Source organism: Cucumis melo, chromosome 8 (genome assembly GCF_025177605.1).
Source record: "Cucumis melo cultivar AY chromosome 8, USDA_Cmelo_AY_1.0, whole genome shotgun sequence".
Lineage (NCBI taxonomy): Eukaryota > Viridiplantae > Streptophyta > Magnoliopsida > Cucurbitales > Cucurbitaceae > Cucumis > Cucumis melo.
The window spans coordinates 3,844,127-3,950,442 of NC_066864.1; the positions used below are offsets into that span (position 1 = coordinate 3,844,127).

The 106,316-nt window shown below is 33.9% G+C and overlaps 10 protein-coding genes across 11 annotated transcripts; 5 read left to right on the top strand and 5 right to left on the bottom strand.

Annotated features, from left to right (window-relative positions):
* Positions 1–11,275: 11,275 nt before the first annotated feature.
* LOC103484806 (transcription factor MYB44) lies at positions 11,276–13,269 on the top strand. Its single transcript, XM_008442101.3, has one exon. It carries the CDS (start codon positions 11,903–11,905, stop codon positions 12,812–12,814), a length of 912 nt encoding a protein of 303 aa, XP_008440323.1. The 5' UTR covers positions 11,276–11,902; the 3' UTR covers positions 12,815–13,269.
* Positions 13,270–16,650: 3,381 nt separating this feature from the next.
* Positions 16,651–28,486, bottom strand: LOC103484807 (protein MRG1). Of its 2 annotated transcripts, XM_008442104.3 has the most exons (11): positions 28,135–28,433; positions 24,668–24,721; positions 24,443–24,456; positions 22,442–22,584; positions 20,738–20,773; positions 20,008–20,048; positions 19,221–19,319; positions 18,511–18,590; positions 17,636–17,805; positions 17,432–17,516; positions 16,651–17,154 (listed from the first exon to the last, which is right to left on the bottom strand). In XM_008442104.3, exons 1-11 carry the CDS (start codon positions 28,270–28,272, stop codon positions 17,064–17,066), a joined length of 951 nt encoding a protein of 316 aa, XP_008440326.1. In that variant the 5' UTR covers positions 28,273–28,433; the 3' UTR covers positions 16,651–17,063. The 2 variants fall into 2 exon arrangements, with proteins under 2 accessions (XP_008440326.1, XP_050944727.1); XM_051088770.1 differs by lacking the exon at positions 24,443–24,456 and having other exon boundaries at positions 24,651–24,721; positions 28,135–28,486.
* Positions 28,487–43,653: 15,167 nt separating this feature from the next.
* LOC127150526 (uncharacterized) lies at positions 43,654–47,331 on the top strand. Its single transcript, XM_051088397.1, has 4 exons — positions 43,654–43,752; positions 43,830–43,890; positions 45,046–46,370; positions 47,311–47,331. The coding sequence occupies exons 3-4, from the start codon at positions 45,051–45,053 to the stop codon at positions 47,329–47,331; spliced, it is 1,341 nt and encodes a 446-aa protein (XP_050944354.1). The 5' UTR covers positions 43,654–43,752; positions 43,830–43,890; positions 45,046–45,050.
* Positions 47,332–52,583: 5,252 nt separating this feature from the next.
* LOC103484810 (cytochrome P450 81Q32) lies at positions 52,584–56,437 on the bottom strand. The gene is made up of 2 exons (XM_008442106.2): positions 55,515–56,437; positions 52,584–53,391 (listed from the first exon to the last, which is right to left on the bottom strand). Exons 1-2 carry the CDS (start codon positions 56,388–56,390, stop codon positions 52,771–52,773), a joined length of 1,497 nt encoding a protein of 498 aa, XP_008440328.1. The 5' UTR covers positions 56,391–56,437; the 3' UTR covers positions 52,584–52,770.
* A 5,064-nt stretch (positions 56,438–61,501) lies between these two features.
* Positions 61,502–64,262, bottom strand: LOC103484811 (probable receptor-like protein kinase At2g23200). Its single transcript, XM_051088771.1, has one exon. The coding sequence runs from the start codon at positions 64,078–64,080 to the stop codon at positions 61,552–61,554; it is 2,529 nt and encodes an 842-aa protein (XP_050944728.1). The 5' UTR covers positions 64,081–64,262; the 3' UTR covers positions 61,502–61,551.
* A 149-nt stretch (positions 64,263–64,411) lies between these two features.
* On the bottom strand, positions 64,412–66,306 carry LOC103484812 (cytochrome P450 81Q32-like). Its single transcript, XM_008442109.3, has 2 exons — positions 65,316–66,306; positions 64,412–65,197 (listed from the first exon to the last, which is right to left on the bottom strand). Exons 1-2 carry the CDS (start codon positions 66,204–66,206, stop codon positions 64,586–64,588), a joined length of 1,503 nt encoding a protein of 500 aa, XP_008440331.1. The 5' UTR covers positions 66,207–66,306; the 3' UTR covers positions 64,412–64,585.
* Positions 66,307–69,236: 2,930 nt separating this feature from the next.
* LOC103484814 (WD40 repeat-containing protein HOS15) lies at positions 69,237–84,453 on the top strand. The gene is made up of 14 exons (XM_008442111.3): positions 69,237–69,520; positions 71,258–71,403; positions 71,512–71,980; positions 72,384–72,478; positions 72,625–72,671; positions 73,846–73,996; positions 81,550–81,613; positions 82,644–82,802; positions 82,886–83,007; positions 83,190–83,264; positions 83,469–83,522; positions 83,603–83,676; positions 83,761–83,835; positions 83,953–84,453. The coding sequence occupies exons 1-14, from the start codon at positions 69,460–69,462 to the stop codon at positions 84,170–84,172; spliced, it is 1,812 nt and encodes a 603-aa protein (XP_008440333.1). The 5' UTR covers positions 69,237–69,459; the 3' UTR covers positions 84,173–84,453.
* A 227-nt stretch (positions 84,454–84,680) lies between these two features.
* On the bottom strand, positions 84,681–86,873 carry LOC103484813 (pentatricopeptide repeat-containing protein ELI1, chloroplastic). The gene has a single exon (XM_008442110.3). The coding sequence runs from the start codon at positions 86,713–86,715 to the stop codon at positions 84,778–84,780; it is 1,938 nt and encodes a 645-aa protein (XP_008440332.1). The 5' UTR covers positions 86,716–86,873; the 3' UTR covers positions 84,681–84,777.
* Positions 86,874–90,300: 3,427 nt separating this feature from the next.
* Positions 90,301–90,858, top strand: LOC103485335 (zinc finger protein 7-like). The gene has a single exon (XM_008442886.1). It carries the CDS (start codon positions 90,301–90,303, stop codon positions 90,856–90,858), a length of 558 nt encoding a protein of 185 aa, XP_008441108.1.
* A 3,173-nt stretch (positions 90,859–94,031) lies between these two features.
* LOC103484815 (probable indole-3-acetic acid-amido synthetase GH3.1) lies at positions 94,032–96,155 on the top strand. Its single transcript, XM_008442112.3, has 3 exons — positions 94,032–94,355; positions 94,458–94,559; positions 94,663–96,155. Exons 1-3 carry the CDS (start codon positions 94,066–94,068, stop codon positions 96,035–96,037), a joined length of 1,767 nt encoding a protein of 588 aa, XP_008440334.1. The 5' UTR covers positions 94,032–94,065; the 3' UTR covers positions 96,038–96,155.
* The last annotated feature ends 10,161 nt before the right edge of the window (positions 96,156–106,316 follow it).

Here is a 106,316-nt window from a genome sequence, read left to right on the forward strand (position 1 = left end):
CGAATCACATGACGTGGCCTTCCCATGCTTATCTCTTTCACTATATTTTCCTTAAATTATATATCTCATCTTTTTCTTTTCTCGTTCTTAAAAAAATATTTTTTAATAGAAAACATCAAAATATATTGTTCAGCCTTTTAAAATAGATTCCTTCTCATAAATCTAAAATAGCACCATACATTCAATTTTTAATATATATATATCCATATATGTATATACGTGTTTTAGGAGTAAATTTTAAGAGCTTGATTTAAAATATTCATTTTAGTGTATATAAAATCAAAAGAATTAGTTGAATCTGTTTTTTAAAATATTATAATAGATTTATTACATTTAATTTAATTAAATATTAATTTGTTCTAGAAAATAGATTTATTAAAAAAATAAGATTGTTTACGAAATGTAGTAAAAATTTAAAAGTGTTAGAGAATTTAATGAATTTTTTATATTTTATAAGTAATTTAATATTTTGTTATTTTTTTAAAATGACTTCAAGAAAAAGTCTCTTATCCTAAAAAAATTTGTTGGTGCTTAGTTAGCAAGTATCATGGTCCAAATAGTCCTCTTAATGTTGGGTACATAGGTAAATTTCCAATAGCATTGGTGTATAAACATCTCATTGATTGTAATTTTGTAAGTACATCAACGTCTTCTAAAAAAATATTGAAAAAAAAAAAAAACTATCTTGGATCGATATTTAAAAATTAAAATGAGTTTTATGTGTGTGATAAAAAGACATTAAATTTTATTTAAATCACGAGATCGATCTTTAATTAGATAGAATCGAGAAAAACTATTTCAACGAATTCTTTAAAAAGCTTTAGTTAGTCGTGAAAAACAAAATTTTAAAAAGCTTATTTCCAAAAAAATTTCTAAATGAATAGGGTAGATTTAAGTGTAAAAAACAATCATTTCTATGATCATAGTTGCCTTAAATTATTTAATTTATACCCCTTATATTATTTAGTGTTTTCTTGGCTATTTATTTATTTTTATAATTTTGAAACTTAATAAAAAATTTATAAATATAAATTTTGTCATTATTTTTCAAAAGAAAATTGTAAATTAAAATATGTTGGTTATGATATCTAACTTCATCTTTCCCTACCTTCCAAAATTACCGAATCCATCGTCAAATCTTATCTTTTATATTCCCATGTTAACTTTTACAAATTATTGACTCCAAACATATAAATATATATATATATATATATATATATATATATTTATATAAATTCAAGTTTCTTCATTCTCGTATGACTCAAAATAAATTGTAGAAATTCAACATTTCCAATATGAAAAAGATGTATCCAAACAAACATTAAGATCACAAAAGTTTTACACATATCCATATTCTTATCAAGATCATCAACAATATTAAACATTCTCCTGACTTTTACAAAACTACCTATTACAATCTAACATTTGAATAAATAAAAGTCTTATAAAAAAGGTATGGGAAACTGTTCTGCAAAGTTGCACCATGCTTAACAAAATTTAAAGTATATAAATCAAACTGATGTCATAATTCTTCAGAGTTGACTTGTTTCTAGTAGCTCGTAAGTCTAAACATATAAGAAACTATAATGAAGATCTCCAATTTTATTAAAAATTAGAATGAAGAACGCTTCACATATATTGGTTATTTCTTTTATTGTCAACTGATTTTGAGAATAAAGTTTTATATTTTTCTTACATGATATTAGAGCATATGAAACATAAATTAATATACAAATAAAGAAAAAGTACAAATCATAGCAAATTAGTTTTGAACGGTAAGTTATATATATATATATTTAAGTAAGATTAAAATACTTGAGAGATAACTATTGATTTTGTACCATGAATGAGAAAGTTACAGTATTTGTTCCTACAATAATACAAGTTGAACTTATATAAAACAAGACTGAGTCAACATAAATTATAACAAGAACAAGTATATAGATTACAACTATTGATTCATGAAATTAGAGATTTATATCAAATATAAGTCACTATATTTCAAAATTGCACAATTAATTATTTAAGATTTCACGATCTTCGATTTTTTTTATCAATGAAAAAAACTGTAATTTAGGAAAGTTAAGACAACTTTAAAAAAAGAACAAAAAAAATCAATGTGGTGTCTATCACATAATCTTTAAAGCTTAAGTCAATATTTAATAAAGGAAACTTAGAGTGATGTTTATGACCTCGTATCTATAGATAGTGGTCCTAATGTCTCCTAATTCTTAATTAGTGAGTATTAATTCAAACTGATCATAGTGGGTAACATCGTGACCTTGAGAAACTAGGCCTATGTGAAGAGAAAAGAGTGATCTCAACAACCGAGACAAGCAAGTTGGGATGGTTGGCTCAAAGTTGCTTGGCCTAAACCTTTGAGGTCAAGGAAGGTTCCTCACGTGACTGTGCGTAATTTACTGTCTTGTTATTTTGGTTTTACCTTCAGTAGTTGGCACAATCAACTCTGCGACTCTTGATAAAAAAAATGACAAGCGAGTAGTTAATGGTTTCATCTGAATTGGAAGAAAAAGGAAACAAACAATGTGATACATGGAATAAGCGAGGTAGAAATGTGTAATGGAAAAACGTGGGGGGAAAGAGAAAAGAAAAACAAACAAAAAGAAAAAAAGCGAAAGGCAGCGGTAGAAGATCATGTTTGAAACGTCAAATGGGTGAAAGAGAGAGCAAAGTAGTAAAACTTGGTCGGAAAGGTAAAATTTGAAACTATTTTAAAATGAAGGAGAAAAAACCAAATAAAATAAACGTGCTACATTGGTGGTCCCCACTCCCCCACATAATTTTCTACGTCATCTTATTGGAATATGTGGACATCTAGTGGGACCCACACCCCTCCCCCCCCCCCCTCCTCAATTTATTATTTTATTCTTTTCATTTAAAAAAAAAAAAAAAAAAAGTCAAAAACGGTTTTGCTTGCCAATACCGACCTCCGTACATGTGCGACGAAACCTCCTCCACCCTTCCCTTCCCACGTGCCATCTCTCTCTCTCTCTCGACTCTTACCGACCAAATATTCCAAATCTTATACGTATTAAAAAAATACTTAAAAATCTTCAAAACACACACACATCTGTATGTGTGCACCTCACCAATTAATAAATTCAACATGCTATTGTATATTATTCTCAAAATCGAACATAATTTTGTTACGAGTCCCATACAGAATTACATCCCAACAGCCAATATCTAAGGCCCGAAGTCGAAACAAAATTAGAAAAAAAAGAAAAGCTATATACCAATCTATAAACTAATAAGTTGTGCATGTGCATCAATTAAATTCCCCTACACAAACCCAAAAATTATAACTTAATTTTGCTATCATAACCGTTACAACTTTCAACTAATGTTACAATAATTTAAATTTAAACTTTTTGTGTATGCATCCATTTATATGATTATTTTATGTTTTATTTAGAATAACGCTATGAGACTTATATTTATCTCAATTAAACACCTAAAATTTTTGTTAGTGGATCAATTTAACCTCTTAGCTAGGATTTTTGTTTAATAATAGTTGATACATCAATTTCGATAACCTTCTTGGTGAAATTTTGAGTCTAAAGAAGTTTGCACGTGTGGAAGTTAATGCATAAATAATTAGCGACCGAAGATAATCATAATGAATGTTTTAAATTGATTCTCTTAAAGAATTTAAGAGTTTAATTAATGCAAATTATAAGTTCCACACTTTGAGCTAAAAAAAGTTTTATGCAATGTAAATTGATCAAGATAGTCGGTTCGAATTGATACAAAATCATTTAAAGTTCAAAGGAATCATTGGAAATTGACTTGTTTGAATTTTAGGATAAATGAATTGATATTTTTTAAAATAGTAAACTTTATCATGCTTTCTATAATTTATTTATATATACACATATATATATTTTGCTATTCATAACAATTCTCCATTAAAAGAAAGTATTTTTAGTTTAGAGGCAAATAAATAGTTTACCATAATTTGAATGGTAAGATAATATAAACTTGAAAATACGGTATTGATTAATTAGCTAGAAAACATTGTCTTTTTTGTTTCAATGTAGCTTGTGTTTTGTTTTGTAAAACTAATTGTAAATAAAGTCTCTCTTAAATCTTTGTCCATCTAGACAAAATAAAGGGGAAATATAATAAAAAACTTTGTTGAGGGAAATCACATATAATAATCAAACACAGTAAGCAACTGATTTCACATCAATTATTGTATAATACAATAAAGTTCAAGCTAAAAAATAAAATAATAGTATGGATTGAAAGAACTAAAAAAATTATTGTGGAGACGTCAATAAGTTGTCGAGATATATTTATAAAGAGTGTTGTTATGCAAACAATTATTTGCTCTGTACATGTTGCAACAATTGTTTTAATATAATATAATGACCAATTTTGATAGAATCTTGTTGAACTTTTCGATACTTGATCTCAACTAAACTCAATATGAAATTAAAAAGAAAAAATAGAAAATTCTTCAATTTTAAAGGATTAAATGGAACAGATAAAGAGATAAAAATAAATGAAAATTTAAACCTAAGACTTTGAACAAAACTCAACGTCTCCAAAATATATTTGTTCCCATGTGCTGGTTGCCTTAGCAATGGATTTTCCACTTTTAAGAGGTGCACGTGAGTCCCTTGATTTCAATCCAAGAGGAAATTAATGAAAAATACTTAGGTCATTGTACCCTCATAATATAAATATATCTTTAATTTTTCTTCTAGAAAGGCAATTATTATTTCCTCCTTTTCGAAACCCTTACTTACTACACTCTTTAAAATTTTGATCTAATTCAAGTATAAAACGTTGTATGGTAAATAATGTAGTATGACTTTTTTCTTTTCCTTTCTATTTTATAGGTGACTTCAATATTTAAATTATTCGAATTTCAACTTCAAAACACGTGTACATGAAATTGTAAATTCCCTTCCCAAATTTATATATATATAAACATACAATTGAGAAAGCCAACAAATTCACAGAACGCACAAACTTATGAAATATTTACTAAATATAATATAAAATTCAAACAACAAAGAATCAAAACAATCTTGAATTTTTATAGGAGAAATAAAAACTAAAATGGAATGTTTAGAAAAATCCAAATGGAGTAAATACAAGAATAAAAGAAATAAATAAATAAATAAAATCAAAAAAGGAAGCACATGTGTGGTGGTGGTTGATGGCTGTTTAAGATCCAAGAAGATAATTGCACTATTTATTTATTATATTTGATTAGAATATTAATAAAATAAATTTAAAAAAAAAATTGGGTGGCAAATGCCAAACATATCCCTGGTAGTTGGAATTACTTTATTGTCCTCGTGGGGGAAGGGAATGGGAAGCAAATAAAAATGCCAACCATATCCCCGGTAGTTGGAATTACTTTATTGTCCTCGCGTGTTGATGTGCCGCCTAAGAGGGCGCAAAGCCGCACGTGGGTACTCTGTACGGTCGAGCAGAACACGTGAGAGAGTTGTTAAGAAGCACGTGTCAAAGGAAATAAAATAACAATTTAAAATATATATATATATATATATAGAAAAAGAGAAAGGGGAAAGTGGGGGTTCAGTAGTTAGGACGTTTTCCAGCTGTCTTGCCCCCTTATTACCACTACAAAACTAAATTACTTGGATTCTCCGCATCTCTTTTTTTGCCTCTCTACCTTACTTCCCTCCTTTCTTTTTTAGCCCCTTCTATTTTTCCATACTCTTTTTTTAGCCCACATCCTTTTCTTAACCTTTATAATTCCATTTTTAATGCTGACTATTTAGTTCATTATTTCATTGGAAGTATAAGCTAATTATTAGCTTAAACCATATCAACCTTTTCTTTTACCAATTCAATTCAATAGTTACCTACTTGTCTTAGTCCCACTAGACCACCACCTATGTATGTATTCTTCATTTTGTAGGTAACTGAAAACCTGTTTTTGAGTAATACAATCAAACATGCATATTGCTTTTTTATACCTTTTGCCACTTATTTCTCTCTTTTCGTATTTTATTACACTATGTGTGTGATAAATTATGTTCAAATTAGTGTATAAAATGAATCAATTAAACGCACTTGCTATCTGTCAACAAGTTCAATAAAAAATGTGACTAAATAGCTGCTTTATCTATGCTGTAAATATGTAATACTAACTATAGAAAATTAAAAATTATGAACTAATGTGGTGAAAATAATGTAGATACATTTCGGCTAACGAAAATATCACCTAATTGACATAAAGTAATGATATTGATGGATGTGGAATATATAGTAGTGTCAAAAGATATACACTAAGGATTTATAATTTAATTTTAGTTATTTTTATACTTTGAATAAATCTTAAGTTGTTTTTGCTTTTGAAATAAACAATGCTTAAATATTTTTTCTGCAGGAAAGTTATTATTATCAACATGCAATTAATTTTGGTTAGTATTTGTTAAAAGCATGAAATAAACACAAAATTTATATTTGAAACCAAAATTTCTGATTGCATGTCTGTTTTAAGTGAGAGTTTTAAACAAAGCAGTTAGTCATTTCTCACTTGAAAGCAATTGGCACAAAAATCTCAACAACAAATCGTCCTCTAGTCAAGTATATCCGCAAAATCAAATAATTTATATTATTATAAATATCAACATGCTATATATATATATATATATATTTCTCTTAGATTTTACTTAAAGAAAAAGAAAAAACAAAAGATTTACGTGCCATTTTCTTCATTCATTTATCTTCATATTTTTCTAAAAAAAAATAGCAATTAAAGAAATATGAATTTATTTCCGTTAATTTTGTACACCACAAAAACCGCTGTAATTAGTAAAATTGCATAGTGCGATTGAGATGGCAAAAAAGGTGCTCTGAAATTTAACCAAAATATGTATGTTTGATGTTATATTTTAATTTTCTTTTCCTATCATTAATGCTATATCTTAATAAATGACTCTTTTGGTGATGCTTACTGCTACTGACATAAACTATACCCTATTCATTATTTATCTACAATTCTCAATTTACATTTCAAGTTCAGGTGATAATATATTTACAACATTACGTTCAATATTGCCAAAAATGAAAAAAAAAATGTAAAATTTATAATAATCATGCTCAATCTTGAGTTTTTGAGGGCAGCATACATAATATATAACAAATAATATAAGAAACTATAAACCAATTTTAAAATATTGGGGTTTTATCTTTTAAAAGATATTTTCCTAAAAACCATCCATAACTTAGTTAATTTAGATCGATAAACTTTAAAAAGTGTGTACTATATCTCTACATTTTTAGTTTTATGTTTGAAACATGTCTAATTTTAAAAGATATATAAATTTTTAATTTTGTGTATAATAGATATTAATATTTTTTAAAATTTAAATATAATTAAACTCAAGTGCATGTACGCATAAAAATAAAATTAAAGCTTAGCTTATTTTATTTAATTTGAGAAGTACAAATATTTTATGAAACATTTGGATAAAAGTTATAAAAGATCAGTATTACTTGAATACACTTGAAATACAAAAGTGTATATAGTGGAACTAAAAAAAAACTGTTGCTTCAATTGAACTGAAAATGAGCATCTCTTAATTTGGAAAATAATAAAAAGAAATGGGAAGACGGGGGTTGAGTGGAGGAAAGAGAAGGAGGAAAGGTAAAGTGCGAAGAAAAGAAAAGATATTATGATGAAAGGGGGAGGGGGAGGGGGGAGGGGGGAGGGGGGGGGGGGTGTCGGTGGGATAAAAAAGAAAAGAAAGTTAGGGAAAGTTAGTTAAGTACGTGGAGGTGGGAGAGTGGTTGAGGTCAGGGGTTACAGCCTGTACTGACACAAATGCAGCAATAATTATTCGTTCCCCGATTCGGCGTCCGTAATTGTCGTTTTCTGCCACATCATCATATCTTTTTTTCTTTTTAAAATTTAAGCTTCCCCTACCCCTTCCCCTTCCCCTTCCCCTTCCCCTTCCCCTTCCCCTTCCTTTTCTATTTAACTAATAAATAATATAATACACAGCCTGGCAATATCAGTCAAAGTGGGCAACGATCCTCACACACCTTCTTTCTTCTTTCACCCCCCTCTTCTTTATCTCTCTCTCCCATTTTTCTTCGCTCTCAAGTTTCTCTCTTCTTAACCCTTCTTTCTATACATACAATAACTTTCTTTTTCTTTTTTCTTTTATTATTTAATCTATTTAAATATAATTTATAATCATACCTTTCCAATATCTAAAAACTTTTGGTAAATGAATTAATTTAAGTATTTAAAAACAAAAAGGATTATTGTTGAGAAAATTTACGCACATTTAAATTGATAGACTTATTAAAATTTAGGAGTTTAATTGATTTTTATAAATTTATAAAATTTTATAACAAAGTATAAATTGATACATTTATGGATGTTGGAAGTTTTGATAAATGTAACATCTTCAAAGTTAAAACAATATAGATTGATGTTTATATAATGTATGTTTTGTTCTTATAAATGTTTTGTCAATTTATACTACCAACTTTTATACATTTACACGAGCACTTTGCAATTTGTACCTTTTAGTTTAATTTTCTCTAATTTTTTAACTAATTTAAAGAAAATTGGAATCTCCATTAATCTAATAAAAGTTTACAAAAGAAAAAAAAAGTTGTTATAAGATGGTTTTTGTTCCATAGTTATTGAATTTAGAATCCAAATAGATAGAATAGATATAGATATTAGGTTATTATTAATATTATTTAATTCCTAAAAAGCAATAAGCATCTTGAGACTAATATCTATATATGGTTTAGCATTGTACATACTTTTCAATCACCTACTAGATTTTATTATTCGTTTTTTCCCCCAAAACAACATTGACTACAAAATAACTTAGTATTCCACAACATGTAAATTATTAAAGTTGGTGGTGAATAACACATTCTTGGAAACATGGTCATTCACCTAATTAAAGAAAAACACTAATTAATTTTACATTTTACTTTTTGTTCACTTGAAAGTTGAACTAACTTTAAATAGTGATAATAATAAAAGATACATTAAAAAAAAAACACACAAACTATTGAATGAATGAATAAAAAAGTAGAATATAAAAATGAAAGGGTATGGGGGTTCACTGTTTGTTTGTGCAAGTCAGAGTGCGAATACTACTGCTTTGGATCATACTCTTTTGTTTTTAGGATATGGTTTATTTAATAATATTGTTATTATTTTTTAGACCATGAAAATAATATGTGGTTTTCGCCTTTTTACTATTTTTGTTTTCATTTGGTTTTATATATTATGTTGGACTAAACTTTATGAAAAAAAATATGGGTAGATATTTTAATATTTGTGAATAGTATTACTATAAGAGAATATCATGATTTATCCTTCTAGAATGCATATTCACGATCATCCTCATTTATTTTTCACTATTCTTCCTGTCCATAATAAACATTTATACCAACAAACAATCATACATTTGACTTTGTCCATTACCGCCGCTAATTTTTTTAAATCTACTGCAGATAGTAAAACCATTTCAAAGTATTTATAAAATATAAAAAAATTTCAGGTTTTATTGAATGACAGGTAGATACTAAATATTTTCTTGCAATTTATATATAAATATTGTGTGGTTTGAAATTTTTATTTTAAATTTTAAAAATATATAGAGCACATTACACAGTCGCCATCGCCAGTTACCATCTAGAAGAGTAAAAAAGAAAAAGAGAGTAATTTGTTGTTGGCTACTTCAAATTCTGAGGTAAGGTTAAGGATTGATTTATAACTCAACTATTTTTAGGTTTTAGCATTTGAAACTATAACAATTTGATTTATTTGCTTTACTGTTTACCTGTTAGGATTTTTTTAAATTTTGAAAAGTAAAAGAAATTAAACCCCTCCTTAACAACTATATCATTTTAAACTTTATATTTTTAAAATTTACTATTAATTTTTTCAATAAATAGTTCGCCTAGGTATTTTGAAATAAGTCTTTCAAGTTTTTAATTTAAAAATGATAATATTTTAGAATAAAAATTGAGGTACTTGACAATAACTCGGTATTGTTTTTTAAGTTTATGTGTTTTTGAAGGAAAAAAAACATATTTTTCTTAAGGTCATTTCACAATGCTCTAGTCTTTGTTATTCATTTTTTAAAATTAAATCTACAAACATCACTTCATTCTTATATTTTATGTCTACTCGTCTACATTTTAAGAGTGCTTTTAAATTCAAATAAAAATGTTGAAAACTAAAAAATGAAAAAGTTTTGAATTTTTTTTTTTTAAGAATTTACTAAAAAGTCAAATGTTTACGGGTAAATATGGAAACTTCATTGAAAATTTAAGATATAGACTATGAGTTAAAAAAAGAACAAACTAAATAGTTATTAAAATAGGTTTTATTTTTCTAGACTTATCAAAAACAATGAAAAAATCTAATGAAAGAAAAAAAAGTGAAAACTTAAGGGTAGGGTGTAAGTAGTTATTATAATATTTAAATTATATAAGAAAAGTAAAAATAAAATTATTATGAAAACCTTAATTTCGAATATTTATTTTTGTTTATAGAATTTGGGGACAATTGAAATATTTATTTATGAAAGGTTAAAACCACGGCAAGACAATTATGTTAAAAGCAAACATACTTCTTCTAAAAAAAATGAAAAATAAAAACTAAATAGATTTATTGTATGAGATTGTATTAAAACGTACACACAACTTAACTTGAAGTGTTTTTATGTAATAATACTAAAAGGTTTGATGTTATCAACAATTTGTATAATAAATTTTGGAAATCGAATATTTGGTGAAAAAAATTAACTTTACCCTTTAAAATAACTTATCAAATTTTCACTCTAAAACTTTAAAGTTCAATAAATCAAACAGTTACCCTATTGATTTTACCAAAAAGAAAAAGAAAAGCAATGTAAAACTACCAAACATTAATATTGTATAGTTCCTTACATATTTAGGTTGACAAGTTTAAGGCTAAATTTTCCTTTTCTCTCTTCTTCTATTTACGTTTTACTTATACTTCATATTTTTGTCACACTCAAATTCTACAAAACATCAATTTTGGTCAACTTGAAAGACCATTTTTTGTACATAACAAAAATATCACAATACAAAAGAATCATAGTGTATAAGTAAAAGTAAAAGAGAGAGATGGGTTGCGTTGGCCGGTGATCAAAATTGAAAATGGAGAGAGGTGAAACGACGAAGGTTGAGGTGGCAAGCAGGATTAGACACACGTGGAATGAAGGAGAAGGAAGAAAATGAAAAGTGGACGGTGAGGATAGAATGTAAAAAGGTGTTAATTATTGGAGGGCGGAGGCACAAAAAGAGTTGCGGTACAAAGGTGGTGTGCTGCGGAGCGTGAAGAACACGCTCCTTCAATGAGAGTTTTTCTTTCTTTCTTTTCTTTTCTTTTCTTTTTCTTTTTCTTTTTTAAATAATTTTCAATTTTCAAAATTTTAATTTTGGTTTTGGTTTTTCCAGAAAGAAAAAACCGGAAAACTAAACAGAAAAGAAAAGAAATGAAAAAAAAGAAAGAAGAAGAAGTGATTTTGTTATAAAAATGAAAGCAGGTAAAAACGCGACGCGTGTTCATAGCCAGCTGTATCGCAACCGCAACGTCCAACCGCTTACTTGGGAGAAGCGGTGCCACTTACCGGAACGTTTGTCATTTCCTTTTAAACCAGCCCACCGGCTCAGTAAGTTGCCCGTTTCATCTCTTTTATAAGAACCCCTATACCCTTCCCCCACCCTGCTCCATTAACCCTACACATAACTCCATAACTCCCACCTCCTCCCCAACCCATTCAAATATCCCAATTTCAAAAACATCTAACCCTCTCTAATTCTCCCTCTTCCCATTTCCCCAATTTTGATGTTCTTTTAGACCCTTTTGTTCTTAACTTTCTTCATGGCGCTTACCCGTAAAGACATGGATCGGATCAAGGGCCCGTGGAGCCCTGAGGAAGACGATGCCCTTCAGAGATTGGTTCAGAAGCATGGCCCACGCAACTGGTCTCTCATCAGCAAATCCATTCCTGGCCGTTCTGGTAAGTCCTGCCGTCTTCGGTGGTGCAACCAGCTCTCTCCTCAGGTCGAGCACCGCCCTTTTTCGCCTGAGGAGGATGAGACTATTATCAGAGCTCATGCTAACTTCGGTAACAGATGGGCTACTATTGCTCGCCTTCTCACGGGCCGGACGGATAACGCTGTCAAGAATCACTGGAATTCCACGCTGAAGCGAAAGTGTTCGTTGATGATGAATGAGGGATATGAAGTGGATCCGAACGTACAACCTATGAAGAAGTCACTCAGCGCCGGCGCTGCCGTCAACGCTTCGAACGGACTCTACATGAGCCCCGGAAGTCCATCGGGATCTGACATAAGTGATTCAAGTGTTCCTGTTGTAGCTCCAACCGTCTACCGCCCTGTTGCCAGAACAGGCGGCGTTATACCTCCAGGAGAATCAGCGCCGTCGTCCGCCAGCGACCCGCCGACGTCGCTGTTTTTATCTCTCCCTGGAGTCGACAGTTCGCGACACAGCGGAAGTGGGTCAACGGCGCAGGTACCTCTCATGGCGGCATTTGCTCAAATACAGAGCATGACGACAACAGAGCAGGTAAGAACGGCGCAACCAAGTGGTGGGGCGGCTGAGAAAATAAATGGGTTTGGAGTTTTCAGCGCGGATTTAATGGCGGTGATGCAAGAGATGATAAAATCAGAAGTGAAAAGTTATATGGAAGGCAAAGGGTTATCGGAGCAGAGAGGAAGAAGATGTTTTCAAGAAGCTAAAGCTGGTGGGATTAAGAACGTTAGTTTTTAAGAACTGTGATTCATCATCAAGATTACAACTCTTTATAACGAAAATTGTTAATTAGAATTTGGAGGGGAAATTAGAAGAATGATGATTACAGTTAGTTACAATTCATTCTCGAGGTTCGAAAGAGATGGAGAGAATGAGAAAAACACAGTAACAAAAATGTGTTTTAGTATGGGAAGAACAAAGAAGAAAGAACAAAATCTGGGAATTTGGTGGTTGGTTTCTTTCCAATTTTAAACTCTTTTTAATTGTAGTTTTTGAAGGAAATAATGATCTAGTGAATGTACATAGAAAGAAAAGGGAGGGAAGTTCCCACTTCCAATACAAACAAGGGAAGTTGAACAGAGAAAAAGAGGTAAAGTTGGGAAGAAATATGAATGAATATGATGGACCCCTAAAACTGGAAAAAAAAAGTTTGGACGTTTGAAACTATTACAGCACTTAGCTTTCATTCTTGACGTTATTTGTCTCTCATTTTAAAAGACCATATCATCATATTGAGAAAAAAAAATCATAAAAAAACAAACCAAATCAAAAGTGCAGCACAACATCACATACTTAGTTTTAAATTTGGATGTTCCAATTTCTATCTATATATTTCTGTTTTTCCTCTGGTTTTCAGATTGGAAATGGAGAATGGCCACAACCACACAAGGGATATTTTGGCTCAATTACTATATAATAATTTCAATGAAGGAATTTCTGAATGGATATTCCTTTATTTATTTTTTTAAAAGGATTTTATTTGAGTGACAAATGGATATTCTTTTTGAAGTCTAATTGGATAGAAGGTGGTGTGGAATCTTCTTTTTAGTTGAAGGCAATCCTGTTGGGGATAATATATTTATTTTAGAAAATCATTAAATTCCCACTTCGAGAGATGTGGTATTATGAATTTCGTGGAGAAGTCCATTCCAAAATTAAGACTTTTTGCTTTTGGATAAGTTTCTGAAGTATTATATTTCTTAAAAACTTCTCTTTTTTTTCCTCCCATTGAATCCATATGACAATTTGGAATACAATTTCTTGCAAAAGAATGAAGACTTCTTCGTTGTTTGAAAATAATGTCATCAAGTCTTTTTGGTTTGTCATAAGAGGTGAACTTTTTCGGTACAATAACCTTTAAATTAGAGATTCAAATTAAAGTATTCAAATTCACATAGTGAAAATTGCTGATTAAAGGGGCAAAAAGGATGAACCAAAACACTATATTCATGAAAAGTTTTAATTAGAGGCCAACGTTGAAATATACCAAAATTTGCCACTTGGTTTGTTTCCGACTCCATATTTTCTTTTACAAATGTTTCACTTCAAGAACATATTTCATAGACGTAATTATAATTATAATTTTTAGTGGTCAAAACTGTACTCCAAATGAAAAAAGTTAAAACCTTCACATTTATACAAGTTTTACACTATTGTGTAAGTAAATAGTTTGAACTCTAACAGTTAAATTAACCAAAAATTCAACTTTTATGAATAGAGGATATAAATACAAACTATATATTTGGGAATGGTTTCGACCCGTTGGCTCTATTTTTATAATTTATCAATTTATTCTCCATAAAAAATCTCACTTACAAATGTCATTTTAATTTACTTGTTTCTTAACAAATTGTACCAAAAAGAGCATAAAAACCATGAAACATGTATTTGTATTTCATATTTCATTATAACAATTGTTGTACTAAAAAATAAAATTGATTGACGTATGAAAATTAATTGTCTAATTAACCATGGTTCCCGTCTTAAAATATAAAATTACTATGCTTTAGAAATTTTGTTTCGCACCCTTTTTATTTGACTCCATCCATTTTATTGTCTTGCTCTTTGTTTCCTTTGCAGTCATTAGTCTATCTTTTCAATCAATAACGTACTTACTTCTTCAATTAAAAAAAAAAAAAAGAATATATCATAAACAACAAATAATATAAACGTATATACTTCTCAAGGAATTAGTTTATTTCATTTCAATAAACCTTCATCAATTTCATTTCAACTGTTGCAAGTTATATGTTTTAATTATATCGTGAACAACAAATAATATAGTCGTATATATTTTTATACATACCATTGTTTCTATTATATACCTTTGCATATGCTATTAACACCGGTTGACCTGCATATATAGATTTACACAAGTATTCACCTCAACATTTAGTGCAATATATGTATAGATGATGAGTTTATCTATCTAATTAACCCTAAAATATATGTATTATAACGGCAATAAAGAAAATCCTAATTATGATGCCAATCGTAATCAAAATTCATGATCTTTTCTTTACTCTAGTTAATTACCACCATATCAAAGCTCACAAAAAAGATGGAAATGCTCTGTGATCAAACCAATCTCCTAGTAAATAATAATAAATAAATAAACAAAACTTTCTTAGAGTCCCATTCAACATTCTAAAAATAACATAAAGTTTTCTCGCTCAGAGCCACTTGGTGGTCACATTACTAACCTTTTCAAACATAATGGTTGTACCTAAGAAACTTCATAAAGAAAGAATGACAAGGTCCATACTAAATTTGCTAATTTAGCTTACATCATTTCTTCAACAGCACACAGTTTTCCAAAGTTGAAACTGAACAAAAATTTCACAATAATATTCTTACCATATAAAACAAGATGACCTTGAGTGATCCAGCAATATGTGGTCAATCACTATCAAAATTTGTACCCTATGTTCAACTTTATAGCGTCATCGTAAAGTACAAAAACTAATCACATTTATTATAGAGCACACGGTATACCAACATTATTTAAGAATGGTGTAAGGTCTAACAAAGTTTTTTTTTTTTTTTCTTGAGAAAAATTGAATATGAAGAAAATTTTATAACGTAAACAAAAGGAGTTTACTCTAGTACTAAAAATCATCATGCATAGACATGGACAAATGTATGTGAGATTTACTTTTCTTAATTTTGACCGAAGAGGAAAAGTTTATGCATCAATTATTATATATCTATTCTGATGTTCACACTTAAAAGTAGGATAATTTAACCACAGCAGAAAAATTATATAAACTGCACGTTAGGTACTTGAGCACTTTAAGAACTACACCCCAAAAGTCAATTATTGGGATGGGAGAGCCAAGCCACTTACGTACCATTTTGGTCATTCCATTCTAATCAATGTGGAATAAAAATATCTCATACTACCTTGATTCCTAATACTGCATCAGCTAAATTAACATGGAACATAAGTTGAAAAGATGTAAGTTTGTACATGGGGTCGATTCAAGAAAATTAAGGATAGCATCAAATAAATGACAGAAATATAACTGACTCACAGTGTAGCAGCAGAGTCATTGAATATTTATGCATGATTTGCAAATTGTTCTCTCCCATGTAACGACAAGAACTTGAAACTTTATGAAACTGATTCCACTATGACTTGTGGGTTCTCTACAGTGTACCTGGTCTTTCTTATTTCCCTTTCATCCTTTTCGACAATCTTACCATTTGCGTAACTACATCACAAACTGGTCACATTCTCAGTTCACAACTCATAAAGGCAAACAATTATAGTGTTTGTGCAAATAACCAGCCTTAATATATAAAGAAAAGTTGCATAAAGTGACAAATAGTGACAGAAAGCAAGGTTTCTAATTGAAGAAGCCTAACCCGACTAAATATCAATAAATTCAAAAGTATTTCATTATAATGCATAGAAATAAATAAATTACCAAAGAATAATAAATAATTAAATCATTCAAACCAAAGGAGGAAGTGTAAGTTTTTAAGACACTGAAGCGAACCAGAAACCAAAACCCAGAAATACTAAAAGTTAAGTAATGATCAGAGTTAGTGAACAAGTAAAAGCTACATAGTGGCAAAGATAAATTGAAAGGCTACAATAAATCATTCACAAGAACAGTTCCTGATAGAATTTCAATACAGTTTAAGCATTCATTTTGACATCTTCGCATAGGCTTGCAATTGGGACTACTTAACTCTTCTAAAAGAAAAAAAAAGATGATGGCAGTTGAGCTACTGGACAAGTAGAACTCTTAAATGGACAGTGCATGCACCATACCAATATAAATTAAAATGAACAGATTATTCTTTAATAAGAAACAGAGGGATGGGAAAAAAAAAAAGGAAGGAAAATGGCTTGTACAGTTACAACAAGAGGATTGATTTGACAATCCAAGGCAGCATGCATCATAAAAATCTGCTACCTCCACGCCAGATAATGAATTGCAAGCATGAAGGCGTACATGCCATGTAATAAGGATTCGCTTCAGTCATTCTTGCTCTTACCCTTTCCCTCAGTACCTTTACAGCCCTCATATGCCGAGACGAAGAAAGTACTCTGATTCTTCTGCAGGAACCTACATTCAAGATAAAAGTAAATCAAGCTTCGCCAGGGTAATAAACAACCGCAATAACTCAATTTATTAGTTCCTGTCATTCATTCCAAAGGAACATGAAACAAAGAAATCTAGAAAAATTGGTACATGTTCATAAAAGTTAAAAATGAAAATGGTATAACTTATAAGGATAAAACTACGATTTGTGAGCAGGCATGTGCTAGTGTGACTTCTCGCTGTTCTAATACATTCCAAAAAGTAAATTCGGTGTCAACATTTCTAAGGTTTGAGATGATACTTCAGAAAGTCAAGCAACTTCTGGTGTAGCCGGATCTGTGTTTCATCTTCAATATTCACATATGCCAAAAGCTCTGGCAACTTAACTGTAAAAACAATAAATAAACTAAACAAATAAGAAGGAATATAAAATGTGGAGTTCAGATTGAACATTATGGAGAATTGGAAACTGACTAATACAAGGATAAGGATGTGCCTTGCATACCAAAGAGTCGAAGCAGATGTTCTGCACCATATATAGTTGATGGAGAGACGTCATCTACGACTAATTTATGATACTGATCACGCTCTTTATTGTACAAGAGCAGTACAGGCAGTGCTTTATCAAAATAACATCGTATTCCTTTCAAGACTTCTCCCAGCGAGTCAGTAATCCTATATTTATGAAGAATAAAAGTCACAGTCAAGTCTTAAAAGTATAGGCATGAGCAATTCCTCAGATGTCATCTGAACAACATCACTGACCACTGAGGTAAGAAATGCTTGGGGCTATTCAGGCATCTAAATTTTATGCCTGAATTTTTAGTTGTTACGTACTAGAACTGCTATGAAAGGATGAAGAATTTTATGAATTATGAACTGTTTTAGAAGATGTCTATTAAGTGATATAAAAGGGATAATAAAAAGAAATCTAGCTTCTCCAATGATCCTTCTATGGAACACCCTCCAAAAAATAAAAAGTCTACAAAAACCATTCACTTCCTCTTCATAAAGTAAAGATTTCGCCTCATGGTGTCTCCAGGGACTAGGGCCTTCTACCTAAAGGAAGTCTGACATGTCAATTTTATTTTCATAGCCATAGACCAAACAGCACCAAAAATGCTACAAATAGAAGCTAAGAACATTCATATGAACAATTTGGATTACTGCAAGCATGAAAATATAAAAAGATAAAACTACAACCAATTTTCCAGGGAGTTTTCCCTGGGCCTGTCAACTTCAGACAGCGTTCAGCAATCAAGCATTTAACAAAATCTATTAAGCAGTTTAAAACTCGTAATCATGAACACAGTTCAGACACTCAAAACTATGATCAGATTTTGGCCATTTAGTATTCTAGTAAGGTATAAGCTAACTTACGTGCCATCCCTCTTGGATCTGTATTCCAAGTACTTCGTCAAAATATCATCAACGGTTGGTGAGCGTGGAAGTTTGACTAGCTGGCAGAATCAGCAGGAAAATCAATACGCTAACTAGACGGATGCATGAATAACTTAGGGAGTAAGTCTCTAATCCATTGGCATGACAGTGATAAATGCTTGAAAGAGTCGATTTATCAAACTAAACATCAATTTAAAATTGGATAATTGAAATGAAAATAAGTTATTAAAGACCATTTAATTTGCACCAACGAAAAAAACCCAACTATATCCACTTGCAACAAAAATTTGGAGCCCAGTTTACTGCAAAAGAAATAAAATAGACAAAAAAAAACTACTCACTTAACAACATGGAACCGTTAGAAGAGAACTTGAAGAATGCATGGTATAATCACAATTGTTCAGTGTTATGCACAAGGAATATTTCTTAACCATTCCATCAATTGTTCAAGTTTCACCATCCAATACCTTCTGACAACCAAGTAACACACTATTTTTAGAGACCTCTTTCATTAGACAATGCAATTTTGATGAAATAAGATACATGAGGAGTTTCTATTGAGTAATGATTGCAAAAAACACCTCCGCTGATTAGTGATGATGTTTAGGTTAGAATTACAAAAAAGAGGAAACAATTTACTCCTAGTAAGAGGTTGAAAGAGATATGGAGAACAAACAGTTGGTATGTACCTTATCCTGCTGTGTAACAAATTCCCAATCATCAACAAGTTGCTTTCTTAGTGTTGAAGGTATTTGAATCTTAATAACTTTCTCTACGGATTGATTGTCCTTTCAAAAACCAAGGAACCATATTTTATCAAATATAATGGCAAGAAAACGAGCAATGGGTAAATAATGAGCAATTAACAACATGATATACTAAAATCTGTTAGTATTACAGATAAATTATATTTATATATACACACACAGCACATGCACAATGAACATGGATATATAGAAGTTCAGTATTAAATCTATAGTTCATGAAGGAAAGGGAAGGAATAAACCTAATCTCCTTTTTATTCAAGTTAATGATGAGCAATTAACGACATAAAGGAGTTAGCATTACAGATAAATTATATTTATACACACACACAACACATGCACAATGAACATAGACATATAGAAATTCAGTATTAAATCTATAGTTCATGAAGGAAAGGAAAGGAATAAACCTAAAGTCCTTTTTATTCAAGTTAATGAAAAAGATACATGTACTCCAGTGCATAAATATATAGTTTTCACCTTACTGCTTTGCTTTCTATTTTCCAATATGACTACGGGAAAAGGAAAATGACGATAAATATGACTTAAAGGTAACATTATTAAATCAGCATAGAAAAAATCCAAAACCGCAACTTAAGTTTCTTGGCTTACGATCCATAGAAAAACACATTTAGCTCGAACTTATTATACTGAAACACTTGCTTACAAAATTAGAACAACTTTGGAGCACTATTCCTGATATAAAACCAACCTTGGTGCCTGAGTCATTCTTTCGTTTCTTCCCCTTTGGTGCTGCAACAAATATCAACAGAGCAATTGAAGTATTACACGCATATATCTAGTCACAAAAAAAAGGGAATTTTTGACGTTGTAATTTATTGGAGGAATAATTTACACATGCCAACAGGCAAAAACATAGAAGAGAAACTTGCTCAGGGAGAGGAAACAAAAAATTTAATAAGGCCAGTTTTAACAGATAATTTTCTTAATCATGTATTTAAGTTATTTTAATTTAATAAATAAAGAGGGTGATTACCCCTCCACCCATAGTGAGGCCACTAGCCAATAAAAGAAAAGTGTCTCCAAATGACGTCCTTTTTAATTTGTGGACTGAAGTACTTCGAAAGTCATGAGATGAGAAAATACATTCATCTTTAACCTTGGAGAGTGACTGTACAGTTTTAAGAGACGCTAAGTTGAGATTCAGGGTGTCCTCTCCCTGATCAGGTAAAACTTCAATTTTACATGGGTCCCCAATCAAGGTACTGAAGCAGTTACAGTCTTCAGGTCTGCCAATGTGATATTCTAAAAAATTTCCAACATCCAGCCTAAAACTACATTCACTATACATTTTATGCAAGGAGTCACCTTTGTAAAAAACAGTAGTACATCAATATTTGAGCAGCACGGTGAAAGGTAGTTGAACTAAAACTAAGACCGATTTAGAATGAGTTCAAGAAAGGTGTAAAAGTAAACCATACCATTGTTCTTGTGCTCCTCTTTCTCCACTCTTGCATCTACAAAAAAACAAATTTTATTAACTTAATTATGAAATGAAGAAGAGCATTAACTAAGCAATTAATGACCAGTGGTCTAAGCTTTAGCTGACTCACAAGAAAAACCTTAAAAAAAAACAGATGCATAGAAATTGATCAATGCATGAGATATCTGCAGAAATTATTCATAATTAAACTTTAGACAGATGCGTAGAAGATAAATAAAAACAGCTAGTTCTTTTTTTTTTTTTTAATCTTTTACATGGTACCCTATAATTTTATTGTTTCATCTCATTGATATAGTGAGTTCTTTTTTTGTCAAAAAAAAAGTGTTTCCTATTACTAATTATTGGTTGAAGTGTTGGTGGAAAGATTGAAGAGAGTGTTCTCTTACAGTTTCGATAAATCAGCTGGGTTCGCGAAAAATTGAGGAACATTTGTAATCTCTTGGCAAATGAACACAAGGACTGGAATGAAAAGGCAAAAATCGAATTCATTTATTAGGAACTGACATTTTATTAGGAGGATTGGAAGTACCAATGCCAATGCTTATATGGGACACAGAAGTTTTTACCCCAAAAGTAGTGGAGCTTGGAGTTTTAAAGTGAATCTCTGCGAAAAATTCTAACTAACAAAGTCCCAAGGGCCCCACACAATCATCCACGTGCACCCCCACAAGTAACCACTCTTACTCCTAACCAACTGCATCATTTTGCCCATCTCTTCTCTTTCCTATTCATTTTAGTCTATACTTTAGTAATACGAGGTCTATCAAGAACCAACAAGTGGATTTTCTTTGGTCCGATGGCTAGAAAGCAATCGTAGAATCTTTAATGGAAAGGAGAGGAACTATATTATTTTTAGTATAATTGCATAGGAACTATATACATATAGATACACATATATAGATGTATGCAAGTGCATGTATGCATACATGTATATGTCTCGACTAATTGAGAGGGGTGTGTCTACAATATATTATCAGACCTTAAATTCCCTTCAAGTGCAGGAGTGCTCAAACCCAAATCTTAGAGATAAAATGCACAAAAATAAACAATAAGGGCTTCATTTGATAACCATTTGATTTTTTGTTTTTGAAAACTAAGCCTACAAATACCCATTTGAACTCTAGATTTCTTGCTTCACTATTCACTTTTTACCGATGTTTTATAAAACCAAGCCAAATTTTAAAGACCAAAAAAATAATTTTTAAAGATTTGTCGTTACTTTTCCTAATTTAGCTAAGAATTCAACTCTTGTAGTTGAAAAATATGCAAATTATGGTGAAAAATAGATAGAAATTGGCTTTAATTTTCAAAAAAAGAAAAACGAAATGGTTACCAAAGGAGCCTTAAATGATTTCATGTCAAAACGCTCCATCCAAACATGTGTAATAATTATACATGAAAGAAAAAATACAAAATAGTAGTTATGAATAAGAAGACGGGTAGAGAAAACATAAATTCCTGCAGACCAACAAGTGACAAGGGGAGTAACTCATCCTTTCATGAGCTGGTGCCTCATTATCTAAATTGGAAGGAGAAAATTAAAAAAAAAAAAGAAAAAACAAATGCCTACTTTTTATTTCTAATCATACTTGGAATCATGTTAACGAAGTAAGAAATGCACAGGAATATGAAACATCGTCAAATATGTTGATTTTGATACAACTAGGAATTTGAAAACTACCGGTCAAGTTTTTTGGCTTTGCTTGTGCAGAACGTCCAGACTTTGAGCTCTTTTCCACATACCCTTTCTCAAGGGCTCGCTGCTTCAAGCGGTTCTCGTCGGTACATTTCATCAGCCGATCTACGCTTACCCATTCGTCCCAACTGTTAGCAAGATGTGCATTGTAATAACTTTTGTATTTCTTTTATAGAAATGACATAACTGTCATATGTCATACGGCAGACGTCCAATCAAAGCTTATAATATCTATATTGCTTTCTAAAAAAAAGCATTCTTGAAAAGAAAAAGGCAACCAACTGAAGGAAAATTCTAAAGCATTCTTAGTGGATGATATCAGTATTGCAATGGATAAGAACACAACTTAAACGTTTCTCCAAACAGTTGATCAAGAAAGGGCTTTAAAATGTGAAGGTGGGAGATTTAGTAACCAATATAAGAAAATTTTGGAAGCTTTAAGACTTCCTCTTCTAAATATTTTTTACAAAAAATAAATAAACAAAATCAAATCAAATCAAATCAAAGTGAAAACAGAAACAAAAGTAACACTCTGCAGTCAACTCTATTAATTGGTTTTGATGCCATTCAAAGTAAAACAGATACTGATGTAATGTGTTGGAAACGCTCAAATTAAATAATGGAAACTAATCACTATTATATATTAATAAGGCACAAGCTTCCTCTGACCTTATAATTTTCTAATGCAAACAGAATCGTGCATCAATAAGCGGTGCAAAAAAGAATTATTTATGAAAGACCCTCAATCTTCATACGACTGCATGGTATTAATATAAAGCATGTTAACGAACAATTCCCCGTACTATTGTAGCCAACCAGCTTGCTTTTGTGGCTAATAGACAGATCTTTGATGCCACCTTGATGGCTAATGAACTTATTGATGATTGGTCTTTTTCTAATAAGGCCGTGGTGGTTTTAAAGCTTGATTTGGAGAAGGCTTTCGATACAGTTGATTGAGACTTTCTTGACTCTATGCTTCAGGCAAAAGGTTTTGTTATTCAATGCAAACTAGGATTAGATGTTGCATCTCTAGTTTTAATTACTCCATCATTAATGATGGACGTTCTTGTGGACAGATTATTCCTACCCGTGGTATCAAGTTGGGTGATCCTCTTTCCCAAGTTCTTGTTTATTTTCATTGTTGACTGCCTAAGTAGTCTTCTGGATCACAGTTCCTCCATGGGTTTTAATGTTGTACGCCCCATTGAAAATTCAACCTTTTCTCTGAATCACCTATAGTTTGCTGATGATACCTTGTTGTTTTACATAGCTGAGCATTGCACTTTAACATAATTCATTTGACATTGTCTGAATCTTCGAATGTGCCATGGGGCTTAAAATTAATTTTGCCATGAGCGAGCTCCTCAAGATCCACATACCTGATTTAGATTTTGACCGGTTGTTAAATTTATTTAGTTGCAAAAGGGGTTTCTGGCCAAAGCTCCTTCAAAGGTTATTTATCAGTACATTGTTTTGGTTGTCAGTCAGGTTTGACGTTGTCTTGAAGATGGTGCTACTACTTCTTAAAGGAATGACTCTTGGCTTATTTGTGATGTTCTTTCCACGGCCTATCCAGACATTTTTGTTTTGCTCTTCACCAAAGGGTTATTGTGGCTAATGTGTGAATTCCATCTACCAATGCTTGGGATTGACAATTATGTCATAATCTTACAGAGTTGGAGATTTCTAAACAGGCATCCTTGTCTCAACAACTGTCTTCTGTCAGATTGTCTCTGCATCTCTTTTATACTTCTAAGTTCTATCACTCTTAAGGAAGCTTTACATTGCTAGCATACAAAGAGATGCATCCTTTTTAATAACTCTTAGAAGTAGAAGGAAGAAGCATACAATTGCTAGCATATAAAGCCTAACTAAATGAACTAATGAAGTCACACGACGAATGGGGAAAAAGGGATACGCCAAGACAGTAGATGAAATGAGTGAAATAAGAGAGGATTCAAATATAAAATAGAAAGAGATACTCACTTTTTATTCCAGCCCTGCAAAATGACAAATTGGAAGCGGTCAAAAACATGGGAAGAAACTTTTCACTTAAACAACATACTCACATTTGAATCATATCTAAAATATCCAATTACTTCACCTTTTTTATACTGACAGCAAAAGTTCCTCTAGATTTTATTAAGATTGTCACTCTAAATCAGAAGAACTTAGGTGAGGAAAAATCCAATACATAGAAGTCAAACTTACTAGATAGTGCAGAAAGTATCTCCATTCCTTCTTCCTAAGCTCAACTTTTTGAACCTGAAAATTAAAAGCATAACTGGATAACTATTTGTTTGATCACTGTGGATACTGGATAGGGAATAATACGGCATCCATTTCCTTTTCATGTGAGATGATACAAAATGGAGGTTCTGGTGAAAATCAATTTAAATTGCTGTAATTTTTCTTTTGCAGAAGTCTATCGTAATTTTTTGTCTAGATTATCTTCTTCAATGTTGCTAGAGTACACTAAGCATGCAGGTGGGAAAAACTTGCATCACATATAGAAGAATTTTTGCAAAAGGAGTTAACGATCTTCAAAACATGAACTGATTACGATGACTTGAGGTAACCTGAAAATTTTGGATTCTGAAAGAAAAATTATAGGAAACAAAACATTTCAGTGTGAAATATTGCAAGAAATGGTATTTTCAGAAAATTCAGTCTTGGTGGACTGATATTTTAGAACTACTAGAGGAGCTTGTGTTTGATTTTTTATTCCGAATTCTGGTTGCTCTCATGATGCACAGAAAATAATTCTACACTCTGATATCCTCTACATTATGGAAAAGCAAACCAATACATCCTATAGGAGGACAATTAACTTACAAAAAGTTGCTCAGATGATGCAAGTCCCTCCCGAGTAAGTTTATCATATTCCAATATAGGCTTCAGTTGAAGGTACATTAACTTTTAACCTAATGAGGTCCAAGTTCCCTCTAGTTATAAGAGTTTTAATAAAGCTAAATGTTTTGATACTAGGAGAAGAAAAGAATCTTTTTACATGGCCCCTTGTAGTTAATGGATCAAGGTAAAAAATTTGAAGGGATTGGGGGAAAATTAGTTTGAAATTTATGGTAGCCACCTACATAGGATATTAAAATCATACAAATTTCTTAACAATCAAATGTTGCACGCACAAGCAATTGTTAATGAGATTAGTCGACATTCGAGTAAGCTAGTCCAAACACATACAAATAACTAAAATAATTGTAATAAATAAATTGTAAACAAGTGGTGCATATGTTGAAAAGATTGGATGAAGTACGAATGCAACAATTATGAGATGCTCATTGGGGCATGATAGTTACCCGTTGTTATAAAAGCATAGTCAACTAAGAAACTCCTAGATGACATTCTCAACTTTAAGGAAATTCAATGTAGTATGTCCAGGTTTCAAAATGGAAACCTCATCATGCGCAACATTACAAATCAGCGATAGCATTGTTCAAATTTTACTAGGCAACTAGAATGTCTAGCTGTGTTGGCTTTCACTCTGTGATGTTTATTTATCATTGATGGCTTTCTTCGATATATTGTGGCGAAAGTGGAACAATTCATTAGTAGAAGTAGAACACAAAAATGAACACACTTCCCTTTCACAATGTGTTAGTCGTATTTTGACCACCTAACTCCTCATTTTCCTTCAGTTTTAAGATTAACTTTTCCTCGCATTTCAAAGATTAAAAAAATATAGTTATATGTAAGCAAGAAGGTCCGAACATATTGCATCACACAAAGTCATCACCCATTTTCACAGACAAATTTGTTCCATCAAGCAGCTTTTCCAATAATTTTTTCCTTGATGGAACTCGTTTTCTCCCCCAATGGGACTCAGAAACTCCGGCTGTCTTTCCTCCCAAGGGCTTCCTTAGAATTTTGCTCTATTTTTTACATTTACATTTTTTCTTAATACAAAAAAATAATATTTTATTGATATAATATGATATACAAAAAGAGGAAAGCACCAAGCAAGGTTGCAAAAATGACAATATAACAAAAGGTTGTTTGAGGTATAACCAGGGAAAGGGGAGAGGATACTCACCGGTCCACGACCTAAATAAAAACATTATCATAAAATCTATCACAAGGGAGCAATTTGTTGTTAAGATCCCATTGTTACACCAAAGGAAGGCTCTTATCAATTTTTAAAGAATATTACAATACATGTGAGGGCAGGGAATTGATACTAACACCACTTAGAAGAAGAAAGAATGCCTAACTTTTGAGCTACGCACGTTTTGGAAAGAAGGTATCGATTAATTGAATCCAGAGGGTCTCGTTTCCTTCTTGAAGAAATGTCCCACCAGAAAAGCATGGGAGAGGCAGATATATTTTGTTGTGGATAGGGTCTGCCAACAGAAGGTTACTAGGAGCATGTTCCAAATTTTGCTAGCAATTTGTAGGGTCTGCTTTATTGAGGTTCCATTGGTTGAATCCATGGGCTAGACATTACAGTTTTGTTGATTATGACTCTCACAAGAAAGTTTAGCCACCAAAGCCCACAAAGAAACATAAAATTTGACAAAGAACCAAATAACTCTTAGAGAATGCCCAAATCCTTCACAAATTCTGTTATTACTCTCTCCCCCATAAATCCCACAAAACAGCACAACTTGCCATAAAAAGCTTCCTTTCTCATAAAAGTAAAGGATGGTGACAGAACTGCTCGATCATCTCTGCAACCCCTACCCCTGTGTCTAGCCAATCCCTATGAACATCTGTAGATATATGGTTTGATCTTTTGACTTCTAAAGTTTGACATCCTTTTCTTTTCATGATCTCAAAACTCCCAAATAGAGTTACATAAGATACTTGGTATACTTCTGTTTTGTCTTGGAAAATTCGTTATAGAAGAAACTTAAAGGATGAGGACATTTAGAATTAAGTTCTCTGTTGGAAAACTTTGATTTGGTTATTTTGGTAGATTGTGATGATTGACAATGATATTCTCTTGATTCTTCTGGACTATTTTCAGCCAAATCTCTCAATAAGGAGCTTGCAAAATCTTCCTCTTCAACCAAGATATTATTTAAAGCTTTGTGGAAATCAAATAATCCCGAAAGAGCAAATATCCTTTTGTGGATCACGTTAAACACTAGCGTGAATACATTAAATTCACCTCAAAAGAAGATGCCCTCTTCAGCTTTGCCGCCTTCTATTGGTCCATTACGTTTGAAAGCAGCCGAATCCATGAATCATCTCAATTTTACTGCTCTATTGCCAAGACTTGTGGGAATTCGTGTTTCAAATGTTTGAATTGAAAATGTGTTTTTTTCTCCAATTACTCAAACTGTATTCGTTTTCCCTTCATCTATTATTGGCCAAAATCCTTTTCTTCTTTGATAATGTTAGAAACTAAGTCATTTTCATAGCCCAGAGATCCCCATAACACTGGTCTCAGCTAATTGAACGTGCGTACGGACTTCTCTTTCTCCGGTCTCATAAGGAATCAAACAAGCATAAGAAATCCGATAACCAAACGCAAAGAACAGAACTAATACAATGGAATTAGGTTACACAATAATTCTCCTCCCCCCGCGTAATTTTTCTCTCTAGACCAGATGCGATAAACGAAGGACGAGGTGGCTCAATGCTTAATGGAAGTATAAAGAAAAAGAAAGAGGAATTGAAAGTTGAATTCGAAGAGAAGAGCGCAGAAGAGAAGGTACCTTGGCTTCATAGATGCGAGGGCCGTGATAGGCAAGGACCTTCTCGCCTTCGGAGTAGAGACTGGAATTGGAGGGTGGAGAATCGCCGCTGGACATGTCGCCGTCGGTGGCTGCGTCGTCCTTGGAGGAGTTTACCATTGTTGAAGACTCGGAGATAGGAAGAGAACCAAGGAGATAGGAGGCTCGCCCACTTCCTCGTGAGCTCGCGTGGCGCTCTGACCAGTGCGGAATAGAGCGGGAACTGCCATCGCCGCTGTTTTTCCTTTTTCTCGTCTTTTTTTCCCCTATCCTCTTAATTTTACTTTACCCTTTACTTAATATTTGATAATTAATTTTCTTTGTTTCCTTTTTTTTCTTGAGAAAAAATAATTTTGCTTTGTCCCTTTTGAGTTTTGAGAATAATAGAAAAAGAAAAAGAGGTGATTTTGAAATTTCTAATACACTTCTCTGCTCTCTCTCTCTTTTCTTTATTATGAAAATATTAGTGAATCATATTAATGTTGGTAATTTCACTTTAATTTTAAAAACATGGTAAGGTGATGTACAATGAGTAGAAGTTTCATACTCTGAGAATTACTAAAAAAAAAGTTCTCTTGACCGAAGGTGAAGGTGTAAATAGGTTGAGCTTAGTTGAAATAGGGAGATTTTTTTACCAACTGGAATTTTAGAATTTGTTAAATCTGACATCCAAATAAAATCCTTTTAACCCATCCCTTAAAATTTAAATTGGATTGTCAAATATTTTTTCCTTTTTTTAAGTATATTATTTATTAACTTAAAATACTTAAATTTGTATACAACACATTGTAATAACTAAAATTTCGTAAAACTCAAATGGAACTAAATATCAAAACTAAACATACCTATTACAAATTAAAAAAAAAAAAAACTCATAATAACATGTATGAATTATAATATTTATAAATTGTAATATATATTTTAACGATATTAGAAATTCAAGTTAAGTTGGGTCAACCCAAATTTTAAAAAATGTATCATAAAAATCTGATCCAAAAGGAAAAAAAACATAAATTCAACCCAATCCATCCCAAAATAAAACTAACTCAACACAATCCTTACAATTTGGATTGGGTAGTATAGGTTGTTCGGATTGTTAGGTTATTTGAACACCCATAATAGAAGGCATCTAACTTATGAATTCTAATTTTCAATGATATGTGTGTTGTTGGCAAAGTGCGGTAAAATCTTCCACACTGAAAGTACCAACAGTATTGTATGAGTCTTAAACACACTTATGTACTCGATGCACTTGCAAGCTTAGATACTTGAATATATGTTATTTGACTCCACAATAATACAAGCTCTTTTACATGTTAGATCTAGGTCCCAACAATTAAAGCTTTATAGCAATTCAAGATATAAATGCATATCAACGACATTAATTATTTAGTGCATTAACTTGTTCACAATGTTGATAGTTTTTTATATTTGGTATGCATCTTATGTTTACCTTTGTCTTTTAGACTTGGGTTTGTGACTAGCTCAACAAACATTCAGTTTATTATAAACAAAGTAATCAGATTTGTTAACCTCAACGTTCTTACTCACCCAAGCTACATATTTATGAACATTCATCACACTGTATTAGGAAATTATATATTTTTCGTAAAATAAGAATACAAATAAGTTTTAAACTAAGCACAATTAAAACTATTGAAATTAAAAAAAAAATGAATGGCTAGATAACTAATACAAAGATCTTTAATTAATTTTTTAAAACTAAAATTTTAATAAGTATTGAAGTCAAGTGGGTCAAATTTTAGATACACAGTAAGTATTGATAATTAAACAATCGATTAAAATTTTTAAAACTACTAAGTTGGTATTTAAAATATAAGAGTAGATTAAGTTGGGAACAAAACGGTGTTACACTAAATAAAGATTAATATATAATTTGAAGGTTTGTGTTTGCCCATTTGTCCTGTTTTATTTCTATTACTTGAATAACATTGTTTATTTTAGCTATTTAATAATTAATTTACAAAGACAAATTAATTAATTAATTAATTATTGACTAAGACTTAATTAAAAGCTATTATGTTGAATCAGTTTAATTTAATTTCGGTACGTGTCAAATTTACTAGTTAAATATATCTATTATGTACATGTATATTGAGCTCAACCAATATAGGAATAGTAGAAAGAAAACACAAAGAAATCTTTTCAACATGTTTTCAATGGTTTAACCAAATCCAAGAATGTGTATGATGACACAAAATCAAACAAAAGAACAAAATAAATAAATATATAATAACATCGACAGCTTTCAACCCTTTCAAGTTATTAGTTAATCTACATTGGGGTTGCGACAGAACGAACTCATGAACAGTTGGACCGTCCATCCTCAGTGATGTGAGGAGGTGACGTGGCTATGTCCATCGCCAGGTGTGGGGCCAGAATCCTTCATACCACCAAACGTGTCATAGTTAACGAATTTGTGACCATCGCCGCCGGCGCTGGGACCCGACTGCTTAATGGCTCCCAAAGAAAGCCCCTCGAAGAAATCTTCAGCTATTGCTGCCGCCGAGCCCGAGCCCATCAGACCCAATGGCCTGGCTTCTGTTACAATGACTAACCCGCCATTGTCCAACAGCGCAACCACCAGAATCAAGCCGATGAAAATCTTGCTCATGCTTCTCATAGTAACGTAGGGGAAACTTGGGCTCGAGAGATGTGGGGGAATTTGTGTGAATATGTGAATTTAATTGGGGGAGAGTTTGGGAGGTATTTATAGGGAAGGGGGTGGTTGGAAAAAGTACTTATTTATTTATTTTATTGTGGAAGAAAGTGTCAAGATTTTCAAAGTTGTAGACAATGAAACGTGGGACATAAAATGGGAAAGATCGACGGAGGTTCTTGAGATGGCATTGTTTAGGAAAGAATGTAAGAAAGGTTTCTAAGTTTCCATTTTCTTCGGCGTTGAATGAGAAAAAATGTATAGGGGGAGGTTGCGAGTCCAATTTGTAAGTGAGAGATTTGGAAAACTTACTTAAGTCCACGAGTCCGACTATATGTCGTGTACCTAATTGTTCAATCATAATTTATTATGTATATCTTTTTTTCTTTTTGATAAATAATATTTGTTTGTTTTTAGATTTCAAATTTAGTTTACAATTAGATATATAGATTTCAAGTGTTACGTATTAAATGTTTAAGTTTTGTGTTTGATTTTAATTTGATCGTTTATGTATTTTAAAATATTATCATTTTAAATTTTGTTTCAATTTAAATTTAACTATTTCTCAAATTTTACATTTTTGTAGTTCACTTTAGTATTTGATTTCAAAATTTAAAATTTAATAAATCACATTTCTTTTAAATTAACTAATAGACGTTCATTCACTAAAAAGGGAGTATTTAGTAAAAAATGTAAAAATTAAAATATAAATACTAAATTGAAACAAGGGTCAAATTTCAAAGGTAAATAATTATAACAACTTGAAATTTTAAAAATAAATCGAAATCAAATTTGCAACTTAAAAATTAAAATTGTAATATTTTGAATCGTATAGACAGGATGTAGGACATAAAATTAAGAGAAGAATTTTCATTAATTTTTTTTAGTTTTCTTAACTGTTTAATTAGAATGAATGGTAAAAGAGATGGTACAACCCAAGACTAAAAAGAAGAAAAAAAGATATGTGCATAGTTTGGTGGAAATAATTAGAGTACTAATGGAAGAGCATAGTCTTTCCATTTAATTATTCAACACTTCAATAAATAATATAACGTTTTCATTGGAATTATTTGATGGTTGAATTTGAATGTGGTTTTCTTGTTAGAGGAGGCTGTTTGAAGTTTAGGAGGCTGCAGGGAAGAGTCAGCAAGTTTGGCAGTGCCAACCCGATGGCTACGTCAATGCTTTGACTTCCAAATCCTTTCCGACCAATCAAAAACACCCACTTGTTTGACTTAGAATTTCATGCCACGTGGCAACAGCAGAATTATTTAATCTTGAAACGACCTTTCACATCACACACTTGTTTTCTTTTATTTTGAATTGGGCCTCTCTTTTTTTTCCACATTAAAACTTGGGTCATCTCTTTCTTTTCCTATAGATATTGAAGTTGGACATACTGCAAATTAAGCTATGCCTTTTTGTTTATTTTGTTATTTTCAAGTAGCAAAACATACGTACACTATAATAATTATAATACTAAGAAATACTTTTTTTTTTTTTTTGTTTAGTATGTCTATTAGTTTGGTCCAATTTTTGACCGGTTTATCTCTAGTCAAAGAGTGAGATCATATGAATGATTTTTTTTGCTTTCTAACTACAAATCTAAGACATAAGAAAATCAAAACAAACTCATTAGTATTTCATTTATGCGATTCTTCCCTCTCATTTCTACACATCTCCTTGCATCAACTACATTCTTTAATTACGACATATATTTGTTGCATCTATTTGTATTAATTTATTGAACTAAAAAATCTAGTGACCCCTAAATTTGTTCGATATTTTATTTCATTATGTTTATGGTTGTTAATATTTAGAACTTGACGGTGTTAAAGATAAAGTAAATAAATAAACTTTTGATTATTTTTCTTTTTCTTATTAAGGAAAACAAATATATATATATATGTATATTTAGTTCTAAGGGATGAGAAAATTTTGATATCAAAACAAATTTAGAGGGCTAATTGAAAATATAAATCATTCTTTAAAATCAATGAATAAAAATAGATAGTTTACAAACTATTTACGAAACAGATAATTATTTTACATTAATCTTCCACAATTTTAGTCATTAGTTCATTTAAATTTTAAGATGATGGATGTTTTCCTTATTAAGATGAGTTTGGGACTTCTATAAATTAGATCATTTGGAGGGGGCCACACAACGTCGTCCCACACACACACACAAAATAAAAAATAAAAAAAAACCGTGGGTATGTTATTTCTCTCCATCTTTTCCTTTGTTTCCCTTTTGCTCTCTCTCTTCTTCATCTTTCTCACTTTTACATCTCCAACAAACTCTTCAACTTTTCTTTAAAGGAAAATCACTCTTGAAGGTTTACTACTTTTTGCATCGGTTACGTTTCATTCATCCTTTTTAAATTTAACATTTTCTTTTGTCACTTATTAAAATTTAACTTTAGATTAGATAAGACGTATTTAAAATTTTTAAGCTTAGGCGCCATTTTCCCCACTCTTTTGATGTGAAGATGTTGAATTTAGGAAGGCGATGGAGTATTATTAGTGGGACAATTAATCTGTCTAAATCCAACAAAAAGGACTTGGGAAAAATCATACACACACACATATATATCTTAATTACACAATCGGCCGTCCTAATAAATTCTCATCTTGATACTCAAAAGTATCCGTCTTTGCTATGAAACAAAACTTTAGATGATTAGATTCTTTCTTTCAACAAGCTGGAAGTTGCGTCTTAAGATCGAGCATCTATATCCTTCAATTGTAAGCTCTCCAGAGAAGGTTGTTATTGGAAAGATGAACATTGATATATATAGCTTTGGATCGATAGAGAGCACTCGAACACTCGGTACAGTGGGACCGATTGGAATGGTTGCCCTAGTGTTGGCGGTGGGTGCATGTCCTTGTATCTGGATCAAAACCTTGGTAAAGCTGTTAAATCATTGTTGATGGCTTAAAACACGTCTTGGTTTGGGATTGAAAGAACTCCTTATGTAGATCAAATGAGCCGGACAAAACATCTAATGGAGGTGAAACTTGCCTTTATATATATATTAATGAACAATGATACTCATACATGTGAAAATAGTGTTTGTAAACTTAGCTTGCCATCGATATGAAACGAGGCCTAAAGTTTTAAACTTTGTCTTTAAATTTGTTTTCTTTCACGTGCCAAACAAAGACATGGCCTATAGATTTCCATCCTCAGTCTCTTTTCTTTTTTTTGGTCTTTTTAGAATTTGCATTCACATCACTACGTTATAAACCTCTATAAATCCTACCTAAAACTATAGGGAAAAGGGTCTTTAATTAACATGAAAAATCTAAAAGTGGGTATATTTTATAAAGTTATGCCTAAAAAATCTAAGAATACAACGATTCTGCACTTTCTTTTGAAGGGCTCTTCACTAATTCTCAACACTTTCTACCAAAGACCAAACTTTTTTTTTTTTTTTTTTTTGGTATAGGCAGAAAGAAGGGTCGTCTCCAGTTCTCTAGGAAGATTCTTGGCAAAGACAAGATTAGTTTTTTTTAAAGAAAGAAAATGGAATCTTTTACTGTGAATCACAAGCAAGAAAAAAAAAAGGGAATATATTCTAAATTATCGATAGCTTATTATTAATAATAATAATAATAAAGAAAAAAGAAATGGCAATGGCAATGGCAATGGCAATGCAAGGCAAAGGCATCCACCAGTTAAAGAATATGAAATAAATCGAGTTAAAAGTATGGAATTTGGTGATGGCCATAAACTTATAAAAAAAAATGATTCCAACATTTGAAGGAATTAATTAAGAGAGGAAAGAGAGAATTGGAACACACGTGGGAACTTGGAACCTCCTCTTTTCCACCATTCTTTCCTTTCCTCCTTATTACCATTCATTCATTCCTCTCTATGTTTTTCTTTTCTATTTTTCCATCTTCTCCTTCCCTTTCTTCCTTCTCCATCCATTTTATTTTTATTATAATTAATTGCTACTTTTTTTTTTTTTTATTTCTCAATTAAACTCTTTCTTCTTCCATCCAAATTTGGCTCAGTTTTTTTAAAACTATTTAGTAATATCATTTTGGACGATGTTATAAAAGAAACGACTAACCTAGTTAAATACGAACTAAAAAATATATAAATACATCTTAAGAAACGAAAAATACGGTGTTTCCAAGATATAGAAAAAATGAACTTAATAATTTATAAATATAGTAAAATTATCTATCATTTATAGTTTTTAAAAGAAAAGTTATTGTAGCAGCAAAACCTCATAAAAATATTATCGAAATATAACAAAATTTCATATTGACAGAAGTGTCCATTATTAATAGAAACTAAAATTCTATTATATTTTATAAATATTTTGATTCATTTTGCTACGTTTTTTTTTAAATACTATATTTTAAAATTTTACTATATTTACAATTATTTTCAACAATTATATCATTTAAAATAATTTCACAAACGACAATTCTATTAAACATTTACATAATATAAGGATTCATAAGAAGAGTGATATTTGAAAATAATAAAAGAAATTATAAATGATAAGAACTTTTACAAAAAAATTCAGATAGATTCTATCGGTAATAGACATTGATAGAAGTCTAATTGTGTAACGGTGTCTAATAGAATCGACCGTGGATACAATATAAATATTTGTTATATTTTATAAATAATTTTAACCTGTTTACTATTTATAATAATTTTTGTATCGTTTTCTCTTTATATTTTCCGTTCATTCAAAAAAAGAAGAAAGAAAAAAGGGTTATATCGACGGGGCTAGAAATTAATTAAAATGCAGGAGATGGAAATAAAGCTTCGACGAGCATGTTGGAAAGATACAATAATTTGGGTTGGAATATTCGATAAATTATAGATGCAAAATAATAAATGAATACTCAACTACGACGCATGTACACAATACTTTTTTTCTTATTTGGATAGAGTTAATTATTTTGCAATCAATTTTTCCAATATAAAACAAATATAATATTTATTTTTAAAAAACGTGTCATTTTATTTATTGAACATATATACAGTAGGTAATCAATGTAATGGTTGTTTTCAAAATATACCAAAATTAGCTAAATCATACTTACTGTAAATTTTTTATTTTTTATGAATGACTGTAGATAGATTTAGATGGACATTGTAATCCTTTGATACATTTGTAAATTTTTCAACCGTGTTCTAAAAAGAAAAATTTTGCTTTTTATTATTATTATTTTAATGTGATTTTATTTCATAATAAAGTTATTATCTTTAACGATTTTGAAGATAAGTATTTTTTGAGGATAGATTTGTTTATAAAAGTAGTTTTGTTTGTTTAAAGATTTATTTGAATTTGAATTCGGTATTTACATGAGTTTCTTCAACTTTCTTTATAAAAACCGAAAAATTGCTTTTGAATCGAATAAGTTAAAAGTGAAAAATATATATTGTATCTATAGGTTGACTTTTATTTTATTTTAGAAAAATATATAGGATGAATTTAACCGTCTTTATCTCCAAAATTAATCCCCAACTATTCATTATTTTTAAATTTTATTTTCTTAGAAGACCGATAAATCTAGATTTTAATGTGATGTATTTTCATTAGAATATAATTTTTTTCATTACCTTTGAAGAGTTATGTATAAAATAATTCCTATCCTTTTTATAAAAAAAATGATAAAATAATTCAAACTTTTATCTTTAGATTCGTAGTATATATTAATATAATTAATTTTATTATATAATAATAATAATATATCACAAAAAGCTTCTACATAGTTTATTTAATTTTTTTTTATATAAAATGAATAGTTTAACTCACTGGTTTTATTATTATTATTTAAAATATCATTTTCAAATTTATACTTTAAATTTTATTTAATTTTTCCTTTTTTGCTTTCCAAATCTTAAATTTAATATATCCAAGTTAAATATTTTTAAGATTTAAATAAATGAATAGCAAATAATAATTTTTCGTGGAAACAAAATGTAATAAGTTAATGGGATATTTTAAATAATAAATAAATTAAAATATTTACAACATATAATAAATTTTTTTAAATTTTATCAAAAAACAATTATTACTGTCTATCAATATGATTAATAAAAACATATTAATATTTATCATTGTTAGACTATGAAATTTGTAAATATTTTTTCGAATTCAATATTTTTTACAATTCCCTCAAGTTAATTGTATTTTAAAATTTCAAAGAGAAAATGCTACTAACTTTTCTTTTTTATTATTTAAATAAACAATAAATAAATAAATGGTATACACTAAATTAATTAAGATTTATTGAAAGCATCAAAATATCTAAATAATGTTTTAAACTTATTATCAATATTTTGTTTGAAGTTGAGGTATATATATATATATATATATATATATATATATATATTAATTTGAAGATGAGATTTGGTGGGGTATACATTGAAATTTCAAAAGACATCAAGTTGGCTAAAAAAACCAAAACAAAAATCTAATTAACTTCCAACTACCATTGGGCAACTAAGCACTACAAGGGTCCATGTGTGTTTCCATTTTTGTTATTTTCAATCTTTCATATCATACATCATTTTTGGGTAAACAATGTTTTAAGATTTTCATAAAAATATTGGTCACCTATTCTCCACTTTTATTCTACATTCACCATCTGTCTTTTAATTTAATTTAAAACTCTCACCTAACATTTATTTTAAAACAATTAATATATAACATACACAAAGCAACATATTTAGTAACCAATATATAATATTTTATATAAACTTTGAGGACCAGAGTCGACTCTACTCTCATACCAATTTCATATGACTCAATCTAAACTCCCTCATCTCTTACACCTTGTTAAGAAAATGAAAAAGAAAATCTCAACTTATTTGTTCTTTTGAGTTTTATTACATTTTTATATTTAAAATTCTAATTATTCAATTTATAAAGGATACAATCATCTTCAAAATATATGTAAAAGGACACCGTAAGAATATAGACTACTTTTATTAGAGAAAAAAAAACGTAATGCAAACAAATAACCGATTAATTAAAAATACTCGAACTAAAATCAAAATAATATTAAATCCACCATCATTGTTATGCCGCAGTCAAGAGGGAAGAATTTTAGCCATTGAAAAAAAAATTCCTTCATTTTAAAAGAATATAAATATAAATATAAATAAAATAAAGCTCTTTTATAGAGATTGAGAGGTAAATTAAAAGACATCTACCTTTTAAAACAGAATAAAACCACTATATGTGTGTGTGTGTGTGCATACTTTTCAATAACTCTAACTACTTAACAATTAAGACATTTAAAAAATTTATTTTACCAGATTCAAAATTTCCACCCTATCCAATATCCTTAAAAATTGATTAAATAAAAAAGATTTTAATTTTAATTCTACAAATTATTGTAAATGATAAAACGATTAAAATATTTATAATATATAACAAAACTTAGATTAGAGATAATAGCAAACATTAATAACAAATACTAGTAAAATTTTATTTAGTAGTCGATATAATTTAAAAGTTTTATTATATATTGATCCATTTTATTATATTTAAAATTGTCTTAATTTTTATATAAAAAAAAAAAAAGAAAGAGAGAGAAAATGAGAAAAAGAAAAAGGCATTTGAGTCAAGTCAAACACTATCTCCATAAACGGGACCCACAAGAGAAAGCTCTCACCGTCCATCGCCACTCATCAAGCCTTATATAAACAACAACTACAATTTTCAAAGCAAACAGAGAGATGCTAAAAACTGAAATGCCGAATCTAAATTCTCCGGCCATGCCCAACTACCGGATTTCTTCTTTCCTTCTAATCATCCTCTTAATGGCCGCCCCACGCTTCTTTCTTTCTGTAGATTGCAGACCGCTCCGGCCCGGTTCACCGATAGATCGCCACCATGTTCATAATGCCTCTGCTATTCCCCACGACGGCCCGGAAACACAAAAGGCAGCAACGGCGCTGATAGATTCCGGTGGCCGGCGGATCGGAGATGAAGGCGGTGGCGTAGCGTTTACTATGGCTTCGGGACCCAGCAGAAAGGGTGCTGGCCATTAAACCGAGGATCGAACATATTCTTTGCCCATTTCATATTGCCAGATCTAATTTTTTGGCTTTATTCTTTGGGGTTGTAACTTCACTTGTAATATGTACATACATACAATACAAGCTTCTTACTATACATATTCTTTTTGGGTTTAAACCGTAATTTAGATTTTTTCCGTTTTAGTCCCTAAACTTTTTAAATATATACATTTTGACTAAGAGCGGCTTGATAAATGTATTAGATATTATAATTAAGCTCGCCTCCGATTACAAGTGTTCACAAAGGTTTTGTATTTAAGCTTCTTAATTTGCATTAATATTCATTTTCATTCATGAATCTTCTTCGATTTCGAATCCACGGGTGTAGGAGAAATGTTAGATATCATAATTATTTATTAAATTATATAAATACTAATTTTTGTCTACAAATATTTCTTTTAGCACCACAAGGAATGGAAGATTGAATATATGATCTTCTTTAAGGATAACAATTATACCGAGAATAGTTAGTTTGGCTTATTTTTTTAAACTTAAAAAAGAAATTCAAAAAGACTCTTACTGATTAATTACTACTGTTGGATTAGGTAATTAATGGTAATGCCCTCTTGCTAATTCTCTATTTTTCCTCAATTTCTTACCTTCTCTACTACAATATTCTCTTTCTTTGCTCCTTCTTAACTAACACCTTTTTATATATTTATTTTACATACAAAGAACTAAGAAGTAACTAAAACAAACAAGTTACAACTTAAATGTAAGGTCGTGCGACAGTAGTAGACGAGTTATTTTTTTTCAGGATGTTCATGTTTTAACTTAAAAGGTAAATTAATCGGACATATAAAGATTGGTTCTTTTCTAACTCAGTACAGTTCAAACAAATTGATTAGTGTGAATTTTATGTTTTAATTAGAGTTGTTTTTGCAACGCCACACTAACATTTTTATTCAAATACTAACATAAAGGGTATTTAGATATTTCCTTTCGGTTTTGTCTAAAGTTAAAAAGTAAATGTATTGTATTTTTATAAACCTTTTTTTTTTTTTTTTAACTTTTGGGAGTGAATATTTTTTAACACAAAATAACAAAGTTTATATATATATACATAAATTAACCCTTAAAAGAAAATACAAATATATTCTTTCTTTTTCATGTCTATTCACTTTTAGATTTTTAATAACAATTTTTATAGTTCAACTTTTATCAATATATAACTGAAATTATATGTGTATTTTAGTAACTATGGTTAAGTCATGACAATTCTGTACTAATTTTATCAAACACTGTATGTCTTTCACATTTGGTTTTTCTCAAAACACTACCAACAATTATTTTGAAAGATACAAATAAGTTAGGTTAATTTTTATGGAAATTTGGTATATATATATAAAAGAATAATGGTTGTGAATAGTAAAAAAAAATTATTTACAAATATAACAACAAAAAAAAAAAGCCTCGAATAAACTATATATATAATTTGATATGTTTGGTTATATTTCATATACAGTTTCAATTAAATTTAGATAGAGTAAGGTTTATGTAGCCTTTAATTTTCATAGGAGGTTTTTAAGGACACTTTGAGTTTTATATATTATTACACATCTAATTAATTTAATTTGTTTTCTTTTTTGTCGTTTGATTCTTTTAGTACAGTAAGTAAATAGGAAAAGAGATTTAATGATAGAACTCTCAACATAAAATCATAATTAATTAGAACTCAATTAAACTAACTTAATTAAATAGATTGGTTGAGTTATCATAACATCCCATTATTAATAGGTGCATTTTATTAATAGTAAAATAGTAAGAATAATATAAGTATTGAGTTTGAGAGAAGGAATAAAATCATTGAAAAAATCTTCTAAAAAGAATTATCGAAAAGAAATGTGATAAGTAAAGTTACAATTCTATCTTCGATATAGTTAAATAAAGCTATGATTCTAAACTTTACAGAGTTGTGTATTAATTTAAACCTCAAACTAACAATAGTGTCAATTTAAATACGTGAGTTATATAAATATAATAACTTAAACTCTAAAATTTTATAAATGTATCTAAATAAAATATAATTGAAGGCTTTTATATATATATTATGAATTTTCAGATTATCCTTTAGAGTGGTTGTGTCTTTTCAAATATTGTCATTTATCGAGTGGCTATGACTTTTTTAGTGTTACTTGTCATTTAAAAGATGGTAGAAGTGATTTTTTTTTTAATATAGTTGATATTAATAGAACACTATTTTTCGAAGAATGTAATAGATGTCGTTTGCATGCACCAAATCTAATTGGATGAAGTAGTAATAATGAATATAGCGAAAACAATGCATCATAACTTCACAATAGATATACAAAAACATCATAATAAAAATAATTGCAACGTTTTTCACTTGTAAGTTTAAAATTATGGTCATTTTTAAATATGTTAAAATAAAAAAAAAAAATTTATAAAATATAACAAAAAATTACCTTTTATTTACAGTAGACCGTCATATAATAGGTTATTACAATTATTACAAGTTGACTATGATGTTTTGATATATTTCTCATCGTTTTTATAATTTAGAACAATTTATACACTGTAACTGTTAACTTATACATTTAGAAGTTTAGATAATTGAACTAGATTGTAAGATTGTAATTAACCTCAGTTATCTATATCTTTTTCAAACTTTTCTTTTCTGGTTTTTAATTAGTATTATATATATATATATATATATATATATATATATATATATATATATAGCTTTTTGAAAGTATTTTGAAAAGTACAGCCTACAGATCGCTAATTAAATGTTGACAGAATATATTTTTGGAGATAAAGATAGTTGAATTGACACTCTTTTAGTTTTAGTGGTACACAATTTATATACCTACGTGGAACATACCCTCCTTTTCTTCGTCTTTCTTTTTTATTCCAAACTTTTTTACAAGTATTAAAATTAGGCCTTCGATGGTAGAAACGAGACATTCAAAATGATAAAAAATAAATCTTTCCACTTATATTATTAGCTGTTGTTACAATCTCTATAATTACATGAATTTGAAGATCCAATTTTAATTTATGATTCAATTTTTACTATTAAAAGTTGATTGAAATATGTAGTTATGACTACCCACACAACTGTGGTGTGAGTTTCTTTTAATTTCTTAATTGGGAACTTTAGTTTTGAATATTTGACCACAAACGTTTTAAAACGGAAGTTGAAATTAAGAACAAAATAGTTTGGAATTTTATAAATGCAATAAAGGAGGGGCATAAAGTAGTTAAGATTGACAAAAAAGGCAGAGAAGAACTTCGAGAAGGAAGGCATCGTCTGTTGCACCTCCTATCTCAATGCTTTGTTATCAAACAGTGTAAAATTGAAGAAACACTAGGAATTACATGGAAGCTCTCACATGTATATGTGTGTGTCATCAAAATCCTTAACATGGATGATCGTTTGGATTTATACGAGTTAAATCAAATGTCGTTGAATATATTCTTTTCCTGTGTCCCTCAAATGAAAGTTATGAGATTTTCTTTCTTTTCTTTTAATAGGGTTTAGAATAGGTTGTTCACGTCCTTGCAAAAGATAAAAATGGAGCCTTGGGCTTGGCTTTCCCACTATTCATTTTTGTAGTTTTCTTTGACGAGGGTCAAAAGAGGCTTTTTTTTTTTTTTTTTTTTTTGAAAGTGTTTTCTGTTTTATTTTGAGGTGTAACGCCCAGCTTTTCTTTTCGTTTTTCTTTTATTTTATTTTTTTTTTTTATTTCTTTTGTCTTGCTGGAATTAATAGGGGGAAACCCTTATTAAACTAAGGTTGGAATTTATTCTATTTTTTTTTTTTTATTTATTAAAGGAGGATTTAATCAATTAATTAGTAGCAACTAATTTATAAGCTTGGAAAGGGTCAAGGGTGTTTCATTGAAGAGAGAGAGAAGAGAGATACTTTTGGAAATAAATAATAAAATAATAGAAAGGAAATTAGTTTCTCTCTTATTTAAAGAGCCTTGGAACCCGTGCTAATTTAATTCAAAAAAAAAAAGAGAGAAGAAAAGAGAAGGAGAGGAAACCCTAACTCCCAACCACGCCGCCGCCGCCGCCTGTCGTCCGCCTCAGGCCGCCGCGCCAGTCTCCCAGCCGTCGAGGGTCGGTTCACGCCAAGCCGCCGCACGCCGAGCAAACCGAAGCCACGCAGCCGTAAGCCGACGCCCTCGCCGAATCGAAGCCCCGAGCCGCGACGTCTCAGTCGGGAGTCGAAGCCGCAGCCGTGCCGCTCGTCTGCCGGGAAGCGGAAAAGCCGAAGCCGTCTCCCTCAGCCAGCCGTAGTACCGCGCCGCTTCTGAAAGCCGAAGCCGGAACTCGCCGCGCCGCTTCGATCGGAGGAGGATAGCTCAGCCACGCCGCACCGCTGAGATCCGACGCAGCGCAGCCGGATCGTTCGTCAGCCAGCCGCCGCGCCGACGGGAATCCAGCAGCTAAGCCTCGCGCGCCGCCAGCCGTCGAACCCGAACCCGGAGCCGCTCCGCATCCGCGCGCCCTAACCCGAAGCCGATTTCGCGTGTGAAGCCGCGCCGCGCGCTTCTGCGTAGCCGAGCCGCGTCTCCCCCTGTTGCAAGCCGAGCCGCACGCGTGAACCCCTGTGTCAAAGCCGAGCCGCGCCTGCGCCAAGCCGAGCCGGTCCCTGTCCTCTTCCAGCCGAGCCGCCAAGACCAATTTGGCTCCATCCACCTACATTTTGGTAACTTAATTAATTATTGTGGCATTTTCCCAGTAAGACTCCCTGGTCCGGACGTAAATTAAATTATTTTAGGACTAAGTTAAGTTATTTTTCCTAAGGGCGTCTTGGACCGAGTGACCGGTGCGGCGAGAGACTCTCTTCAGTAGGGACTCATCCACTGCAACCTTTTCTGGGGTAAGTTATTTCAACGTAGTCTTAACCGTTAATCGTTGGTGACCTAATTACGGACTTTGGCGTTATTAAATATTTAGGATCCCGTTGCTTGGAAAGCACACGTGTCTTGCGGTTAGGACTCGTCGGGTGAATCTCCAGGTAAGAGATTCCACTACTGGCTTCATGTTTAGAAGTGTGAGACTATGTATGCTCCAATTTCTCTCATGTTATGAATTAAACAGTACAATGCCTGAAATAAATGTTAGCATGATATAACTGATGATGTGATTAGACTTTAGCCCGTCATGTTTGGCGAGAGCTGTTGTGGCCATGCGGCGAATGTCGAGATGGAGAGTGTAGAGATGATTTATGTGATATGTTTCATACTGATGCCATGTGTATGTATACTGCAAGTAGGGTACCTGTTAGCTTAGTCTGTTAGAGTCGTACCTGCATGGGTGTCCTACGGGATCACCACCTATTGAGGACTGTGTGGTCCGACGGGACACCAGTCTAGCATGAGATAGATATGACTCGAGTGACTCGACGGGGTCCTCGCATCCCGACTGTCCTAGGTGTCCCCCGGGGCACCGAAGACCAGAGCTACGTTCCTACGGGAGCGCATGTTGCACGTGTTCGGGAACGTGCCAGAGATTGGGTACCAGTTTCAGGACTCTGACAGGAAGCTAACAGGCACCTAGTGGGACCAGTAGTGGGTCCCTTACTGAGTATTTTTTTTTACTCACTCTCTTCATTTTATGTTTTCAGGTAGAGGACGAGGCAAGGGCAAGGGCAAGCTGGCGAGCGACCCGAAGTGACCGTGGAGGGCCATAGGGACTACTGCTTCCGCTTATCCTTATTTTAGATTTTCGTAATTGAGTTTGAAACCTTTTCATTACTTGCCATCTTTTATGTAGATAGGGCCCGAGTAGGACATCAGAACGCATTTACACTTTTTGCATGGCTATCTTGTTTAACTTTTTCACAAATGGAATTTCTTAAACCGTATGCTTTTTAATAAATTTTATGACTTAAACCACTGGTTCTATATTGAGTAATGACTTCGATTCAGTATAAGGAGTTGGGTCGTTACAGTTGGTATCAGAGCCAAGTGTTTTAGGTTCTGTAGACTGACCTACGATGTAAGTCATTTTGTTTTGGTTTTACTTCACCCTATGGCTATACGGTCCTTCAGCACTCGCCAGGTATGCCTAAAGCCTTGCTAATGTTAAGATTACGATTTTGCCTGAATAGTCTAGATCTAGAGATAGGGCGTTAAGTTCTTGTGGTGAAAAGTTTGTTGGTGAATTTTAGGGAGAATGCCGCCACGTAGAGGTGCACGCCGAGGAGGTGGTAGGGGAGGCAGAGGTGCCGGTCGTGGCCAGCCGGAGGCGCCACCTGCTGCACCGGCAGTCGACCCAAATGCACCGGTCACCCAGGCGGATCTCGCCGCGATGGAGCGGCGCTATCAGGACATGCTGCAAGCTGCTTTGGCGCCTTTCCTAGCCGCCCAGCAGAACCAGGCCGCCCAGCAGAACCAGGCCGCCCAGCAGAACCAGGCCGCCCCTGCTCAGGCCCAAGCCGTTGTTCCTCCAGCCCCTGAGGAAGCTCCACCAGTACCAGTTCAACTGTCGGCCGAGGCGAAACACTTACGGGACTTTAGGAAGTATAATCCTAAGACCTTTGACGGATCTATGGACAACCCCACAAAGGCCCAAATGTGGTTGACGTCCATAGAGACTATTTTCCGGTACATGAAGTGCCCAGAAGACCAGAAGGTGCAGTGTGCAGTCTTCTTCTTGGAGGACCGAGGCACCGCCTGGTGGGAGACCGCTGAGAGAATGCTGGGGGGCGATGTCAGTAAGATAACTTGGGAGCAGTTCAAGGAGAACTTCTATGCTAAGTTCTTCTCTGCCAATGTGAAGCACGCCAAGCTGCAAGAGTTCCTAAACTTGGAGCAAGGCGACATGACGGTGGAGCAGTACGACGCCGAGTTCGATATGCTGTCCCGCTTTGCTCCCGATATGGTAAGGGATGAGGCTGCCAGGACGGAGAAATTCGTTAGAGGACTCAGGCTAGACATTCAGGGCATTGTCAGAGCTCTCCGCCCAGCCACGCATGCTGATGCACTACGTATAGCACTGGATTTGAGCCTGCCTGAGAGAGCCGATTCGTCTAAGGCTGCCGGCAGAGGGTCAGCCTTGGGACAAAAGAGAAAGGTTGAGACGCAGCCTGACGTAGCACCGCAGCGAACACTGAGATCAGGAGGTGTTTTCCAGAGACACCGACGGGAGCTGGCAGCAGCCGGGAGGACGCTGAGAGAGCTACCCGCTTGTACTACCTGTGGGAGAGTCCACGGAGGTCGTTGTTTGGCTGGAAGTGGAGTCTGTTTCAGATGTAGACAGCCGGGGCATACTGCTGATGTGTGTCCTCGGAAACCCTTTGAGACGACACCGCCCCAGCCTTCTGCGGCCCAGCAGGGGAGAGTTTTCGCCACTACCCGGCAGGAGGCCGAGCGAGCTGGCACAGTGGTGACAGGTACGCTCCCAATTTTGGGGCATTATGCTTTTGTGCTATTTGACTCTGGGTCATCCCACTCGTTTATATCCTCAGTTTTCGTTCAACATGTGGGTTTGGAGGTAGAACCCTTGGGTAGTGTTTTGTCGGTTTCTACTCCATCTGGGGAGGTCCTGTTGTCCAAAGAACAAATAAAGGCATGTCGGGTAGAGATAGCGAATCGTATGTTAGACGTGACCTTGCTAGTGTTAGACATGCAGGATTTTGATGTGATACTAGGCATGGATTGGCTGTCAGCCAACCATGCAAATATAGACTGTTTTGGCAAGGAAGTTATCTTCAACCCTCCCTCCGGGGCTAGTTTCAAATTCAGGGGGGCAGGCATGGTATGTATACCCAAGGTCATCTCAGCCATGAAGGCTAGTAAACTACTCAGCCAGGGTACTTGGGGCATCTTGGCAAGCGTAGTGGATATTAGAGAGCCAGAAGTTTCCCTATCTTCCGAACCAGTGGTGAGGGAGTACCCCGACGTTTTCCCAGACGAACTCCCAGGACTTCCGCCGCCCAGAGAAGTAGACTTCGCCATCGAGTTAGAGCCGGGCACTGCCCCTATCTCGAGGGCCCCTTACAGAATGGCTCCAGCCGAGCTAAAAGAGTTGAAGGTCCAGTTACAGGAGTTGCTGGACAAAGGCTTCATCCGGCCCAGTGTGTCACCTTGGGGAGCCCCAGTATTGTTCGTGAAGAAGAAGGATGGGTCGATGCGCCTTTGTATTGACTATCGAGAGCTGAACAAGGTGACAGTCAAAAACCGCTATCCCTTGCCCAGGATTGATGACTTGTTCGATCAGTTGCAGGGAGCCACTGTCTTTTCCAAGATCGACCTGCGATCGGGCTATCACCAGTTGAGAATTAGGGATGGTGACATTCCCAAGACGGCCTTTCGATCGAGGTACGGACATTATGAGTTCGTGGTGATGTCTTTCGGCTTGACTAACGCTCCTGCAGTGTTCATGGATTTGATGAACAGGGTGTTTAAGGAATTTCTAGACTCGTTCGTCATAGTCTTCATTGACGACATCCTGATTTACTCGAAAACCGAGGCTGAGCACGAGGAGCACTTGCACCAGGTGTTGGAGACTCTTCGAGCCAACCAGTTGTATGCCAAGTTCTCCAAGTGTGAATTCTGGTTAAAGAAGGTGACGTTTCTTGGCCACGTGGTTTCCAGTGAAGGAGTTTCAGTGGATCCCGCAAAGATTGAAGCGGTGACCAATTGGCCTCGACCGTCCACGGTTAGTGAAATTCGAAGTTTTCTGGGCTTGGCAGGTTACTATAGGAGGTTCGTGGAAGACTTCTCTCGTATAGCCAGCCCGTTGACCCAGTTGACCAGGAAGGGAACCCCTTTTGTATGGAGCCCAGCATGCGAGCGCAGCTTTCAGGAGCTTAAACAGAAGCTAGTGACTGCACCAGTCCTGACAGTGCCCGATGGTTCGGGAAACTTTGTGATCTATAGTGATGCCTCCAAGAAGGGACTGGGCTGTGTCCTGATGCAGCAAGGTAAGGTAGTTGCTTATGCCTCCCGCCAGTTGAAGGTTCATGAGCAGAACTACCCTACCCACGACTTGGAGTTGGCAGCTGTAATCTTTGCACTGAAGATATGGAGGCACTACCTGTACGGTGAGAAGATTCAGATTTACACCGACCATAAGAGCCTGAAGTATTTCTTCACTCAGAAGGAGTTGAATATGAGGCAGAGGAGGTGGCTCGAGCTGGTGAAAGACTACGACTGCGAGATCCTTTACCACCCAGGTAAAGCAAATGTAGTGGCTGACGCGCTGAGTAGGAAGGTTGCACATTCAGCAGCGCTAATCACCAAGCAGGCCCCCTTACTCAGGGATTTTGAGAGAGCCGAGATTGCAGTCTCAGTGGGTGAGGTTACCGCACAGTTGGCTCAGTTGTCAGTTCAGCCAACCTTGAGGCAAAAGATCATCGCTGCTCAATGGAATGATCCTTACTTGGCCGAGAAGCGTCGTATGGTGGAGACAGGGCAAGGTGAAGACTTCTCCATATCCGCTGACGATGGCCTTATGTTTGAGGGACGCTTGTGTGTACCGGAAGACAGCGCAGTTAAGACGGAGCTTTTGACCGAGGCTCACAGTTCCCCGTTTACCATGCACCCTGGAAGTACGAAGATGTATCAGGACTTAAGGAGTGTCTATTGGTGGAGGGGCATGAAGAGGGATGTGGCAGACTTTGTCAGTAGATGCTTGGTGTGCCAGCAGGTGAAGGCACCTAGGCAGCATCCAGCAGGGTTGCTGCAACCCCTGAGTGTGCCAGGGTGGAAGTGGGAGAGTGTGTCGATGGATTTTATTACGGGACTGCCCAAGACCCTAAAGGGCTACACGGTGATCTGGGTTGTGGTCGACAGACTCACGAAGTCGGCCCATTTCGTGCCAGGAAAATCCACTTACACTGCCAGTAAGTGGGGGCAGTTATACATGACAGAGATTGTGAGACTACATGGAGTACCCGTATCCATCATTTCAGACAGAGACGCTCGTTTCACATCGAAGTTCTGGAAGGGACTTCAACTTGCCTTAGGTACGAGGCTGGACTTCAGCACGGCATTCCACCCCCAGACCGATGGTCAGACAGAGAGATTGAACCAGATGTTGGAAGATATGCTGCGGGCCTGCGTGCTAGAGTTTTCAGGAAGTTGGGACTCCCGTCTGCATCTGATGGAGTTTGCCTATAACAACAGCTACCAGGCTACCATCGGTATGGCACCGTTCGAGGCTCTGTATGGCAAGTGCTGTAGATCCCCGGTCTGCTGGGGCGAGGTTGGAGAGCAGAGGATGCTAGGCCCCGAGTTAGTGCAGACTACCAACGCAGCCATACAGAAGATCCGAGCTCGTATGCTGACAGCACAGAGCAGACAGAAGAGTTATGCTGATGTACGACGTAAGGATCTCGAGTTCGAAGTAGGAGATATGGTCTTTCTGAAGGTTGCACCCATGAAGGGTGTTCTGAGGTTCGCGAAGAAGGGGAAGCTTAGTCCACGCTTCGTAGGGCCGTTCGAGATACTGGAGCGGATTGGCCCCGTGGCTTATCGCTTGGCGCTACCCCCATCCCTTGCTGCAGTGCACGACGTATTTCATATCTCCATGCTGAGGAAATATGTCGCAGACCCAACACACGTGGTGGACTTCGAGCCACTACAGTTTAGCGAGAACTTGAGCTACGAGGAGCAGCCTGTCGAGGTCTTGGCAAGGGAGGTTAAGAAGCTTCGCAGTCGAGAAATTCCACTGGTCAAGATCCTTTGGCAGAACCATGGAGTGGAAGAGGCCACATGGGAGAAAGAAGAGGACATGAGGGCCCAGTACCCCGAGCTGTTCGAGGATTAGAACTTTCGAGGACGAAAGTTTTTTTAGGAGGGAAGATTGTAACGCCCAGCTTTTCTTTTCGTTTTTCTTTTATTTTATTTTTTTTTTTATTTCTTTTGTCTTGCTGGAATTAATAGGGGGAAACCCTTATTAAACTAAGGTTGGAATTTATTCTATTTTTTTTTTTTTATTTATTAAAGGAGGATTTAATCAATTAATTAGTAGCAACTAATTTATAAGCTTGGAAAGGGTCAAGGGTGTTTCATTGAAGAGAGAGAGAAGAGAGATACTTTTGGAAATAAATAATAAAATAATAGAAAGGAAATTAGTTTCTCTCTTATTTAAAGAGCCTTGGAACCCGTGCTAATTTAATTCAAAAAAAAAAAGAGAGAAGAAAAGAGAAGGAGAGGAAACCCTAACTCCCAACCACGCCGCCGCCGCCGCCTGTCGTCCGCCTCAGGCCGCCGCGCCAGTCTCCCAGCCGTCGAGGGTCGGTTCACGCCAAGCCGCCGCACGCCGAGCAAACCGAAGCCACGCAGCCGTAAGCCGACGCCCTCGCCGAATCGAAGCCCCGAGCCGCGACGTCTCAGTCGGGAGTCGAAGCCGCAGCCGTGCCGCTCGTCTGCCGGGAAGCGGAAAAGCCGAAGCCGTCTCCCTCAGCCAGCCGTAGTACCGCGCCGCTTCTGAAAGCCGAAGCCGGAACTCGCCGCGCCGCTTCGATCGGAGGAGGATAGCTCAGCCACGCCGCACCGCTGAGATCCGACGCAGCGCAGCCGGATCGTTCGTCAGCCAGCCGCCGCGCCGACGGGAATCCAGCAGCTAAGCCTCGCGCGCCGCCAGCCGTCGAACCCGAACCCGGAGCCGCTCCGCATCCGCGCGCCCTAACCCGAAGCCGATTTCGCGTGTGAAGCCGCGCCGCGCGCTTCTGCGTAGCCGAGCCGCGTCTCCCCCTGTTGCAAGCCGAGCCGCACGCGTGAACCCCTGTGTCAAAGCCGAGCCGCGCCTGCGCCAAGCCGAGCCGGTCCCTGTCCTCTTCCAGCCGAGCCGCCAAGACCAATTTGGCTCCATCCACCTACATTTTGGTAACTTAATTAATTATTGTGGCATTTTCCCAGTAAGACTCCCTGGTCCGGACGTAAATTAAATTATTTTAGGACTAAGTTAAGTTATTTTTCCTAAGGGCGTCTTGGACCGAGTGACCGGTGCGGCGAGAGACTCTCTTCAGTAGGGACTCATCCACTGCAACCTTTTCTGGGGTAAGTTATTTCAACGTAGTCTTAACCGTTAATCGTTGGTGACCTAATTACGGACTTTGGCGTTATTAAATATTTAGGATCCCGTTGCTTGGAAAGCACACGTGTCTTGCGGTTAGGACTCGTCGGGTGAATCTCCAGGTAAGAGATTCCACTACTGGCTTCATGTTTAGAAGTGTGAGACTATGTATGCTCCAATTTCTCTCATGTTATGAATTAAACAGTACAATGCCTGAAATAAATGTTAGCATGATATAACTGATGATGTGATTAGACTTTAGCCCGTCATGTTTGGCGAGAGCTGTTGTGGCCATGCGGCGAATGTCGAGATGGAGAGTGTAGAGATGATTTATGTGATATGTTTCATACTGATGCCATGTGTATGTATACTGCAAGTAGGGTACCTGTTAGCTTAGTCTGTTAGAGTCGTACCTGCATGGGTGTCCTACGGGATCACCACCTATTGAGGACTGTGTGGTCCGACGGGACACCAGTCTAGCATGAGATAGATATGACTCGAGTGACTCGACGGGGTCCTCGCATCCCGACTGTCCTAGGTGTCCCCCGGGGCACCGAAGACCAGAGCTACGTTCCTACGGGAGCGCATGTTGCACGTGTTCGGGAACGTGCCAGAGATTGGGTACCAGTTTCAGGACTCTGACAGGAAGCTAACAGGCACCTAGTGGGACCAGTAGTGGGTCCCTTACTGAGTATTTTTTTTTACTCACTCTCTTCATTTTATGTTTTCAGGTAGAGGACGAGGCAAGGGCAAGGGCAAGCTGGCGAGCGACCCGAAGTGACCGTGGAGGGCCATAGGGACTACTGCTTCCGCTTATCCTTATTTTAGATTTTCGTAATTGAGTTTGAAACCTTTTCATTACTTGCCATCTTTTATGTAGATAGGGCCCGAGTAGGACATCAGAACGCATTTACACTTTTTGCATGGCTATCTTGTTTAACTTTTTCACAAATGGAATTTCTTAAACCGTATGCTTTTTAATAAATTTTATGACTTAAACCACTGGTTCTATATTGAGTAATGACTTCGATTCAGTATAAGGAGTTGGGTCGTTACATGAGGGTCTTGTTTGTTTCTGGTTTATTCTCGATTCTTAGGGGAAAAAAAACGTTAATTTTGAATAACTAAAAAAAAGACTATAAATGATATGTTGGTTTCAAATTTGGAAGCAAAGAGAAGTCAGAGATCATAATATATTATATTATATAAATATAGATTCAATATTAGGTATTTAGGAATTCTTAAACGTATCGTAAGTAAAGTTGAAATGAAATTATGATATATGGAAAAACAAAAACAATAAGTCAAAAAACTGAATCTTCCAACCGAATAAATGGAAAGATGGGATAAAATTTGAAATAAACCTAAAAAATGGGGAATACAAAACAAATGCAGTTTTGATGAATAATGGGGAATTTTTTTTTTTTTTGGGGGGGGGGGGGGGGGGGGGGGAGAGAGGATGTAAGGGGTAGAAACGGCAAAATTAGTGTAACCAACATGAGTTGACCATATTTTTTGAGGCCCTTTGTTTTATGTAATTGTATTACCAAAATTAATCTCGAACATCTAAGCCCAAAATTTAGCCCATATGGGATCTTAAACTAGCTACGGTAATAATAATAATAATAATTATATTGCCCATGGATCTTGTTAATTCAAAACAGTAATAAAACACACTCCAAATAGGTAATATGCATCATTATTCAAATTAAATCTCAATTACGTAAGGCTACGGTACAACAAAACAACGATACATTAATTAACAAATCTTCTTTTAAGATATGATATAACTTTTTTTTTCTTTTTTCTTTTTAACAATTTTGTGAATTATTAAATATAAACAATGCCTTTAAATAATTCCAATAATTTTTCAGTTAAAAATGTGGTGGATGATAGGGCGAGGTTTGCACATAGCTTCCAATGGCAGCAGCTTGGGCATAGTGACGCCTCTTCCTTCCGCCATGTCCACTTTCTCTTCGCCAATCCTCTCCCACTCGTAGCATTGAATCAAAGCCGCCAGAGTCAACCCCACCACTCGTTGAGCCATGCCCGAGCCGGGGCAAGCTCGTCGTCCGATTCCAAATGGAATCAACTTTGGGATCTGATGATGGCTACTGGATTCTGACTTTTGGTGTCTTTCTGGTTTGAATAGTGTGGGCTCTTCCCATTGATTGGGTTCTCTGTGGATAGCCCATGCATTAACCAATACAATCGTGTCGCGTGGTATTTTATACCCACTGATTGTACAATCATTGGAGGTTAGATGTGGCACTAGCATTGGAGCAGCTGGGTTCAATCGAAGAGTCTCGGAGATGATTCCTTGAAGATATGGTAACTTGAGAATGTCTGATTCTTCCACCAGTCGTTTTTCTCCGATCTGAGTGTCTAGCTCTTCTCTAGCTTTTTTTAGTACCTCTAGATTGTTGAGCAAGTGAGCTAAAGCCCATTCAATTGTAACAGCTGATGTGTCTGTTCCTGCTAGTAGCAACACCTGCACATTTATATTTGTTTTAAGTTTGACATAATATGTACAAAAGATATATTACAAAACAAAAACAAATCTTAACAAGTTAATTAAGACTAAATATGAAAAAATTAGTAAATAAAATCTAGATACTAAATACATAGAAAAACAAACAATTTTATTGCATCTTGTATGAAAACTCATTAAGTATCAAATCACAAGTTGCTAGTTACTATACGATAAACTTTTCTTGTTTTTTTGTTTTTAAATATCTTTTTCTTTTTCACTTTGTAACTGAGGTGGATCTATAGAGATGAGGGGCTACACTCTATCGTTCCTCGAATTTAATTAGATGCATATTGAGAACTTGGGATACCAAACCTAAGATGGGAATTGCTCAGTTCAAGCAAAAAGAAAAGAAACCTTATAAAACATAATTAAGAAAAAGAAGAGAGGAGTTTTTGGCATGTGAGTAGAGAATTCGTTGGGTCGTGCACCCAAATTCTTGATCACTAAATATAAATTAATGGTAATTCTCTCTCTACAATTATGGCCCAATGCTTCGTCAGCGTCAAATAATTTTAAACAAAGGTGCATGCCTATTATTGTAATTTTCAGCTGAGTAAAGTTGAAAGACTTGACCTTTTTCTTTCTTTCAAAAAAAAAAGTATATATTTATGAAGGAATGATGAGTTATAATAAAATATTTTTATAAATAAGTTATAATGAGTTATTTAAATAATTTAATTATTCATAAACTACACTATATCTCTTTCAAATTATACATTAGTAAAGTCTAAGCGAATTTAAGAAAATTTTAATTTAATTTAATTGAGTACAACTATAACATCATTAAGGGTTTGCTCCTAATAAAATTTCGGGTTAAAATTGCTTCAATCACGATCTACGATTAAAAGTTAAAAATAATGAAAAATATTTTTTTTAATAAAAGAAAAAATAACTCAAAAACGATTTTTTTAATAAAAGAACCATTAATTTTTAATCTAGTTTTTCTAAAAAGATAGAAATTTAGTTTAAAAGATAAAAAAATAAAAAAGAACATTGAAGAGAGAGAAGAGGAAAGAAATAAAGAGAAAGAAAAGAAGGGAGAGAGAGACTAAACGGCAGATAAAAGAAAACGAGAAAAAAAAAAAAAAAGGAAAGAGAGAAATCTGCTAAGAATGAAATGAAGAGACAGGCTTCAATAACGCCTAATTATTTTCAAAACAAACCTTGTACCTAATTATTTTCCAAATAACCCCACATTTCATGACCTACTTGATTGGACCCAAAAATGAAACAAAATGGTGGTTAGTGGCAGCTGGCTACTTACTCATTTTACATGTATACTTAATAGGAATAGTTTAAAAAATATGCAAAATAACAGAAAAAAGTTGAAAATATATATAGGAAAACTTTTCTAAATATAACAAAAATTTATAAATTTAGCTATTTTTTAAATATTTTAGATTTTTTTTATCATTTTCTTTTTCTCTGCAAATTTTTGTCTTCCTCCTCTCTATTCATGCATTTCTTCCATCTTTGTTTTTTTTAGATTTGGGTGACCAAATTTATTTTTATTCGTGTTCTTCTTTTTTTAGTGTATGGTCTTTCTTTTTTCTTTTTTTTTCTTTTTTTAAAGATATGGTGTATAAAAAATCTTGAAATTTGTATAAAAAATTGGTTAGACATTTAAATTAACCAAAAAAACTAAAAGATCTTGAATAAAAAATATTGAAAAAAATTGTTTATAAAAAAAAATCGGGCTAAATCTAAAAGATATACCAATTTTTAATTTTTTTTTTAGATTTGGAACCCAGGGTCGTGTACCAAATCTAACGATGTTATATCAATTTTTAAATTTTTTAAACCAAATCTGAACGATAATCTATCTATCTTTTTCCCCCCAAAAAGCTTTTAAAAATAGTTTGATGGGGAATGCTATCGCTAGAAGAGAGACGTCAGGGTCCCCCTCGAGCCGCAAGGCCACCACTTTGAATCTTGATTGCGATTCTGACATGTTATATTATTATATTTATATTTCGGGGATTATCCGAAAGAGAAGGAAAAAGCGCAAAATTCGTGAGGAGATTGAAAATGTTAATTAAAGGAAGATGGAAAGTGAGTGTGAAATTTTGGAGTTTAATTACCAGAATAATTCCTTTGATTATTTGATCTCCATAGTACTCAGGCTCCGATTCCTGCAGAGATAGCAAATGATCGATCATTGTGTTCCTTTCTTCACACTTATTGCTCCGATGTTCATCAATCAATCCCTGCAAAAACCCGTCCATCCTCTTCGCAAGTCTCGAAACCTTCCTCCTAAATCCATTCGGGATCCAATTCATCAACGGAATGAAATCTCCCGGATTCGATACTCCTCCCAGCGAGACGATCTGTTTAATCAGCTCTCTCGACTGTCTTGCTTCCTCCACATCCGTCACTTCCTCACCGAAATACCTCTTTCCGGCCGCCATTCTCATCGATATGTTAAACGTCAGTTCCGCAATCGCCGATTGCATCTCTACTTTCGAGAATCCATTCATCGAATTCCTAGATAGCTTCTTCAGTAACCGTTCCACTTCATCCTTCCGGGTTCCTGCAAATTTATTGAGGCGAGACGCTGAAAAGATCTCGATAGCTCCGATTCGGCGGAGGTTCCGCCAGTGGTCTCCGTAAGGTGACGCTACCATCGTAGTGTGGTTGTAGCCGACGTGTTTGCCGACTAGCAACCGAGGACGATTGGCTAAAACGATGTCGTTCTTAGTGAAGCACTCCTCCACTGCCGGCAACGACGAGACGACCACAACGAGGCGAGATCCAAACCAGAGAGAGATTACTGGTCCGTATTTTGCAGAGAGTTTCTGTAAAGTTCGATGGAGGGGGATTTTGAGGTAATGGAGGTGGCCGATGATGGGGAGAGACGGGGGACTGGGCGGTAAGTTTCTGCGGCTGCTGCGGAGGTTGAAAGCGAAGAGGAGAGAGATAAGAGAGAGAAATAGGTAAAGCAGAGAGTAGATTTCCATGGCGTTTTTGTTAGAAAAGTATATTTCAATTTGGAGTTGGAACTTGGAAGTGAAGATGAAGACGTTGCTAGGGTGAGGTATTTATAGTGATTGAAGCCACCACGATGACATTGGCAGTGTGCTGTAATGTTTAACTACGTCTATAATCACTATTTCTTGACTTAATAAATATTGTTTAAATTTTCAATTTGTTAAGAGTATTTACCTAATCCATTTTATTATTTAACATTCATATAATTTTCTTATTACTTTAATATTCATTCTTTTTAAATAAAATTAAAATAGTCTAAATATAACTCAAGCTAAAATAATATATATTTCAAACCTAAATTATAACAACTTATTCTTCGGCCTAAACTCACCTTAAATTATTTTATATTAAATAATTTCATCTTATATTTTTCATCATTTCCTTTCCAAACATTTTCAAATTTGTTACTACCGACTTAGTTCTAGAAAAACTAATATTATGGGTTGAATGAATTGTTTGGCCAAATTTTCCTAATATTTTTAATGCACTGATGGAATAAAAGTGTAAATCATTTCTTTATTTAGTTGCTCTTTTAGCACTAATCATTGTCCTATGCAGGCATGTTTTGATCATTAGGATATAGAATTTAACTGGTTTTGTTATTTTAGCGTGGACAATTATTTGAGATGTGAGATTTTGAAAAGTCGCTTGAGGTGCTATTATCTAATATTTGAGAAGAACCTATTCTTTATGTTTATGATACTATATTGTCTTTGTGTTTGAGGCATGAATTATGAGGTGTGAGATTTTTTTTTTTTTTTTTACTTCTCATTGCACTTGATATTTTTATTAAAGGGCGATTTACTTGGGTAGGTTTTACTCCTTGAGAACTTGTTGTGGGTATATCTAATCAGTTTGGTTTGATTTGTTTGATTATTTTGATTGTGTTTTTGTTTTGTGTGCTTTGAAATAGGTTCAAATTGTGAGTTTCACTTTTGTTTTACTATAATTTAATGACTTTGCAGAGATAATAATAATAAATAGCTTAGAATTGATGAGTTTAGTCTACAATCTTCGTTTAGTTATAATTTATTTATTCATTTATGAATCTTCTTGACATACGAATATTCGTTCAAAGTTTGATATATCTTTTAAAGGTATTAGGAATGAATATCTTATATTTTTTTTTCTTATCCTTTTCTTGTATTTGACCCTATCTCATAGTCGTAATTAAAGGAAACGGATAAACATTTTTATCTATTGGAAATCTAGATCTCTACGCTCCACAATTCAAATATATAATTAATGCTCTCATTAGAACATTAAGTGACATTATTTTTCCCTTGAAATTAGAAAGTTAAGAAATTAATTTAAAAGGACCAAATAGTTGAGATATTGATACAATTTGTTCCATAATTTAATTTCATGACCTTTTCACGTGCTTTTGATGTTATTAATTAGAATTATTTGTTTACAAATTAGATTAAATATGACTAAGTTCTTCGATCCAACAAAATAGTAAAAATCATGTAACCCATTTACACATTATACTTCAAAAGTAACATATATTACGAAGTCCATTTTATGTACGAGTTTGATTGAAAAATGTTTTACTTGATCAAAAATCTAATAAAATAGGGAGAAGAAACTAACTAAATTTAATTCAAGAAAAAAACAATTCACTAAATTGGGTAGTTTATATCGTTCGAATTATATCAATTGCACTTCTAATAAATGTCATTGGTTCAATTGGTTCAATTTGAATCTATCTATTAAAGATAACCTATTCAAAATACAGAAATCGTATATATATATATTTACTATTCAATTTAAGTATAGAGACCAAAATGAAAAACAAAAATTTATAGTCCCATTTTCATATCTAAAATTATCTTGAAAGACACACATTGCCCCACCTCCCACATTCCCATATTTTTCCATGTTGGACAATCCATTTTTGGCCTCGATCTCTTGTTTCCTTTATATCTATTAATCTGCCTATCAAAGGTCAATAATGTGACATGTACATATACCCAAACGATAAAAAAAGTATAGTTTACAGGCAATTGCCATATATTAGCAATTATATATGAGATTTACAATTTAAACATTCTTAAAAGAAAAAAAAAAAACTATAATTGCTTTTGTGGTTGAAAGTTAGAACCATCATGACTAACATATAATCTATTAAAAATGTGATTATTAGTAAAAAAGACGAGTCTAATTCAACTTGCATGGTAATTGTATTAAAATTCCGACATTAAAAATATGATTTTTTTCCATTATATAAATTTAATACAATATATCTTGCAAGAAGAAAAAAAAGGGGGTATAATTACAAAGCTTATCGGAGTGATTTTTTTAGGATTTTGATTGAATAGGTTTCGCTATTAGAAAAATGTATTTCCTAACGAGTCATCAATGTTGTGTCTTATAATTTCATGGTTCCCAATTCCTTGTCTTTACTATATTTTTTTAATGAATAACATATTTGACGTAAAATTAAAAATTTAATTAATGTTCTTCAAGACATGACGTGGCAACTTTAGCTTAGCTTAAATAATAAAAAAATAAATATATCATCAACTAAAAATTTAGAGATTTGAATATATTTTCAACGTTACTCAAACAATTCATTGAAACGTACTAAGTAATTGCAACTTACTAAATGTTTGTTTTGAAAATTCACATAAGAAATTTAAATATGGGTCTATTACAACAAGATTGGAATCATAATAAAATAAAACATATAATTTCTTACAATTCCATACTTTAGGTAAACATATCTATCATGTGTTAAGTTATACAAATCCTTGAGACTTGAGAGTACATGTACATGTGGGTCCCCATTTTTTATTTAAGAATCTCGATTTAGTTAAGTCACATGCTAATGATAATTACGAATATTCATATAGAAACCCTAAGAATTGTTTTATATAATTTAGAATACTTATAAATATAATAAAACAATACACATTTTATCAACCATAAATCAGAATAAGCTACCATTTTGATCCATCTTATTTTAATTGTTCTTTTTTTAAGTACATTTATGTGGATGAGTGTTTAGTTTGTTTTTATATAAAGAAAAGAAGACAAAGGAAAAGTTGTAGTGAAATTGATGTACTCACATTGGTTTAATTATCACAAACACTTAATGAGGTGACGACAAAAGAAACAAAAACTTGAAGTGGGAGTTTTGTCATGAGCGTCATGGAATACGTAACGGAAACTTGGGATTTAGATGACGCAAGCAAATACGTCACTTCGGGGTACTCTTGTTTTCAAGGCCGTATATCGACAAGAAACTCCATCGGCGGCCGCTGCTGCTCTAAGTGCTACCCATCACCTTTGCATTCTATTTTCCATTCTTTTCTTTTTAGATTATATATCAATTTAGATAACGAAGTTTACATCGAAATTGGACCTTCAATATTCATGGTCCATAGAAGTCAAGAATTTCCATCTTCTCTAAAAGCGTTGAATGGATCCAAAGCCATCCAAACCAAGCTGTCCCACCTTAACCTTTTGCCCAAGCTCCAATTTCATACTCTCAATGCTTATCAAACTCTTCAACGTAGATGAGGTCCTTTCCTATTATTTACCGCAAAATTATTTTAGACTATCAAAACGTTACTTTCGATATATTTTTATTATTGAGTGATAAACGGTTACAGAAATCTATCAAATTATATGAACCTACCGTATAAATATGTCTGTAAACTTCATGAACCATCGTTAAATTGTGGAGATGGTTCAAATCACACTTATATATTTTATTGGATGAATTATTCTCTGTATTTTTTTAATGAATATTCATAACAATATTTTAAGAAAATAATAAACTCGTGGACAGTTTTACTTTATTTGTAATTTTATAAAATGTTGTTATATATGTTAATTATTTTTTATTTAATTACGTGGATTTGGTTGAAAAGTATAAAGAAATTGAATTTTGGTTAAGTCGGTGGTTCAGTTTCACCGTATTATTATTATTCATTCCCTTAGGTATGGTTTCCAAATAATTTTCTGATTCTTTCAATATTTGTCTTTGACCTTTTTTGCTCCTTTTTAACGGTAGGTCTTCTTTTACAATACATCCATTTCTTTTTTTTTTCTATTTGTTTTTGAGTGTTCAAATCTTCAACTATCAGTTGTTCAAATCTTACTTCTATCACATGAAAGCTTTTTCTCATTCATCTCTTAAACCCACGTTCTACGGCATTCTATAATTCGTCAATTCTTAGTCAAATTTAAAAAACAAATACAAATTTTTAAGATTTTTGTTAGTTTTAAATTTTCTATTTGGTTTCAAATATGTATGAAAAAATGGATAACAAAACAAGATATTCAGAGGGATTAACTGTGTTTATAAACTCTATCTTTTAAAACTAAAAATACAAATAATTATTCAACATCTTCATTTTTTGTTTTTGTTTTTTTAAATAAAACTTACAAGTAATTTTGTATGTTTTGGTTGAGAAAATTGATTAAAAAACTCAAAATAAAGGCAAAAATGATTTTTGTTCCAATTATCCTTTATCTATATTTTTCACATTCTCCTGCCTTCGATTTCTTTCTTCTTCTTCTTCTTCTTCTTCATTTCTGATTCTGCCGCTGTCCACAGTTTCGGCGGCTCGACCTTAGATAAAACCACGCACCAGCTTCGGTAAGACCGCACAATTAGCTGCTCCGACCAGTTCCTTCCTTTTATCTCCCTCTATTTAGTTTGTGTTGCAGAGTAAAATCATTTATCGAAGAGCAAAAACAACGTTGGAGAACAAGAATGAGAGAAGAAGAAGAACGATTGTTAGAGAGGAAAGGGAGGGAGAGACATGCAGAGGTTCATTTTGATAGTGTGACCCGAATTTGACATTAGCAAACAAAATGGGAAAAAACTCGTATTAAAAAAGCGAGACAAAACTCGTTTGAAAATTTGTATTTGTTTTTAAAATTTTGACTATTTCTTTCACAAAAATGAAAATCATAATTAAAAAAGTTGGGAGGAAACAAACAAAACTAAAAGAGACCTTATGTATGTGTGTGTGTGTGTGTGTGTGTGTGTATATATATATATATATATATATATATATATATATATATTGTTGCCAGTTGATTTATGTACTGCCAAATAAACACATTTTAGCTTTCGGAAAATCACACTGTTCCATAACTTAATTATTTTAATTTTCATCTGCCCTCCCCTGCATTCATTTGAGAAAAAACTTGACTAGCAGTTAAATGAATGTCTAGATCTTGACTCATATCTTGCTTATCTTCTCTTAAAATGGAAGAACCAATTGAAGGAATTTTTTGAATGTACGTTGAAGAGCTCCCGTTGGCATTGGTTTCACTATCTTCATGCGGCATTCTATGATGAACATTTTGTTGAAGTTGCAACGCATACTCCAAATCCCACACCACATCCCCCATTGTTGGTCTATTTTCACCATCGTCTTGTAAGCATTTTTCTATTGTGTCACTGAACTTTCTCAAGGAATTAGGATCGATCTGACCCTTTAATTTTGGGTCGATGATCTCTTCAAGCAACTCCATTTTCTTGCACTTCAATCCCCATTCTGCTAGATTTATTTGCTCATTTGGAAGTGTTGGATTCAAAGCTAGTCTCGCACACAAAACCTCGAGAAGAACTACCCCAAATGAGTAAACGTCAGATTTCTGTGTCAATTGTCGTGTTCGGAAATACTCGGGATCGAGATACCCAATTGTCCCTTTAATATCTGTGCTTACATGAGTTTCATCCAAGGAACTTGCTGTTGAAAGGCCAAAATCAGATACTTTAGCAACAAGGTTCTCATCAAGCAAAATGTTAGTTGATTTCACATCACGGTGAATGATTCCACTGGATAAGCCTTTATGTAGGTAATGCAAGCCTTTAGCTGCACCAATGCAAATTTCTAGCCTTTTCTTCCAAGACAAGGGAGGAAAGTTTGAGTTGTAAAGATGCTCCCTTAGAGTTCCCTTTTCCAAGAATTCATAAACCAAAATCATCTCAAGTCCTTCATTGCAGTACCCAATAAAAGAAACAAGATGCCGATGTCGAATTCGCGACAGTATTGTGATTTCTCTCTCGAACTCGGAGATACCTTGTCCAGCCCCTGGCTGGCTTCTCTTGACAGCTACTCTCATGCCATTTCTCATAACTCCCTTATAGACTTTCCCAAAACCACCCTCACCAACAAGGAATTTCTTGTTGAAATTGTTGGTGGCAGTTTTGATTTCGGCAAGAGAAAACTTCAACCCAAGATTCAAGTTGGGGATGGGGGAGTTGCTTGAGGTTCTCTTAGTAAACTTGCTGTGAGTACTTCCACCTCCAAATACAGGCAATGGGGACCATTTTGTGTGCGTTTGTGAAGCTTTCTCTGATTTTGGTTTACTCCATTTCAGACCAAAAAAGATCCCAAAGCCTAAAATACAGATCAAACCAAAAATCCCAATGGCCAAACCTACAAAAACACCCACATGTTTGTTTTTCGTTTCCTTGACGACAGGATCTCTGCTATGTTCATCCATGGCTTCCATAATCTCAACCCCATTCAAATAAGCAGTGGACTGTCCTGTCTCTAGTCGACCCAGAGGACTAACACTGACACTAATGAACCCATTTTCACCACAATTCACCAAGAAATCTAAATGAAATGGATGATTAACCATATCAGAAGAGCCAGTTTTTTGACTAAACCTATTGCCAATAGACAAATTGAAGTAAAGATAACCATGAAATGTTTTACCAATTAGATCATAGAAATGAAGTCGGAGAAAATGGAGAGTACGTTTTCTTGAAGGAAAATGCCATGTCATATTGATCAAGTTAAGAGAGGAGCTCGAATTTAAGTTCAGTTCTTTGGCCGTTTGGTATACGAGTTCAGGCGCAAAATAATGGTCATCTTCATTCAAGTATTTGAGCTTTATGAGATGAGGAATGCTGTTCTTTGCAGAGCTCGGATTCAATAGATAAGCGTTGTCCTGTTCTTGTTCCCATTTCCTCCACAGTCCGTCATTGTTGAGGGGAATTTCAGGACCTCCCACATTGATTCGGTAAATTGTATGTAAAACTAGAGATGGGAAAATTTTGGACTCACCTTTTGCTCCGGCGAGGGTAATCACTTTAGCTTTATCTGGAATGAAGTTCGGTGGGACGGGGAACACTTCAATGGCATTTACATAAGCAATCGAAGAAGAATTTGGTGAAAAATAGATCCGAAAATTTTCCCCTATGTTTAAGCTCAAGAAGAATTCCTCAATGGAGGAAGAATTGTTACGGATATTAGTGGAGTTAAAGTTTCGTAGAAGGAGAAACCCAGAAGCAGAAACGTTGAAAAGGGATGTGGATAAATCAGTAGAGAAATTGAAAGGGGAGAAATGAAGACGTACAATATGAACAGCATCTTGGTCGACTTCGAACTCGTAAAACGATGGGTCCTTGAAAATCCTTATGGAATCGTACAGAGATGGAGACTCGGTGGAATGATCGACGACTTGGTCGGAATTCTGTGGGGTGAATCTGAAACTGATAGTATTGGTGGTATTCAAGTCGCCGATGAAGGTCCGGCCAGCATTAAAAACAGTGGTCTGTGATCCACAGTTGACAAAATACTTATTTGGGGAAGTATATGGCTGAACATGAAGAGAGAAGAGAAGACAGAGGAAAATGTGAGAGAAAAGGGTATGGAGATCAGAGCACGAAACGATTTCCATGGAAATGGTGGGTACAAAGCAAGTGGGGTTTCTTCTGTTGAGGGAAAAACTGGAATGGAAGGGAGATGAGAAATGAATGAATAATCAGAGGGAAAAGAAAATAGAAGGGGAACTATTCGAACAGTAAACGGCCATCGACAACAAATTAGTTCCATTGAAGAAAACAGATGAAGGAGAAGACAATGAAGGATCACAAATACAGTGATAATGACGTGAAGAAATTAAGTCCAAATGAACGATGGGTCAGACTCGGAAGTTGCTTACTGTTGAGGGAAAACAATTCAAAACCGTTTCTCTAAAATAGTGCAATAGTTGCAATTCGAAAATGCTCTTCACATAATTTCTTTTTATAGATAATGCTTTTTCTTTATTAGGCATACACTCACTTATTTAAATTAAAAACCATGATAAATAAAATTAAAGTATAACGTGTCATCCACGTGATAGAATAACGTATCATAAAAAAGTACACACGTACATATAAATTATCAGTAATAGATATTTACTAGTAAAGAATGTTGTTAATGATGGGTCGAGTTTTGCACATGGCCTCCAATGGCACCATCTTGGTCATTAGGGCACCGGACAACTCCCTCATGTCAATGTCTTCTTCTCCAATTTTCTTCCACTCAAAACACTGAATCAAAGTTGCCAAAGTAAGACCCATCACTCTATGTGCCATGGCAGAACCAGGACAAGCTCGCCTTCCTACTCCAAAAGGCAAAAACTTGTGTACTTCCATGGCTTTTGACTTTTCGTAGCGCTCTGGTTTGAAACTCATGTGATCCTCCCATTCGTTTGAATCCCTATGTATGGCCCAAGCATTGATTAGTACCATCGTGTTGCGTGGCACATCGTATCCACATATTTTGCAGTCATTGGATGCATAATGGGGAACTAACATGGGTGCTGCAGGATTCAACCGAAGAGTCTCATAGATGATTCTTTGAAGATAAGGTAGTTTAGGAATGTCTGATTCCTCCACGAGTCTTTCTTGTCCAATTTGAGTGTCTAACTCGTCTCTTGCCATTTTTAACACTTGAGGATTGTTTAGGAGATGACACAAGGCCCATTCCATTGTCACTGCTGATGTGTCGGATCCCGCGGTGAGTAATACCTAAAGATTTATTATATTTTTAATAAGTTTATTATAACTTTTTAACAAAAAAAATTGTGTAGATTTACCATTCTTCCAAAGAAACAAAATAGAGAAGCGGGAGAAATTTATTAATTACCAATATAAATCCTTTGATTATTTGATCGTTGTAGTGATCGGGTTCCGATTGTTGGAGAGAAAGCAAGTGATCGATCATCGTATTCCTTCCTTCTTCCTTCGTATTACGATGGTCATCGATTAGCCCTTGCAAGAACGCATCCACTTTCTTCCCCAACTGTATTAATTTCCTCTCGATACCCTTCGACATCCAATTCAATACAGGTAAGAAATCCCCTGGGTTTGATACTCCTCCTACCGCCACAATCTCTTTAATCAACGCTCTAAACCTCCTCGCCTCTTCCTCATTCGTCACGTCCTCCCCGTAATACCTTTTACCAGCCGCCATTCTCATCGTGATGTTGAAAGTCAGCTCCGACATCGCCGATTGAATTTCTACTTTCGAGAATTGATGGATCGAATTATGTGACAGTTTTCGCACAATTCGCATCACTTCATCCCTTCGGATATCCGTGAATTTGTTGATTCGAGATATAGAGAAGATCTCAATGGCGCCAATTCGACGAAGGTTCCGCCAATGGTCGCCGTATGGAGCGGCAACCATGGTAGTATAGTTATAGCCGATGTATTTTCCAATGAGCAAACGAGGACGGTTGGCGAGAACAACGTCGTTTTTAGTGAAGCACTCCTCCACCGCCGCCGAGGAGGATAAAACGACTGCAAGCTTGGATCCAAGGCGGAGAGACATAACAGGGCCATATTTGGCAGAGAGGTTCAGGAAAGTTCGGTGAGGTGGCTTTTTCAAGAGATGAAGATGACCGATGACCGGAAAAGAGGGTGGACTTGGCGGTAAGTTATTGCGAAGTCGAAGAGATCGAGAGATGAATTTGAAAGCAAGAAGAAGAAAGAAAAGAGAGAGAGAAGAATAGAGGACGTAAGTGTCTAAATCCATGGTGTTTTTTTGTGGTTATGATTTCAATTTGTGTTGATATATATATATAATACATATAATGGAGAAGGTGAGACATTATAATTGAGTATCCTCCAATTAGAAAATTTTTAAATTTCTAAAATGTAGAGAGTACTAATTAATAATTACGTGAATGATTTGATAACAAGGCACTTTCCTTGTTCTATTTCTTGCATATACTGAACAACTTTTATACTTCCACAACTTTGAACCTTTTCTTGTGAGATCCTACCATTCATTTGAATTCATGTGTATGAGGTCAAAATGTTGACTAGTAAGGGCCCGTTTGGTAACGTTCTTGTTTCCTGTTTCTTGTTTCTGTTTCCATTTTTTAAGAAACAGAAGTGTTTGATAACGTTCCTTGTTTCTCGTTCTCAAAAAAAGTAGAAACGTTTCTCATTTTAGAAAGAATTATTGGGAACAAAAAAAAATAGTTTCTTCTGTTCCGTTTCTCAATTGCTTTTATTGGTTTCCTTTTTCTCAATTTATTTCTATTTGTTTCCTTTTCCTTTTTCTCAATTATTTTTTTTCCTTTCATTTTTCTCAATTATTTTTATTTGCTTTTTTCTAATTTCTCAATTATTTTTATTTCTTTTATTTTCATTTTTCTCAATTATTTTTATTTCTTTTATTTTCCTTTTTCTCAATTATTTTTATTGGTTCATTTTTCTTTTTTCAATTATTTTTATTGGTTTCCTTTTCCTTTTATCTCCATCGTCTTCTCCAAATAATCATCCTCTTCCTCTTTTACTCATCGTTTTTCTTTGCACATTGTCTTCCTCTTCACCTCTCACCGTCTTTCTCGACAACCCGAACTCTTTCTCTTCGTCGGATCCATAGTTTTTGCCTGATTGTTCCTCTTCGTCGGATCCATAGTTTTCATCTTTCTCTTTGTGCAAATCTGGATTTTCGTTGTGAGTTTTTCTCTAAAGCATCATAGGTTAAGAGTTAAAGGTTAAATTTTGTTTTGTTTCTTTCAATTCTGAATATTGAAGACATAATAACTTACTTTAAAATTAATATTAAATTCTAGATGTCACGAAATAACAATGAGATTGTAGAAATTGATTGATTAAAAAGAGAAATTGCCTGAGTAAGAGATGATATTGCCAATCAAATTTGGTAACATTTGAAGGATAAATATAATTTTATGTTTATGTTATTATTTTTATTCGTTCATTGATACTTCTTCGTATTAAATGAATAAACTTTTGATAATTTTATTTGTTATGTTTGATGGATAGACCTATATTTTTGTTTAATGTTTAATTGAAGTAGATGTGAAAAATAAAAAATAAATCTAGAAGAAAATCAATAAACAAGAAACAGTTATCGAACACTTTTTTGTTTCTGTTTCTTTTTTTTTTTCAAGAAACAAAAAATAGAAACAGTTATCAAACGCATTACTGTTTCTTGTTCTAAAAAAAGAAGAAACAGGAAACAGGGAACAAGGAACAAGAAACAAGAAACAGAGAATAGAAACGTTACCAAACGGGCCCTAAATGTCGTACATCAAAATAGAATTGTGCCCAGAAAGATCGAAAGAATTGCATACTACTTTTCAAAACTATGACCCGTTTTAAATATTAATGTTTATTGTAAAATTCTGATCGCGTCCTAAGCTACGTGGTAAGTTATGCGATAAAGATTTATTGACTAGAAGTATTTTTCGCGATTTTACGCATTGAGCGTACCAAATATTCGTTAATAAAGAAGTAGTTGACCTCGTTCTTTCTGTATGAAAGTCGGTGCTCATTAATTTGGCAATCTAATCCAACCGCTTACTAACGATGACGATGAGAGCTATGTGGTAGAATGCGATTCATTGAAACTCACCGTCGAGCTAAAGTAGTCATTATGATATGAAAATTCTTACCAGAGAAGTGTATAAATAAGGGAGTTTCAGGTAAGTTTTGGAAACTTAACTGAACTCCTACCTAAATAAAGACTGGAGAATTTACAAGGTGTTGAGAAGGCTTTTTAGAGCTATCGTGCATTCAAGGTTGACAAGAAATTGACTAAGTGCTTAGACTAGAAGGATATCTCATCTCGACTATAAGTGATTTTTTAAACCTTCCATATGATGTCTCTTTTAACTTCTTTCATTTTTATTAGATGTGGAGATGATAAATTTTAATATATATTTTAAAATTGAGTTATTTAACCATAACTTATTTATTCGGTAGGCCAGAGACCTTTCTAGACTGATTTAATTTAACCATTAAAGTATAAGTATAACTAATTCTTTAATATTTGCAATGTACATAATATGTGATTTTGTCGTGATTCACTTTTATTGTTATATAAAACTGAGAATATTTTGGAAAGTTGATTCAAATTAATGAACAAAATTTCAATATATTAAATTAATTTAAAGCTGAAGTTAACTTTAAAATTAATTATAAATAACAATATGTTTTTTTAATGACTTTAAACTTGATATAAGTGGATTTCCAAAATAACTCCTAAACATATATACGAATGAGCTTGATTCGAGTTCATTTTATCAAACACAATTTTTTTTTTATAAACTACTTTTTAATCCTCTCAAAATCATATTTAAAGACATTTTCTTCGATTGTGTCCGAGATAAGGGATGAGTTATTATATTTTGTTTTTAAAGTGTAAATTATTTTAATTTAAATTATAATAATACTAATTGGTGCGTAAACTTTTTATAAAAGAATAAAAAGATGTAGCAATCCATGTTAGTAAACGAGAGTTTTAGTAAAATACACAGAGTAGCAAAATTGGGTCTCAAACCCTCATTTCAAGTTTGAGCTTTGAAATGGACAAAAAATGGGAAAGCTGTCCAAATTGGTTGCGGTAAAAATTGATTTTTTTACCAAAAACTAATTTTGCAATCACGGGCTCCCCCAGCTGTCAATGACAGATCGACAAAGTAAATGAAGGGTACAGCCAGATGGCAGTATAGGATTGGAGGGTCATCTAAGCCAATTCTCCGACGGCGTAGCGTAATGTCATTGACGGTTCTCGTTAACGCGACACCAAACCGTGGGGTTTCCCTCTTTCTACGACTTATTCGGCGCCCTGAAAGGCTGAAGAAAGCTGCAGTTTCACCGGCTCTCCATTCCGTTAACATAAAGTGGGTTTCCGTTTCATTCTTCATTCCAACTCCCCGTACTGAAAAAATCTCTCTGTTTCATCGTCTCCTCCAGCTCCCCCGTATGATCTTTTAACCTCTCTCCGGCCTCACAGCCGGCGTTCTTTTGCCATGACGTCCATCACTTCCGTCGAATTGAATTACCTCGTCTTTCGGTACCTTCAAGAATCAGGTACTTCTTTTCTAACTCCCATCCTTTTTCTTTTTGGAATTTCATTTTTGTTTGGTTTGCTGCCTTCCGTATAGATTAAATCGATGAGGAACTTTGGAATTGAATTCGGTTCTTTAACAGAAGGAAATGTTGAACTGTTCTTTCTTTAAATATTTAGAAACGTATCAGCGCGGGTTGGTTTTTTGAGCAGGTTAGGGCTAGAAATTTTGTGTTCCTGCAATTTAATTTTGTAGATCAATGCAACTCTAGTCGATTTGGTTTTCTTGAGCTTCTTGTTTCTTTCTCTTTTTTTTTTTTTTTTTTTTCATACTGTGTGCTTTTATTAGGTTTTTCGATGCTTTGATGTGGTGCCGATATGTGAGTTCTAAAGTAGGTTAGGCTTTGCATACGTGAGTGAAACACTAACTACGGCTACGAGCCATGCGTTCCTTCCACTTTATTGCTTGGTGCGAATAATGAGAATGATCTGGGTAACCGGCGTTGCAGATTATGGCTTTACCTTTCCTCTTAGTTCAATTGAAGGGAAAAATTAAGTACATGTGTTTCTTTGAATGCAAATTGGACCGTGTAAATCTTCTCTCGCAAGGTGAGGGCGAGGGTCTCAAAGCTCGCACTATTCAATGAAACCATCAACTATCTACTTATTTTGATGGTTCCCTTAATTGGCTTTTATGAAATTTAGTATCGTGTGTCAACCACTCTAAACCTCATCAGTGTTTGTCTTGGTTTTCTTTCACCTAGTTTTTGCCTGGTTTCTTATTTGTCCAGAGTTTTTTATTTTGTTAAGGTGTATTTTGAGCTTTTGTTTACTTAAAGAAAAGTTTTGTATTTTTTTTAAAGAAAAAACTCTAGAACTCCGACAGTAACTTCACAACTCAAATGAACCTTTCAACTCCTTCCAGACAGATCCTTCTTTCTTTACCTTGGGTTCACCTTGCCTGAATCCTCTTATTTATTTTGAAAATGAATGGAGAGAGAGAAAAAAAAAAAAAAAATCCCCAAATAGCCATTGAACTTGGAGAGTGTTGGAGACTCTATACTGTACCTTCTGAGGACCCCCCATATTTAGAGTTTCCAATTCTGAACCTTTCCTCTCCAAATACTTTGAGTCTAGGTAAAAGTTAAAACATATGTGCCTAGGCTCATCTAAGTTTAAGTTCGCAAGCATGTTTGGAAAATCTTGAATCAATTGTAAGTTCCCTCTGTTTAGTGCCTTTGCTAGTTTCTCTCTAAATATAAGTTCATTAATTAGTTGCGAGTATGGGAAGAATTGTTTAGTGCCTTTGCATTGTCAACTGCGCCTCCCCAGGATTGATCGCGCTGCCTGGTCTAGAATGCTACTGATTGATCTCCCCTCCAACACTACCAAGAAGCTCTTACAGAAAAACATTGTGAGTGCGGTCTTGTGGTATATTGGGAAAAAAGAAATGCTAGGATTTTCCAAGGCAAGGATAGATCCTCAAAGGATGTTTTAGATCTATCTATTTTGCAAGCTCCTACAACCCTTCAACCTTAAATTTCCTTGTTGCAAATTGGAAACATCTTTTGTAATCCCTTTGATGGGTCCTTTCTCTATCTCTTAGGATAATCAATGAAATTGTTTCTTATCCAAAAAAAAATTGAAAATTGCTAGTTTCTCTCTGAATTTCAATTTCTGTCGTTTTGTATTTTTGACTAGTCGTATATCAAAGAAAAGAAAGTCTAATGTTCTCTTCCTGCTACCTGTTTCTTTTTTAGGTTTTATACATTCAGCTTTCGCATTAGGGTATGAAGCTGGCATTAACAAGTGTTCTATTGATGGCAATTTGGTTCCACCTGGTGCTCTAGTTACTGTTGTACAGAAAGGGCTTCAATATTTGGAGATGGAAGCTAATTTGAGTAATGTTAGCACAATAAACTTCATGTTTCTCCTAATTTTGTATGTTTGTATCTATCTATTTAAGAACTATGCAGGGTTGCAATCTGAGATACTTCTGTTTTAATCTTGTCAGAACGATACAGATCTAGATGAAGATTTTTCTTTCCTACAGCCTTTGGACCTTATTACAAAAGATGTCCACGAATTGCGTCAAATAATTAAAGATAAAAGGAAGAGTTTAGTAAAAGATAAAGAGAAAGATAAAGATTTAGATAAAGAACTGGAAAGCGAACGAGGACGTGTAAGAGAGAAGGAACGGCGTGAAAGTGAAGTTGAACGTGGACGTGCAAGAGAGAAGGAACGCCTTGAAAGGGAGAAAGAAAGAGTGGAAAGGGAGAAAGAAAGACTAGAAAGGGAGAAAGAAAGACTAGAAAGGGAGAAAGAAAGACTGGAAAGGGAGAAGGAGCATGAAAAGGATAGAGATAAAATAGAAAAGGATAAGGAGCGAGAAAAGCTACATGAGAATTTCACAGATAGAGATATGGTTATGGATCAAGATGAAAAGGTCCATGCAAACCAAGGAGAGAATGGAGTTTTCGGAGGTATCTTCTCCCCAGGGTCATTCTTTAGTCCATGTTTATATCCCTGAAATTACTTTTGTATGCTGTTTTCATAGTATGCCATACCATTGCCTTCTCCTATATTGTGTTTTTCAGATACTATCTGCTTTTTTTTGAACTGTTTGACCTAATACATATCATTTTCTAGGCCGGTTATTTTGTCCTTGTGTACGTTTCTTACGATTTGGTTAGTATTATTAAGTGATCTGTGGGTTCATACTTCATATGAAGTCACAAAAATGTTAGAATAGGATATTCTCAACCACAGCCTCACAAGAGGATGAGGTTCTGTAGTTCCCCCTCATCACCAATCTTTTCAGACAGACATACAAGCATTCAACTTTTCTGATGATTGAACTTCTGTATCAACTATTCTATTTCACAGGACCAGAACCAATGGATATATCTACGACCTCAACATCTCAGTCCTGTGAAATTTCTAGTTCTGATGTGACAATTTTGCAAGGACATACTTCTGAGGTGGGAATATTTTGTCAGTCTTCTTTCATCTAAGATTTCTATTCCTCCTCAAAAGAATGGTTTGATATTTGATATTCTCCCTTATCCCCAATTTTTTCTATTCCAGCTGTATGCCTATGTGACGATCTGTTGCTTTCCACATCTAGGTTTGTGCCTGTGCATGGAATCCAACAGGTTCTCTTCTTGCATCGGGGTAGGTCCCTTTTTTATACACACAATAAATATTTGAATTGTTTTTGCCTTGAAAATATTAAGGGCTTACATTTCAATGTCTGTTGTTATTTTGATCATATTACTTCTTTTAGCTTTGTACTACCGTAGAGAAATTTGTGGTTTGTATGGTGTTAAATGCTGGTTACAGGTTATAGCTCTCAGTTTTCCTCCCCTTTCTGTTACCAGTCCATTGACACGCGAGTTTCTCTGTTTGGATTAGTTTCTTTGCATCAAACATAATTTTCATTTATTTTTTTCAATGAAACCAACTTTTCATTGAGAAAGAAAAAAATTGAAAGAATACATGAACGTACAAAAAACTAAGTTCACAAAAAGGGAGTTCCCACTGTAGAAGGGGCTCAAACTATGTAACAAATTACCTAAAGGATAATTACAAAAATTATTTAGGTAATTATGCTTAGAAATCGATGTCTAAAGAGAAACATAAAAACAAACAACAGACCAAACATCCGAAGTTCCATCAGGTGTTCACCGCACAAAATTCATTAGACCATAAAAAACTGCCTTTCCTCCCAAAAGATGGATTGAGGAGGAACTCCTCGATCAAGTGTTAATGTCTCTATGCTGATGGATCATAAAACTAAACATCTGGAAGAAAGACTTTCAGACACGAATCACATAAAACACCAGAGGGTAAATGCGGAGCTTTCATTTACCTTTTATAATGCCAATTGGTCCTATTGTTTGATTGAATATTGAATATATTTTGACGGTGAATTAGATTTCTTTTATGAAGTGGCAAATAGCATGGGATCACAAATTGTGTCTACGTTCATAATTTTGTATGATTGAAGCAAGATGCTTGTTTAAGAAGTATTCTTGGAATCTTTTATTTAGTAACAATAATTGCATGGGGTGTTATCTTGAATAATTGCTACTTTGTAATTGAAAGAAGGATATGTTTAAATACATAGTAAACAATAATTGCTAATTTAAACATTAATGTGGTATGTCTCAAGTGTAATTGAAAGAAGTATACTCATTCAGAATATATATTAGAAATATTTGTCTAGTCCGACTTATCCCCTTCCTCTTAGATTAGCAAGAAATGTGTAATATGGTTGTCTTTTGATCATGAGGCTTCTATTTCTTATATACTCGCACACATTTTTAGATTCTTACTTCAATTACAGTTCTGGAGACTCGACTGCACGCATTTGGCCAATAGCGGATGGCAGCAGTAGGTCTGGTGGTCAAAGTGGTTCTTTAAATGTGTTGGTGTTGAAGCATGTTAAGGGTAGAACTAACGAGAAGAGCAAAGATGTTACCACTCTAGATTGGAATGTGAGTTTTGTGAACATTTTTTATGACGTTTACACATGTATGCTATTGATGAGCTCTCACCTCTAAACTGTCTGCAGGATGCTAAGTAGAATGTGATATCATTTTGCCGTTGTTAGTTTTTTTGGTTGAAAGGGATGCCATTTTATTTTTATTATCTTTTAAGTATCTTCTTCTATGAGATTTGGTAGACTGTTTGTGTTTGCTTCATTTACTGTTTCTTTGTCGCTTGGTTTTATTATTTTGTACACTTGCTAATCAAAGGAATGTTTGCTCCAGTTCCTTTCATGTTATAGATTTTAGTTTCATCCGGAGATTTTATTGTCATTATCTTTCTAATATCTTCTCTTAACAAAACTATGCTTCATCCTTGAAGAGATATACACCACTTTTTGGATTTCCCCCTTGTGCTACTGCTACTGAGGGGATGTGTGTATGTGTTTGTTTGGCTATTAGCTTTGCAATATGCTTATTGCAAATCCAGTTTAGGAAATTTATTTATGGACCGGTGGCTCTATTGCAAGATAGTGGTTCTATTGGATGTTAGTTGCACAGTTAGGTTGGGTGTTCTCTTTCTTTTTACATTTGCTTTTTTAATTGCCCTTGAGTCTGGATCCCTATTGCATACAGTTATTATAAGCAAGCATAACCCTCATCCCTTTGACTACTGATGTTTCACTAGGGTCCCCTCCTCCCATTTCCTTTGTTGTGTGGTGGGGAAGGTAAGGGAACATATTTTTGGAAAGATCCGCAAGGGATAAGACGTGTATTCTGGTCATCTTTACCATTCGTCTTTCCTTGAGCATTGTTTTATTTCTAACTTTCTATTCTGGCCAGGGAGCTTTGTTTTTTATTTATTAAATTTGGTTTCTGTTGAGCATCGACTGAAATGGAAACAACGGGGGTTGTCTTTTGATCTCTCTTTTTGTCTTTGATTGGAGTGTTTGGTTTTAGGCTTGAGAGAGGGATGTTCCGCAAGTTTGTGTCTGAATTCTTGACCCGTTAGATGGTTCCTCTAGAAAGTTTCTCTTTTGGCTTCTACTGGAACCCTCCCTTGTCAGCGAGTCTGATTTCATGTTTTGTGGAGTACCAAGATTTCGAAGAAAATTAAATTCTTTTCCAATCAAGTCTCACTTAGTCAAGTCGTGTGAACTTTAAGTACTGACTTTTGAGGAAGTTACTTTTGTTAGTTTGTCACTTTTATTGTAGTTCTTTGTGAGAATGTGGAGTAAGATCATCTTCTTTGAAGATGTGAGTTTGCGAGGTTAGTGTGAAATCATTTTTTTTTCGGGGTTCAGTTTCATGTTGGTTCCCTAGAGGAGTGCCATTAGTTTTATATGGGAATTTCTCCTTTATTTGCCTTTTAGCAGGAAGGGTTGCTTTCTTTTGGCTGTTGGGGCATGCATCTGTTATGGGATTTGTGGGGAGAGAGAAATAAGAGTCTTTGAAGAGTGGTGAGGAACCCTCGTAACGCCATCTCCTGAGACCAGGCAACGTTGTCCTTGTTTGTTTTGAATGGCTTTAAGAGTGAGGACTATTCCCACAAACCAACATGGGTCACTTTAGCATGCTTTGTTCTCACTCATATGCTTCCTATGTAAATTTTGGTTTGTGGGGATAGTCTTGATTCTTAAAGGCATTTAAGACAAACAAGGATGGTATTGCTTGTAGGGGATGCCAGGGTCATTATGTGTTAAGTTCGGATTCCAAATACTGGACTTGGAACGTCATAGATGGTATCAGAGTGGAACCCTAGTAAGATGTGGTTGGACGAACCAAACGAAAGTTGGCTAACATGTAACGACCTGAGTGTAAGAGGGGAACATGAATGAACCAAGATCACATTTGAATGAGAGGGATCTTGAGGATTGGAGAGTATGTTTAAAAAAAGGCTTAAAAGAATTAAAAGTTATTACTCATGTGATGGAACTCCAAATTCAATTGGTAATTGCTGTCTTTATTGAATTACTACAGTACAAGAATAGGAATTGTTGATGTAACAATCCTTGATTACAACGCTATTTTCTGTTCTTCTCTCAACCAGAAGAATGCAGAAATATCTCTTACAATTTCCCTCCAAAAACTTCTCCCCCACTTCCTACTCACGACACTGACTTTATACACTAATTCCCGCCCAAAAGACAACTGTCATTCCTCCTACTTTCCCGCCCACTGACCTATTTAAATCACACGTGTGTTTTGTTTTTTTTAAAACTAACAAACATCTATTTCCACACGTGCTCATTAAAACAAATTCTATTTCTTTCTTCTTGTATACACTTGTTTGATAAGGGGTCTAACATTACTTCCCCTTTTAAAGTCACCTTGTCCTCAAGGTGAAAATTTGGATACTTTTCTTTCATTTCATCATAAGATTCCCAAGAAGCTTAGGCAAACCTCTCCAACACACCAAAACTTCCCACTGCTCAGCTCCAATCTTACGATATTCAATAGCTTCTTCCGGTTCAGATTTCCACATATAATTCTCATCAATAAACTGAATAGTCGGTTGAGAATCCGCATGCTGTCCCAACATTTTCCTCAGCTGAGACACATGAAATACAAGATGAATTCTGGAATTTTCTGGTAGTTGTAGACGATAAGCGACAGGCCCAATCTTTTCTATAACTTTATATGGCCCGTAGAAACGTGGAGCAAGCTTTTCATTCCTTCTACTGCGCACTGTAATCTGTCTATAAGGACGAATACGTAGAAATACATATTCTCCCACTGAAAATTCAACAGCTCTCCTTTTTTGATCCGCATACAACTTCATCTGCTCTTGTGCTAAGCGTAAATGCTCACGCAAAGAAACCAAAACCAGATCTCTTTCCAGCAACATTTCCTCGACAATAGAATTCTTGGATGGTGAACTTCCATAAGAAAGAACAGTAGGAGGCTGTCGGCCATAAACAACTTGAAATGGAGTCATGCCAATAGAACGATGAAAAGTAGTATTATACCAATGTTCCGTCCAAGGCAACCATCTAATCCATTCCTTAGGTTTCTCATTACAAAAAAACCTCAAATAAGTTTCCACACCCTGGTTAACAACCTCGGTTTGGCCATCTGATTGAGGATGATAAGCTGTACTTTTATTCAGCTTAGTGCCGGATAAACGAAACAATTCAGTCCAAAATTGACTAAGAAATACCTTGTCTCTATCCGACACAATGGACAAAGGAAATCCGTGCAATCTTACTATCTCTTTCACAAACAGCTCAGCCACCAACTTAGCAGTATACGGGTGTTTCAACGGTAAAAAATGTCCATATTTACTCAATCTGTCTACCACCACTAAAATTACCTCAAAACCACTTGACTTTGGAAGGCCTTCCACGAAGTCCATTGATATATCACTCCATATAGCTTGAGGAATCTCCAATGGAACAAGCAAACCAGCCGGGGATAATGCCAATGTCTTACTTCTTTGGCATACTAAACACTCCTCACAGTGTTTTTTAATATTAGCCTTCATCCCCACCCAATACAACTCAGCTGCTATTCTTTTATAAGTTCTCAAAAACCCTGAATGTCCTCCAATTGCTGAATTATGAAAAGTATCTAAAATTACTGGTATCAAAGAGGATTGTTTCAAAATTACCAATCGATGCTTATACATCAGCAGCCCCTTTTTCAGAGAGTAATCGTTCACTTCCAATTCTTCCCCCTGCTCTATCTGCCTTATAATCTTCTCATACTTCCTTTTTTACTATCTCCAAATCAACAGCAATTGGAATAGACAGCCCAAACAATTGCACTTCTTCTGGTTTTCGGGATAAAGCATCAGCTGCTCTGTTTTCCACTCCTGGTTTATAAACTACTTCAAATGAATAACCAAGTAATTTAGCTATCCATTTCTGATACTGGGGTTGTATAATTCTCTGGTCTAGCAGAAATTTAAGTGCCTTCTGGTCAGTCTTCACCCTGAATTTCCCTATCAACAAATAAGGACACCATCTTTGGACTGCCAATACAACAGCCATGAGTTCTCTTTCATAAACCGGTCTAGATCTGTCCCTTAATGCTAGCGTGTGACTATAATATGCCACTGGTCTTTTGTCTTGCACCAGAACAGCTCCAACTCCATATCCAGAGGCATCAGCTTCTATTTCAAACTGTTTAGAAAAATCAGGTAAAGCTAATACCGGTAAGGACATCATGGCAGATTTCAACCGATTAAAAGCCAAAGTAGCTTCTTCAGTCCAGTTAAACCCTTCCTTCTTCAACAATTGGGTTAATGGAGCAGCAATAGTTCCATAATTGCGCACAAAACGTCGATAGTATCCAGTTAACCCCAAGAATCCTCTGGTTTCATCAAGGCTTGAAATGTAGCCGGGGCATTGGTTAGCCCAAAGGGCATTACTAAAAACTCGTAATGACCCTCGTGTGTTCTAAAAGCCGTTTTCTCTATATCTTCATCGGCCATTCTGATTTGATAGTACCCGGACTTCAAATCAATCTTAGAAAATAGAGTTGCTCCACAAAGCTCATCAAATAACTCCTCCACTACCGGAATAGGAAATTTATCAGGAATCGTGGCATTGTTGACAGCTCTATAATCTACACAAAAACGCCAACTCCCATCTTTTTTTTTACCAACAGCACTGGGCTAGAATATGGGCTGATACTCGGCCTTATTACCCCTGAATTCAACATTTCTTGAACTACTCCATTTCTTCTTTCTGATGGAATCCATATCGGTATGGACGTACATTAATTGGGTTGGTTCCCTCCTTCATATGTATATGGTGCTCTATTTCTCTTCGAGGTGGTAGTTTCTCTGGCCACTCAAAAACATCTCAAAACTGTTTGATAACTGAACCAATCCGGCCTTTACTCTCCACTTCTGCATTTAGCAAATAGCATTCATCATCTTCCACAGTTTTCACTTGCAAAGATCGGCATTCAATCAGAAATCCACTATCCTTTTCTTCCCAGTTCTTTATCATATTTTTGAGGCTGATCCTTGCCTTAGTCAGACTAGGATCTCCTTTGATGTTCACTTCCTTTCCCTCAGCCACAAAGGATAGAGACAAATTTTTCCAATCTACTGTAGTAACCCCCAAAGAATACAGCCATTGCATTCTCAAAATTACATCAACACCTCCAAGTTCCAAAGGAAGGAAATCCTCCACTATTTTCCAACCCTTCAACTGTACTTCCAATTTTTCACATACTCCTTTCCCCTAGACAGCAGCCCCAGATCCTAAGATCACACCATAATGTGATGGACAATGATAATTTTTTTACCAATTTTTCTGACACAAAGTTGTGTGTCGCTCCACAATCAATTAAAATAACCACCTCTTCTCCAAGCAATTTACCTCTCACCTTCATAGTTCCAGGGTCATTTAAACCAACTACGGAATTGATTGATAATTCAACCACAGTAGTAAGGTTCTCATTGATTTCTATGCAGCCCAATTCTTTTTCTTCTTTTTCATCTTCAACAATTTCATATTCTTCCCTTCCTTCTGTCACAACAAACATCCTCAACTCTCGTTGTTCCTTCAATCTACATTTATGATCTGCAGAATACTTCTCATTACATCGAAAACACAATCCCTTCTCTTTTCTTGCCTGAAACTCAGCATCAGGTAATCTCTTATAACTCCCTTCCCTTCGGTTTTCATTCGGAGCAGAGCTTCTCAGTGTAATAGTACGTATGGGAAAAACAGTGTTGTTCTTATTGTCCCCTGCTACACCACCAGTGGCTGTTTTTCCAACAACACTATTATGCCCCGCTATCTTACCCCCTGAGTATCCACACATCTTAGCTTCAGTCCTTGCTATCTCTCTGTTTTCAACCATCTGGGCTACTTCCATCATTTCTGCCAAGCTTTTCGGTCGACAGAAAAATACTTCTGACCTCACCCACGGTAATAAACCATTCATAAACGTGTCCAAAATTACACGTTCTGGCAAGTCATTCACCGGAGCTACCATTTTATCAAACAAGTTTATATATTCCTCCACGGTACCTTCTTGTTTAATTCTCAAAAACTGTCCAGAAATTGTTCCATCCTTATTAGATCGAAAACGAACTAGCAATCTCTCTTTCATATTCGACCAACTAGTGAACTTATCTCTCTCTTCTTGAGATCTAAACCAGTTTAATGCCGGTCCATCGAAACTAACCGTAGATACTAACATTTTTTCAGAATCAGTTAGCTTATGGATTTGAAAGTACCTCTCTGCTCGAAATAGCCAAGAGTCCGGGTCCTCTCCTGTAAAAACAGGCATTTCGATCTTCTTAAATTTGTTTCGGTCCTGGAAGCTTTCGTCACCGTCGCTTCTTCGTTCGTTACCATCGGCCCTGAAACTTCGGTCTACTTCTGTCATTCTACTGGAAGACGCATCGCCTTCCTTTCCTTTAGCTTTTTCAAATTCCTTCGCGGCGGTTTCTGTCACTATTCCACTCATCGTCGACCTCTCCATCGTATTCGTTTCGATGATTGTGAATAGCAACTGCTGCTGTTTTTCGGATTGAAGACGCATCAATTCGATGCTCTTCGCAATTTCGTTCAGGCTTACCTCGATCGCCGGCACCTTACTTAATTCCTTCTTCATTCCGGCAATCTCTTGGTCGATGCATTCCAGACGTTCCTCTATCCGAGTCTGAACCATCCCTTCCCAGATCACGGCTCTATACCAAAATGATGGAACTCCAAATTCAATTGGTAATTGCTGTCTTTATTGAATTACTACAGTACAAGAATAGGAATTGTTGATGTAACAATCCTTGATTACAATGCTATTTTCTGTTCTTCTCTCAACCAGAAGAATGCAGAAATATCTCTTACAATTTCCCTCCAAAAACCTCTCCCCCACTTCCTACTCACGACACTGACTTTATACACTAATTCCCGCCCAAAAGACAACTGTCATTCCTCCTACTTTCCCGCCCACCGACCTATTTAAATCACACGTGTGTTTTGTTTTTTTTAAAACTAACAAACATCTATTTCCACACGTGCTCATTAAAACAAATTCTATTTCTTTCTTCTTGTATACACTTGTTTGATAAGGGGTCTAACATCATGTCAACAAAGTGCACCTACTTCTTCGGTAGCTCAATTATAAGGACTTTATAGTTAGGTGTACTTAACTTGAGCAATCTTATGTTGGGCGACCTCTTAGGAGTTTTCTTAAGCATGTGCATGTCTAAGAAGTCTTGTTGGTTTGTGGGAATGATTTTTCATTATTGGAAGCAGTTCAAGATAAGTAGATGACGTTGCCGGGTCGTAAGGGATGTGACCGATGTCGAGTCCGTTGGGTGCCAAATCGGGATTCCAAATTATGGGCATGGGTGACACCCTATATTTTTTGTCCTATGGTAACACCCCTATATTTTTTGTCCTATGTATATGTATTAAATTTTAATTTCTATGATTGTTGTGCGCATTGAAAAAATTCCTTTATTATCTTATTTTCTTAAATCAATAATTTGTAAGAATGTGCAAACATTGTGTATTTAGGTTTGCATCACTGCTAGATGTGAACAAGGCTTTATTATCATGATCATAAAGCTGTAGCTTTTTTCCCACATGTAGGGAGACGGGACCCTGCTTGCTACAGGTTCATATGATGGACAAGCTAGAATTTGGAGCACCAACGGTGAGCTGTGTAATTAATTTGCTACCTAGAATTTTATCTTTTGAAGGTGAAGTATAAATAAGATATACGTCACTGCCAAGAATTATGAAATGAGCACTAAAGATGCCCAATTGTATGGAAACATCAACATGCCATATTCTCAGAAATTAGGACGTGAACATATTTTGACATAGTTTTAATAAACAGAGGATATGAACATTTAAATAAATTGACTATGTGTTTTAAGTTGTGACATCTATATTTAAAATACAAGATGAAAGAAATGAGAACATATATAACACACAAGAAGTCGAAGAAACCCTAACCTGATCTTGTATCTTACAGTTAAGGTTCTAATGAAACCTAAAACCAAGTATTTGTATATCCGATTTAACATCTATTGAGAAAAGAAAACATTTGTACAATCTTAGGTTTAAAGAATGAGCTTGATGTTTGTTTGTTTGTTTTTCTTTTTAATTCTTTTAATAAATAATTGAAATGTATTGTGTGACTTATATTTGGTTAATGGTCATGCTAATTTTTATCAAGAAAGAATTACTGCAGATGGAACAATCTAGTAGAAGCGTTTGATAACTATCAACATATAATTCATGTTTTTTAGACAAGGAAACATGATTCACTATTTCGTTGATGAAATGGAATTTACCAAAAAAAAGTACAGTAGAGTTCCATCCACCCATGAATTTCTCTGGATTGGAGTTTTTTTTTTCTCCTTGCCTGTGTATTTTTCCATTTGTTTCAATAGCTTTTTAAATAAAAAATCCCGACTTCTGTAACTCTCAATCTCAACCTTGATCACTATTTGAACTAGTTGACTAAGAACTGGCACCTGTAAGAGGACCTCCTTGCCTCACACATAAGCATTCAGAGTATACACAGAAGAAGATTTTATAAGGGAAGGAGATGAGAATTAAAATAACTCTGTGCAACGCACCTATTTGGAATAATTTTTTTCCCTTTATTGAACTTTGTTGTACTCAGTTCTCTGTGTACTTCATAATGGTTGTATTACTTTCTATTTGTGCTCTAGGTGAATTAAGGAGCACATTAAGTAAGCACAAAGGACCTATATTTTCTCTAAAGTGGAACAAGAAAGGTGATTATCTTCTCACTGGAAGCTGCGACAAAACTGCTATTGTTTGGGATGTGAAGGCAGAGGAATGGAAGCAACAGTTTGAATTTCATTCAGGTTGTATACAGTACTTGAATGTTATTGAAGGAAAAAGAATTTTTACAAAATATTTGTCTTAATGATGCTGTTTGTACATTTAGGTCCAACACTTGATGTTGATTGGCGCAATAATATATCATTTGCAACAAGTTCCACTGATAATATGATATATGTCTGCAAGATTGGAGAGACTCGCCCTATTAAAACATTTGCAGGACATCAGGTTTCTTTTTCCTTGCAACCCTCTTTTTAAGTGTTTGGTATTGCTAGTTGTTTATCTACTTGAATTGTGAATTATGAATCTGATTGATTTGATTTGAATTCATTCTTGAGGTGGGTGTAATTTTCTAATCTTGTTTCAAGTTGCACGTTCTTTATTTTGTTTTGTAACTTTTCACTTTTCAGGGTGAAGTGAACTGTGTCAAATGGGATCCTACAGGATCATTATTGGCTTCATGTTCTGATGATATCACAGCTAAGGTATTTATATTCTCCAATTTTGTGATTCATTTGCCGCTGATTTTTGGGTTGAATTTTAGCTTCTCTTTTGTTTTAATTTTAGAATAAATCTAAAGCAATAAAAGGATGTGTTTTACGCATGCCCCTTTCATTTGTTACATGCTGCTTGGATCTCGTCTCTTTGCATTCTTTCCCCAATTGTTTTCACCAGAAAGTTTGATGCAGATATGGAGCATGAAGCAGGATAAGTATGTTTATGATCTTAGGGAACATTCGAAGGTACCAGTTATCCAATTTCATGTGCTTTACTCAATACTTCTCTTTCCAATTAGATTATGATGTCAGCATCATTTTTCCAGGAAATATACACCATAAGATGGAGTCCTACTGGACCGGGTACAAACAATCCGAACCAGCAATTGGTGTTGGCTAGGTGATTAGGTGTCTTGTTGTTTCTCTTTTTTAATTCGTGATAATTTGTTCATGTGACTGACCTAATGGTTTGTTTGTATTATAGTGCATCTTTTGATTCAACAGTGAAGCTGTGGGATGTAGAACTCGGGAAACTTATCTGCAGTTTAAATGGACATAGGTACCATACTTTGTTGTCAAATATGTTTCAAGATTCTTATAACATTGATGAACTGTATCGAAGTTGACCTATTCTTCAGAAAACCTACTATACTAATCCTATTGGTTGAATCCCCAGGGAACCTGTTTATTCGGTTGCTTTCAGCCCAAATGGTGAGTATTTGGCCAGTGGATCTCTTGATAAATCAATGCACATTTGGTCACTAAAGGAAGGCAAGATCGTTAAAACATATACCGGTAATGGGGGTATATTTGAAGTTTGCTGGAACAAGGAAGGTGATAAGATCGCTGCCTGTTTTGCCAACAACACTGTTTGTGTCTTAGATTTCAGAATGTGAGGTTTTTGAAGTCCCAATAGATTAGCTTCATATTTTTCTTCTTTTTTGATGGGGGAAGAGAACTTAAATCCGATGGGAGGGAGGGTTCTCTAACCTAGACCTTAGACTCCAAACTTTTTCATGTCAATTTGTATTGTTCTGTGTAACTTATCACTCCATTGATGATAGTCCATGCTTCAACAATATCTTGACGACTTGTGTACAGCATTTGTAACTGTGTTTAGCAATTCTTTTCACTTGATTGTTGAATTGCAGCAAAACGTTTGTAAGGATTTTTCTCATTGACTTGTGTACAGCATTTGTAACTGTTTGCAATTCTTAGCCGATTGTTGATTTGCAACAGTAGATTTGTTAGGATTGCTTCATTGGTCACAATCAATTCGTACATATTCAAATGAATGCTGTACTTGAATCATCTTTGTTGACTCTCACATTGTATAGAGTTTTGCTCTTCGTGTGCAATTGAATTAGTTCCCTTGTCCATATTCTAATCTCGTGACACTGAATCTGGATTCAAGTTTTTAATAGCATGATGAAGATTTAAGTTCAGGATAATCGATAAGAACATTTCATGATATAGACAATTTTTACGGCAAATAAAATTTTCACCAGTAATCTCCACACGAACACAATCCATCTTCAAAGTGATGGAAGCGATTCCGGTCCCTCATTACTATTTTACGTCCAGTGATTTCTGATATTAACTTCATTACAGTATGACAATCGGAACAAACTCGGAGGTTCTTCACAATCTTGATGGTGGTGCCTGGTTTAGTACTGATAAGCCCAAAGGCAATAGCTAGCTTTTCACTGTGAACTTCGAGTAATTGCTCTTTCTGTTCCTCCCTTAGATCATGTAAAACGACATCGGTCTGTGATGTGTATCCGCGAGCTTTGAGCCAGCTATTTATCTCATTCGACATCACGTATATTTCTTTGCTTTTCGGATGTTTCCGCTCACCAGCAACAAACTCATGCACTTTATTATTGACTTCAATTGAGCTGCAACCATGCTCCTTCTCGATGCCATGTTCTTTCATCAATGTCCTCATCTTTGCAACCCCTTCCCAATTGCCTGTTGCAGCATACATATTGGATAGAAGAACATAAGTTCCTGAATGTGCAAGCTTCTGATCAACAAGAAACTCAGCAATCTCCTCTCCCAATTTAATGTTAACATGGAGTCTACAAGATCCAAGTAACGTTCCCCATAACACTGGGTCAGCTGCGATTGTCATATTTTTCACGAGTGCATATGCTTCTTCAAGATGTCCCGCTCGTCCAAGAAGATTAACCATGCATCCATAATGCTCGATCTTCGGTTCAATTCCATATTTATCTCTCATCAATCTGAATAAGCTTCTTCCCTCCTCTACCAATCCGCCATGGGCGCAGGCACTCAAAATGCCAATGAAAGTGATATCAGTTGGCTGGTGTCCGGTCTCGGTCATTTCCCCGAACAGCTGCAATGCATGTTGGCTAAATCCGTGCATTGCATACCCAACAATCATCGAATTCCAGGCGACGACATCCTTATCCCTAATCCTATCAAATACCAAACGTGCATCTTCCAAGCTACCACATTTGCTATACATATCAACAAGTGCGGTGCCCACATGAACATTTATTTGAATGCTCTTATTCTCAATATACGAATGAACCCACCTTCCTGATTCGAGGGCTCCAAGTTGCCCACATGCCGAAAGCACAGCCAGAACTGTAACTTCATTGGGGATGGCTTTCGACACCAACATTCGCCTGAAAAGCTTCAACGACTCATTAGGTACACCATTCTGCGCATAGCCACCAATCATCACATTCCAACAAACCACATCCCTCTCTTTCATCCCTTCGAACAAAGACCGTGCCTCGTCGAGCTCCCCCATCTTCGAGTAGCAAGTAAGCATTGTCGTTAAAGAAACCAAACTTCTCTCAGGCATTTTATCAAACAGTTGCCGTGCGCACACAACATCGCCCCCTCTCGCGTATACATCGACCAGTCCTGTTCTGACATACAAATCAGAACCTAATCCGAGCTTTATTGCTTGGCAATGGAGGACCTTTCCAGATTCGAGCGAGCAGGATTTTAAGACTGAGGAGAAGGTGAAAGCATTGGGCTCCACACCACGGCTTAGCATTTGAGAATAGTAACCGAAAGCTCGGTCAAATAAGCGGGATTGTACGTGGCTGTGGATAATTGCACTGAACGAAAAGACATTGGGTTCATCGAAGGTGTTAAAAACAACTACCGAGCAATCAAGGCGTCCGAGAGCAGCGTATGAACGTTGGAGCTTGAAATTTAAGATGGGGTTGTGGTAAAGGCCGTGACGGAGAAGAGAAGCGTGGATTTGAAGCAGGTGGGCGACGGATTTCGATTTATCGATTAGTAAGGCAAACCTTTCTACTTGTTGGAAACGACCGGAGGTTTTGGCGGTGGATGAAGAAGATGGTGAGACAGAAGAACGGTTGGTGGTGAAAATTGACGGCGGCGATGGAGGTGACGCCGTGAAAAAGGATGAAGACGACATCGTTTGGGAGTTCATTCAAACATTTGGCGCCACGGAAATTCAATATGGAAGTTCAGTTCATTGGGACATTTTCCGGAAAATCTCTAAAACTAACCAAAATAATAATTAAAAAAAACACACACACACTATAAATATAAATATGTTTTGGATTTTTTAATTTTAATTTTAACGCAAACTTGCAATTACACTTATCAATAAAAATTGAAGCTTCCAATGTTAAAAGTTAGGCCTATAAATAAACTCACACATTTGTAAATGTGAAATTAATTTAAAAAAGTGAGGTTATACTTGACAACCATTCGATAGGATTGACAATATTTTCTTATAAAGTCAGACATATATCTAACTGATCAACATTCATATATAAGAATGGAGATTCATGGACTGCCTTTTCAAAACGGATAATCTGTTGAAAGAACGAGGATGAAAGTCCCCGTGGGGGCAAGGATAGGATATATATGGGGTACATCCTTGACTTCCTCATTGTCATCCCTACCATTTGATTTTTCATATTTGTCTTCATATATTATAGCTACATATACGAAATGTTCAACCTCAATGTTTAGGATGAGAGCATATTAAGCATATTCTATCTCTCAGTATACGTTTGTTTCTCCTCACTGCATCACATATATTTGAGATCAACTTCACCCCTTACATAATTAAGTTAAAATTTGTAAGCTAGATTACAAACTGGATCCCAGAAAAAAGAATCAAAGAACTTCTTTATATAATATTTAGCACCTTCAGTACAAACCCTAAATAATGTCTTAACTTGTGTTGTAACAAATTAAAGGGATAATCCCGAATTTCAAGAACATTATAAAGAAAGAAAAAATTGTCAAGTACCATTATTGATTAGCAAATAATTAACAAGGATAGTTTTGAAAATTTAGAATGACAGAACTTATGTGAAAAGCTTTGTGTGTATTATTGTTGGTCTTCTCAGCTTTCTAAGTCATTAATGTAAAGGAACCAGATGCAGTTATGAGACAACAACTACAGCATTCAACAAAAATTAGTGCAGGATAAGTATTATCCAATATTCTGTACCCTTTCTCTTTTATTAGTGGAATAATATTAATGCAACAAACCCAACCCTTTGATTTTTAATAACTTTCACTCTCATTTAATTTGGATATTCTTGAGTTTTAGGTATTCTAGAGACATTGTATGCTTTTGTTTCCAACATTTTAATCCTTAACCCAAATTGTTATAATACATATGGTGCTAAATCTTAACAGAAGTTCTGAAGTGTAGAAGAAGAATGTGATAGAAAGCAGACAAGAAGAAGAAAGATTCAAATTGTCATTAGAGTGACAACTTAATTCTTTGGCTATAATAGAAAAATATGCTTATTTTATCATAAATATATTCTCATACCAGTTTAGATTCTGTTTTTCTAAGAATATATATTACATCACCGATAAAGGATACATATCTAATAGAGTTATGCAAGTTGCCTACAAAAACGAATTAAAGGTTTAAAATATGTAATATTTACAAGAATGTGTTGTGAAAAGATTTAACATCTTACTATTCTCTCTCAAGTTGAACGATGATGAGATAAGAATTATAAGAGATCTAATAGAAAATAACAAATGACTACCAATTTGTTTTATTTTAGTCGTTTGAATAAGTTGATCTATCTAACTCTTCAAATAATAGGGTAATTTTAGATTTGTGTTAGATTATAAATTTATAATAATGGAAGAGTGATTAATATATTTTATAGTCTTCGATAGACCATCTATTTAAAAGATTATTTATTTTTACTATTTGAGAGAATTAAAATTATTCTGCTTATGGTTTTGATTTCTTTTTGTAAGAGTTAGCATAAAAATTATTTAGATTAAATTGGAATGAAACATATGCAAATAATGGGATCTAAAATTGATGGTTTGGTTCATCTCAATCATGAAATGCCATTAACTTAATATTAACAAAGAGAGAGCAGTATCGGATCAATTTAATTTATATATCCAATCCAAAAAGGAAAGAACTTTATTTTGGTGGGATCAAATAATAATAATCTACTTCACAGTCCAACATGTTTAAATGGATCAACAAATATTTGCTTGTCTTTTCTCTCTCATAAGTCATATTATATGGTTAGCAAAATCACAACATGGAAACACTCAAATCCAGTTGGAAAATTGTGGACATGACAACCTCAAGGAACCCTTTGGTGAACAAATAATTTGACAAGACACCCTCCACTTCAACTCTATGTTTTGTCACCATATTGACAATGCCTATATGGAGAGAATAAAATAAAAGAAAGAAAAAGACTATTTGAGAAATCCTACCACTTTCATCGAGTTCGATGTATATATAGTTTTTATTATTATTAAAAAAAAAAAAAAAAAACATGTACTCTCATTTAGCACTTCATTTGTTTGCTAGCAATTATAAGAGGGATCAAAAAGTGCAATATTCCCTTTCTTACGGATCATTTACTTGATATTTATATCATACTTGAGATTATTCAAAAACAAACGAACAATTTGTTAAAAGTATTATAATATAGAAATTACACTGTTTGTGTTGCAGTTGGTTTTGAGGTTTTTTATGTGCAAATTAGTTCTCTTGATTCAAAAAAGTCCGAAAGATGTTATGTATCGGACTTTTTAGCCGTGAATCTTGTATATAATGACACTTAATTTTGAGATTTTGTTTAATTAGCCAATGATTTTTATGATCTTTTTTTCTATATCATATGTTTCATTTAAATATAATTATATAACTGACTCTTATGAATTGTTTTATGTTTTTCTTGTTCGAATTGTTTGATTATAATCAAATAAGAAAATTAACAGCTTGCGTACTCCCTTCAAATATATTGAAAATATTTTTACATGTATTATACAGATACCATTCATTATACATTAACTTAATTATACATAGAAGTTCATGTATCTAAAAATTATATGTTTAGAAATGCGTATCCACCCACTCCCATGCAATTGATCTATCAACATGATCTTGAAAGTATTTCGTAAATAATGTTAAACATCATTGTTAACAATTGATATTAAAGTGCATATCAGTTTATTATTGTCTCTCTATGTGTTCAAAACATATAAAACTTATAAAGAAATTAAAGCTTCTAAATTTAATAATAATATAATTAGATACAATTCTTAAAAGTAATTAAATTTTTTCTTCACTTAGTGAAATATATGAATATATTTTCACTCAAATTCTCAAACAAATTAAATAGAATGGAGTGTTTAGAGTTATATATAGATCTTTACAATGTTTATTCTTTTTAAGAAGCATATTACAACGTGGAACTATGTAGAATAGTTTAGATGAAAGATAAAGAAGGAATAATGGATTAAAGAGGGACAATGAAACATTAGAATGTGGAATCATTGTCTCTTAGAGGTACATAATTGAATTGATTGTACAAAGGCTTCTCTTTCTACCTTTTGTTTGTTTAAAGCTAAGAGAACAACAATAATAACTCCACTTGTAACTCAAGCCATTACTTCCCTTCTTCCATAGATTCTTTAAGTTCCTTCCCCCATTTATATTAAACTCCAGAATTAAACAATGCAACTTTGAAACTCCCCATTTCCCTTTAACTTATCCTTCATGAGTTTTCCCTACAAACAAGCACAACAAGATGACTCAAGTAGGACATCCATCCAATGCAACCCAGATGATAACTTAGGCCAATTATTGAGTTTAGGCCTTGTCCGATCCAGCGATGGCCACATGGGATCAAACGCCTCTGTCTCTGAGACCAAATCAAGAGTCATAAACGGCAATGGCGGAGACGATAGGCTGTTCTCATGCAACTATTGCATGAGGAAGTTTTATAGCTCACAAGCATTGGGAGGACACCAAAATGCGCACAAGAGAGAAAGAGGAGCAGCCAAAAGGCAACAGTCAGATCCAAAGATGATGATGCTCTCAACAATGGCTGTTTCTCTCAACTATGCAGTTGCTTCACTTGGTATTAAACCTCATTCTCTTCCCCATACTCCTACACAAGGTGGGATTCAAAAAACACCACTGCCAAAAGCTTTGAGAAGAGATCAAGAAGTCATTGAAATGGATTCAAGTTGGCCCGGAAGCTTTCGATTTAAGAGAGTAGAAAACCAAGGATCAACCGTCAACCATCATCTTGACTTGAACCTTCGGCTATGATCACCAAACGGTTTTATGTATAAATTTACATACTTCTTCGATCTTCGTACTTTTTATTCTTGTTTGTTATCTCTACTTTTAAAAATGTTCATTTGTAACTATTTTCGACTTTTGTTGATTTTAGTCGTTGTATATTCAAAAGTGATTGTTTTGATCTCTCTTTGCGAATTTCCAACATAAATTGTGTATAATGAACACCCAATATCCTTTAATAAAAACGTGTTGATCGTATTTCAAAATACATGAAAAAGGAAATCCAACGTTTGAGTAGAAATTCAACTCATACGTGTGTGTATAAGTTTGAATACAAAAATTTTGCTATTTTATAAAATCTTGAAACTCTTTGTAATTTGTACTTACTTAGTTTCATAAGTTTTTGTACTTAATTCAAGAGTAAATATATTTATTCGTTTTTACGTTCAAGATTCAAATTATCTGAAAGGTGATATTGGAGTAGTGAATGTCATTTTCATTATATCTCAAAGTTGGTAAATGTTTAATATATTCCAAAGCTAAGGGCTATGGTACTTTGAAAAAACTTTAATAAGAAACGTAACTTGATGTTCCCAGCTTTTCTTCTACTTTCTTACATCATTTATATAAACATATTCCTTTCATATTGTAATTCTACGAAGAACATAATCGTTTTCTTTAGATATATATTAGTTACGTTTTTTTTTTTGGTTGAACTTTTATGAAATTATTTATTGCATTTAATTGATTATAGAGTTACATGGTGAACTATATTTTACTAGTTTATGATCACACATATATATAAAAAAACCAAAAGTGTCATCATAAATAAAAATTATATTAGAAAAGGAATAATATCAAATAAATATAGAAAAATAAAATTATTATCAACGAAGAAGAATATTGTTTGAAATGAATAGGTTTGCAAAATACACTTTCGTTTCCCTAAAGTTTCTCTCAAGTAGGCATTAGCATTAGGGTCCACACATTCATTAACTCATTCAGTGTAAAGTTGACGTGAGATTAATTAGTTTATTTAATTAATTTACTACAACTTATAAATTATTTTAAAAACATTATATATTAGAATTGTCAAAAATATTAAATTTAACAAAATATTTACAACATACAGTAAAATTTCATATTCTATCGATAATAGACATTGATAGATAGTGATAGAAGTCTACCCGTTTCTATCATTGATAGAATACAGCAAGATTTTATAGTCTATCAATTATGGATATCGATAGTTATAGTATCTATCAATATCAATTAGTGATAGATGATGATAATCTATAAATATTTACCCATATCTATCAATAATAGTTTGCTATATCAATATGTACAAATAATATTTTGTTATATTTACAAATATTTTTATAGTTTTGTCGGAGATGAAAAAACGTAAACGTTAATATTAGCCAATAGGAACTAAAGAAGACATTATTCAAATCTTGAATGGAGCAAAGTGCAACTAAACTTGTTTTTTGTTTTTTTGTTGAATAGTAATTGAAAAGATTGATAACAATTTAAAAGTTGTAGTTAGTGAGTCTTTTCAGTCACGTGCTTTTGTTTTTTCAACTCATCATTTTCCAATACACTATAATTATATATAGGAATAATTAATTATAATTATATAACCTCACAAAACTTAATTGCTTCCATCACTTCCCTTATTCTTTGTAAAATGAATTAGTTTATGTCTCACATGTTTGTTTTCAAGTTTTAAAATAATTCACTTATCTATAGTTATGGTTGAATTATTAGTTAAATTCTAAAAGTAAAAACAACTTTGTTGAGCCGAGTGGTTTTACATATTGTTTTGCTAAATGATTTTAGACGATCAATATGGTGTTTTTAATTGATAGAAGAAAAAACGAATAAAAGTACTTTTTAGAAAAATTGGATCAATGTCTTTGCTTGTTCAATTTGTTCTATGTTTTCATTTATAAAATAATAGGTAGGTATTGAATGATCCCATTAAGCAATGATTTATTTGTATACCATTTAACATAATTACGATATAAATTCTACTAATTACTAGAGCTTCCCCACACCCACATATTATTCAACAAAAAGAAATTAAAAAAAAAAAAAAAAGCTACGTACCAATTAACATAGGATGTATTTGATTTCTATTATGATATGTCTGCGACATATCCTACCAAACCATTCTTTTTTAAACACTTCTCCAAAACAAAGGGAGAGTATTTTAAGTTAATTGAATAATTCTGAAGAATAATATGATTGAACTTAAAAAAAAAGAAAGAAAGAAAGAAAGAAAGAAAGAAAGAAAGAAAGAAAGAAGAAGAAGAAGAAGGTATAAATAGGACTAAAATATGTGGCCTCGGGTGTCACGAGAACAAAAACATTGGGCTTTAGCTTCCTTTGTAATGGGCCTTATCTTTTCCGATAAACTATAGGTGATTCATTCGGACTTGTATGGTATCAGATGGGAAGGACTCCCCAACTTTTGTTCTTTGCGTTTGGTCACATTGGATATATATTGGATATTTGACCCACCTATTCAGGCTTCGATAAGTCACATTAAATTCATCGTTCAAAGCGACCAAATTTAACTTTGGTCAAAGTCGTGTGGAGGGCCTGCTTTTCTTTCTTTTTTTTTTTTGTCACGAAACAAACGCGTGTGTTTTAAATGTCAACTCAACTTGAAATTTGAAACTTAGATAAATGAGTGTAGTTTGAAGAAATATTACGGACAACGGTGAGGTACACTCCTTGTCCTTATTCACCAATCAGTAATCAGTGATCACAACAACCATGTAAGTCACCGGCCTTGACGTATTTCGACCAGAATATATACACATCAGCCATGGCGTTGGGCACTAAAAATAAAATTGAATTGATTGGTTAATACATCACAACGTCGGCCCTCCTCCCTTCCGCTTACGAGTTGTCTACTCCAGTCGGCACCCGTCTTTGTCTCCGCTTGACAAATTCAGCTGTAAAGTTCACACAATCCGACCTGGCACCCATTGTGGGCCCCCCTTGCTCTCCTCTCCTCACGACACGACTACGCGTCCCGGCCCCATCTGTGCCCTTTTCCACGTAGCGCTCTCATCACTCAAATGTTTTTCCCTTTCTTGCATGATGTCAACTTTGACGTGGCAAAACACTTGCTTAAATCTATATAATACCCAAACCCCTTCTTCTTCTTTCTCACAACTCACACCTCTCCAACTTACAACCAAATATTTACTTTTCTTCTTAATAATGGCTGCTAGTTCTTCGGTTTCCCATGCCAAGGCTCTCCAATTCATTGAGGAGATTACTACAAATGCTGACTCGGTTCAACAGAAGGTGTTGGCTGAGATTTTGAATAGGAATTCTGATACCGAGTATTTGAAACGGTTTCGACTGAGTAGAAGTGCAGGTAGAGATGAATTTAAGTCAAATGTTCGGGTGGTTACTTACGAAGACCTTCAACCCGATATCCAACGTATTGCTAATGGCGATCGCTCCCCTATTTTTTCCTCTCATCCTATTTCCGAGTTTCTTACCAGGTGAATAATTATGAAAATACAATCAATTATGCAAAAATTTTATATTTTTCCAAGTTCATTTTTTTTTTCTGAATTGCGTTCGATCTGATTTTTGAAATTCAGTTCTGGGACATCTGCTGGGGAGAGGAAACTAATGCCGACAATTAAAGGAGAAATGGAACGTCGTCAGCTACTTTACAGCCTTCTCATGCCCATCATGAACAAGTAATTTAACTGAATTCAATTCATGAAGAATTATATATATTAAGATTAGCTCCTCATTTTGATTTTTTTTTTTTAAATTAACAAATAAATAATAAATTTTCAGGTATGTACCGGGGTTAGACAAAGGGAAAGGGCTTTACTTTTTATTCGTGAAGGCAGAGACCAAGACCCCTGGAGGTTTACCGGCACGTCCGGTACTTACTAGCTATTACAAGAGCGACATCTTCATGACCAGACCCTATGATCCTTTCAATGACTACACTAGCCCAAACGAGGCCATTCTATGTGCCAATTCCTTCCAAAGCATGTACACTCAAATGTTATGTGGTTTATTGATGCGTGACCAAGTCCTCCGTGTTGGCGCCGTCTTTGCCTCCGGTCTCCTCCGTGCCATTCACTTCCTTCAGCTAAACTGGAAACAGCTGGCACACGACATCTCCACGGCAACCTTAAATCCCAAAATCACGGACTCTTGTCTTCGTGAATGTATAGTATCCAAATATTTAACAAACCCGAATTCGGAGCTGGCGGAACTCATCTCAAAGGAATGCTCGACGGAGGAATGGGAAGGGATTATCACGAGAATATGGCCGAATACTAAATATTTGGATGTGATTGTGACTGGAGCCATGGCTCAGTATATTCCCACCCTCGAATTTTACAGCGGTGGTTTACCCATGGCTTGCACTATGTATGCTTCTTCCGAGTGTTATTTTGGGGTAAATTTAAACCCAATGTGTAAACCCTCGGATGTGACTTACACCATCATGCCAAACATGTGCTACTTCGAATTCATCCCCCTCGACAACGACATGTCGTCTCCTCCAACTCAACTTGTTGACCTCGCAGACGTGGAAGTCGGGAAAGAGTACGAACTCGTGATCACAACATACTCTGGACTCTGTCGTTACCGAGTCGGTGACATCCTACACGTCACTGGGTTCCACAACGCGGCCCCACAGTTTCGATTCGTGAGGAGGAAGAATGTTCTTTTGAGCATTGATTCCGACAAGACGGATGAAGCCGAGTTACAAAAGGCCATAGACAACGCCGCGCTGTTGTTGCGGGGGTTCAACACTAGCGTGGTGGAGTATACGAGCTATGCGGATACGAAAACAATCCCAGGACATTACGTCATATATTGGGAGCTTCTTGTGAAAGACGAAGAAACTGGAAATTTCCCTCCAGGAGAGATTTTAAATCAGAGTTGCTTGGCTATTGAAGAGAGTTTGAACTCGGTTTACCGACAAGGCCGAGTTGCGGATAACTCAATTGGACCGTTGGAGATTAGGGTGGTAAGAAAGGGGACGTTTGAAGAGTTAATGGACTATGCGATCTCGAGGGGTGCGTCGATCAACCAGTACAAGGCGCCACGATGCGTAAACTTCACGCCCATTATCGAGCTTCTCGACTCTAGGGTGACTTCTGTTCACTTTAGTCCATCCAAGCCACACTGGACACCAGAACCACGCGGCTAGACATTAATCAGTTTTTCAGGGTTGCCTTCTTAAAATCGTTTTGATACATTTTATTTTATAATATGTATGCTTCTTATTCCTTCATAATTAATGGGTACAAAGAATAAGTATTTTCACATTTTCTCACCCCACGTCTATATCCATGCAGAAATTTGCTCAGATTGTAGTTTTTAAAATCCTCGACATATAATTGTGATATAAATTTTCAAAAAAATTCTTAAAAATATGATAAAGTTAGATATTATAATTATTGTTATTTTATTGAAATTTTTTTTGAGGGGAGGGATACTTTGACAGTGTTAAAAGACTATCCTATTGTACAAAACAAATTATTGGAGATGGCAATAATAATAATAATAATAATAATAATAATAATAAATGTACAGTGTGTTAAAAGTTTGTTATAAAAATAGAGCAAAAGTTCAATGTTAAATAAAATACACTTTTATTAGGTTCTTCGGGGAGAAATATTTCTATTAGGTTAGTAAATGAAAATAGATAATTTTAATTTTACACGATATTAAAAGATAATTATAAATCTACTGTCACTTGTTATAATTAATGTATAACACATCACAAAAACTAAAAAGGTAAATCCCTAGTTTTTTAGCCCATTTAACATAACTTAACTAGTTAACACACCCATTTCTTTATAAAAATTCCCCTGCTTCTATTATGTTGAAAAAAAATTTTCAATATTTTAAAAATGATAATACTAATAATTTTAAATATGTACATAAAATTCATTGTATTAGACTTGTATTAGAATTGTAGTTACACACAATCCATAGATAATATATAAAAGGGAAATGATTATGCATATTAATTGGTATGTAATTATTACTTTAAAAAAAGTGTAATTATTATTTGTACAATATTTTGCCTCAATCATCTGGTAACTTAAATGGGCCTCCGGGCTAGCATGGACCTCAGATGTCAGAACACAACGGGTGGGCTTATTTTTGGTCTTGTATTGGGCCTCGTCTATACCAACCTTTTAGAATTTTTTGTTCTTATTTTTCTCTTTGGGAAAACCAATGAATAATTCGAACACAGTAATAGGTTATTACAGGACACTGTATATGTATATTTTTCGTACAAAGATTGGAAATAGAGATGATTTTGTGACTCTAAATATCATCCGATATTAATTGAGCTAAATTTTTAATAATGAATCTATGTATTACATGTATTTCTATACCATCTTATACGTTATTTTAAATATTTTTCTTTTACATGATCATTCAATTTCAATGCAAGCTTGTTTACCTACTTTCTCACGTCTGGTATTAATTTTATTTTTTACTTTTTATTCTTTAAAAAATTAACTTGTTTGATAATGTTTTTGGTTCTAAGATGAAACTAAAGAGAAACTCTGTTCTTTTCTTATTTTTTATATTTATATTTATATATTAGTTTCTTTTTTATTTTAAATATACAAAATTAAAAGTTATGTTAATTTTTTTGGAAAGAATATTATTTTTTTTTAATTATGACTTTTAAATTTTGTAATAAGCATATTTCATAATTGTTTTTTTTTTATAATTTATTCAAAACGGAATTTTAACAATATATAAATTTCGTTTTCTATTTTTTTTAACTTCACATAATATTTTACAACCATAATATTTATGTAATAGATTTGAGTAAGACATTATTTAACACAAATTACTTGATGAAAAAATATTATAAGTCAAATTTTGTCTGTAATAATACAATGGAACTTTTGCATCATCATTTTTTTTTTTAATTTAAATGCATGTTATATATTTTTTATTTTGTATAATTCAAATATATTTAAGCCAAGTAAAAAAAAAAAGAAGAAAGTAGAAACGAAAGGTAGTTATCAAACAAAAGTCTAAAACAATTTCATAATTTCTTATTCCAAAAAAAAACACCATTATTCCAAAAACAGAAGAAAATACCAATCATCTTCTATAGTAGAAAGAAAAACCACAATATTATATGAAATGATGTGGAAGATGATGGTATTTTTTTTTTTTTTCAAATAAAGAATGGAAGGAGGAGAACGCTATAAATAGTGGAAAGAAAAATCAAAGGGGAATTACAAAATTTCCAAATGAATTGTGAGAAAAAAAGATTAATGAAGTTGATTTTTCTTGTGACAGTGAAAGGGAAAAAAATGAAGGATTGACCATAATGTATATTCTGTTAGGGGACAAGAGCAACAAAATTTCAACGAATATGTTCGCTAATTATCAATATTATATATATATGCAACAAATAATAGAGTACTCAATCCTACACTAAACACACTACAGCCTAATTAACCACTATTTTTAGATAACATTAAATTAATCATCACAAGATATATATATATATATATATATATATATATATATATATATATTTGTTGGGTATTTTCTTGAGAGAGAAAATATTTTAGCTTTGACCACAGGATCTGTCATGCTTACCCATAGCAACTTGGAATCAACTAGAGTTCTTAGACCAATATATATATATATATATATATATATATATATATAATATTAATCAAACCATTTTATTTTTCTTTTATGCTATTTACAATTATGACATTTATTCCTATTTTAAATAGCTTTTCAAATTACCTGAAAACAGATTTGAAAATCGAGTCAAATTTGGCAAACAAAATCAAAATTTTAAAACCACTTTTGTTTTGTTAAAGATAAGTTAAAAAGGAAAATAGTAATAGCAATAGTAATAATAAGAAAAGGAATAATAGTTCGAAGTTTAGTATTTATCATTTTTTTAAAAAAAATATTGATAATTTTTTCGTCTACATTATTTATTATTAGGAGTTTACTATTGTTATTTAATTAATATTACAAACGCTATGATTTGATGCTGTTGCATGTAGAATTAATTTTAAGTTAGATCATATTATTTCCACATTCTTGTGTATGTTGGACGATTTGCTTTATCGATATCAAGCAGAAAGAACAACAATAATAATACGAGGAGTTAACCATCTACCCACTTGTTTAATTAGGGTTAGTGTTCAATACAATTCAAAAACTTTTGGTTAATTTTTTCAACCTCATCTCTAAACTTTTTAAGAAATATAATGTATATTCGAAAAGTAAATTTTGTCTAATAAAATCCTTAATTTTTCAATTTCTTATATATAATCTTTAATAAAGAAAATTAGGCATAGATTAAGAATTTTAAATTATATATATATACCTAATAATTGATCTATTAGATACCATTAAATTTCATGTCTAATCCATCTCTAGATTTTGAATTTTATTTTAAATAAATACATAAATAAATAAATTAGGGATAGATCAAGAATCTTTTAGATGCATAAACATAAAAAAATTTGGGACCTATAGGACACAAAACTAAAATATTTAAGGATTGACTTTAAAGTTTAAAATGCGAAAAATATATAAAATTGGAAATTTAAGAATCAATTTGACTTATTTACAAGTTTAGAGATTTAGTTGATATAAAATTGAAAGTTCACAAATCTTATTTTCAATTTAACCAAATATACAAAACTTAAAAGTTGAAGAACAACTAAACTTGTATTGGACTTGTCTTATAGTGCATATGGCTTGAACACAATAGAAGAACCTTTAAAGATGACATGAAGGCCTCGGGGTCACTTATGGGAAGATGTATTAAATTTTGTCGCTTGAGCACAAGACTAAACCTTTTGTCTAATTAGAATGCAACTTGTATAGCTCTCAATTGGATGGTTTTTCTCTAACCTATCTTCTTCGCTCTAAATGATCATATTTTGTATTCTTTAACCTTATGCATTTTATATATTAAAGATATCCTTCTATTATGGGGTGTGATGAAAGCGTTAAGGATGTGTCATCCTTGTCGAGATATCTAGGTGCGTCCACTGACAATCCCTTGACATCGATTTTTTTGAGAAAAAAAATCTGTATTTGGATAAACATTTAAAATGTTATGGACATCCTATGGTACCCTAGTTTTTTTTTTTTTTTTTTTATAAAAACTAGACAAGGTTAGAAAATGGTGAGACACTTTGTTTAAGATAAAACCTAAAGTATTGTAATTAAAAAAGAAATGGGTGAAAGGGAATATTAAGTAGGGTTTTGAGAGACAATTATTAAACACAAATTAACCAATCAATTCAAGGGCAAAGGCATCTTTTTTAACCACCGACCTGTTGTTGTTTTGAATGAAAACATATGTCATTGCAGCTGGCCATGAAGCTAAGCTAGGGCTTGTAGCTTAGCTACCGTCATATGTCGACAACATGGGCAAATATCAGTTTTGTGTGTCTATTCATTCACTACAAAGTGCATGCATCCACTACAAATCCAAACATGTCATATTGTAGTCATATTTCTCATAGACCCGACTTGATCGACTCATGTTCATCTCTAGACGTTTTATGTGTATATCGACGGCTAAAATATGAGTGTGTCTACAATGATGTTAGTTGATGATTATGATTTCTTTTTTATATCTTTTGTTCTCTTCCCCTCTCATTTTTTTTATTGAAATGCCTTGAATATGTGTTAAGTTGTTAAATAATGCTTCAAATGACTAACCACGGGGTACAAGGGTGTGATGCATAAATGACCGTCCTTACCTTACATGCAAGGTATCTTTAGTAGCTTCTTAATACAATAAAGTTGTTTCTCTCCTTTGTCCGCATAGCTAAACATACTACTTGTTATAAACCATACAAATCTATATATGTGAGGTTAATTTCTTCTTTTTCTTGTTTGTTACTCGTTTAATTGGTTTGCTTTTATCATAACTTTAAATAGGTTTTGTTTCATGAACAATGTAATAGAGTTATACAACAATATCAATGATCTATTCATATTGTTACACTCCATTCCTTTACTTTTAAAAAAGTTATGATGAATGTTTGTTTGAGAAAGAAGAGATTATTGGAAGTACTACCAAGACCGCACAATATATATCTACAGAAGAAGAACTTCGTGACTATATAAGTGAGGAATGATACCTACATCCTCATTACATCTCAACTCCAATGAGTGTGTTCTTTGCAAATGCCAATCTGAATATTGGACCATCTCCTTATGCGCAGTATCCTTATTCTATAACATAAGAGATTCTCTTATCTCAAAATTTGACAAAAAAGTTCTAATTGTTTCTTGATGCACTAAATCTATCTTTTTTTGTAATTATAATGAAGCAATTATATTTCTAAATTAAAATATTTATTCTTTAACCATATTTTGTATTTTTGTCCTTTAATGAACATGTTAAGAAAAGGGAACAACATGTTTTCATTGCCACATGATGTATATTTTGAGTGATTCTAAAAACAAGTAAGTGATTGAGAATTTATTTGCTTAAGGTAGACAATATATAATATAGTATCATATCATAATATATAGATGCATGGAGATATTTAAGAAGTGTGTTGTTGTCCCAACAAATTTTGTGCTGAGAAACATATGGATATAAATATGAAATATATAAAAACAGTGACAATGGTTCAAAAAAAGCAAAATTGAAACACAAAGTGCTAAAGATTAGAATCCAAAGAGAGTGGGTTCTTTCGATAGGATGATTAAACTTTGATTTCACAATGAAATTAAAATTAATCCCAACCAGTTTTTCTCTATCAATATCCTTTCCCTAACATATATTTATATTTGGATTGACAATTATGGATGTTAGTCTGATTCAATGCATGGTCCTAAAAGTTTTGGAACTTGCCTCATTTTAGCCAAGCAAAAATGCTATCCACAATCCAATCTATTTCAAAAAAAAAGAATCTTTTGAAATCTGTGGATATGTGTAACATGTAAGAGTAAATGTTAGTTTGGCAAGATTATATATAATTTATCGTCATAGATGACTTCACAATGCTATCGAATTATAAGAACCTAACCAATGAACAAAACAAACGTAATGAAATTTTTCACATAAAGGCATGGAAAGCACCCTCTAAAGAAGAAAAGTTGTGCAAGTCATATAAGATTTTTAGATGAGGAAGTCAATATATATTATATCATTGTGTAATGAATGAATATAACATGGGTACCTTATTTTTGTAGGGCAAAGGAAAATAAAACAAAACATCTTTCTCAAGTATATGGTCATTTTCACAATATATACATATAACAAGTTTAAAAGGGTTTGTAGTTTTGTGAGGTAAGAGTTAAATACACAAGTGCATGCATATGTCTTGTCTGGTTTTATTTTGATTATTGCTTGTCCCAATTGTCACTCTAAAATATATTGTTGTCGTTGACTAAATTAAAACCCTAAGCTTCAAACATCGTTTTCTATCCACTCCACAGCCAGCTACTACCTCTCTTTTCTTTCAATGTTGTTCCTCGTATACGTGTGTTTCTTTGCCACTTATATTACCAACACGTGTGTCTGTGCTCCCAACCCTTGCATCTAATTAAACTCGACCTTTTTGCAACTTTAAAGTCTCAATATACATATATACATTTATATATTACAATGAGATATTTATAATAAATTTTAATATTTAGTCGGAGGTCTCGATGCATCGTCAAATCGCTCTTTTTTAGTATCTTGTTAGAGAAAAATAAATCTTCCCAAATAATTGTTTCAAATCTTATAATTTGTTTTCAATCCTCTTTTAAAAATCGCATAATCATCTCATTAATCCATGGTTAATTGTACGATATACTCCGTTCAAATAATTTTTAGAAAATTTTTTGGGAGATTGTTATAAGCACGAAATTTAAGATCTTTTATAATTATATAATACTTCTTTAATTTCTTGGACTTTCGTCCAGCCTCTCCATTATTGTTTTAGTTCTATTGCATTGCACTTTTTGCCCATTTGTTTTCATTAATGAAGCTCTGAAGTACCCTTAAAAAGAAAGTGTGTGGGAGAAACATATGGAAAAGCTACAGGAAAGTGTAGTAAAATCTAGGGCTACAGCAGAAGGGCTGTAATTTGTAAGAAGTTTGATTGATTTAGAGAAAAGGAGAGTGATAAATTGGTAGTGAATATCTTCGACTGATTTAGATGGTACACCTAACTAAATACCTAACCTAATTAAATTGCAGAATTTACCCCAAATGTCCATGGAAGCAAATAATTAATACAGTGTTAATATTGATAAATTTTTTAATTTAACAAATTATATAGAAGAAATCAAACCATTAGCCTTTAAGATAATAAGTGGGGTCTTTATTTACTAAACTACGTTTGAATTGACCCATAATCAATATATATTATTACTCAAAACATGGTTTTCACCCAAATAGTTTGGGAAAGGCCAATTTGTAAACTCAACCAATTTGTTTTTGTCTTTTTTAATTTAGTAGTGTGTCCTACCCTTATCATGCGTGATTAAAGGATTTTTTTTTTTAATTATTAAAAAAAAAAAGAAGAAGAAGAAGAAGAAGAAAAGGAAAGAAAAATATATCTTTGACTGATAAATTTCTCATGTTATCTTCTCATCTCTTTTGAGGTCCAAAAGGGTTGCTTCATGAACGGCATATTCATATCAAAACAAAAAACTTCTTTGCCCATTACCTAATTTTATCAACTTTAAATAGTAATAACGTGAAAGTGAGGCTTCAACCTTTTTTTGAAAAAAGATACGTTGGGTCAGTAGGTGCACCCGGGCATCTCCACTAGGTGGACACCCCCTTAGCACCATCATCATTCCCGCTTCATTGAGATATAACAAATACAATACACGGAAGCAGGATGATCCAAAGTTTATCATTAGAACTACCCAACTAATAATATTGATAAAAATTAGTTTTTGCATATATGTAATATAACGTGCACAAAGTGTAGGAGAATGAATTTATTATAAATATAGTACATGTTATGAACACAATCCTTCCCTTATCACAAGATTTTATTTTATTTTTTATAAAATGACCTGAGTGTGATTGTGAGAATGACCATAGCCTTTGACAATATAATGTACAAATATAGGTATTAGTAGAGTACACGTAATGTATTCTCTATGTTTCATTATTTTTATATTAATTAAAATAGGGATGGTTTTGGTGTTTATTGAGGGTAGTAGGGAAAAGGAGGATATAGTTTTGGAGATTTTATGTTCGCATGTGAGCCTCGAACAGTGTTACTAACTTGTTCTTACATTTATGAATTCGAATAATAAGTACCAGTAATTTCTTTTTAACTTTTAATTCAATGTTTTGTCTTCACATAGAGTAAAATTCTTATTATTTCAAAAATGTCGATAAAAATAGTCTTAACAATACTTATGCTCAATATCGAAATAAAACCGTGTACCAAGAGAAAATTCACTTTAGTACTACTCTCGCCCAAGCACGCTTAACTGGGCAGATTTCCTTCTCGTGGAAAATTCAGCAGCAATAATAGCCCTTGGAAAGCAGTGACAGAGTGTATCAGTTGGTTCCATAAAAACATCAGCTGGAAGGTAAATGATGGAGAAGATATCTCCTTTTGGCTTGACAACTGGAATGGAAATGCTCCTTTATCTTTGGCCGTCCCCCGTCTTTTTGCTCTATCTACAAACAAAAAGGGGTCTGTTAAAGATTTTTGGAATCCTTCATCTAATGACTGGCATCTCCATATCAATCGGCCCCTTCGTGACCATGAACAAAACTTGTGGCACAATATTAAAGCCTCTCTTCCAACTCCCTTACTGAATAGGGGCCTCCCAAAACCATTATGGAAACTAAATTCAAACAACATTTTCGATACCGCGTCCGTAAAAAGGAGCCTATCTGAAGCTTCAGTCTCTCCAGCTAACTTTCATCCAAATCTCTACAAAACTCTGTGGAAGGTGGAGTTTCCAAAAAAGTGTAAATTTTTCATCTGGACGCTCATCCACGGTTGCATTAATACAGCTGATCGCCTGCAGAAACGTTTACCAAATTGGGCCCTCAACCCCAACTGGTGTTATATGTGCAACAAGAGCCAAGAAGACATAAATCATCTCTTCATCCATTGCCCCTACAGTCAGAAGTTATGGAGTAAGGCCAAAGCTCTCCTCAATTGGAATAGAACTCCAAATGATGTGCAGTCCCTTGTTCAGAACATTTGCTCCCTCAACATAAGTACTCAAAAAGGGCTGATAACATTCAATACCATTGCTACCCTCCTTTGGAAGATTTGGCTGGAAAGAAACAATAGAATCTTCAAGCAACAGGGAAAAGATTCTCAAGAGCTTTGGGAAGACATTCTCGCTCAAACCGGTTTATGGAGCTGCAAATCTAAATTATTTTCAAATTATGATTGTTGCTCCATAGCGTTAAATATCTCTGCTTTTGTAAAATAGGGCTTTTCTCTAGCCCTTTTCTCCACTTTCTGTACTAATCGCTCTTTTTATTGAGGTGGAAATGAAGTATCTTTTATCAAAAAAAAAAGAGAAAATTCACTTAAAACAGTAGTGTTCTTGAGGAATAGTTTACCCAAAAAAATTTAATTAATTATACTTCTCAAAAATATGCATGTTAGGCTCTTTTAGATTGATGAGTGATTTCCATTGATGTTTATTTTTCACATATTGAGTATTCAAAAAAATTTTATGTCATACAAATTATCAGGAAGACCATTAGGATATAATTAAATTTTTTTGACCATCATCTATCAATTTGATTATTTCTGAAAAAGAAACACTTTTGAGGTTGATTAATGTGGTTCTATATTGCGGTTCAAAAATACTTTTAAAATTAATGATCTATAAATTACAAACATAAAATAAAAATATGGTTAAAAGTTATGTACGGTTCGTTTCATGCTTCGTGTTCTTGTCTATTCCATTTTAAATATTTTTTTAAATACAATTTCAAATACTTTTTTTTTTTTTAATATTTTGTTCCATCTCTGTACGTTCTTTCATTTATGGATCATAATCATCTTCATTGTTTATTTTAACGATAATTAATTGTCTTATTATACACTTCAGATTTCCTATTATCTTTTGTGATTTTAATTCAAAGTGCACATTAATAAATAATATAATACTATAGCCATCAATTAGTTGCCGTTGGTTTTTCAATCTTTGTTAAATTGTTTAATCTTAGTTTTGTCAAAAATCTTCTCCAGCCTTTAAAAAACTTTTAGCCAGGCTCAAAAAAAAGGAAAAAAGAACAGTTTTTTTAATCCAAGTTAATGAATTTTCAATGTAGTCACTAGTATCAAAATTATTAATTTTGTAACTACGTTAAAATATGTCATAGAAATTAGAATGATTTTAGATGTTTTTTTTTCTAAATTTCAGTTTAAATTATCTAAAAGGGTGTGCAAGACAATGATTTTCTAAGTGGTAATCTAATTTAGTACAATTATTGTCCAAACACGTTTAACTATAGA

What these genes read in the sequence shown, in the direction of transcription:
- LOC103484807 (XM_051088770.1), bottom strand. Translation starts at nt 28,272, where the DNA reads ATGGTAAACTCCTCCAAGGACGACGCAGCCACCGACGGCGACATGTCC. An exon ending in AGAGGAGCACAAGAACAATG is followed by an intron (nt 20,049 to 20,737) that starts GTATGGTTTACT and finishes TATTTGTTGCAG; the next exon opens with CACCAAAGGGGAAGAAACGA. An exon ending in AGAATGACTCAGGCACCAAG is followed by an intron (nt 19,320 to 20,007) that starts GTTGGTTTTATA and finishes GGTTTTTGAAAG; the next exon opens with GACAATCAATCCGTAGAGAA.
- LOC103484810 (XM_008442106.2), bottom strand. Translation starts at nt 56,390, where the DNA reads ATGGAAATCTACTCTCTGCTTTACCTATTTCTCTCTCTTATCTCTCTC. An exon ending in TAATCAAAGGAATTATTCTG is followed by an intron (nt 53,392 to 55,514) that starts GTAATTAAACTC and finishes ATAAATGTGCAG; the next exon opens with GTGTTGCTACTAGCAGGAAC.
- LOC127150526 (XM_051088397.1), top strand. Translation starts at nt 45,051, where the DNA reads ATGCCGCCACGTAGAGGTGCACGCCGAGGAGGTGGTAGGGGAGGCAGA. An exon ending in TTCAACATGTGGGTTTGGAG is followed by an intron (nt 46,371 to 47,310) that starts GTAGAACCCTTG and finishes CGTTCGTCATAG; the next exon opens with TCTTCATTGACGACATCCTG.
- LOC103484811 (XM_051088771.1), bottom strand. Translation starts at nt 64,080, where the DNA reads ATGGAAATCGTTTCGTGCTCTGATCTCCATACCCTTTTCTCTCACATT.
- LOC103484806 (XM_008442101.3), top strand. Translation starts at nt 11,903, where the DNA reads ATGGCGCTTACCCGTAAAGACATGGATCGGATCAAGGGCCCGTGGAGC.
- LOC103484815 (XM_008442112.3), top strand. Translation starts at nt 94,066, where the DNA reads ATGGCTGCTAGTTCTTCGGTTTCCCATGCCAAGGCTCTCCAATTCATT. An exon ending in ATTTCCGAGTTTCTTACCAG is followed by an intron (nt 94,356 to 94,457) that starts GTGAATAATTAT and finishes TTTGAAATTCAG; the next exon opens with TTCTGGGACATCTGCTGGGG. An exon ending in CTCATGCCCATCATGAACAA is followed by an intron (nt 94,560 to 94,662) that starts GTAATTTAACTG and finishes ATAAATTTTCAG; the next exon opens with GTATGTACCGGGGTTAGACA.
- LOC103484813 (XM_008442110.3), bottom strand. Translation starts at nt 86,715, where the DNA reads ATGAACTCCCAAACGATGTCGTCTTCATCCTTTTTCACGGCGTCACCT.
- LOC103484812 (XM_008442109.3), bottom strand. Translation starts at nt 66,206, where the DNA reads ATGGATTTAGACACTTACGTCCTCTATTCTTCTCTCTCTCTTTTCTTT. An exon ending in TAATCAAAGGATTTATATTG is followed by an intron (nt 65,198 to 65,315) that starts GTAATTAATAAA and finishes ATAAATCTTTAG; the next exon opens with GTATTACTCACCGCGGGATC.
- LOC103484814 (XM_008442111.3), top strand. Translation starts at nt 69,460, where the DNA reads ATGACGTCCATCACTTCCGTCGAATTGAATTACCTCGTCTTTCGGTAC. An exon ending in TGCAAGGACATACTTCTGAG is followed by an intron (nt 72,479 to 72,624) that starts GTGGGAATATTT and finishes TTCCACATCTAG; the next exon opens with GTTTGTGCCTGTGCATGGAA. An exon ending in GGTTCTCTTCTTGCATCGGG is followed by an intron (nt 72,672 to 73,845) that starts GTAGGTCCCTTT and finishes CTTCAATTACAG; the next exon opens with TTCTGGAGACTCGACTGCAC.
- LOC103485335 (XM_008442886.1), top strand. Translation starts at nt 90,301, where the DNA reads ATGAGTTTTCCCTACAAACAAGCACAACAAGATGACTCAAGTAGGACA.